Source organism: Callorhinchus milii, unplaced genomic scaffold, assembly GCF_018977255.1.
Source record: "Callorhinchus milii isolate IMCB2004 unplaced genomic scaffold, IMCB_Cmil_1.0 Scaffold26, whole genome shotgun sequence".
In the NCBI taxonomy this organism is placed as follows: Eukaryota; Metazoa; Chordata; class Chondrichthyes; order Chimaeriformes; family Callorhinchidae; genus Callorhinchus; species Callorhinchus milii.
This window is the reverse complement of record NW_024704767.1, coordinates 5944653-6088477: the sequence shown is the minus strand read 5'-3', so window position 1 is coordinate 6088477 and position 143825 is coordinate 5944653. Positions and strand designations below refer to the sequence as shown.

The following is a 143825-nucleotide window of genomic DNA, read 5'->3' as shown; positions in this document are numbered from 1 at the left end:
GAGTCAGAGTGACATGGTGACATAACTTCTGTTACCGGAAAGAAAGAGTCCCCACTCGGATTTCTTAATTAAGAAATACATTTGCTAATTAAGAAATCTCGCAAAATCGACCTCGCTTGAACTTTTATGACAGCAGGCGGCTTCGCTACCCCTCCTTGTTTGAGGAAACTCCAATGGCTGTAACCCGATTATCTTCTGCAGCAAACAGTCCCTATCAGTTTGTTCACAACCGTGTCTCCAGTGTCACTGTTAATAATATCATTGCACTTTCCAGCAGGAATTGCATGCAAGAACTGTGTAGCAGCTTCCCAATATATATATAGTTGCAAATATCTGAACAAAAATTGTTTGGGATTGGGGTTTTGTTCGCTGTATGGAACATGAAATCTTTTTCTTTGTCTGAAGTCTCTCTGGTTCAAAGCAAGCTTCAGAAAGAAGCTTAGCTGCTGGTTCTTGAATTTATTACACTTTATAGTAACGAAGCTTGACCGGTAGGTTTCTTGTTTTAATGAGTATGAACATATATTAACAGTATCATTGTAGATGAATACAGTTTAAAGCTATAAATGTTAATATAAAAAGTGCTGTTAACTGCATGTGTGCAATAAAATTAATACAAAAACCATGTACTGTACATTGTTTCCAGATCTTTAGTTTGATAGTGTGTTGATAATGCACTCTGTTATGCATGCTTACCATTTTAAATCTTTATTTTCATTGAAAATATCATTTTTTTTTATTTCTATAGCACAAAATTGCTCGTTGCTTTTTGATAAAGGGCTAGAAGGTTTTTTGTGTGAAGATTCTGGCGATGCAAAACATGCTGGGTCCATCATCCCCTTTGGGTCTCTTGATTAGTTTAAAGAGCAAAACATTCAATTCTGTTCAATGAGACAAAGATGTATGTTTAACTTAACTTTAAACAGAGGTTTTCTTTCTCTTGAAAGCAATGTCTCTGTGCATTCGCAAAACATTTCAAAAGCTCTGCTCAAATAACTTCCAGACACCCTAACTTCAAGACAAAAAAANTTAACACAGTAGAATGTGGTAAATAATCCAGGCACTGAATTCACTGTAATCCATGACGTAATTATACTGCCGTAAAAACTGTCGATGACTCCCTCAAACTACAGATATGCACAGTCACTAAACCTTACTGTAAATCCTGTGAAGCACTTTGAGATGTCCTCCCAATGTGAAAGGTGCTGTATCAAATACATGGAATATTACAATTGTCGTAAAAAAATATGGATCATAAAGGTGTATATATAAAAAAACTGGGAATGCATAGTTAAAACTTAAAAGCAGCATGTCAGTCTGTAAATATTACATGTCTTGTGAGCCTGACAGAAAAACTAGCATACATTCAAATATGTGCACTTGGCTGTAGGCAAGCCAGAAAGATTACAAAAATGTCATGCTGTGATATGTTGACCTCCTGCCTGACAGGTGGCCATTAGGCATCTTATTTACTGCACCTATTGAGTCTCAGTAGCTGTTCTAAGCGCTACCTATCTAGTGATTGGATAAATTAGTCGTGTGTCAAAGGATTATCATTCCCCAACTACTTGATCTGCAGAAGGTGGTACGGACATGAAAGTGATTTTTTTAACGTTTTTTTTTGAGGGACGTGAAATGATGAGGCTGAGTTCTGTCAGTCTTAGAGATGCTCCAGGTTATAATTTCAGTGGTTTATTGATACAGCACTTAGGACAGAGATGTGAGGTCTGAGTAAAGCACTGTGATTTCGCCCACAAGATATACAGTCAATTCACTTTACAGTATATTCTGTGAAGCACTTTGAGACATCTCAAAGACGTGATAAAGTACTATATCAAATGCAAGGCTTATATTATCTACAAAAGTTAATACTGCATAAAACCTAAGTTTCGGTTTCTTAAAAATCGAACTAGTGAAATAGTTAGATTAAAAATACTTCATAACAAAGGTAAATGTTTTATTTTTAGTTTTGTGGAGGAGCTGCAAATGAAGCTTGACAGAAATTGGTCCTTTATAACTTTACAGTAAGCAAATGATTTAATTCAGTATTATAAATGACTGCTTTGCACTTCCATTATAACATAAGGAAAGGCACATGGATCAAATAACCCAGTGCTATTATTAGAAGCTGGCTTAGCATACTTTGAAATTATTTGCGAGCCCAAGAAAGCTGTGGTGCGCTTGTTTTGTTTACCGCCATTATTCCGAATATTAACAGCCAAACGATTCTGTATCTCGTCCCAGGAAAAAAAATTCTGCTAAGTTCTAACCAGTAATGCCCAAGGTTTGAAATATAATTAACATCTTTCTGGTGCATCAAAAGAAACTGTTGAGGTTATAAAAAGGCCCTTGGGAAAATGCAGTGCAATTACTGTACTTTTTAGCTTAACTGTCTTTATAGCTAACGGAAAATTGGACTACTGCGCCGTTATTAAATCTGCAATCCTTTTGATTTCTTTTTTAAAAAAATACAATATTTTGTTATAGCCTTGGAACAAATGGCTAAATGGGGATCGGCCGAATAACTGTCACATACAAGAGAACAGCTTCCCCATTTCCCCACCGCCTATAACTTCAATTAGTGGTCGTGGAGAAGGTTGCTTGTTGATGTCACGGAGCCCAGGCTATGCCTGCTGAAAGCCAATGGAACTCTTTAGACCTTGTCAGATGAATTTTCTTAGGGGCACTGTAAAACCTTGCTGACCACACAGTTCAGAATACAATTAGGTTAACACTCCCCTTGGGGCATAGAAGCAACCTCAAACAACGCGAGATCTTCAACTGAACCTTCACTTGGAGGATTACAGTATTATTTATCATGTTTGTAAGGCCAATCATTGTGCAGTGACGGACTTGGGTCACTTTCTGAACAAGGCAGATCACAGTTTTGAGGAGAAAACCTTCCACGCTAATTTTTCCAACGGTGAATTTGAGAGCAGCTGAACACAATTGTGTTTGTGGGTTGGCCTCATAAACCAGTGATTTGGTTCATTTTAAACTCTTACCATTCCTGCGCTGTGAATTTTTTCAAAAGAAAACAGAAATGTAGTGAGGTTAGCTAGCTCCAAAATACAGAGGGCCAATATAGTTTAAAACAACAAAGGACTCAGAGAAAGGCAGTGTACAATGCACAAGTGTCAGTCATTCGGATACCACAGAGGCAGTATTTAATATATACAGTCATATATTCACATTACTGCAAGTGGCTATTGAAGCCAAGTGAATTACGACATTTAAAAGGGAAGTAGCTGAATACAGGAAGATTAAAGATCGAAAAGGGTATTGTGAAAGAGCGGGGCTGAGGGATTAGATACTTCCAGTGGGAAACTAGCACAGCACAGGTGTGGTGTGGACTGAGTGGCTAATCTGTGCTGAAATTGCTGTTTCTATATCTGTATCAGCACAGAATATTTGCAGAAATTCAAAATTTACATTAAATTATTTGAAGATTTTATACTGTAGTTTTTTTAGCATCAATTTTGTTTTGCTGAAAGCCATCAAGATTCTGACTCCTGGCATGTTTTGCTTATCCTTGATTTTCGCATCTTTAGTGTTTTAAACAACACATCTGTAAGCGTAAAGTGACAAACCACAGTACCTCCAGCGTAGTATATCAAATCTGTGATATACAATAATCGGCACTTCCAACAGGATTAAAGGTTACCTAGTACTTGCTTAGGACCATATCTCCTGCTGTGTAGAAAGAAGAGCGTTCACATAATGAGGTCCACTGGATCACATGAAGCCAGTGACATTTCGTCAATATTGTATTGGCATTCCAGTTATGTTGAGAAATGAATGGATTATTATTTGAGTGTTGACTGTAAGTAAATGGATTGTTTAAGATGTCTGCCATCAATCAGAAAACAGTTTTCAGCTGTCTGCTATAATTTGTGACAGGCTTACAAAGGCCCTTATTCTATTAATCTTGGTATCATTGATTATTAACTCCCAAAGTGTCAGTGAAACATTTATTGTGTTAATCATGTAGCAATTAGAGAACATAAAATAAACTTTAGTGCATTTCAAAGAACACAATTTTGTTGACTATGTAAATGTCACTTTTAATGATTTTGGATAGAAATGTTTTCTAAAATATGTCCAGTTTCAACACGAGCTGAATTTTTTTCTTATTTATATCAACGCAATTGATGAATTGAGAATGTATTTGAAATTCTTATAGATTACTCACGTTTAGTAGATAATGCTCAATAATTTCTCCTGTATTGTTCCTGTTTAAACAAGCAAACTTAATGAGTGTGTAACGGAATTAGATGCATTCTTACCGTAATTCATTTCTTTTACAACTTGCAGCAGGTTAGGATGCAATGCAATTCAGAGCTGCAAACATGATTTATATTTCCTGCTCCAATATCACAATCCCAGGAGCCTGCGAAGAGTTGCAACTGAGCACTAAATGCCTGTTAAATTTGTTTTAAATGTTATTAAAGAACTGTTAACATAACTTAGCAACCTTAATAATCTTAAGGCTGGCCCAAAAGACCACCTAAGATATTTTTCTCAGTTTGGAGACTGAATCGATTTGTGTTAAGACCACGGCAATCCAAATAGCTTTTGGATCTCATCATTCGTCCATCCTTCCTACTATCTCGTCCTCGCTTCAAAAAATCTAGCTGTTTCTGAATATATCGAACATCCTGGTCTCAACCACCCTTCCTGGAAACATATTCCACCTGTTAATTTCCCTCTGGGTAAAGAGAGAGAGAATTGCCCTTTGAAATTTTGAATCTGTGCTCTCTTGTTCTGCCGCTCTACCATATCTGAAAGTATTGTTTTGGGTTACTTTCTCAATCTTATTTAAAATCTTGTGACTTGGCCGTTGAAAACTGGGATTTGCAGAGAGCTGTGGCTGATTTGTACATCATCAAAGAGAGATGCAGTAAGCAGAGACCAGTTGCTTCTATACAGGGGAAGGGAGAAAGACTTAAGCATCACTTAATAGCTGTGTTCAATATGCCTTTGGTAGAATCTGAGTTTCAGGTCATCGGTCTGGCCCTTCTGCTGGGAAAGGAATAGCATTGAAAGAATTGCAAACGGAAACTATACAATGCATATTTTTTTTTAAAAAAGTCTCACCCCTCAGATATTTCATATCTGCAATATGTCAACATTGCAAAAGCAAATAGAAGCTTGTCTTAAAGGACGCAGCATCAGTAACAGGCTATTGTTACCCTTAGCTTGTGAGAATGAATGTGGAGCTGAAAAATGCGAGTGAGTTATTGTTGCTTTATCTCTACATTCAGTAGGCATGATAATAAAGCAGACTTACAACATCATTGTTCATGAGTTATGTCTTCCTACATCCTACTTGCTCTCTTGCCCTTCCTTGTGTGGAATACTCAATTCAGCTTAATACACTTCATTCATTACTCTAGGTTTTCTCTAACGTGCAAGTTCTCCTTCCTTTAACTCAATCATAAAGAAATTGTGTTTATATTAAAATTTCCCACCAACAAAGTAGAGAAAAAAAATGCATCCCTTCTATTCTTTGAATAGATTTTATTCTTACTTGGTTAATGGACTTGTGGAGAAAGCATTTATGTAGAACATGTAATAATAAAAAGATACAGCTGAAGTTACCCTTTGTATTATCTGCCAATGAGAAAAATTGCTTGTTGTTGTGCAGATAAGTTAAATAAAGACAAAGTGTCTGACATGCTGATGCTGATGAAATCTGTTAGGTGGTAAAGTTGAAAGAGACTATTCCTCTGGCATGAAATCTATCATTTGTGATCTTCTGCATAATTTTATAATGGATCACATGCTTTATATTTATATAGAAAACAACCTTATCTTGCTGCTCATGTGTGCTTTGGCAAGTAAACCACTTTTCGCAAAACTATTACAATGACATTAAAATGCTTTGTTGAAATTTCTCCTGTCAGTGTTGCCATAGCATGAATTTGTCTGAATCTGGTTTAATTTAAAATCTTAGAACATCTCATTTCTCATGAGATACAAAACAATTTCCACCGTCTTGATTTTTGGTTTCTTAATTGCTTGTTTTCCCCAAGTTGTGGAGTTGTCTGTCACTCAGGTCGCCTTGGCCAGCTTGTCTCTTTCAAACGTTCGTTTTAAGAAAAATACAAGAACTAGACAATCAAAGCGATCTTCTTACCCACACTGCAGTTATTCTGTGGCTGGTTGGCACAGCACTTCATTCCAAATGTACACTATGTTTCCCTCTCCCTGTGCTGAAATGCCTCACTTCAATCTGATGGCCCATCCACTGGTGGGGTAAAAACAGGCAAAACGAACACAGCTGAAACAAGTAAGTTAGAATCCTGACACTCGCATGTCTTTATGTCTGGGTGGCCGCTGAACTTTAAACTGCATGACATCAACTTGAGCTGTCTTTTTGAAACTTGTCGGTTTTGTATTTTTCATTCCTTTGTTTCATAAATATTCTAATTCTGCGTTGGTTTCCTGATATTCAGGATAATGCTCCCTCCGTTCATAATGTATACAAGCTCCATATTCAGAGGGTTAGGAAATTAAGGATTATAAGGTTGAATCAGACGCACTGATTTGTGAATACTAATAGCAGTATTATCTGCTGATTGGCTTTTCATCTGTTCGAAGGACTGTAACTACAATTCGTGCTTGGAGATCCTTGTTACTTGAACTGCGTTTGCTAAGAGTGCAATACATGGAATTGTCCCAGTTGCAACTTGCTGCAAACTGGTCAAATAGATTCATGCTGCCTTTGATCCACTAGTTCGATCAATGACTTGTACAAATGTCTAAAATTAAGTAAAAGAAGGTGGGGACGACTTAAACGCTTCAAATCCAAGAATGTGTTGTGCGTTGTTAAGTTTCTCTCATCTGATGCATTTGGATAAAGATATTTACATACATCAATAGATTAGGGATTCAGATAAAATTGCAAAGCATTCATTTGCATAGTGTTCACCAGCCAAACAGTCTCTAGAAAATACACATTTGCTCATTTTATGTTTTTAAGCAAAACCTCCCATTTGATTCTGTCATGACCTTGACAACATTGAGATGATGCGCTTCCTTGGACAGTTAAAAGTCGAGGCTGCATCGATTAAACCTTGATCTCATTTATTATCGCAGGAAATGATATCAAGGTCACAGGGCTGGAAATTTAATTATGATGGCAGTATATTAAGTGGCACATTTAAAGATGCAGAATCTGAGTAATTAATTTTTTGGATGGTGATCCCAAGGGGTGAGATGCTTTTTCACACTGGGTATTTTGGAAATCCATCATGGTCATCAAGCTTGGCAGTTGTCTTTTAGCTCTGAACTGCTTCATTATTCTTGCTTTATGATGGTATTTAAAAACATCCAAGGCGCTTCTTCTCATAATACATGCCTGCACCTCTTATTGTTTATTCTTGCTGTAAAAAGATGATTTGAGATAGTACCTGGGTTGCTTTGAAACTAAAATAGTAATTACCCTTCAGTGACATCTAGTGTCAAAAACAAAACAACCTGGTTGTTATGGCCATTGGCCTGGAAATGCTTTACATCCACTCGCATTCAGCACAACATAGACACAAAACTGCAGAATTGACAATGTTCATAATTATTTAAAATTAGCTGGGCGCAAAGCGCTCTGCAAAATTTGGCAATAAAGGAAATGATGAAGTGAAAACATAAACTCGCTCTTGAAAGCTATCAGCACTTAACACAAATACCTGATGTGAACCGCAAAGATTTCCAAACAAAGGAAAGCGAATTTCAATTCTCTTATGAAATTTTTTCACTTCTGTTGAGTACCAGATTAGTCAATAAAGCAACCGATGCCTCATCCGACTTGAAGAAATAATTTGTGAGATTATACATTATTAATAATAATAATCCTTATATTTGATATCATCATTTATCGCCTTATCAGTGTAAAAGCTCAAAGCATTTCACAGACTTTTATGTAAGCTGTATTTATGAGGGAATGCAGGAACTAACAGCAATGTCCCATAAACAGTCATAAAGTGAATGACCAATTGCTTTATCTGGGAGAATGTTGGTCAGCACAAGGGAGAAACTCCCTTCTCTTTTCAAATAGTGGCACAGGATTTTTAACATCCACCTGAACAGGCAGACATCGGGATCTTAGTTTGATATCTCATCCAAACGACAGCATGTTTTGTAAACTGCAGTGAATGGCTCACAGTTTTTGTTTAAAAAGTTCAGAGACTATACAATTATAGGCACTTAGAGCAAATATTAGAGTCAAACTTCACAAGCTTAAGTATAAGCTTTGCACAAGAACTCAAATTTGTACAATCGGGTTTTCCTTGATCTATAAGAGGGAAATCCTACAAATTGATTATTTCTGTGGTATAACTCCCCATGTTACAGTTTCTCAATAGAAATGTCATCAATAGCTTCCCTGAACAGATCTGGCTATTTGCTCTAGGAGTGAGCAAAATGCAAGTTGGAACTATGAAAAATGACTTCAATATATAAAAACTTTATGTAGATCCCTGTTCAGTTAAAACCTCGACTGTGTAGCTGCTTATTACTGTGACCACAAATTTGCTAAACATTTATGTGTTGCTCTTTTTTTCATTTTACCACGTTTGGCTCCACAGACTGTGTACAACCTATTTCAGCAAAGAAATCTGTTGCAAATTGGAATTCTTCCGCATGGATACTATCATGCAAACAATCAGGCAGAATTTATTTAACCTTCAGCGAACTGCTCAACCAGCTTGAAATTATTGATAGCCCATCAGCGATGATCAAGATGAAGAGTCTAAATGAACAGACACGTTTTACAATAAAGTCATTGAACTGGTAACAAGACTTGAAAGGCCGTGTCAACTCAGCTAGCATGGTCAAGGAGCTCAGCTGCAGGAGGGAAATAAAACTGTTAAGTCATGGTTGCCCTCCAATCAGTCACAGAAGTAATGATGTTTGGCTCCAGTTGGGTTATATGTCAGCAAATATACATCTGTCAGACAGCCTCCATGAGAACCGCAAGCCTACTTATTCTCTTCAGAAGAGGCAGGTCTGATGTATGATATTCACATGGTATTGAAAATAAATTTCACAACATGCACCGAGGGTAAAGTTAATCTCAATACTGAGACATTTGTTACAGATCCCTCAAGAGTGTGTACCTTTGTGTACCGTGGAGACATTGAAATGATGAAAATTGAATTGAGGGTGCTTCCAAGCTTAAAAAATATTTCCAAGTCAATTTGTGCTGAACTTCTGCACCTAGTGTTCCGATTTTAGATTTAAAAGTACCTTTTGTGATGAATTTTTGTCAATTTCTTTCACTTTATGTATTTTTATTTTGGCCGGTGCCAAGATAACTGTAATGGGATATATTTCTCATCAAATCGATTCTGGTGATTGCTGAAAGCGTGAAAAGACCTGAAGAATTTATGCTCATCTACAAGGGAGGGGGGCAAACGTTAGCGGTCAGAGTAGCAAGTGATTAACTGAAAAAGCATAAGGAAATATGAAATGAGGTATTTTAGGAACAGGAAATTGTTATGTGACCTGATACAACGTCTGCCTTTCTTTAAAATAGATTTGAATTACACAGTCCCACTTTCTGCTATCCTCCTTGGGAAAAATGAGTGGGATCCCCTTGGCATGTCCAAGTGACATGCTCGGCAATTGAATGTCGGAATCGAGTCAACACTCTGTGGCAGAATCGGTAGTCCAATTATTGAGCCAAGCACATCCTGTAGTTACTCCAGGGCACTGCTGATGCCAGAACACTCAGCCTGGCTCGACGACAGGACCTGGAGCAACAATTCTTCCCACTGAGTGCGTGTTAACCTGTGAGGCAGAGCCCGAATGAATAGGGAGGTCCTAACTGGACCAGCAGCAGGAAGCTTGGCAGCCATTACTTGCAAGCTATGTGGTTTTAGCTGGTTGAACTCCAGGAGCACCCGAATGCATACTCTGGGGTACCCAAGTCTTTGCTCTTACCAACCTGGGCCTGATATTCTCTGGAATCAGCAGACCGTTTCATTGAATTCTTGTAAATTATTTTCATGTTTATTACATTATAGCATTGCTATAGTATTGTTGATTATCCTTTCTGCAAAAAAGGAACTGACTTCCATCCTTACTCCTCATTCCTTCAGGTTTAATTTGTGTCACTGAACACATCAGCTCATTTGTACACATTGTATTTTTTTTTAAGTCACTACACTTAAGTCACAGTCACTACACTTGACAGTAATTACTTTTGAAATGTTTCAACATAAGTCACTATAAAAATGCACCTTTATTTTTAGGTTATCATTTGAAGTCTTATTTGAGATGATATATATTAAGGATAGGTTCACAGTAATTTGATGTCTTATTTGATAATATATTAAGGATAGAAACTCAGTTATAGGGAATACTGTATAAATTCAAAAGGCTTTTTTAACTTTCTGTCATAATTCCAAAACGTGAGCATTTTTTTCCAAAATGCCATCATGCTGCTGGAACACAGCAATGGACCACCTCACCCCCTTGTGGTACAAAGCAGTAATATCCTAGAGTTTCATTTGTGTTTGTATTATACTGAACAGCAAAGCATTGCTCCTGTATCAATAATACTCCACTATCATTATTATTCAACAATCACAACTTATTCTTGGAATTCAACGATTAAACATTGAATATTTTCGGCATTGCATATTGACAGTGTTTTGTAAGAGATTGGGTTGTTATGTCAACTCTGTGTCTGGTTTTAGTCACTTTAACGCACATCTGAAAATGCTGTTAGAAAAATGCCATCATTGTTAATCCTGCAAGCCAAAGCCTAATAAGTGGGGTGGTCATAGATGGTTAAACAGTGGGAAAGCTTGCCAGACAGAACTCCGCGTCTTAAAAAGGAATTTTCTTGTGTTTTATTTTATTGATTATTATCAGACCTCATTGTAAGGGAAGAGAGAGAGAAGAGTTCCATAGTCTTGAGGTCCTTTGAAAGAATGAAGTCTAGGACAAGAAAGCACAGTTAGCCTTCATTTCAACACAGTGAAGATGCAGGGAGTAGGATAGTGTACTTAGGGTTTGGGACAAACGAGTTTAGAGCAGGTAAAAACACAGTACAGTGGTACATTGAAATAGATAAATACAAAGAAAGATTGTAACGGAGAATTGTGGGGAAAATATTGACGGATGAAGAAAAAAATAGATGTATTCAATGAAATATTTTACTACATATAAAGCATGTGTCTATCGTGTTTCCTCTTTTAAAAAATAATATAATAATCCTGATGTTTGATATTGCTCCTTTCACACTGGGAGGATGACTCAAATGAGGCAGCCAATTTCCACATTGTATATCACAAACAGCTATAATAATAATAATCCTTGCATTTGATATAGCGCTTTTCACGTCGGGAGGACGTCCCAAAGCGCTTCACAGAATATACTTTAAAGTGAATTGACTGTATATTTGTGGGCGAACGCGGCAGCCAATTGCGCACAGCAGTGTCCCACAAACAGTCATGGATTGAAAATGACCAATTTATTATTGTTTTTGTTTTTTTGGAGGGACTATTATTAGGCGCGTGGAGTAAGGAAACTTGCCCAAGGTTTCGCCCTGCTATGAAGTAAATAACAATTTTATTTTTGACAAGGACACTGGGAGAAACTCCCTACTGTTTTTGCTAGTGCCGAACCACAGCACGTTGAACAATGCAACACTTCCCCCAGCACTATATTAGAGTGTCAGCCTTGACTGTGAGTTCAAAGTTCTGACACAGCGCTTGAACTCACAACTTTATGAACCCAGTGACTGAATGAGCCAGGCTGACACTTACACTTCCCAACAGTGAACTTCTCTTTGGTACAGTGCTGCTTTGGTCTATTTTTATAAACTCTGATCAGAGCCCATCAAACGCAGGGATACAGGAGAGCATTCCAAGACATTTGGAGGTACTTTCAGTTGTTGGTTCTGCACCAACCAACCCAGATCTTCAGTTCTCAGGGCTGAAGTGAAGGGGTTTCATGCATTTCCCATCTGATTTAAATGATGCTCAACTGAGACACATTTGTAAATGGCGAAGTCACATTTGGAGGGCTATGTGCCAGTACTTCAGACACACATGTTGAAGGCATAACAGCTGGAGCCCCAACACCTCTGCGCAAGAACAGAGACTAATGGCTTCATCGAGCTGCAATTAAACTGCCTGCATAACATTGGAGAGAGGATCAAAACCTGTCTGTATTGTTTTATCTAAACGATCACCCACAACTTCACTGTAGGAGGAGAGACATCCTCCAGATGGGAGGTTGCCGCTGCCCCGGTGGTTTTGGCAGTGATGATCAGATTCCTCAGCAGTCATTCAGGTGACGCTGTGATCCCTCACATTGGTTGTTAATTACATTATTAAAGGTATCAGTAATTCCCTCTGTACAGATGTTTACACACGGTTAACACAACTCGGAGATTAGACTCCCATACCAGACATCGCTGGCAAAGCACACAGCAATTTTTCCTGTAGCTGCTTCTCAGAGCTTCATTAATATTTACACAAACAGAACGGTTTGACAAATTCTTTAATTTCAGTAGTGGCGGAAGATGCTTTTGAACGTGGCTACAGTTGTATCTCACAGCTGTATGTTGGAAAAAGAATATTTAATCAACGTCAGGAACAGACTGCTTTATCTAGTCCCAGTAAAGCCTCAAATACTTAAATCCATTACTAACTCCCTATTGGAACGAAAAGGAGGTTTAATTAGGAATCAACATACATTATGTGTCTCGCAAAAAAAAAAGGCATGATTGACCATGATTGATAGAATTATTTCTGTTCGGCATGAAGGAAAAATTAGCCCAGACGCTGTAGGAATTCACTGAATTAAATTTCTTTTTCTCTGCAGCATGGATTCTCGGCTCAGATAAATTGATCCACAATTGAGTTGGCATTTAATGTTGCACTCAGGGAAAAGGAACAGAGGAAGAAATTTGCAAGCTTTGCAGTTTGAGTAGGAAATAAGATAAAATAAATGGTCACCTTTCTTAGTTAAAAAAANTTATGGATTCAATTAAATGCCCTGCGTTATATTCTTGGCATATTTCTGGACAGGAACTGGATATTCTTTCTCTGATTTGCATACACTAATTGCTAATTCCTATTCTGCACTATGTGGTCACCTTACTTGATAAAATTCATAAAGTGCTCCTTAAGCAGAGAGCAATTATTCACGGACAGCAGGAAACAGTCACGACAATGTCAAACTTGATTTTAGGAACGGAAGTGCCTTTAACTGCTAATTTATCATTTTCTCCAGTTTTCCAAAATGATAAGTGAAAAGAATAAGGTTGAATATTAACATGCCAGGCAACTGAATTGCAACATAGATAATTTCAGACCCAAAATTACTTGATGAAGTTTAAAAAAAAACTACCATGTGGAAAACGGTTGTGAATGTTTGACTTTTATTCTGTATGTTTAACTGTATCAAACGAATAAGCTGTTGTATGATTCGTTTAACATGGAAATAGCCAGTTTAAGAGGTTTAATTGTTGTGCTTTGACTCACAGTTGAGCGTTGGTTAAAATAATTCAAATGGCTCCTTGCAATGTTGGTGCAATAATTATGGAACTAAAGGTAAATTGTCACAATAATTATGGAATTGAAGGTAATATCCTGATATTCCAGGGTACCTCTGTGTGCCACACTTGGGGTTTAAGCAATATTTTGAGCTGTGTGCGATTGGCTGCTGCATTTTGCCTAAAAATATACAGTAAATTCAGTTTACAACATATTCTGTGAAGCGCTTTGAGACGTCTCGAAGACATGGTAAGGCACTATATCAAGTGCAAGGATTATTATGAAATTGATCAAGCAAATTTCTTGTATTTTACAGGCTGGAGTAATGCAAAAGCAAAGTCCACTTGGCTAGAAAGAGTTTGTCTTCAAATCTTTGTGACATCTTTCACTCGTCCTTGCCACAGTCCTTCACCTACATCTAGAAGTACCTCGCTGCGAATGAGCACACAGAATCATAGAATTAAACCACACAGAAGAAGGTCATTTGGCCCATCGTGTCCGTGCAAGCTCTTTAAAAGAGCTGTCCAAATTAATCCCACTCCCCCACTCTCTCCCCATAGCCCTGCAAGTTTGTCCTCCCCAAATACATACAGCTTATTCTAGCAGCCTTCTCTGAGTATATTGCAAGCAACCTTGTTCAGCTTTAGAAGATCAAAATCTCCTCAATTAATATCCTAATATTCCAGTGTGCCACACTTGTAGTTTAAGTAGTACCTTGAGCTGTGAAGTCCAAAAGGGAGCAAGGCTTTTCTCTTTCCCCTCAAACTCCTCGTGAACTCCAGGTGTCTGCAGTGGGGCAGAATCATGCGGAGATCACCTGGAACTGAGAATTCAGGTGGACAATGTTTCAAATCTGAACATCACTTAAGTGAGATTTTTCTGTTGTAGAATGACACTTAGAACTGAGGTCAGGTATCATTTCTTCACACAGGGAGTTGTGTGTTTACAAACTTGTGGGATGCTCTGCTCTTGAAAACTGTAGAGGCGGAATCAGCAGGAATGTTTAGAGGAGAAGTAGGTAGACACTTAGGTAGTAGCAGTATTAAGGGGCATGGCAAAAGGGTGGGCTTCCTGGGGAACAGCACAGTTCAGCATGAAATACTTGAGAGCATTGCCACCATCCTCCTGCCCACAGCTCACACACACATCCCCACGTCTGCAGCTCACACACATCCCTGTCAGACAATCAATAGGTGGTGGTGCCATCAGTTGGAAGTGAAGAGCTTGAGCAGCATCTGCTTACCTCTCTGCTTAACAATCAAGGCGGATAGCAGGCTCTGGGATATATGAGTGTATGTGTGTGTGTGTGTGTGTTCACAAACACGGACTTGATATCTTTGCTCACTTAAAACATCAAAAATTCCGAAAGCAAATGTCCATCAAATAGTTGATGAAGCAACTCTGAGGCTTGGCATGATAGCTGCCGAAAGCCGTAATTTGGACACCCTGTTTGTAAACACACTGTCGTATACATTGGTCTCCACTTGATTAGTGTGTAGGGTGGTAAAATCTTAGTCTGCATTCAATGACCGCAAGTAGTAACACAAGCACGGAACTGCCTATTGCTAACTTGTAACTTTCTAAATATGAAGCCCCAATCCACACTGTTGTTACGCACAAAGGAAAGTTGTAAAAGCTTAAACAACACAATACAATATCATAAGAGGAATGTCTCCTTTTTAGGAGATGTGTCTTAACCCTCTAGAGGGCAGCAGTTTCAACAGCAGCTAAAAGGGGGAGGAGAGTTTGGAGCGAAGCTGTCTGTTTGTTTGAGTTTGGCCAACAGGGAGAAAGTGGTCTGGTGACAGCAGGAGAGCTGGAGTACACAACCCAGGAGGGGTGGAAATTCTCAGGGACTGCTTTTGATGTTCTGCAATGGCCTTCTCAACAAACAACCGGTTCGTTTGGAGGAATAATAGCTAGAGAGTAATAGCCGGGGAGTTGCAATTACAATGGAAAAATCCTGAGGAGGAGCCTCGAGAGGAATTTTGGCTGCAGAGAGCAGCAACAGGAAACCAGGGCTGGGCACGGCATTGGGTTAGGGAACAAAGTACTTGACAACTTGAGCCTGCGGCAGGGAAAGCTGCAGGCTTTTCTGCACCACAGGCCCGGAGTCAAGGATTGCAGGAGGAATAGAGACTTCATCAAGAATCCCATTTCGCTTGCGTGCAAAGAGTCTGAAAGTAACTCGGGAGCAAGACGGCGGTGCAAGTAAAGCTTCCCAAACGACTTTTAAGAAGGGTTTAACTTCTAAATTTACCACTCGGAAGATCTCTGCTTTCTCTGCACGCCCCATGGCGACACTTAGCAGCCGAACAGATCAGGAGGATGGGGAAGTGGACAATGGCAACACAAGTGGTACAGGTTCGCCAGTGACTTGCGACGAAACTGTGTCAGTGGCACTGAACCAGAATGCTGACTCTCCAGTGCGACATGTGGACTCGCTTCAGACAAAGCGCACAGAGAGCCTTACGTGACAAGAACGGTGGTTCCATCCAAAGAAGGGGTTTACGAGGAATCGGCCCACAATACAATCCAAAACCAAGCAGCGCAAGGAGCCGAAGCATTATTGGAGCCAAATGAAACCCAAGACCCTGACAATGACAATACAGTGAACCAGAACACAAGGTAGGTGGCAGTGGCTGACTCTCGGATTTCTGAATTTCCTGACTCGCTGAAATTCAGGTAAGATCAACTCGCATGTTGATTTTGCATTTAGCGGAGATTCAGTTTGTCTTAATTGACCTTGCTTTATTACAATCGAGTGTCCCGATACATTGAGGTGGTATCTGAGCAGGAGGCCCCAGTGTCTATACAGTAAAACACGCATAAGTGTGATCTGTATAAATCGTACAATCGCCCAATTCGTACATCTGCCCAGATCCCGTTCAAGAGTTTATATTCCATGCAGGTTTGATATAACTCATACTTTGCGTAATTCATATTAAGTGTATGATCCTAACTGATACTATTTACGTGAGGTTTACTGCACAGCAGGAGGCTCCTGTGTCTACACTCCAGCTGGAGACCCTGTGTCCAACAGATGCAAAAGAAAAAAGTTGCAAGGCTATGGGGAAAGAGCGGGGGGAAATGGGAATAATTTTTCAAAGAGCCGGCACAGGCATGTTGGGCCGAATGGCCTTCTTCTGTGCTGTAGGATTCGATGACTCTAAGCCATCTACAGACCTGCCTGGCTCAAAAAACTGACTGCTGAGACCACCGCAGAAGGTTGACTCGATTCGAATATTTTGTTGCCAAGCATTTCACACAAATCCAAGGAGCCCTCACTGATACCCCCCTCACCCCCATCACCCCATACACACACACACACTTACCACCCCCTACAGCCACTTACCCCCCGTCCTTTCCCTCCCACCCCCTCAAGGAAAGTCGAGATCAAAACTATTGAGTTGACCACCAATTGAAAAGTTAAGCTTGGCAACGATCCGCACAGGAAAATACAGTGGTGAATAGAAGGAAGCTGATGCCTGCAAAGGGTTGATGCTGAGGGGAAGCAAACCCTTGTTACAGGATGGGAGTGACCCTGACAATGAAGAAAACACGAGCAGCAGTGCCAAGTTACGTGTCTCAGTGTTTTAGGGATCTATGTTCACAAGCTTCTTGAATTTGATATGTAGTTGGGGCAGCAAATACAATTTAAAGCTGAATAATATAATGTAATTGTGTACAAGTATAGAAAAAAAAAGTTGCTTGTATATGTGAATATGTTTGCCTCCAAATACGCAGTCACTTCACTTTACAGTAAATCCTGCTTAGCCTTTTTGAGATGTCCTACCCACGTTAAAGGCATTATGTATAACATTTAAGGATTTAAATACAATTCATACAATGGGGCCTTATTTAGTCTTGTTGAGTTAATGACTGGCGTAAAGGAGTGCTGTTTTTTAAAGGAGTGCTCTGTGTCCTTGCCTCTATGCCTTCCTGAATTAGATTCAAAGGGTCATTGCTGTTTAAGGGATGTTACTGGTGAAGAATCCTTTGCCTCCAGTTTCGGTGCTTCAGAGCAACCAACTCACTGTGCAAAGAGCATTGAGGTATATGTGATAAGGCACCGTATGTATCAAGCGCAAATCTTATTATTTCAATCTAAGATCCTCGGATTATGCTGAATGACTTTCCGTTTGCAGGAGGGATCCGGTCCGTCTGGGCCGTCAAGAATCGGTAGCGACGACGGAGGCCAGGCTGCGGATGGAAGGAGTGGAGCTGAAGGAAGAGTGGCAGGATGAAGACTTCCCAAGGTGGGTTGCCATCTTCCACTGCTCAGGAATGTTTCTCAAGAATCAGCAAATTACAAATGTCAGTTCATGCAAATTGATTCAAATGGTAATTTGGGGATTTGAAGCCAAAAGCTACAAACATGCGTTTCAATAGAAGTTTCAACTGTGGATATTCTGCTGGAAATCTGTGTGATTGAAACCAAATTCATTCACGTTTTGAAGTGTATTTAATAGCATGAATAAATATTTCTGCACACTTAATTTGAGTGTTGAAACAGATTCACCTTTATCAATAGTACCAGGAAATCTAATGGTTACATAAGGGATAATTCGTATAATTGACTATTTGTGATCTAGGTACCATTACATCTTTGTGAATATCTTATGCATGTTTATATGTGGGACTCTTCTGTTTCTGTAGGCCACTACCTGAGGATGTTGGGATAGATATTCCCATTGAAGGAGGGTTGTTAACAGCTAATGAAAGAGAAAACCGACCTGGTAAGGACACAAAGAATTCTTCTTGGGTGCCAAAGTGATTTGGGGGATTTTGTACAAGATGTAGTCATAAGTGGTGAAGTGATTTGAAAAGCAAGGTTTTTAAGTTACCCATCTTAGTTTCTATGGACTATTTTAAGTGGAAAGGTACTAATCTTAAAATAAGTGCTCTAATAGCACGTAATATTGGTCTATACTTTAATTGAACATTGTTAATATTGTGCATTCTGTCGATTTGCATTCACCTACAATTACACTGTCATCGCATTTTACAGTGAAATCCTGTGAAGCACCTTGAGACGCTTTGACATCATGATAAGGCACTATATCAAATGCAAGGATTATTATACCTGAGGGAGAAGGGAATAGAGGTTTATGGGAGGTGGGTAGAAAGAGAAGATTAGGAGAGGTGAAGGCTCATTTGGAGTATAAAAACCGGCACAGGCTCAATGGCATGTTTCAAAGCTATACAGTCTGTATAATTCTGTGTGTTGTTTACTTTTACTGCCATCACTCTGGAACACTCTTCTTCAATCCCTCTGCCTTGCCACCTCTCTCCCCCTTTTCAAGTCCTGCCTGAAAACCTTCCTCTTCGACAGTGGCTCGGAGTCAGGTTTCGCCACTGTTAAGTGCTCTGAGACGCTACTCTGCGTGGATGGAGCTATATAAATGAAAGTTGTTGTTGTTCTGCCACATTTCATGTTTCTGAAACTATCTGTGGTCTACCCTAGCTTGGTCATACTTAACATTGGATCAGCCGCACTGTGACAACTGTGTGTTTCCTTCCTTTCAGCTGCCTTCCTTTGAACAGCGCAAGTATCTTATTCTTCATCTTTTCAGCATGCTTCCGCTTTGCCTTTTACTTTCAAGCTTCTTTTCCATTTACTACTACAGGTAGTAAACCACTGTTATGTCTGATGATCTGAAAACCTTTATTGAAACATAAAAAAAGCCTACCTGAGTAAATATATGCTCAAATACCATTTTAATAGATATGTGTTTCGAAAATTCTGTAATAGAAACAAGCTGCTCCTTGACATTCAGGTGTTTTATGTTCCCCAGTGTATCGTTGGTATTTCATAAAATCTGCATTTTCATAGGACTTGAAAAGCAGATTGTTTATTAAACTGAACCACAACTATTATCTTTGTATATGAGGCGCATTTGGCTCTTGAGTAGCTATGCGTCAATGTACAATGGAGCACGTGGATAAACAAATGATGGGACCACACCCCGATCTCTTTCTAAGTGAACCCGTGTTAGTATTATAACAGGGTTCTATCATATTTAGATTCTCGGTTTATCTCAGTTAAAATCAGAATGGATATAATGAGGAATGTCAACATAAGATGTGCCATTAGCCTGGGTGAGGTGGAGAACAGCATACATATTACTCACTCTGTGTTTGCAGACTTTTTGGAGTTCGCTGGAAATCAGAAACGGAAGACGAAGCTTGCTGCTCCTGATATTAGCTTAACGCTGGATCGCAGTGACGGCTCAATCCTTTCTGAGGACTTTGAGGAAAGTGCTGACATTAATGTTGATGACTTGGACACCCCCTCTGATGGTGAATCGCTGGAGTTACCAGAGAACAGTAATGAGTTTGAGTGGGAGGGTAAGGCAGCCCTGATCAATTCAGCTATTCTTACCTTGTTATATTACCACTCGTGTAGCTGCAGAAAAGCAAAAGGCAATTTTTGATTTTAATACAAGGTTAAAATCTGCTCATTATTAGCTAGGGATACAAATAATAGAACTGCCTCTACAGCCCGAACTCAGAGTACTTGTATTTGATTAGAGTATTTGGGCAGCCAGTGAATCTCTGACAAAGCTCTTGGGTCTCATGAAGCGAAATAGCAATGGGATTATTGGCAGATTTTGGTTGACTGTTTTTCTGAAACTCAGGATGCCTTGCCTTGGTGACTGTTGGTGTGTGTCAACAGCCAAAGGTTTAGTAATATGTATAAATGTCCTAAGTAGCTCCAGCAGTGAACTGCGGAATAATCCCAGTACAATTACTGCAACCTAGGAATCCGTGAAGTGCGGAGGTTAGAGCAGAATGTGTTATGAAGAAGTGTGGAGAATTAAACGTCAACAAACATAAAGGGTCAAATGAGATTTCGCTGAGAAGCATGAGAGTTTATTTGCTTGGAGGTAATCTACACAGGTAAACTTATCAAACTTCTGGTGTACAAATTTCTTTCAGCTAGTAATAGGAAGACCTAGGAATGTCACTGAAAACACTTTGTCTTTATTTCTTTGAATGCTACTGTCTTCACTGTCGTGGAAGGATTGTTGAGTAGTGACTAACCACGTGTTGGGAGCGAGCCACTAACATAGGCCATTTTCTATGTTCTTCCTTGGTGGTAAGGATACATATTCAAGACATTTTGAGAAATCACGAAATCAGAAAATGTTCTCCTTCTAAATCTCTGTCGGTGTTTTAAATGTCTACTAAATGATCACATGTGAATGGACTTAAAATTCAAAACTTTTTTTCGAATGAATTGATCGACATTTTTGCTTCCAATTTGTGTTGCGATCTATTTCACTACTTTCAAATTTTTACTACAAATTAAAGATTTAAGGATTTCCACAATAAAAATAAAAGGTAGGTGCAATAATGTTTTTTATATTGTATTTATAGTATCTATAAATCTGATACACATACCGTAAAGTAAGAAAGACATTTTTTTAAAGGGGAACCCACGTTACTTTTTCATACTGAGTGCTACAGGGGTTGGTAGCAGTTGGCTGGACTTGAGAAAGATATGAGATACTTATTGCCTAGCAGGCTTGCATGTCCTGTGTAATTTGATCATTAGTAACAATTTCCAAACCTAAGTCCAAATCATGGAACACTGCACCTTCTGAAATATAAGTGAATTAGAAAAAATATGTATTCCAATTCCCATATAAATAAATGATAGGAAAGCTGATATTTCATTTTAAGGAATTGCCTTTTCAAATATAGACATGATTTTTCCCAGTGAGTGTTAAATGTGTTGTACTAAATGGGCACCTAATTTGGAAGTCAGAGGAATTAAAGAACTGTGCACTAACGTGTTTCGGATCTTTGCAGATGACCTTCCAAAACCGAGCAAAACTGAGATAACCAAAAAGGGTGCTGCACTAATCTCGGAGTACGGTTCAGATGAGAAGGAGGAACGAAGGCAATGGCGCTTGTTTCGAATTGGAGAACAAGACCACAGAGTTGACATGACAGCTGTGGAGCCTTACAAAAAAGTAATCAGTCACGGAGGTAATGAAACTAAACAAATGACTTGAACGCACCTGAACTTTCAATCTCAGTATCATCAATGATGTTTCACCCATTTTGAGTTTAAATGTTTGTTTACAAAGTACAGTCACCGCACTTTACAGTAAATTCTGTGACATGCTTTGAGACATGCTGTGAGACATGCTGTGACATCTTCCTGATGTGAAAGATTCTATATCATGTATACTGTGAAGTGTTCCGAGACGTGCAAGGCACAGTATAAATGCAAGTTATTGTTGTTTATCAAAAGCAAGGATTTATTATTAATATTAATGGCCCATTATATAAAATTTGTCTTGCCTGGACAGTGATAACTCAAAGTTTTATCACTTTTCAGTTACTCCTTGGATTTTGTCATTTTTAAACCTTCTTTTGATTAAGAAATGTTAATGTTTGTTGCATTTCCCCCCGCTTCATCCCCTCCCCCCCCCCCCCCCCCCCCACAAACTCCCTCGCCTGCATCTAATGGATTCGGTTTTCAAACGCGGAAAGGCTGAGACTAAGTTGTGTGGAATTTCAACTTTGTGACTGCGAGCTCTGTGATACAGGACCATTGTGTACTGAGCATGCATATGTCATGGCCTCAGAAAGCATACCAGCAAGGAGAGGAAGTTACAAGATGCAGACAGTAACTGTTGTCTCCATTAAGCTAGTGTTCCGATCTGCTCTAAACTGAATGTTTAGCATGACAAGAGACAAGTGTCAGTTTACACTGTGTTGGTTGCATCTGGTTGGACAGCCTCATATTACAGATTGACCCTGTAATGGCAAGTGCGCTATAAATTCCTAAAAGCACAAAATAGCCTTTAAAAATTCACCAGATCTGTTCAAGCCCAAATATGAGCAAATTCCACCTAGCTTCGGAGAAACTCCTTGCGGTTGATTCCAGCCATTATTACTGGCTACACTTTGAGAAGATGCTGAATAATTGTATGCTACAATTGTGCTACATAACACAATAATGAGCAGGTTCCTTTGACGTAGATATTAAGATCCAGCAGCTGGCAAGTTCTGGTAGAGGAAGAAACTGGTATGCAACAGTCACTGGAAAATCGATAGACAGGATAACTAGGCAGATGGGTCCAATTGAAACTATTGAACATTTTGCTGCAATTTAGACATATAGGCGGGAGTGGAAAAAAGCCTAGAAGTCCATCATGTTCATTCCTCCTCCCCGCTCCACTCCATTCATCTGACAATATTCACCTACAGATCTCTCCTGGTTTTAGCCACTTGATCCTAGATAGTAAAACCAAATTGATGTAACAACCCTCTTGTTGTAAATCCTTTTGAGACAACAATCTTACATATTACAAAACACCACTAGAGACCAACATCTTACAGTGCTATAATCTGGTCTGCACTAATGGTGAATAACAACAGATTGGGCAGAATGGAAAAACAGATTTGTGACTAAATCGTCGTGCAGTGCATGTCAGAAAATTGCGAACATCAGGGTGAAAGCTTCACTTATTTAGCATCTTCAGCATCTATGTAATGGTTGGCTTAAAATGAAAGCTCATTGCTTCTTTGTTGCACAATTTGTGATTTATATTGCAGGTTATTATGGCGATGGATTGAATGCTATTATTGTGTTTGCCGTCTGTTTTATGCCTGACAGCAGTCAGCCAAATTATCAGTATATTATGGAAAATCTTTTCAAGTAAGTGCACATCTGTTAATGCTGGATTTTGTTCTAGGTTTTATTATCTGGAAAAATTTTGAATTGGTCCAACTTTCAACTTTCTTTGTGTATTTGGAGTTGAGTGTGTTATTTATTACTGCACACACACACATATATATATATATAGAGAGAGAGAGAGAGAACTCCTGTTCGCCGTAGCTTCACATTAGATTTTTTTCCCCAGTGGCTGTGCTAAGTCAGGACCCTTTATTTGGTTCCAGCAAATTTATCATTTACCATTGCTACTCCTAATGTAAAATTTGCTCTTATGGTTTTTAAATGCATCATGTACAAAATACAGTTACTACATTATATATTTCGCCCACAAAATCTACAGTCAATTCACTTTACAGTATAATCTGTGAAGCGCTTTGAGACATCTCGAAGATGTGATAAAGCGCTGTATCAAATGCAAGGATTATCATTATAATTTGCAGCATATCCTATGAAGTGCTTGATGATAACTCTTCGAACATGAAAGGCGCTATATCGGATGTAAAGATTAAGGATTATTTTACAGGTATTTCTAAAAATGTTGAGAATTAAAAATTGCGCTGTTCCAAGTGTCAAATTTGAGACTTTTAAGTTACACCTCTACCGATGATTTGATGAACCAGGGATACCAATTAAGTACCAGTACAATCAATCTTTCTCTGGGCACTTTTAAATCAGGCAATCAATGAATAAATGGGATATTACAGATTATAATGTACCCATTTTTCAAATTGTGTACATTGGTACTATAGAGTTTTCAACTGTTAAAACCTTTTGCTTTTCACTGAAAACAAATGATTTAGCATTTGCTTTCACCCAATTTGTCTTATTGATGCCATTTTGTACGGATGCCACCTGATCACAGCAGCTTGAAGACGGTACCTTTTCCACTGTTGATTAATTTATCTTATTTTCTCGACAGATATATAATTGCTACCCTGGAACTATTAGTGGCAGAGAACTACATGATTGTATATTTGAACGGTGCTACTACACGCCGAAAAATGCCAAGCTTTGGCTGGCTTCGAAAGTGTTACCAGATGATTAACAGGAAGTAAGTGTGGGGTAGCATACAGAAGACATATGGTTTTGCCAGGAATGGGTGTTTTTTCACTGTGTGGAGTAACTCCTAAAATGGGATTCTTTTAATTTTGTATAATTTTAGGTTACGAAAAAATCTGAAGTCTCTGATGATAGTTCATCCTTCATGGTTTATCAGGACTCTCCTGGCTGTCACGCGACCTTTCATTAGGTATTTTCCAAAATAAGTCTTATCAGTCCTGTACAGAATTGCGGTCGGGTTATGAAACTGTCATCTGTAGAATGCTTAACTGAAGCTTAACCAAGTGGAGATCATTTGTTCTACATAATGCCTTTCCAAAGTACAGTAACTTTGCCCAATTGTGTACTGTTATGGGCTGTCTTGTGTGCCATTTATGAAAGGTGTATTAGTGTACTTGTAGAGGAATGATGAGTCAAGGAAAGATAAGTAAATTGGGCCAAAGACCTTCTTCATCCAAACCTCTTTGTGATCTTGTGAAACAGAAATTTTGGGAGTATTGCTTTAAAGAGCCCTTCAACAAGCTCAGCTGGTATTTGGTGATGTTTTAGCCAAGCACGAAATACTGATCAGGACAAAATGTCTCTAAATTTTATAAGCAATAATGCATTTCTATTCATGCAATTCTGAAGAGGTTGGCTGAGAAAATATAGTCTGTGCTCTGTTGAGTAAATCCTGTGAAGTTCTTTGAGATGTGCTCGGAATGTGAAAAATGCTATATGAAATACAAGGTTTATTATATAAAGATGCATTATTTTAGAGATCAGTATGTGACAGGGTTCTGTTTGTAAGTGTATTTTCAGAATGATGGGAGGATTTAATTTGAATGCAACATAGAACTATATGTAATGAAATTAGTACTACTCGTCCCAAACCATACCCCTAACAGAATAATTTCTAAAATTGAAAAAAACAATTAAAAGTTAACGTTCAATAACAAGAGGTTCCTGCCTGTCTGCACATTTGTGACAATGAACAGCCTAAATAACTCATCCTTGTCTTTACAGTTCGAAGTTCGTTCAGAAGGTAAAATATGTCTTCAGCTTGGCAGAGCTGGCTAATCTTATTCCCATGGAGTATGTATGTATACCAGACTGCATCAAAACGTAAGTTTCACCATTTCTAATTGTGTACGTCTCTGTGTGAGGAGTCTCCTTCTGTTGCCTAAGTTTCTGTCTATCTCTCTCTGCATCTCTCTGCAAACAACAATCTCTGCAGGAATGTAAATATCTCTATGAATGAGTGAGAGTCTCTTTGTCTCTGGGTCTATTTTGAGCAATATTTTTAATGGAGAAGCAATGCGTCACTAAAAAGCATGCAAAGCAATAGGAATCCAGTGAATATCAATGTTCTCAACAACTGGGTAAAACACGATTAACAGGATTGCATTAGGAAAGTGGACTGATAAAGACATTTCAGTCCATCAGGTGGTGTGAGGAGCTATTGCAAAAAAAACCTGTCTTGGTTCCAAATTAACCATTGTGCAACAGAAATGGCTGCCGATTTAGGACTTCAATAAAACCCAAACTGCTTTAGGGAAAATATTGTACTTTGACGTTTACCATTAGCACTGCATAACCAGGTTCAGGCGAGGAAATCAAAATCCATTAGAACATGCGTATGATTTACATTTGTGTGTGTTTGTGTGGAGTTATATGGGGTGCAGAGCTTTATAGGTGGGACACAAAGGTGGTTCAGTGCCTGCTGCACTGTGAGAGAAAATAACTGTGTGATTGGCAGAAAGGTAACCACAGAGCCAAAGACACATTTGAGCCTTTAACAGTTTTGAATTGTAATTCACAAGTCTGGTTGTGTACCCTGTTTGTTGAACATGTTGTGTGAATATAACAAACTTAAGCTTTTGTGATTTTAAATAGTTCTGGCAATGTAGCCCTACCACTTGTTTGAAGCTATGAGATGTGGCTGTTTTGAAGCTGTGTTGTACCTTCAGTTCAATAACTGGAGACCGGAAGGTTAGGATGGAATGGGATCGGAGATAGGAGGAAGATTGTAGAACGAGTTAGAAAGAGACTGTTCTGTGAACGTGTGCCAAACCTCTTTTATATATCTATAAATAATAATAATTATCCTTACATTTCATATAGCTCCTTACATTTCATATAGCGCCTTTCATGTCAGGAAGATGTCTCAAAGCGCTTCACAGTATATATTGTAAAGTGTAATGACTGTGGGTTTTGTAGATTAACGCGGCAGCCAGTATAAACACAACAACGTCCCGCAAACAGGCACAGAGTGAATGATCAATAAAAGTAACAGAGATGAAGTTGAACATCCTATGTTAACGATCATATAATGTCTGAACATAAAGACAGAGGGTGGGATTTCCAAAACTCAGTCTGACATAGGCTAGCCCATCAAGTCAGAGAGTGTAGACATTGTAGGATCCAGCTCAAAGAAAAAATAGATCTCCCCAGTGAGAATACGTAACTGGGAAGGACACAGAGGCCCCAAAGGAACCACAATGAGTTAAATCCAGGATAAAAGCAATTAGAGCCTGTGTGAAGTTGACATGCCTTGTGAAGAGTGAGTGACCCAGGTGGCAGCAGAGAATGAGAGAGATCTGTGGTGGTTGCAAATCAAACAGAAGTTGTAAAACAGGCAAGGAAAGATAGGTGCCTGGACTTTCACTGGTACAGCCTAATAGCAGCTAATAAGCAGTAACTTTGTTCATCTGACTTGTTGGTGTATGTCTGTAGATATAATGGTGTTAAAGGTACAATGACAAATTAACAGATTGCAGGAAGTAGCCTTGGGAAAATGAAGAAATTGATACATATATTACCTGTTTTACGCCTCCTTCAGCAATGTGAGCCCTTCAGCAGTTAGGAACCAACTGAGGGACTTGTCTCTGGAGCTGAGGGCAGGTAGCAAAGTAATCCCTGCTTAAATATCACCACAATTTACTGCCTTCCAGCCCTAATGTGCAATTTCCCTGTCTGTACAGCATAAATCCTGGGATTGAGTAAATGTTGACCTGATCAATACTGAGCTGCACAGTTCGTGTTGTAAGCTTTTATAGAATAATTTGAGAGTGACCTGTGTTATACCAATGTTCATAAAATGTACATTACATTTATATTTGTGTTTGATTTCCATAAAATGAATGATTAGTCCAGTTCTCGTTTCCTCTCCTGCTGCCTGGGATACAATGCGGGGTTTGTTTTCTTTGCTGGTTTTGTGTGTCTTTCCTTAACTCCTCCCTGAATCTTTCCTACTCCAAGGTATGAAGAAGAAAGGTGTAGAAAAAGGAATAAAAGGTATTTTCATTTTTTATCTAGGATGGCACTGCACACTCCATAGTCTGCACAATGGCAAACTAACTGCTTCATCTACTCACAGGATTAAACCCAAGGTTTATAAGTTCACTGTAATGTGCTGTGAAACAAATCAAAACAATTGAAAAACAAAGGATTCCTACAAAATAAATATGTAAACAGATGACAGTTTTCCTATATACCTCCTATACATTTTAATGATTCAATTTTTTTCAAGTCAGAAGAAGTGAAGCACGAGACAGAGTAAATGTAGGTTTATATGAAAAAGATTGCGTCCAAATTGCAATGCTGCAGTACTCACAAGAAGCCACAGGAAGCCACTAGAGTACCCAATTGGCTTGTTTTAGCCAAAAGTGAAATGAATTGTAAAACAGTACACTAAATAATAATTAAATGAATGCATCCTGAACTTTTTAAATGTCTTAACTCAGGATGTGACTTATTGCTCACAAAGATGTACAGCCCTGACTCTGATTAAGAAATAAAATAGTGTATTAAATGACTCCTTTGTATTATTTTCGGTTGGATGGGTAACCTTGGGGATAATTCTGTGAGTTCAGCTACATGTTGATCTTAACAGTGAGGATTTTTTTTTTATGAACAAATGAACTTTAAGATATGAAATTTCTTTGTTGAAATAAACTCAGGCTAAACCTGGCACTAAAATCAGCATGCTTCCTGGCTGACCTGTGCTAAATATATTTACTGTCTTTCGTTTTCCACTAGGCTTGTAACTAAAATACAGTGAATGCTAAATCTAATTTTAAGCGTGGCATTTACATGCAACTGACGTTCTCAAACCTGAATCAACTAACCATGGCCTGGAACTAGTGAGATTCTGTGCATTTTTAGAAGTAGCTATTTTAGTTTGATCACAATACTACAAACAAAATACTGAGGACAGTTTCTCACAGAATTTGTAGTTGTTCTTGCGAGTAATTTATGCATTGATCTGAAGGTTATCGGTGCAACTTTGGTTTTGCTGTTCATCCTTTCCTCCTAGCCCTTCAGGTTTGAATCTGACTTTAAGATGCAGTTTGAACTGATTTTAAAGTTTTATGGATTTTCTTAGGGTAAGATACAAAATAAGCAGTGGTCAGTATTGGTGTTACTGGTCAGTGAACAACCGTCAGAGAATGTTGACTGCTATGACATAACTAACCAATCCAGCAATACTTCCCTCCCTCTCTCCCTCAGGAAACACCAGATAGTGAAATTCTTCAGGATCTCTTTGTAGTTGTGGAAAATCTAATTTCACAGAAAATAATGTTCAGTCGCTTGTCTGAAAGTCAGAAGTCTGACAAGTCATGTGTTGCTGTCATAGTTCTGTGATGTTTGAACTCAAACGTTTTGATAACTGTGTACTTCTTCAGGGTTTCTATGGAGTTATTTCATTGTCACAGAAGTGCAGCGATAAATAATTCTCATTTTATTAAGACGATGGGTGAAGAGTTGTGCCAATTCTGTTCTCCACTTCAAGATGATTCTATTTGCTGTCCAGTTCCTTTTAAACACTCCAATCAGTTCGGTATTGATGGGCTTTTTTTTTGGGGGGGGGGAAAGGGTGCATTTCACATTCTCATAACCCTTCACTGTTAAATGACTCAGGAGGCTACAAGTTCAGGGTTGTGAAAGCAAATTTAGCACCAACCCAGGAATGTATTTCTTTACACAGAAGATAATCAACAATTAAAGCATGTTAACAGGAAGGGTGATTAAAACCATAAAACTGATATAATTTAAGAAACAGATGGATAATATAATAGAAATATAATAGGATTGGAGTTCTAGAATGATGAGCTACAATGGGTCAAAATGACACCTTGATTCAAATTTTTCTTGGGATCTTTTCCTCATATACATGTATATATTTTTAAAGCCTAAGTTTTCATCACGTAACTATTTCTTAACTTACCTCAGTTTCTTTCCTCCTTGGTTATGCACTGTACTATTGGGTCTTGGCCCTATGTTTCATCATTTAAAGAAATTCAAGTTGAAGCCTAATGAAGTTTTGCTCAAAATATAGAAAGGGTTAAATGCAAAATGACAGGCTGGAGATTTTCCTTTAAAAAGAAAAAGGCTACACAATGAGAAGCATTTGCCTACATCCTGCGAGTTATTCTTTTCAAAACTATTTTCTCCTAAAACAGGACTGACCAGAAGCTGAACGGACAATTGGCACAGCCTTAAAAATCATCAAATTGTCAAACTACTTGGCAAAAGCAAGACTGAAGATTGTGTAAACCAAATGCTTTGCACATGAGGTGCATTTGTTCTCAATGCTTTTTAAATATTACAAAGTGCATTTCAGGCTACAGTTTTTATTCGCTGATGTATTTTATGTGTAATGTTAAATCTTTTCATGTTGACTCACTAATTTGTTAAAGCATTGTGACAATTTTACCTTCAAAGAGACAGCACATTCTTGAACCACATGTCTTTCTTTATAAGACACACAATATGCAGCATTATATTCAGTTAGTGTGTGGTGCATGATTTCCAGTTAAACAAATATATTCAAATACAGTAAAGGGTAGAGATTAATATATTTTTCTGATGGCTGTTTTGGAGTCATATTTTATATAAGAAAGGTTTAACTGCTACCAGTTTATTGTGTACCAGGTCATGATATGCTGTTGCCAATGATGGTTATTCAAGCCATTTGTTTTGCAATCTGCAAGAGATCACTGCAGCATCTGTTAATGTTAAACGATTAGTTTCTATGTTTTGTGTAGTAAACTGAATGGTTAAATTTGCTCAGAATGAACAGTATACTGTTTAGGTTGGAGTTGAATGCTAGAATCTTATTTGTTATGTGAAATGTTAGTGGAAACCATGTATTGTGCATTTATAAATACATATAAAAACAGCAATGTTTTTCTTTTGCATTTTATTGTATTCCTATCCAGTAACGCAGTTGGTTATTTCTGCCCTCGTGTGAATCTGGTACGTGCAAAGAAAGAATTATTAGAAAACATTCTGCCTTTATCAAAGGGAATTTTGATCGTTGAATTTTGAAATTGCTTTAAGAATTTTAATTAGTGGGTGGTGTCGGAGATCATGAAAATCACATGAAATGCATTCTGAATACAAATTTGTTTCATCACACAAACTGTGCAAAGCTTTTTTTTTATTGCAATCATGTATTCTGTTTGATACAAGTATTCACCCATTTATCCTTCGTAAAATGGCAGCACTTTCAGTTTAACTGTATAATCAAATCCTTGGTCATCGAGAATATTAATGCCCTTCGAGATCAGCCTCAGATTGTTCCTCCAGAGTTGCAATTTCAGTCACCACGGAGGCATACCGTCAAGCGCTCTGGGACGCGACCCTACATGGTTAGAGCACTCGCTTTGCAAGTGAGAGACCTGAGTTCAATTCCAGGCAGAGGGCGAAACCTTGGGCAAGTTTCCTTACTCCACACGCCTAATAATAATCCCTCCAAAAAAACCAAAAACAATAATTAAATTGGCCATTTTCAATCTACGACTGTTTGTGGGACATTGCTGTGCGCAATTGGCTGCCGCGTTCGCCCACAAATATACAGTCAATTCACTTTACAGTCTGTTCTGTGAAGCGCTTTGGGACGTCCTCCCGACATGAAAAGCGCTATATCAAATGCAAGGATTATTATTATTATTATTATACATGAGGGGCACGACATCAGTGCAAGTTGTTGTGTCAAACAACAACAACAACAACAACAACTCGTATCCACATAGCGTCCTTCCAGGAAGTGTCTCCGAGCGCTTCCATCATTCGAATTCTTTTCAACGCGCGGAAGGACCAACGCCTAACGGAAAACCAGGAGGCCACTCATTCAGCCCATCGAGCCCGATTTACCGGGTCTCTGAATCCCAATGCCTTGGCCATTTTTATGCCACACACCTTGTGGGCCACCCCTCATAACTGTAGTCAACTCCAGCTGTACTGCAGCGCCCCTAGTGCCCGTCCTGTGCCAGACCAGAAACAATGTGGCGCTGGGGGCGACACAACAGGAGGAGGAGGGGGGGGTAGAAGAGCTGCGCGTGCGCGAACGGATGAAGGCCTGCGCGTGCGCGAACGGATGAAGCCCTGCGCGTGCGCGAACGCGAAGCGGGCCCGGAGGAGGGGGAGGGGGTTGCAGTGCGCCTGCGCGTCTCTCGGCGGGGCCGGGGGTGGGGGGGAGAGGCTGAGCGGCGGAGATGGCGTACCAGCTATACCGTAACACCACGCTGGGCAACAGCCTGCAGGAGAGCCTGGACGAGCTCATACAGGTACCGCTCCCGCCGCGCTGGCTGCAAAGGGTCGGGGGGGTGAGGGGTGAGGGGAAGGAGGCCTCGGGCTCGGCCTCGGCGGCTCTCTCTCTCGCTCTCTCTCTCTGTGCCCGATCCTCGAGTAGCTCAGACCGTGGCCTAGTGTCGCCGCCTCTCCCGCCCGCGGGCAGAGCGGCGGCGGCGGCTCCTCCTGTCTGGTTCCGACAAGCGGACGAGCGCCCACTGAATGAGAGGCTGCAAGAGAGGGGGGGGGGGGGGGCTCAAGGAGGCCTTTCGGGTCTTGGGTCAACTGGGTCTTTCCAATAAAAAATAAAACCTTTCTCTCCACCACCACCACCACCACCTGTGGAAGGCTCTTAATAATAATAATAATAATAATAATAATAATCCTTGCTTTTGATATAGCGCCTGATCACACCTTCGAGACGTCTCAAAGCGCTTCGCAGAATATACTGTGAAGTGAATTGGCCGTATATTTTGTGGGTGAAACGCGGCAGCCAATTGCGCACAGCGGCGTCCCCACAAGCAGTCGTGGATTGAGTGGCAACAACAAAATTACGTTTGTAAAGCGCCTTTCACATCGGGAGGACGTCCCAAGGCGCTGGACAGCAGAGTTTTGGACCTGATTATTATTTGCTTTTATTAAGTAATTAGGGTAAGCGATCTGTCAATCGACTTAACAACCAGGTTCCTACATAGTGCCGGGTAAACAGAGGTGTGTGGAGTGAGGAAACTTGCCCAACATTTCGCTCTGCTGGGAATCGAACCCAGGTCTCTCACTTGCCAAACGAGTGCTCCAACCACTGAGCTACAGGACTCCACAGTCTTAGTCTTAAATGTTCCCCCTTTTTGTTCTCTCTCTGAACTGGAGGATTATAGGTTCAAGCACCACCCACCCACACCTCCCTCCAGTCAGGACTTTTGAGCTCCCAGTTCAGGCTGATACCTTGATGCAGTGCTGGCTGGGCGCAGCGCTGCATTGTTGGAGGTCCTGTGCTTTGGCAGAGATGTTAAACGAGGGGACGTTAAAAGTCCCATGGTGCCATTTGAAAAGAGAAGGGAGATTCTCCCAGTATCCTAGCGAACAAACCCCCAAATAAAATCTGTTACTCACTTTATGACTGCTTATGGGACATTGCTGCTTTGACAAATTGGCTGCTATGTGTGCCGACAAATATACAGGCTATCAATTCAAACTCTGTGACATGATGAGGCACTATATTGCATACAAGGATTGTTATATTTATTATGCATATAAATGTTGCTTGCTACAGCAATTGAAATGGAATAAATCAATTGTTTGGTGTCTCACTTTGGTTTATAACTTTACAGAAATGTTTACTTGACAGATGTTAATCTAGAAATGATGGAACATTTTTGAATTGTTTGTTGTCATTTTAACACTTTCTTTTGTCACCTTGGCTTAATTGGGTTCAGATTACACCCACCCATTGAGTGTCACGGTCAGATTCAATACCATTATTGTGAATCAGAAATGTGGATGTAAGTTACATAAACATTAAAGCACACAAATGATCATAAAGTGTTACAAAATCAGGAATCTGAGCACTGCACCTTCATTAATCCCATCTACCACCTCCTCATCTTGAAGAGGTAAGATTCAATTCAACCCTGCCTTCTGTAAGAAGTTTAGCATAAGGATTATGATGGGTGGGAGGGGGGGGGACGGTAGAGAAAGATGACATAATAATTTTAAATAATCCAAATCAACTTCATTTGTTAGTTTTTTTTTACTTCTACTGACGTTTGTGGCAATTGTGTAAGGTTCCAATAATGTTAACTCTTTTTAGTGATCATTTGTGTGCTTTAATGCAGGGTTGTCCAATACGTTAGCCACTAGTGACGTGTGGCGAATTGGGAATCCAGATGTGGCGAGGTGGCATTTTTTTTATTCGTAATAGACACCATTATTGGGCATGTAATCTCAGTACATCTGAGATGTACAAAAGTAATCTCCTTTTTTGGTAAAAACGGTAAGACAAAAAGCAGTGCGTTCGACTGCTTTTTGATCGTTGTGTGTGCTATACTTCCTTGGTGATCTGCTGAAATGCTGTGTGACGTGGATGAAAATACCAGATTTCAGCACCATTGAAATATTCCTAATATTGTATGGAGTGCGGGGGAGGGACGGGGAGATATCAATCGTGGTCAGATTGAAGATTTGGGAAAACCACACCAGGCCTGCAGAAGAAAGCAAGCCCAGCCAATAACCAGCAGCTCCAACGGGGCAGCCAACAGCGTTCTGAATGGAGAGTGCCTGGGGGGCGCATGGTGGGGGTCTGGCACGTTGCACAAAAGAAAAATAGAGAAGACTGCAAGTTTTGCACCGAATGATGATAGACATGTGTGAAGTAAAGATACATGTAAACTTACATGTATGTATGTTTACCTGTATTGTCTGAATGTGTGTGTAAGACGTTTTTTAACTACAGTTCATGCATGTGGCTAAAATGGTGTTGTCCAATAGTCACACCTGTGGCTGGTCAGTGATTTCAATTTTACAATACTGTTTTAATGTATAAATGATATGCATAACACATCCACTCAAGATTTGTGATAATGGTATTGAATCTTACCTTGGTATTACAATGAAAGGAATCGTTGGAAGAATTTTCCAACGGATCATTTTGAGTTATTTGATGTGATTTCATGAATTCAAGCTTTCTGAAGCAATTTCCACCATAATCATTTTAAAATCATCACAAATACCTCTTCAGCTTACTTTTATCTTGTGTTGTAGTACTGGAGCTGATGTTTCAATTCTAGTAACTTGCCACTTCAGCAACAAAATGGCATATTGCTGTGATAATTCTATGTTAAACAACTTCTGTGAAACACTTTTTTCTATAGTCACAGCAGATCACTCCTCAGCTTGCACTCCAGGTCCTGTTGCAGTTTGACAAGGCTATTAATAGTGCATTGGCCCAAAGAGTCAGAAACAGAGTCAACTTCAGGGTAAGAAATTTATTTTATTTTACTCTGTGTTGGTGTGAAAGCATATTTATAGTCTATGCTTTACTCAGTTTTTCTCACTTGCATGTTTTGGTGGAGACTCTGCAATGTTTGGAAGTAGAGAGAGACATTTTCCTTGAAAAAATAAAGTTTACCGAACAAATAATTTGTTATCAAGTACAGATTTTTGGAATCAATTAGTTTTGCTATTGATAATTTTAAGTAGCAATCTTGATCATTTTTTTTCACAATAGTTTCTGTCTTTTACATTTTCTCTCCATTTATCTCATCTCTTTAAAGCATTTAGCTCCCTTTAAATGGAAGTTATTTATTATATTACTACAAAATCCAATTCAACTGTGCACAGCCTTACCATCTAACTTCTGCCAAATCTCTGTTCTTTCTGAGACAAGCAGCGCTCCAAACAGCGAGATGTACAAATCTCATTGAATGTTTTCCATGTAAAACTTAAGTTGGTGTAAACCACAATCAGGCTATCAATTCAAACTCTGTGAAAAAAAATGTTTTGCAATTCATTTGCCAACTTGTCATACATATATATGGGTGACTATTTTCTGCAAAGGCAATTCTAGAACTATTCACATTGGACCATTTGTGCTGTTGCAGTAATTTTTTAATGACCTGTTTTTATTTTTTAGGGTTCTTTGAATACATACAGATTCTGTGACAATGTCTGGACATTTGTCTTGAATGATGTGGAATTCAGAGAGGTCACTGAGCTTGTAAAAGTGGATAAAGTGAAGATTGTAGCGTGCGATGGCAAAAGTGAGTTGGGTTTCCATGAACCATCTGTTTGTAAAAGTATAGAAATGAGAGCTTACAATGCAAAAGGAATTGATGCTGACAGATAAACATTTATTGTGATATAGTTCCAAGTAATGTTAGTTTTTCTTGATGTAATTTTTGTCTTTGTATTTTGTAATATACATGGCTTCAAACTGAATATTGAATTTATGTCAATTTGTTCCAATAACAAATCCCAGTAGTTTATTTATTTTAATATTGCTTGTATATATATATATGTTGCTGTATTGTCTTTTGGATGAAACATTAAACCAAAGTCCTGTCTGCAGGTTCAGATGGATGTTAAAGAACCCATGATACTATTCAAAAAGAAAGGAGCTCTTCCACATGCTCTGGCCAACAATCCTCCAGATAAATTGCTCATTCATCACTTTCTGATTATTTTGTGGGATATTGCTACGTGTAAACTTGCTGCCACATTTACCAACAAATAGTCACTAAACTTATCATTAATTGCTGTGAAACATTTTGAAGCATTTCATTGTGATAAGATACTGTGTCGAATGCAAGAATTATTATTTACTGAAGAGATGCAACACGTAGAGTTTCTGCCATGTGCATTTAAAAAAATCTTGTCCCATTGTTTCAGATGCATAGTTTATAAAGCAGAAGATTCAAATGTATACACAACTAGAATGGCATTGATTTGTCTAGCTGATTCTTTTAATTTGGAATTTTTAAAATTGCATGTATGATGGGTATGAAATGTTAAAGCTGGATTTAAGAAATGTACTGTATTGCATTGAAATTGAATCTGTTTTTGTTTACAGACACTGGCTCAAATGCAACTGAGTGAATGTAAAAGTGAATTTTTTTAACAAGATCTATAACTGGATAGGTAACTCTGTGAAGACGAAACCAGACCAGCCTTATTTATGAACTATTCCAGTTATTAACGCAGTGCATCAAATTGCAGCTATTTCATTTATTACTTAACTGTGGAACAAATAATGTGAGCAAATTTGTACAGTTACACAGATGTACATTATAGGTGAGATTTACTTTTTTTATGATATGAAATCATAACTCGTAGCTTTTTTTTGGATTAATGTTTGAAATTGAAAGAAAAAACGAATAAAGTTTTACTTAAAACATTTTTGTTTACTGTTCGTGGTGGGAGGCAAAAGTAAAAGGTTGAAGCCTCACATTTATATGGTATCTGAAGTCTCATCCTTTTAAAATTTCTCAGGTGTTATGGCTTGCAGAGTATCAAGGCTATTTCCTTAACAGTCTTTCATGCAATGATGTGCATGGAGTTAAATTTTCCCAATTAATTCTACTAAAATTCTTGTTCAATTTGAAAGAAAATGTGAGTGTCTGAGACGTGTTTTGAAACAATTACAATATCAATTGTGAGAATTATTATTGATCTAGCTTTTACTCTTCTGTTACTGCACTTGAATCACATTTGAGTTAGTTTTAAGGTCACCTCTATTGGAGATTTTGTGTTTGTGTAATACTTATTTTCTGATGTTTAGAAAATAAACCCAGTGCCATGTAACCTAACTGCTTTCAAAATGAAGACAGCTAAAATACTTGCTTCTGCTTTACCAACAACGTGAGTGAATTTTATTGCATTCGCACAAAGGTTTTAAAAAATAGTACATAAAGGGTATTTTAAGTTAAAGAAAATAAACAGCATGTGAAAAGATTCACACTAAATAAGAGCGCTAAGGAAAGGTCAATTTTAATTTAGGTAAATATGAAGTTATACAGTATTATATATTTGAACAGGAAATAGCAAATGTAAATATGATAAAATAATAAAATGGGGTCCATTAGCAAAGACAGAAAAGGAAAATAAGTGACTTGGTCATTCATTTAACTTTTTCAGTCCAACAAGCAAAATGGTCAGGAAAGTAAAGATGCGCTCTTTGGGCAGCGAAATCACAAATCTCCACTGCAGCTATTTTGGTTACAAAGCCTGAAGGAAGAGGTATCGGACACAGATTTGCTTCAGCTCTGATTGCTACTTAGTAGTCCACTGCAGGTCCTTCCAACAGATTTACAAATCTGGCATGAGAGTCCTACTGTCTGACTTGTAAAGAGGTCAATCGATAAGATCTAATTTGTCGAGACATCTATTAACTGACTTTTCAGTCATAAATAGTGCAGATTTAAAGTTGGTGTTTCCTGTTGAAACATTCCGATAAGATGTTGAACACAGGGGTCTTATAGATTCTGAATTAAAAGTCACGGTTGACATTTTGCCTTCCCTATTACTCTTGATTGTGAAGGAAGCTCCTTGGACATGTATTATCAAATAAATGGTAGCTCTACCTGTCTTGCCTGACCAAAGCTGGTGTGCTATTCTTGAATCTGTGTTCAGATCTGTATTTGTGTATCAAATAGAACCGAGATCAACCTGCTACCTCTAAAACATCATACATGACTATCAATTACTGGTGACTTTTTGCAGCCTACTGTAAAATGTTATTTGAGGATATTCATTCACTAAATATACAATACTTTGCACAGAATCCTATAGATATATTACAAAATGCATTAAAAAGGGTTCAAGTTGTAAAGTAACCCACTTCCACGTGGTCTGAGGATAACCTATAAACTAGGTAGGAAAGGGCAGCCGCAATTTTTCCGAGGAATCGTTGTAAACAGCACCCTCTGCTATAAACCCGCTGAATAATCAAGTTTCTGACCCCGGGCCTCTGTTTATCTGACGTCACTGTGGGCGGGGAGGCTAGAGCAGTGCAGCGTGATAGACCTGCGAGAGACCAAGCAACAATGCTAACAACTGAAGTCAAAGGCGAGGAGCGGACCTGTTTAACACCCTCACACGGTGGTGCCGCAGACCTGGGAGGATCGATCCCCAATGTCACTGGGTGGAGCGGCACTAGCAGGAAATGGACTTTGCTCCCTTCAGAGACTCCAATGTTCTGATTGTTTGTGTGTGTGTGTCTATGTGAGTGTCTCTTTTGTGAGACACTGCTGTGCTCAATTGGCTGCCGCGTTTCTCCCACAAAACACAGTCACTACACTTTACAGTATATCTGGTGAAGCGCTTTGAGACTTCTTGAAGAAGTGATAAGGTGCTATATCAAATGTAAGGATTATTATTTCAGTTTTCAAGTGAGTCAGCGATTTACGCGTACTACCACCAATGTAGGTAGCATACTGCATTTGTTGCTCAAGGTGTGGTCTCTACATTGGGGACTGGGAGACCGATTTGCCGAACTCATCCATTCTGACCACAAGCACAGCCCTGAGCTTCTGGTTTCTTGCCACTTCAACTCTCCCTTCCACTGACCTCTCACTCCATGGTTGCTCCAATGAACCACAGCGCAAGCTTGGGGAACAGCACCTTATCTATCTGTTAGGGACCTTACAGCCCTCTGGCCTCAATATTGATTCCAACAATTTCTGACCAGAACAGTTCACCTTCCCCTCTTCTGTGACCATTACCACATCATCTGGGTCCCAGGCACACCTTTTCATTCTCCGGGCTGCCTGTTTGCAATTTCCCCCTCTGTTTTGCATTATTAACATGTCTTTAGCCCATCATCCCCTGTCCACTACCCCATTTTCTCCTTTGGCTTCCTTGCCTTGAATCCCCCTCTCTCTGTTAGCCTTTAAAAGCCTCTCCCTCTCAACATACCCCAGTTCTGACTGAGGGTGGTGGACCCAAAACGTTGACTCACTTTCCTTTCTCCATAGATGCTGCCTGACCTGCTGAGCGTTCCTAGCGACTTGTGTTTTTGTTTCAGAATTCCAGCATCTGCAGGATTTTGCGTATTATTATTATTATGTGTTTATGAGGTTCTAAGTGAGTCTGTCTCTCTCTCTCTCTCTGTTTGTGAGTGTGTCAATGTGTCTCTCTTTGTGAGTGTCTCTGTGTGAGTGTCCCATTGAAAGACATTGAAATTGTTTTTAAGACAAAACGAATGCAACTGGCTGCACAGATTTCAGTGTCCAGTCTATGGATAATGTAAAGTTATTAGTATGGGGGTTGCATCAGCCAGTGCACTTGGTCGTTCCTCCCAGTAGCTCGTCTTGTGTTGGGGATTCCTGGAAACTGTCACTAGAAGGCCTTGTTGAGCTTTCTGGTGATAGCTACAGAAGCACTTGCATATTTCATGGTGTCAAAATGTATTTGGCGTTGCAGCTCTCACGATACACATATCATGCTCAAAGATTTCACTTACTATTCATACGCTACGTTTCTCGGACCAACGGAGAGATTTTTGGAGCTTGTATTGCTGCAAATACCCCCTATTCATTTAAATAGTCCATTTAGCAAAACCTAATAAAACCTGATTTAAATGCGTTCAAATGCCTCCCAGGAGACGACTCCTTTAAAACGTATCTTTCCATCCACGCTGTCCTGAATAGCCAGTGGTAATTTTATTTAACAGCGTTTTAAAAAGGACAAATAAATAAACAGATTGTGAGGTTCACAGCAATATAACCTGTCGCGTTTGACATGTCCAATACCGATTGTGTTAATTGATGGGGTGGGATTCTGCCAACAGCCTTTCCTTAGTCGCCGGTGCTTGTTCACAGATACCATGGGAAAATGTCACAACTGTAATGAACAACGTGGCGGTGTCAGGGAAGCCATAAAATTGGTGAACACATCAATCGTGTCTGCAAAGGCAGCTCTGGTGTCTCTCTCTGTGTGTGTGTGTGTGTGTATTCTGGGTGGGAGTGGAGTGTAACACATGGTAGAAACACCAACGCCTTGTCCGACATAATTTGAAGGAGGTGGGACTGTATTTCTCACTCTCCTGATCGCTCACAGGAAGACAGACCTGCACCAGCACCAAGGTTAAACCTTGGTGCAACTCCTCCCACCCCTGCATCGTGAAGCTTGCACTATCTAATGCAACAAAACAAGGGGCTGAGAGCCATTACATCACGTAGGGGAAGCTGAGATTTACACCCTCCTCTGCTTTCCACCGAGGTAAAGCAACCCAGCCAGACAGGGTGAGCTTCTCCACGCAGAAAGAAACCTGGGAACCACAGGCACAAGGGAGCGTTTACGATTTTTCTTAAATATATTTATTATATATATATATATATATATAGCTTTCTCTCTCATGAGTGGCATCAATACGCACGCATCGTCTTCTCATCTTACGCTGTTTTCTCTCTGCCCTCCCCTTGTTATTTCTGATATAAACTGGGAGGTTTCATCCGCTGGAGCCCAGAAAGCTCTGTGCGTGTGCGTGTGTGTGTGTCTCGCCAGCCTGAGGACATTGCTCCAAACTTCTCTGAACGATTAGTCTTATTGCAGAGCTCTCCCGCAAAATAAGCCATGACTCTCCGGGATTGTGCCCTCTGGATTTTCGTATTTATCAGCTTGCTGCACGGTAAAAAAAAAAGAAATCAATCAATTCGCTACCAGTTTTGTGCATAGAGTTGGTTATTAGCGTTGTTTTTTTTTATATTGTCAAATTGCACACAGGTTGCTCGCTGCCGCTTCCAGGGATGGAGCAATCAGCGACCCAAATGGACAAGTGAGAGTTGGAAATACTTTCAGCTCAATATTGTATTTGAATCGCACCTTTGGACCGTGAGTGTTCCTGTCTACCGCTGTGTTCAGGGGTAACATCCAGTTGCAGAAAAAAAAACGCCTTTGCAAGTCAGCAGAGACGCGTGGAAATGCTCACGCGATTTGGGTGTTTAAGTATAGACTTGTCCGACATGGCCCGGTCTTAAACCGATGAGCAAAAACCCGCTTCGGCTTCAAACTTCACGTTTAGTTGAGGCAAAGCCGACGCGACTTGATGTGAATATTACAGCGGAAGGCAATTTCATTCGCCCTTAAAAGTGGGGAAGGTGCAACCAATAGTTATTGCATGTGCTGTAAACAGCATAACGGTTAAACGTATCTCTGTGCAAGTGCACGAGTGTCATTTTGCTGCGATTTTCTCTTTAATCCATACTTTACCGACACGGAACCGACTGAGGATACTGAAATCTGTTTTATTCAGAAGGTTACAAATACGCACCCGTGTGTCACTGTGGCTCCATCTCTTGCAGTGTCCAGGCAGGGCGAGTACCAGAGGAAGCTGTACAGAGAGTTGATGAGGAATTATAACAGCCTGGAGAGGCCAGTGGCCAACGACTCTCTGCCCCTCACAGTCCATCTCACTCTCGGCCTCATGCAGATCATGGATGTAGTGAGTACAGTAGCTCATCACTAAAGAATCGGGCGCACACCCCCCACCCTCCCACCCCACCCCCGACACTGCTGTCTCGCTCACAGAGCCGCAGCAATGATAGATAAAAGCAATTGGTAAAAAAAAACTGTTCCCAAAAGTCTCATGTCCGCATCGTTGTGGTGTAAGTGTGTGTGTGTGTGTGTGTTTTGGAAAAAGCACAGACAAGGGTCCAAGTGGCGAGAAAGTGTGAACCCACTGGAGATGGTGAAGGAGGAGAGACTGTGGCAGGGAGCGGGTCCTGGGGGACCAGACACTGACCACTGCAGACCCCGGGCACCAGAGAAACAAGCCCCCCCGCCCCCCCCCCCTCTCCATCCCCCCTCTTCATTTCTCTCTCTCGCTCTCTCTCTCTCTCTCTAAAAATATATACATATATTTACAACTGTGCGTCCCAGCAGAAGGAACGTCTCTTGAGGATTATTATTCAAAGAAAAAAAAACTGGCTGCGTTTTATTAATGAATGAGAACATCTGGCTGCTTGCGTTGTGAACAGCTGCCTGCGATTTTATATACATATATATATATACATTCACACTTGCACCATCCTCAGCAAGTGATTTCCTCACTCGATTCTTTTTCATACTTTTATTCATTGCAGGACGAGAAGAATCAAGTGCTGACCACCAACGTCTGGCTCCAAATGGTAAGATAATTCTAACAGTAACAGGTTGTGTATTTGTTTTTCCCCTCCCAGGCTGAGGGTGAGAATTTGCGCTCCAGTGTTTGCTCACGATATTCCTGCGAAAGGGAACTTGGATGCACGTTTCACAGCCACTCTGGGACCCAAACTGAAGCGCCTTTGTGGATCCGCTTATTAACGAGCACATGATTTACGCTCAAGTTGCTCCAAGAACGACACAACCCTCCTGTATGGGGTAATGAGAAAAGGTCGGCCAAAGGAGAGGAGCGACACACACACACACACACACACACACACACACACAAATACAGCCTTCAAACCGGATTTCAGTGGAGGAACAGTCAGCTGCACCCTTAGATCGAGGACTGGAAGTGTTCGCACTTCTTCCCTTCCTCCCAGAGGAGATGCTGTGGAGACCCACCAGTTAGGGAGAGTGTAAGGTATAACGGAGGGGATCGCTGAGGGAAGGAAGCGCTGAGCGGTGTGGACGATTCCTATCGCACTTTGTTAGGATTTTTTAAAAAAAAAATAAAAGCAAAGCCTCGTTTCATCTCTCTTTAAAATTCACAGCAGAGCATACGTGCATTTGAAACACAGCAGGTGGGATAGTGTGAGTGAGCTCAGGGAGCTAACACTCTCTGCCTGTCAGCCTCTGGTCTTTTTCTCTGAACACAGGAAAAGGCTGTGACTGGAGCTGATGTGCACAACAGCGAGTTACATTTTGTATAACCCCTTTCACGTTGGGAGGACGTCCCAAGGCACTGGACAGACACAGATTTGGACCTGATCTTGGGGTTGGGGTCAGGAGGAGTGGAGGGCAGGGGTTTGGAGGGTGAGTGAAGACTCGATCGAAGAAGAGGATCTTGGAAAAAATACCAGAGCAAAAGGCATCACCACCTTGATCCATAATGCACACACGCACACACACTCTCCCTCTTACTCAAGCATTCAGATAGTGCAGAGGGATCACAGGTTGTAGCGTGGATTACTGGCAGATGTACTGTAGTGGCCAAGCCAGAGAGCTAGCTAGCTGTGCAGCAGATCTCTATATGGATTTGTTTGGGATGAAGGTCAATAGAGCAAAGCAATGAATTGGAGTCGATCACTTGTCACTCTTCACTGTATTTTGGAAGAAAGCCTGGGTTCCAGGGAGTGGACCAGTGCCCTCCCAATTCTCTCGGGATTCTCTCTCAACAGTGAGCGAGCATGAGGCTGCACAGGGAAAGGCAACTCTGGTTCTCAAGTCAGCATTGGTTCGAGGTTCTTGCAAAGACCTGAAGCTGTGGTTGCTGAAGACAGTTTGGGCAGTAATGAGTTCACGTCACCCATCTGAAACTTATGTAGGAACATCAGAGAAAAGTGGCACAAACAGGTGCCAGGCCATTGTGAAGCTCGTTACATGGAACACATGCCCTCTTCCATCATACCATCTAATATGGGAGTACATGACAGGGGTAGGGACTGTGGTACAAAAAAAATTATGTAGTCACAAGAGCTATCATGCATGCAAATCAAAATGATTAATACAGTATTCTTGTTTTGCTTTTTCTCCCATTTTAGCAATGGAATGATTACTATTTACAATGGAATGTGTCTGAGTACCCTGGAGTAAAGAATGTCAGGTTCCCTGATGTGAACCTTTGGACTCCAGATATTCTTCTATATAACAGGTATTTCCATCTTACAAATGCAACCTACCTATGAGTTACTTAAAAAAACTTCACTACTACTAATAATAATAAATGCAAGAACCTGAGGAGCAAAGGGATTTGCGAGTTATATAGGTTATTGAAAGTGACATCATAAGTCACAATGAACAGAAAACTAATTGAATACTGGGTTTTATACACAGGAGCATAGAGTACGAAAGTAAAGCAATAATGTTAAGTTTGTATAAATCTTATGTTAGGCCACAACTGGAATATTGTATCCAGTTTTGAGGCATTTCACTTTAGGAAAGATGTGAAGGCCATAGGGGGCTGCAGAGGAGGTTTACAAGAATGATTTCCGGGGCTAAAGGGCTTCAGTAATTAGAAGAGATTGGAGAGGCTGGCCCCATTTTCATTGTAGTGGACAACTTAAATGTACAAAATGATGAGGGTTTTTGTTAGGGTAAATAGGGAGAAATTATTTCTCCATTAAGTCAATAACCTAGGGACATAATTATAAGATAGTCACAAAAAGAGTGAAAGAGGAACTTAGGAGGAACCTTTTCACCCAGAGAATGGGAGGGCAGTGGGATTTAAGTGATCTCCTTGCTCTGTGAGCTGGTGCGGAGTCGGCTGGGCTGAATGGACTCCTTCTGTGCTGCAGATTTCTATGTTTCTATAACAATCCTTGCATTTGATATAACACCTTTCATGTTAGGAGCCTGTCTCAGGGCTGTCTCAAAGCCTTCACAGAATTTACTGTAAAGTGTTAACTGTATATGTAATGAAACAAAAACTTTTGTGGAAGATCTGTAACCCACCCAAAAGTAGCACAGCAGTACATTTTGACAAATTACGATCTTTTGGCAGATGATCACAGATTGGCAGTAAAGGAAGATGAATAATGTATAGATTTATACAGAAATCTGTATTGCATATGGAGACTTAAAATAAGGATTGCAGTGTATTTGTCATTTGGATTCCTTGTGAGATTGGGTTGAATCATACTGGGCATGTTTATTTATAAATGTGTGTGGGGGTAAATGTCAGAGCCAATGATCAAGATGTGTTTCTGATATGTGCTGAGCTTGTGATGTTTATCACAGAAAATGAAAGCTGTGCAGACACTTGCAGTGTTTAGTATGCAACCTTGGTCTAACAGCACATTTCTTATATTGGAGGAAGGTTGAGTAATTATTTCAGCTGGACCATGTACTGCACATATCTGGAGCACAAAGCCTTGTGTATGATTCTTTGACTGTGTAAAATGATTTTCACAATTCTATCACATGGTAATTTTACTGATCAGAAGAGAATCACATACTTTCCCACCAAGGTTAGTAAATTTACAACAACTTACATTTATATAGTGCTCTTCACATGAGTAGCACCTCAGAGCCCTTAAGGAAACTGGAGAGATTTAGAAGTTACCAAAAATAGAACACTCAGTTTGGTTTGGAGACTCTTAAACATGGTGATGGGTTTCCGCCTGTGTCGGACACTAGGCTGACAAAAAAACATGTAGATGAATACCTTGCCAAAATCATCAAAAATGTGTGACAACAGTAAAACAAGGAAACAAGATCTTGGAGTACTCAGGATGTTATTATTTACATTGTGCATAAGTGATGCAGTGACTCTTGGATCATAAATTGCCCTAGTTAACTTGGACAGGTTGAGGCTGAGTATAATCCTTTTATTTCTGCCTTGGCTGAGATTAGCTAATTCAGCAAACGGGAGATGAACCTGGGGCAATGGTCTGGCTGTTGATTTTGTTAGTTTCATTTTGTGGTTTAGCCCTGTGGTATCAGTGAGTGACAGCGATGGTGATGGAAGATTTTTTTGTACCGTTTTTACTTCAGAACACTTATTGATGGCATTACCATGGTTACAACATTAAAGAAACTTGATTTATTTATTCTCTTGTTTATGTGGAATGCCTTTTATATTCTGTATATCTGAACATAAGCATATTTCAGATGCCTGGTTCAGGCATGTACATCACAAGACTTTCTATTGCATGAGTGTCGCACTGAAATCTGGAAGTGTTATGACATTGCTGTGCTGATTCTCTGGTCTCAAAAACAGATCTTCGCAAAAAGAATGCCGGGGGGGAGGGGGGTGGTTGGGAGGTGATTGAGTGAGAGAATCACAGCAAGTTATGTCGCAGCTGTTGATTTGCCTGGTTGGTAGTGGTATTATGAACCTGAAACTCAGCATTAATGTACAAATTCAATATCAGAGAGAAAGATACAATCACAGGGACATCAGGTACAATTGCTTCCTGAATTGGGTAAATTGCAAATAGTTACAGTAATTGTGCAGTGGGCTTTCTTATTCGCACGTGATGTGTGTGAAATATCCAAGGTGCATGAATCCTGAACTGTTACTTAAAATGAATATAAAGTGCATCAGCAGAAAATAGAATGCTACATTTTAGTTCACTGAAGAGAACACCAGAGGGGAAACTCTCTTGAGTTATGACCTATTTGGAATAACAATTCCATTCTGCATTCATTATTTGCTCTTCAGTCAGTTTGGAGATGATCCTTATATACAGGGCTTTTAATTTAAACAAAAGGAATCCATCCTGAATGCATTAGCAAACACCTATGATACTGAACAAAAGATGTGTGCGATTCGTTTCCATCATGCATGGGGTTTCCTGAGCGCTGGGTGTTCCTAATGAGTTATTTAATCATCTTGAAATAAGGCTGATGATGTAAAATATACAGGAATCATACGCCTTGCATTCTGAAACCTCGAGGACAGAAGCTTTGCTGTACATCTATAACTCCGATTTGTATGTCTTGGCATTGAGTGGGCAATGCATCTCCGAAGTTTACGTGATGCTTACCTGCTTTTCGGATTGTGAGCTACTTCGTGAACATAGGTTTGTCTAATGGTGTAAAAGCTGCTATATTGATTGTCTGGAATTTGTAATGTGCTGAATTGACAAAAGTAAAAATGCGCTTGATCACGCATGGAGCTGTATGCAACCTGAGAATTTGGGGCGAAGGGCGTCTTGGGATGTTGGGAAAGATATTTAATCATGCGGGACAGGGCACATTGGTGGAAGCGGTATTGGAGAATTTGGAGAGCAGTTTGGTTTTCCTGCAAGACCCCACCAGCCGGCAAGAAGAAAAAGAGGTGCTAACAACAGCTTGCATTTACATAGTGCTCCTCACGCAGAGTAGTATCCCAGAATGCTAAGATTAAATATGGCATAATTCCATTGAGATAACAAGATTCATTTGGATGAAGAAGAACTTTTGGCTTCAATCTTGTAGAATTCCCAGACTGATGTTCTTAGCATCGCTAGAGCAAGCTGTGCCTTAAATGTGTCCAGTGTCCTGGCCTCAACAACCCTTTCTGGGGGAGCATAACATGGACTTAGCTATACCGGTGTGTAGCTATACATAACGAGCTATACCTGTGTATAGAAGCAATGGGCGCACTAAGGGGAAGCACTTTCGAACATAGTTATTCTTATATGCACTGAAGACACACACTTTTAAAGCATTTTTATTGTGCAAATGTCGTTGAGTAGTATTTTGAGTGATTAAATGTGACCTTGAGAGAGGTTACATTTATGTGGACAACTGAAACACACTGTGTTAATGTCTGCTGATATTGATTCATTTTCCTTATTCTTGTTAATCAACAGCTTAAACAAAAATCGACCTCCCAAAAAACAAAAGAGCATTATTTAAATGTGATATTTTGTACTTTTATTTTCAAAACATCTCAATGATATAGACATTCTTAAGAATATCTGCCCTGATCTAACATTCTTCTCTCTATGGCAATAATAGGGTGTGGTATTTAACTGTGCATAGAAATCTACTTACAATTAAATTCTTCTTCTCTGAAGTGCTGATGACCGGTTTGATGCCACGTTTCATACCAATGTTTTAGTGAATTCAACAGGACACTGCCAGTGGATACCACCAGGTAGATGCTAAATTCTATCGATTGCAATTTAGTTAAAAACTTTGCTATGCTTCCTGACCAGTGGTGTATAGTATAGGCACTCTAGCCAATTAGGGCAACTAGTGCCTTCTCTTATTCATCAAACCTGCTGCTTTAGATCAGGGGTGAAGGTGCCTATTTCTGTTTTTCTTGAGCTTCAATTAATATACATTGATTTAGCCTACACTGTAGTCCTTGTGTAGTAGTTAGTTTGCCCTTTGAAGTGCTAATTCAGTGAACAATGCACCAGGCGCTCTTCTCTATTTTGTCCAAGTAACCATTCTTCCTGCATTCAAATCCTCCATGAATTTAATATTTGAGTTAAATCATGTGGGGTTATGATCTAGCCAGAGACTTTGTCTTCGCCCAAGATCCACATGAACACACTCGTCAATACGTTTCATCATAGGTATTGACAAGTGTGTTTGTGTGGATCTTGAGTAAGATGGTAGTTTGTATCTCTGGTGGTGAGAGATACTTCTATGTTGACCTTGGAGTACTGTTGGTATTGGTTTTGCTGCAGAGTTACTGGTTTAAGCAGCTTTCTGCAGAATTGATGCTTTGCATAAACAAAAGTCAAAAATTCAGTGTCAATTAGAGATGATTTATTCTGACGTTCAAAATTGTGGCTTGCATCTATCATGGTTGCCAGATATTCTGAGCGCACTAATAGGTTCATGGAGGATTTGAATTAGAAATTTGTCTCCCGATTAATTTAAATCTCTGTCTTTATGGAATTTTGAACTTTTTTTTGTTGCAAACATTTAGGGATTATGAAAAGTTCTTGCTACATAGATGTGCGTTGGTTTCCCTTTGACATCCAGAGGTGTGATCTTAAATTTGGCTCTTGGACCTATGATGGCTGGCTGCTAGACCTGCAGATGCTAGATGCTGACATCAGTGGCTACATTCCCAATGGGGAGTGGGATCTTGTGGGTAAGCACAGTTGTAACTTCATAAACAACTTCATGCTTGCATCAGAATTTCTATGAACTGAAATGCAAAGTCCTTTCGCATCTTTTTACTGCTTTCATTACACTCCGCCTTTACACAGAGTATCCATTCAGGTCTATTTCTGATGAGCTGTATAATGCTGCACTCACTGCATCAAATAATTTCATTCTCACACCTTGTAGAGTTAATTATTTAGCAAAAACTACAATGATTACTTATTAAAAACTACAATAAGCAGAGGAATAAGTCATCAGCCTTCTTTAGTAGGAGAACACATATCAAGGCTACCTGGTATTTTCAACAGTTCAAATAGCTTTAATAGAACACTAGTAAATTTCTATCATTTGAACCCAGAGAGCACAAGTTTCACTTTGGTTGAGCAATCAATAGAAGCCATGTTTCTCAGGTTTGGTTTGTTTATACCTTATAAGCCTCCTTTCAATACTGAATGCATGTCACAGAAGCGCTGTGTATAATGAGTTTGAATTTCAAACAGAATATTATATTCTTTAACATTAGCATTCACATTGAATCACTTCACAGATGAATATTCTGCTATCTGACTCAAGCCTCTCATAATGAATGATACAAATAAGTACAATGAATAAGCAAAATAATTATGATTACGCATTTTTTGTCTCTTGCTTTCCATTTTCTGTCTTCAAAGAAATGTTGGTCTTTGTTTTAATATTGTATTTAATGTGTTTATATTCAGGAATGCCTGGGGAAAGAACTGAATCATTCTATGAATGTTGTCAGGAGCCATATCCTGCCGTAACCTTCACTGTTGTTATGAGACGCAGGACACTCTACTATGGATTAAACTTGCTCATTCCCTGTGTCCTTATCTCAGGCCTGGCTTTGCTGGTCTTCTTGCTACCTGCTGACTCCGGGGAGAAAATTTCTTTGGGTAAATTAAGATGAATCCAAATCATTCTTGAATGCTTTTAGCATCAGTTTTCAGTGCAACCTTGATTGTCTGGCACTCATTTTTTGTCTTGTAAGCAATCAATCTGTATCAATAATGTGATCTGATGTGTAATGGCTATGTAACCAGTAAGAGACGGTCACCCTCAGGTAACCTTATGTATCAATAGCACAATCAGACCTAAGTACAGAGATCTGAAATAATTAGATTGTCACTTTTGGAATATCTTTCCATATAAAAGCCATTTAGAATGTTTGACTGTGTTAAAGGTAATACTCTATTGGGGGTTAGTTTATCTACACCCAGGTCGGCCAGAGCAATGCTCTGTATAAGCGCAGTATCTCTTTCAATCAATCATTTGCAACAGTTATTTTGGAGTGAGGTTTGAAGAAGTATCGAAACAGAGGAAAAAAAAATTATTTCTCTCCGATATAATAAGCACGTTTAGCATTAAAGTGTTTTTCTTTGCAGGGATCACAGTTTTATTATCACTTACTGTCTTTATGCTCCTTGTGGCAGAGATCATGCCTGCAACTTCAGACTCTGTCCCATTAATTGGTAAGTTATAGTTAAGTAGTCTATGCATTATCCCTACCTGCAGGGATAGGTTAAGGGTCCAGGTAGGAGTGAAATATGAAATAATATCACTTTAAAGAGCAGGAATAATTTTTAAAAAAATGTTCTAATTATAGCTCATAAAATGCATCCATGCTTCAAGATATTTATTTATTTATTACTCTCATGTATCCAAGGCTTGGTATCCACCTTGATTGATATGCATAAAAGTAAGCAGCTGCTTACTTGCACCTGCTGTGCAAGCTCTACTCTTCCAACTGATGGAACCATTGCTCAAACAGTAGGGATGTGTGTCCTAACTGTGGGCAGGAAGATGATGGCAATGTTCTCATGCATTTCATGCTGAGATGTGCTGCGTGCCAGAAAGCTCTCTGAGAATAAACTTGCTATCTACCCAGTGAGGGCTCAAACCTGAGCTTATCAGTGTTGTGTTCTCAACAAACAATGTGTAGAACACTCTTTTATTTCAGCTCACAAATTGCAAATCCAAAACAGTCCAACCAAAAACCCTCTACTCAGTTCTCCCTACTTGCTGCTTTTCTACCTCCTGATCCCCTTCCATTGGTCCGAGTCAATTGATCCTTATTGTCTTAAGAGTATCCAACGATCAAATATCAAATGACCAACTTTTAACTATCCCCCCTCCTCCCTTGGGAATAGCCCAATTTTGTTGTTCACGTATGCAGCATTCCAAAATTGGAATTTTTGCATTTTCGGCCATGATGATGTGTGAAGTGGAATGTAAATCGGGCTTCCTGCTCTACTACTGGGAAGAGTATTGTTTGGCTCCCAGCAGTAGCACAGCACAAACTTGCACTGTTTTAATACCTGATATAATCTCGCTGTTACATTCATCAAAACACAAAGTGCCCAAATAATTAAGGCTTCACTAATTTTCTCATAATAAAATAGCTGTGCAATATGTGTAATGTTCAGAAAGTCTCCCCAGTCAATTTGCATCTTAGTCAAGGATAAGCTGTTTCCAGTGAGAGCAGATGTACGTTGTCTGCTTTAGTTTCTCTCCTCATCTCTCTGTGCATGTCTGATTTCTTTACAAGTATAGCTACCCTCATGTACATTCCTGTTGCAAATCTGTTTTGACAGAACAGCCAGAAGAACTGTAACCTATTTTTTGACCCATTGTCATATACCATTTCATTCAAAATTTGTTTTACCTAAAAAACGTGTTTCTAAATCTTGGGAGTTTCATTTCTGTTGTTTGATTCGTCAATTATCCCATTTCCCCCCCTTTTTTTAGATTATGGCATTTTTTATTCAACATTATTTATTAATGTACATGTTGTTTCTTTACAGCTCAATACTTTGCCAGCACTATGATCATTGTCGGTCTGTCAGTGGTTGTCACTGTTTTTGTGTTGCAATATCATCACCATGATCCAGATGGTGGCAAAATGCCGAATTGGGTAAGTGCTAATAAATCAGTAAACCTTTTTATCTTTCTAATGTACAGTCCAGCCCATAATAATAGTCCTTGCATTTGATGTAGCGCCAATCACATCGGGAGAAGATCTCACTGCGCTTCATAGAAATTACTGTAAAGTGTAATAATGCCATGTTTGGGACAAGGACAATGACACGCACAGTAATGTCACACACTATGTTCATGGCACTTTTATTAGAATAAAAAATAAAAAGAAACCATTCAAGATTTTCATAAATATAAACTTCCCTGAGATTATGAAAATTATTGCTACTTAGCTGTTGGTATCAGGGTATTTTTAGTTATTTAATTAATCAGAAATATTACTATCATTCACCATCATGATCCAATCCTCTGGAATTTCTCTTGAGCTTCACAGGATTTGCTGTAACGTGTAATAACAGTGGGATTTGTAGGTGAACATGGTAGCCAATTTGCAAACTCTGGAAAATATCCACGAGAACTCACAATCATCTGAGTCAATTATTTTTAGAGTCATAAAGTTATGTAAAAGAATAAATACGGAATTATAAAGAACACCCGATTCCTGGAACCCTGGGTGTATCTGGAACACAACAGTTGTTGTTGAATAGCGTAGGTTCCTCTAGATAGATGATAAGAGTTTTGTTCCACCCAGTTGATGTGTGGGTACATATACAGTATACTGAAGAAATTCTAACAATTTTGTTATTCGTTTATAGACTAGGAACATTTTGTTGAACTGGTGCGCCTGGTTTCTGCGCATGAAAAGACCAGGTGAGGATAAAGTTCGCTCAGCTTGTAATCAAAAGCAGCGACGATGCAGTGTGTCCAGTGTGGAGATGAATACTGTGCCTGGCCAGCAATCTGTCAATGGAAATCTACTCTATATTGGCTACAGGGGTATGGGAGGAATTCACTGCACCCCAACCACCGATGACTCGGGGGTCATCTGTGGTAGAATCGATTGCCCTCCAACGGAGGATGATCACTTAATCCACAACTGTCACCCTTCTGACCCAGAACTGTCTAAAATCTTGGATGAAGTAAGGTACATTGCCACCAGGTTTAGAGACCAAGATGAGAATGACTCTATATGTAATGAGTGGAAATTTGCAGCCTCTGTAGTAGACAGATTATGTCTTGTAGCTTTTTCTGTTTTCACGATCATCCTTACTATAGGTATTTTGATGTCTGCCCCAAACTTTGTTGAGGCAGTGTCCAAGGATTTTGCTTAACACATTACAATGTGCCACGAATTACACTAATACATCGTTGCTGTTCTATAATAAAGTGATGTTTTAAATGAAGAGGAAGAAATTGTGTATTGAATTTGAGGTGCATAGTCCAATGCTTGCCCTGTGAATGTTATGTGGGTCACAAAATGTGATCCCAAGTGCCATATTTAATGAAATTCACTAAAGTCAACTCTAATGAATTGGACACATGTCAAGTCTAAAGTGGATTAAACTCAAGCCTTCAAGTTATTTTTATTCTTGTGATCTTCTGGTTCACTTTGATTTCAAACTGATGATATCAAATGACAAAACATATAAGGTTCAAAAAACGCTCTTAATCTAATTTCACTTATTGCAAAAATCCTGTTTAGTTGTAAGACTCTTAAGAACAATATCTACTGCTGAACAAGCAAATATATAATAATAATCCATGCATTTGATGGAGCATCTTATCACATCATTGAAGCGTCTATATTGTAAAGTGGATTGACTGTGTATTTTGTGGGCAAAACATGGCATCCAATTGTGCACAGCACTGTCCCACAAACGGTTGTGGATTGAGTAACCAATTTGTTTTGAGGGATTATTACCCCCAGAATGCGATCCACCAATCAACTAACAACCAGGTTCCTAATTACTGCTAGGTAAACAGAGGTGTATGAAGTGAGGAAAGTTGCCTACGGTTCACCCTACCCAGGAAACAAACCCGGGTCTTCTCACTTGCCACTGTGCTATGGGAATCCACAAATAAAACACATGCTTGTTACATATATTTGTCTCATGACATTGTTCAGCTTGGATGGTTCTTTGCTGGTTCTTTGTTATAAACTACTTTAATAACTCAACACTGATGAGCAAAATTTTCTGGTGTGATAGTGGCATTGGTTCAATGTTTTAAGAGTAATAGCAATGCATATCATTTGGTTAAAATTCAGATGTATATTTTGTATTTTGTGTCTTGATAAGAGTTTGAGACGGTTAGATATTTTTCTACATTTTTGTATTGCCATTTATGGCATTTTCAAAATAACATTGTCCTAATATATCTATCATGAAATCTGTTTTCCCAAATAAAGATATTAACCAGCACCAAAAATTTCCCTTTTATACTTTAAGACTATCTCCTTGAATACCATCCCTTCTAAGATCACACTTAGGGATTTGCTGTACTATGAATTAGTTAGGACTTTACGTCTCTATTGAATTTGGACAAATCCACAAAACAAAAATGAAACTTTACATAGGAGACATCACCAGTAGTATTAATATAAAGGGAATCCAGTAGTTACCCCAGTGGTACCCCAATGCACAGTCTGAAGTTCCCACGCTTTGGCTCTTGCCAACCTGTGGCTAATACTCTCTGGAATTAGCTAAGCAGGATGTGTCCCTCCAGGGAGAGCACTCGCAATCACATTTCCAATAAACATTTCTGGAATTTCGACGTGTAGGTGGCATGCATGGAACTGTTTGGTTTGGCTACTCTTAAAGCAGAGTGATAGGTTGCCCCACGTGTCAGTCCCCCCACCGGCCCCTTTGAAGGCCTTATCTTAAGTTTCAAAAGTACTTCAATCTAAATCTGGTCACTCTGTTACCCCATAGGAGGTGAACGCGTGGTATTGGTGCACTTTGGGCTAACAAAATCGTGGATTAGTTTCTGGTAAACCCCTGGGGATGTTGTTGAGCTGCGGGGAGGTAAGCCTAAGCCTAATACATTCCAGAATTAGGTCAACAGGACACGTCCCACCGGGGGGGGGAGAGAGAGTGTGCATTTCGTTCCAACAATTTATCCTGGGGAATTTCCACGTGTCGGTGGGATCCCGGGTGGGTGAGGGGGAATTGCTGCGTGTGGGTGGGATCCCGGGTAGGGGGCGGGGGTGGGGAATTGCTGCGTGTGGGTGGGATCCCGGGGGGGGGGGGAATTGCCGCATGTGGGTGGGATTCCGGGGGGGGAATTGCCGCGTGTGGGTGGGATTCCGGGGGGGGAATTGCCGCGTGTGGGTGGGATCCCGGGTGGGGTGGGGGAGGGGGAATTGCCGCGTGTGGGTGGGATCCCGGGTGAGGTGGGGGGGGGGGAATCGCCGCGTGTGGGTGGGATCCCGGGTGAGGTGGGGGGGGGGAATCGGCGCGTGTGGGTGGGATCCCGGGTGAGGTGGGTGGGGGGGGAATCGCCGCGTGTGGGTGGGATCCCAGGTGAGGTGGGGGGGGGGGGAATCGGCGCGTGTGGGTGGGATCCCGGGTGAGGTGGGGGGGGGGGAATCGCCGCGTGTGGGTGGGATCCCGGGTGAGGTGGGGGGGGGGGAATCGGCGCGTGTGGGTGGGATCCCGGGTGAGGTGGGTGGGGGGGGAATCGCCGCGTGTGGGTGGGATCCCGGGTGAGGTGGGGGGGGGGGGGAATTACCGCGTGTGGGTGGGATCCCAGGTGAGGTGGGGGGGGGGAATCGGCGCGTGTGGGTGGGATCCCGGGTGGGGTGGGGGGGGGGGAATCGGCGCGTGTGGGTGGGATCCCGGGTGGGGGAGGCGGTAATCGCTGCGTGTGGGTGGGATCCCGGGTGGGGTGGGGTGGGGTGGGGGGTAATCGCTGTGTGTGGGTGGGATCCCGGGTGGGGTGGGGTGGGGTGGGGGGTAATCGCCGCGTGTGGGTGGGATCCCGGGTGGGGTGGGGTGGGGGTAATCGCTGCGTGTGGGTGGGATTCCAGGTGAGGTGGGTGGGGGGGAATCGCCGCGTGTGGGTGGGATCCCAGGTGAGGTGGGGGGGGGGAATCGGCGCGTGTGGGTGGGATCCCGGTGGGGTGGGGGATCGCCGGTGTGGGTGGGATCCGGGGGGGGGGGGGGGGAATCGCCGCGTGTGGGTGGATCCCGGGTGGGGTGGGGGGGGGGTAATCGCGCGTGTGGGTGGGATCCCAGGTGAGGTGGGTGGGGGGAATCGCCGCGTGTGGTGGGATCCAGGTGAGGTGGGGGGGGGGGAATCGGCGCGTGTGGGTGGGATCCCGGGTGGGGTGGGGGAATCGCCGCGTGTGGGGGGATCCCGGGTGGGGGGGGGGGGGGAATCGCCGCGTGTGGGTGGAATCCCGGGTGGGGTGGGTGGGGGGTAATCGCCGCGTGTGGGTGGGATCCCGGGTCGGGGGGGGATTGCATGTCATTCTCAGCTTGGGTTTGGAGACTCTGGAGCAAAGGCGATGGGTCTCACCACCTGCCAGACACACCCTGAGGCTCAGGGCCCCCCCCCCCACCCACTGAGGCTCAGGGCCCCCCCACCCGCCATATATATATTAAAAAAACTGAGCCACGGCGCATGCGCGGCAGTCTCACCGGATGTGGCTGTACACACACAGCGGCGGCGGCGGCCGTTGTTTGATCAGCAAAAGAGAAGGCGCTCGAGCGGCGGCCGAGCTCCCGCCTGGAGACCGGGAGGGAGAGAGGGGGGGGCCCCGCGGGGGGTGGGGGTAAGTGACAGCGGCGGCTTCACACTTCACCTTCCTCACAAAGGGCTTGATGTGGGGAGTGGTCAGTGCAGTGACCGACCGACCGGCCGGGCCCCGACTCCGGCCCTGTGCGACACTCGCTCAGCTCAGGCCGCTCCTCTCGGCTCCAGAGTCTTGTTGTTCTGTGTTTGTTGTTGCTGTTGTTGTTTTTTTGAGGGGGGGGACAGACAGACAGAGAGAGAGAGAGAGAGAGAGGAGACCCGGAGATCCAAACGGCACGAGTTGACGTTTAAAAGCCCAAACTCCTCGCTTTTACTCCCCTTTTGTTTTTCCGCACAGATCACTTTAACCCTCGACCCAGAACAAAATGTCGTCGGGAGAGTGAGCCCTGAGGGAGGGAGGGAGGGAGGGAGGGAGTCAGGTTAAGCTTCTTTGTGTGTGTGTGTGAGGGGGGAGGGGTAGGGGGTAGAGTGTTGGTATGAGCCCAGGGGGGAGAGGGAGAAAGTCAGGTTAAGCCTTTGTGTGTGTGTGTGTGTGTGTGTTTGGGGGGTGGGGGGGGGGATAGACTATCAGTATGAGCCTGGGGTTGGGGGAAGTGTATTCAGTATGTCAGTGTGAGCCCGTGACTTATTGCACATATTTTGTTGTCGGAAATGTTCTTGCAGGACCTTGTGAAGAGTTGTGGTTGATGCACGAGTCTTCAGATCACTGTATTGAAGGTGATAGGTCAGGACAGTGAGGGAAGCCTCAGACCTGTTAAACCGGTTCTCTTACGTGTCTCTAACATTGGCTGGTATTCTGAGTTGATTGCTTTTTAATGCTCTTTTTTTTAAAAAAAAAAGTTGAAACAACTTTGTGGTTTTATAAAACCATCGAAAATGCTAGAAAGCAGGGAACTGCCACGAGCAGTTGTGTCATTCCGACCCATACCCTGACGTCTGCTGCGATTGCTTTGCCTTTGGTTGGGGTGGGTGGGTGGGGGGGCGGGAGAGAGATTCCCTCGTGGGCTCGTGCACACACAATGTCGTGTCATTGACGCAGCGACATCAAATGCTAAGCTCATGCTCAGAGTGAAAAACTAGTAACCCCGAGGTTTCCAAATGGAAGTATTTGCAACTAGACTATAGAGTGAAGATTTCAGTATCAGTACCTGCTACTTTTTAGAACTCCCGAACTGTAATGGAAAATCAACAGCGCCACCAAAACGGTAGTGCTTTTGTTATTGATTTTTTAAAATCCAATAACCTTGTTGCAGCAGCCTCTGTTTGTAGTTGGATGATTAAATATTACAAGTAATATTGCAAAAAAAAACCTTTTGTTTTGTGTTTTACAGAATTTTTGTACCGCATTCCCTGGATTCTTCGATCATTATGGGTGAGATAAAGATCTCTCCCGATTACAACTGGTTCAGAAGTACAGTACCATTGAAAAGGGCAAGTCATGTTTTCTATTTAATCTGGTTACGTAAATGATCTGATTTACTTAGTACCTTGTGCTCTGTGTGCTTTCTTTATTTTTCATGAATGGGTAAATCCTTGACAAATCTGCAGCAGTATCTGTCACATGCTTTTGAGCCCTTTCAGGCTAAGCCTTAGTTTTTTTTTCAATTCAACTACAGTTCATCATTATAGTCTTGCAACTATGCTAAGTGTGACTGTCTCATGATAGTAATGACAGAAATATTAATTGGGCAACTGAGGGTGGGGGACAAAGCTGGAGGTGCTTGCAATGGAAGCTTCAACCAGAAACATCTCACAATGTTTTGTTCTAACTATCGTTCCTGTGACTGTGCTGCATTTTGCATAGATTTTAGTACCAGTCTATTTTTGATGAGAGAAAACAATTTTTGTTTGGGGATTTTAAAGTTGTTTCAACTCAGAGAATTTCTCAAAATATTTTGAAAAAATTATGTGGAAGCCTGAACTGGGAGGGAAGTTAGAGAGGGAGTAGAGAGATGAGTCTAGATGGATTTTGAAAGAAGGGAGGGAGTGAGCAGCTGGGAAGATTGATACAGTCAACACCTCGGGTGAGGATGCACGAGTGGGAGCTGATTAGAATGGCCTCAGTTTCGTTGACTTGAAGTAGTCTTCACAACAACTTGCATTTATTTAGCACTCTTTTGGCAGACTAGTGTCTTGGAGTCCTGCACAGTGATGGTTGGGGGAAGGGAGCGGTAATCATAGGCGCAGTTGAAGATCATGATGTGGCTGGAATAACTGGTGCATATCTGTAAGATTTTAATCTCCTTAATGCTTTGTTTAACTTTGGAAATGATGTGATACTGGAAGGATCTAGAGCTGAAAACCTGGTCTATCCATTTCTGTTCTCATTAAACTGGTTTGGGATGTTAACATCTGCTTAATGAATTTTTACTTTTTAATAACATTCCAAAAAAAGATCCTAACTAACATTCGTTCTTGCTGGTTCATTGGAACACAAGGGGCTTTTTCCAGGGCACTTGAGAGTAGAGGCTAAAGACATTTGGATGAGTATTTGGTGTGAATTGGCATTCTCCTTGAGTTGGTCGCAGCATCGAAGATCAGGGCTAAAGTGAGAGCAATGCAATCAATCTTTTACAAGTAGGTACCAAACCAGGCCTTGGGGAGAAAATGATCAATCCCATGCTTGAGTAAGTGTTGTGTGGGATGGAATAAGAAATGAGGCAAGTGCATTACATTTAGACCAAATGATGGATGGGTGTGAAAGAGTTGAGGGGGGGACATTTTGTTTTCGGCACAAAACTACAATAAGGGGATATTTACCAAGCAAGTACTTGCACTATGTGCCCATAGGTGATTTAAACCTCCGTTTGTTACAAATGTTTGATTAAAGTTGCAGTTTTAAAGTGTTTGAACTTCACTTTGATGAATCCAGCTGTTGCCAAAATCTGAATTATTTTATGTAGTGCCAGAAGGCAGAAAGCATAACTATATGTTCAGTTTAATTTATTGTGGAATAATAACTTGCTTTTCTTTTCTTCTCTTCCAATGTTACAGATAATAGTCGATGACGATGACAGTAAAGTCTGGTCTCTTTACGACGCAGGGCCAAGAAATCTAAGATGTCCCATTATATTTCTTCCACCTGTCAGTGGGACTGCAGATGTATTTTTTCAGCAGATTTTGGCCCTAACTTCATGGGGTTATAGGGTTATCTCAGTAAGTACATTTTGGTTGCTTTTCAAAACCAGTCTCGGTTCACTCTCTCTCATTATAGAAACCCATTCCTTTTTGGAAAGGGCCTTTTTTGGGACATTTGCTGGTTCCTGTGGCAATATCTGGTTTACTGGTACTGATTACAATCTGGGTATTAGCCAGACCATAGTTCTGCTAGCGTGCCACATTCTTTAGAATGTTGAAGCTAGGATTTGTGAGCTTTGAAAAGAGACATCTAGTTGTATGGTAGACTTTATGTGTGTTTATTTGTAGTACATTTGCAGTTTAACATGTGGGTCTTTATAGTGCATTATGATCAAGTGGTAATGTGTTTTGCTCTAAGAAAGCAGAACTTGTTGTGTGGGAGGATGGCAGGGTCACACTGGAAAATATAATTGCCCCATGTATTCTTCAGTGTACAAAATAAGCTGTTAAGCAATCCTTTAACCACTGGAACCAGTAGATGTGCTAATACCATAGTGGATTCAGGATGAAAATTCCATAAATTCTTCAAAAAAACTACAAAGGATTATGGAGCTACAAATTAATAAAGTTGCTATCTAGTAGTATCTGCTGTGGTTTGTGAAAATATAGGGATATAAGGTAGTTACTTAAGCCAGTAAGATTAGCACAATAATTACTTAAGTTCACACATTATTCAGTAGGTTGAGGCCTGCATTAATATATGCCCAAGGAACTTGCTGTGGTGAAGTCTAATGTAGAAGATGAATAAATAAGTCCATAGAAGCACCAATTCGCTAGGCCTTGTAGACTTTCAAAAATGCAGCTTTCTAAAATTGTAGAGTTGAATTAACTAATTTGTGTGAAAATATTATAAATTCACCTCTTGTTGATTTGTTATCCCACAAATGTAATTGTGTTGTGAATGACACTCTGAATTCAGTCTTTAATCTTACAGTTGCAATATCCAGTGTACTGGGATTTCCTTGAATTTTGTGATGGATTCCGGAAACTTCTGGATCATCTACAGCTGGATAAGGTACCTGTGAGAATTGTGTTCATTCCTGTGAGCTACTTGAAGTTAACCTTTATGTTTTAGATAAATTCAGAATTGCACAAACAAGCTCACTGCAAAGAAATGTTTCAGTAATTCTGACCCATGACCTAATTTATAAAGAAACTATCTTCAATATTAACTAATATCATTGAACTTTCTGATTGCTTTAGGTCCACATTTTTGGTGCTTCCTTGGGAGGATTTTTGGCTCAGAAGTTTGCAGAATATACTTATAAATCTCCTAGGGTCCATTCTCTTGTCCTCTGTAACACGTTCAGTGATACATCAATCTTTAACCAATCCTGGACTGCAAACAGGTAAGACACTGGTTCATTTTTAATATTTTGCTAAAGTGCTTAAAGTAATCAAATGTAAAATATAAAAAAATGTCACTCAATCTGCGACTGTTCATAGAACACTGCTGTGCACAATTGGCTGCCGTGTTCCACCCACAAATAACAGTATATTCTGTGAAGTGCTTTGAGACGTCTGGAAGACGCGATTAGGCGCTGTATCAAATGCAAGGATTATTATTCTATGGATTAATGGAAATTGAACAAACTTGCCCAAATGCAATGATTTCTGTGCTTTTATGGTAGAGGGGAGAAGTTTGAGGGAAGAAGTTCAGAGTTGGTGAAAGTACAAGGATAGTCTATTTACAGGTGCATTTAGTTAATTTCTTTTGGTGGGGGAGGGTTAAAGGGATATCTATACTTCTCCCCAGGGGATAGTGGTGGGATGAAGCGCATGTGATGGTAGATTTTTTGCGGCTGAGAAAGGAATGACCAGATGGATCCTGTCTTGTTCCTTGCTTTGTTACATAAACTAATGATTACTGTTGTTTTGATGTCTTAAATTCTGCAATTCCTGACTGGATTAGCATCTGTGCACTAGCAATGTGGTGTTTTTCTGGCTAAAATAGTTTTTATGTAATTTTTTTAGATATTGTGCATCATTCTATCAAATGCAAGTTGGACTAACATTTGACAACAATTTTTTGGTTTAGTTTTTGGCTGATGCCAGGATTTATGCTGAAAAAGATTGTTCTTGGAAACTTTGCAACTGGCCCAGTGGATCCAAAAATGGCAGATGCAATTGATTTCATGGTTGATCGGGTAAGCAAAGCTTAAAATATGAAATACTGAGCAAAGCTGAAGATATATATACAAACATCTTTCTAGGGAGTGATCTAAGGCTGTGCTATAAATAACACCAAGCTAATCTGTTAGCTATAAAGCCACCAGTCTTTTGTGCTCTACAATATAATATGGACTAAAGAAAGGTATAATACAGTACTTAATTATACCGTTTTGCCCATAGTATCAAAGCATTGCAAAATAAAAAATTTCCGGTGGGTTTGGGACTAGGAAGTATTGCTTACTCAAGTTTTTGATAATATTTTGTGTGAAGAGTATCTTTTACAATTCTAAAGCTAGCCAGAACTTACCTAAATGGTGTAATTTGTACAAAAATAACATGGTCATTTTTGGAATAAAAGAATTATACTTGTATTGGTTATTCCTGACACTTTTCCCCCCAACTTCATTCTCTCAACTTTCTTCACTAACAGTTGGAGAGCTTAGGACAGGGAGAACTGGCCTCTCGTCTCACTCTTAATTGCCAGAATTCCTATGTGGAGCCTCACAAAATCAAAGATATTGCAGTAACTATAATGGATGTAAGTGTCTTTTGTTTTACGTTGCGGGTGGTAAATGCTATTAACTGGTTTCCACTTCATTGCATTGTTTTTTTACTCTTTGAAACATTTGAATTAATATTGCTTGCAGTCTAGAATTCAGTTGAGAATGTTTAGAACTCAGTTTTATGAGTAAATTGGGAATCTAAAGGAACTCTACCTGTGACATTGTGGTAGCCCGGTTGGGCTGGTTATGTAGTATTTGCCAAGCCATCGTCAAAATGAAGGCTCTGAGATCAAAAGGGTTCGCAGCTAAAAAGGGAACATTGGAAATTGATCTTCAGTGTGGTGAAGCTTTCTCACACCCTGATTAGAGGAAGAACTGTCAATGCATTATTTTCCAACTTCTATGAACGCACTGCAAGCGTCCCAAATTCTGATTGTATTTCAGGTGTTTGACCACAGTGCCCTTTCTCAAGAAGCCAAAGAGGAGATGTACAAATTGTATCCAAATGCGAGACGAGCCCACCTTAAAACTGGTGGAAACTTTCCATATTTGTGCAGGAGTGCTGAAGTCAATCTTTACGTACAGGTGAGAACCAATTGTTAGTGAGTTATTGCTATGTTATATGACAGATATTGCAGATAGTGCTTTTGCTACTTTTGTATTGCTTGGATAAACACAAGGTGTAACTTCCTCCTTTTGTATGTAAAATTGGTTTAAAGTATGGGTACAGCTGTAAATAAAGCAGATTCAGCTTTTATTGTAATATGCCCAAAATACATGGCGATGAGCTGGTGTTTTATGCTACTTCCTCATCACATCTTGAACACAATTTGTGAAAGATTTTTGAACGCAATAATTTATTGTTAAAATTGTTAACATGGTAGTTAACAATGTTTAAGTCAGCAGCCACCACAGATATATTGGCTAAAAATATTTGGCAGTAAATAGCTAAAATATAATTTTGTAGTTTAATTTAGTAAATTGTTTAAAAATATTTATGTATTGCTATCATTTAATCAGTTACTTTATCTAACTTGGATCAGTTTGTTTGTAACTTCTTATTCTACAAATTCAAAAAGCTTCTCATCATCTATTGATAACATTTCATGTTGTGCTTCTGTAACAGTACAATGAAATGTTTTTTGTTTGTAAATACACCTTACAACTCCTAAAACGTTTTCAAGCAGTTTAACAAAACTTAAATATTTTTAGATACATCTGCGGCAGTTTCATGGCACAAAGTACGCTGCGATTGATCCAACCATGGTGAGTGCAGAAGAACTAGAGGTGCACAAAGCCAGCTTTGAGGAAGAGCTGTAGCCTTCTTTCACCCTCCCTTCCATCGAAAAGGGGAACCTCTCTACATGAAACTTATGAACAGTTAATTGTGCAACTCCCATTTTTTTTAAAAAAAGAAGCCTTCAGAATGAAGCTAGTTTTGTGACCTGAAAATGAGGATTTCATTTCCATTTCTTGCGATTTCAGGTCTTAAATTGAACGCAAATTTAGTGTTCTGAAAGTATCACTGATATCAAGTAGTTTCTGAGCATGCTGCTTGGAGAGTATTTGTTTTTTTTATAATCCAAACTATGCAACCAAACCAATAGTACCAACAAGTCACAGTAGTACTGTGAAAACAAATCTTTGTTTATAACATTAGTTTCTTTGAATACAAGTTTCAAAATACTGTGTGCAGTTGTGCCTCACATAGACTTAATTCTGCTTAAGAATAAGTTTGCACTTTTTGTTTTTGATTCATTTGGTTTCTTTTTTGCTCATCCCTTTAACATGACCAGTACCTGTATTGAAATTGCAATTTGCACATGATCTGAATGCCTTTTGATCACTGAATTCATAATTTCACTGGAATATTTTGTAATATTTTATTTAGATCTGAAGGGGCAATGTTGGAATTTGATTTTTGTATTTTTAATTTGATTTCCGATTGCAAAAATATTTTAAGTGTTTTTTTAAAGGTTGCCATAATTTGAAGTTTACATTATAAATACTGTTGATTAAAATGTGTTGTTTCGTCAATTTGGTTATACTTTGCCCTTGAATTCAATGTACCTGTTTGTAATCAGAACCTTTGATGTAATTCATGTAAAACATGAAAATCTTTGGCTGTATATATCGCACTTTGTATTTTGCTGTAATACCAATTTTTAAAATTGTGGATGAAATGTAAATAAAATGTTAGTCATTTGCCTAAATTTATTGGCCTTATTAATTGAAGCCAAAGTTTTAAGCAATATTTATATTTGTTAGAAAAATTAACCCCAGACAAGGACTGTACTTCTATGCACTTTTTCCTTCTGAACTATTTCACCCACGAAACACAGTTAATTCACTTTTCAATATATTCTCTGAAGCGCTTTGGGATGTCTCAACGAAGTGATTAGGCACTATATCAAATGCAAGGATTATTTATTACTATTCTTTCAGAAAAAGTAGGTGTTCTGTGAATGAGTTGGATGTGAATAGAATCCAAAATTTAAAACAACATTTTCGTAGATTTTTTTTAGCCAAATTCTGCTACTGGTTAAATGGTTTTGTTCAGATTGACCCACTAGTGCTCTATAATTGATGTAATGTAACTTATGCAATTTAAATAAACATGATGGACCAGAAAAGGGGGCCGCTTCAATGGAATGTTTTCCTTCATTTATTTTTTAAAAATTACTTTGATCAATTTTAAGCAAGTTTGACATTTTTTTGTAATGAACAGAAATCTTTGAACAGATTTGACTTGACCATTGGTCTTGAATTCTGCCCTATCTCCATCTAACACGCCAGGATAAAATGATTAAGAACACAACTGTGAAAACTTTTTCAGCACATCCTTTTCAGCATATTAAATGCAAGGATTGTTATTATCCAAGTCTCCTCTTCCACAGCTTGTGTGCAGTTTGCACAATTGACTGGTGTGTTTTGCCCACAAAATGTATACAGTAAATTGACTTTACAGTATATTCTATGAAGTGCTTTGATGTCTTGCAGATGTGATAAGGTGCTGTATCAAATCCAATTATTATTAATCCCATCCAATTAATTTCCTGAGAGAAGGCTGTCAATATTCATAAATACTAACAATTCGCTGTCCTTACCGCACACACTTGCTGCCTCAATTTCGCATGTTGAGAATATGTTCTTCAGTACATAATGCACCACTCTGAGAAGTCTACAGTCTCCCTTAAGGCTCATTTTAATTTTTAAACCAGTGCTGCATCATTCTCTGCTTGCAGGTCAAAAGTCAGATAACCATCTTTCATCATTGCTGCCTTCCAACAATTTTTTTTAAGTCTTATACCATGTCTCGTTCTAATATTTTCTCCAGTGGAAACTGATGCAGTTTGATGAGTCTCATAGTTTAATGTATCAAGTCCTAGGATCATTCATGCTCATTAGCTTTCTGAGAACTGCCTGATGTAATTCATTTGCTGATAACCCAACAGCTTTAGTGAATGGTCATTGCATTCCAAACCTATTCCAATTTAGCTAATTGTTACTTTTCATTGTGTGAACCTGTTAAGTGCAGATGCTGGATTGGTTGCCTTTTGCTATTCTGCAGTCAGTATTTGCCTTTCTGCAGTCTAACACCATTGTTAAATTTCAGTTCTAAGAAAGCAGCTGGAGGTGGGGCAAAGGTAAGAGTTCATTCAATCTTTGGTTTGGTGATGCTGTTTGCTTCAAAGAAGAAATTGATGAACAGGACTCTGCTTTGGGAAATGGGCTGCCTAGCTACAAATAAATATAATCCGTTATCTTTTTAGGATTTCACAATGTCTACCTCCTTTGACTATAGCCACTTATTAATGCTGTACAGATTAGGTAGTCAGGATTCCTCATTGAGATTCATCGGCAGCAAAATCTGCCTACCAGGAATCAAACCCAGGTTTCTCGCTTGCGAAGCGAGTGCTCTAACCACTGAACTACAGGATTCCACAATAGTGTTTGCCTACAGGAAACAACTCGGAAGACGAATGTGAAGTTGCAAAACCCTGTTCTGCTTCCACCCGGAATAATGTGTTCGATTTTAGTCTCCATTTTGTACTTATTATAAGTCAAGGCATCTTAGTGCTGGAGGTGTTTCAGTGAAGGGTGAGAAAATTCATAGCTGGATGCCTGATTTGTAAGGAAAGGCTGCATTAGGTAGGAGTGATTTGTGAAGAAATCGATTGAAGATTTTAGAGATGGAACATTGCAAGATCTTTTTGCTTTGATGGCATGTCCCCAAAGTAAAAAATGGGCCTGTTCATCCCTCTGCCTTCTTCTGTTTATACCACTCAGGAGACATAGCCACTGGCTTCTGGCCATTGGATTTAATTTTACTCGTCGTATGTTGTGAGTCAGAATATCCATTTGTATCATCTATCCCCTGAAGTCTATTGCTACTTGGGACTGACCCGATTTTCAGAGTGAAAAGCTTTTTTCTAAAAAACGAAATATGATTTGCAGCCAAACCCTAAAACACTATCAAAGTCCTTTGAGCTTCTATCAGAACTGGGCAAAATGTTCAATAGACTTTCTGAAACGCTTCGCTGCATTTGCAGATTATGTGCTGCACACGTTTAACTTGAAATGTTGCATGAAGCGTATGTATGTAAGTATCTTTGTCATGTTTTCCTATACAGACTTGCTGAGATATTCCAGCTCTTAATTGAGTCCTAAAAGCTTGTGTATAGCCTGTATAGCTGCAGCCCAAACAGCCTGGACAATGAGTTGATTTAGTACTGGACTAAATGCAATGTAATGTGACCAACAACTGATGATGAGCAGAGGCAATTGTCTGTAACCTTTATGTGCTGCATTCTCTTTGCTCTCAAATAACAAAACAAATCCTCCAAAAGCTGAGAAAGGTTTATTTATAAATAGTTAGCGATAATTTAAAAATAAACTTCCTGCTGTTTTATTTTTGTAATCAATGAAGTGGTCGTGAAGAGCTTTTATTTCCTTGAAGAATTTACAATGAGGGGAAATTGGAGTGATCAATCCTATTTATTTAAATGGGAAAGATCCCGTAATTTCAGTACCAAACATAATAAAAATTATTTACATTTCAGTGTACAGTACAAGTGTAGTGCAGTAATTAGTTTATCCTCTCTCCGCAAGTTATCAGACTGATATCAGTTCAAAAGGAAATGTACGTCCAGTGTAAGCAGCTGGTAATGGACTTGTTTAACAATTCACAATGTATGTATAGTACAGGGCTCTGTGATACAAAATGGACCAATTTGACTCTACCTTATTTGTCTACAACCAAATCCATATTACCTTTACTTTAAGCACACCTTAAATACTTGTAGTTACTTATCAAGTAGACAAGGCAGCATGAGGACAATAGGCCTTTGTATTTAACCAAAGATAAAAACACATATTGAATATACTTATAATATTATGATATATAACGTGAATGATTTAAGACTACACCCGTGAATTGTTTGCAGAATAAGACTTTAGGTGACTTCTGATCCATTTGTTTTTACCTTTTTAAAACATCAAAGGCTCCAAACTAATGGCACCCACATATATATATTCACACACACACATACACAGGTATAAACATTCTTATCGTGTTTTTTGGCGGTTTAACGTCTGGGTTTGGTGGCCAGAGAAATAAAGAGCTTTTGTTTGATCTTAATGTTGAAAGTTGATTTTTTTTTGCTTGTCTGGGAAGAAAAGCATATTTCATCATCTGATGTCAGTCAGCTCTTAAAATGCTCTTAATACCCACAAAGTATTGACGCAGGCAATAAATTGTGATCAACTGGCTATTCAGCACAATAAAAGCACATGAATCATTTTGCTTTGTGCCTTCATAGCTGTGACTGAGTCATCTCCATCTCCTGTTAACCCACGTACTGAGTGGGAAGCCAACTCAGTTGTCAGTTTTCAAAAGTGATTACTTGCAATTAATTACATTGTTGTACATTTCTTGGGGGAATTGGTGTCTGCATTTGCTTTCCTTCGGAAGCTTTCTGTAAAGGAGAATCAAGTCAATCAACTATTTTTGTAAATAAATGCATGAAATTGCTTTTAAATAATACGGTTAAGCTTTGTTTAAGCAACATGACTTATTCCTGCCCGATATATTTCTTATTTGTTATATTTATTTTTACCCAGTCACTTGATTTGCTGCATTTCTGAGCTGCTTCAAAAGCTTGGGTGGTTGGAAACCATTAAGCGTTCAGCTCTTTAATGACATGCAAATCTAACAAGCGTTCCGCACCAGTTAAGAAGAGCTTTGTGCATGAACATAGTTACATTAGAGCTCTGCTCAGCGAAAGAGATTCTTAAGTAGGAAATATAAATTCTGTTTCCTGTTTATAAGCACTTTAAATGAGGCATATGATAAGATAAATAAATAACTGCTGTTCCTTACCAGCTAGATCCTTCCTTCCAATCCCCACTAAGCCTTCATAAAGTCCTTTAATTGGATTTTCTGCTGCCATAATAACACCATGAAGCCAGATCAGCAGCATTCTGTGACCATGTTCTTTATAGCTTTTATAACCTGTTTTTTTATACAAAAGTGTTCAAAGTAAACATTAAAGATTTAGAGTTGCATCAAAATAAATTCACCTGAATGGAACAAAACGACTTTTTCAAAATCACCGTTCTTCACCTTCCTTGCAAACATTGTAAAATCCACTCCCCCGCCCCCATCCCCAGTGAGTTTGGAAATGGCACAATTTGCATGTAGTACAAAGCTTTTCAAAGGAATAAACCGGCATCCACATTGCATTCTGAAAAGCTGAGGTTTCCCACCTGTCCACTGTTGTTCGATAGCTCTAATGTGTGCGTCAGTAAACTTCCAATAGCAACTCAGTTTTTTCCACTCGTTTGGTTTGAGGTATTTTGTGGCTAATCTCCACAACACTGAGCGAATGTGCTCAGTTTCTAATCTGTGGTCTTGTTTGAACGTCAGAAGTACTCCAACCCAGGGATCCGAATCACCGTTTGGGTTATCCTGAAATGAACACAAAACGGAGTAACCATATTTAACCTCGAATTTAAGTTATTATAAAACAAAGCTATTTTCATGCCTGGGCTCCGCAGTACAGTATCAGGATTGTGATGCTGACTTACGCACCTGGTTTACACTGCGGATGAGAGAAGGTGTATGTCATAATTAGAGCCTGGAATTCTGGAATACAGTAGGTTTGCTGCAAGTGTAATAGTTTACACCCAATTCTAACCTCGTAAAATCTATCTTTTCGTTATTGGTGAGGTTAGGCCCCACTCAACCCCATTAACCGAATTAGACTAAATTATGTTCCACTAGGGAATGAGGGTTGTCCCCACAGACAAACCCTTAGCCCCACCGCCGCCCCCCCCAAACTCTCTAGGCCCAAATTGTCAAAGAACAATTCAGAGACCTGATGTTTGTCTTCACAACCACCTGAGCTGGTCAGGTGACTGGATGGCCTCTCCGACAGGACAAGCCTGGCCTGAGCCAAGTGACCAAGCGAGCTCTGCATTCCAGTTACTCTGTGAGAGCAGATCAAACTCCTCAGATCAGAAGTACTCCAATACCAATCCCAGCCAACAGAGGGCTGAAAGCGTAGCTGTTGCCAGGAACTCAATCCTTCTCATAAAGCCCAATTATGGATGAGAATCATCATGGACATATAAACCCAAGCAAATCTCAACTGTTGCTCTGGATGGAGCTCGCTACTTCACAAGGGAGAAACAGTAACAAGTACCATTGTCAACTTTGGAGAATGACAGAACTCAAATAACTGTAGCAGTCTATGATCTATCTTAGACAGTCCCATTCCTCTAATTCAAAGGCAGTGGCTAAAGTGGTTAAGCTTAAACTTTGAATTGTGTTCTCAGTTTTGCAGTGTGTTATTGAGGTACAGATATTGTCCATGTGGATTGCAGTATTTCACGTTACACATGCTGTGCAACAAGAGGCTTTACCTTTTCCCATTTGTAAAATCTGTCAGCTTTGATAATCATATCCACTAAATTGACATTGTTCCCACGAGCAGCCACATCTAATGAGGTTTTCCCTTGCTGAAATTGAAGGGAGGGAAAAATCAAATGCATTTCACAACAAAAAGTCGGGTCTCTTCAAATCAATCAACTGAAAACTGAAATCACTCGCTGGATATTTTAAAGGAAAAGAAGGGAAATATGAACAAATTAACAATAGCTGTTTTAGCTCCATACACGCTACACTGCTTAGAAGCTGATTGGAACGTGACTAATCTTGAATAAACATGTGTCTTTGACAGCAGATTGCTTTATTTACCAGGTAATCATGAAGGATGGCAAGCAGTGCGCAGACAAATTCTGAAAAGTAACTAATGAACCACTTGCCTGGTTGTGTGTTTGATGGATATTCATCTTTACTGTTCCTCGATTCACATACCTACCAAATGTCAAGAAAGCCCTAGACTAGCTGTTCTAATTGGCTGGCAAAGGTCAGTGAGCATCTCAATAGAAAATGAATCTGTAATGAATTAATTCTATACAAACCAGTTACAATGAGTTGCTATTTTTCCTTTCAACTGGATTCAATCTGCAATCGTTCCCCATTATATTTAGTCAAACTTCACTTACCCCATTTGTCGATCAACTTGAAATGAGGCTCTAAAATCGAGCTCAATTCAATGTGTAGTAGAAGTTAAGTCACACATGCCACTGACTTGTTTTAACAGATAAAATGACTCCAGATAACATTCCACCAAATTGGGAACAGTTACTAGAAATCTGTAGAAAGCTAACACACATTGTCACTGTTTGCTTTTAGTTCTGGGATGTTTTTTTTAAAAAGAAAATTGTTTCCAAATCTTTTTGACTGCTAATGTGCATTTGTGTTCTGTCTGCTCAGCTCAGTTACTGCTACACTCTCAAACCCTCCGGGCATTTATTTTGGCCCATTCCTACAGAGAGGAGACAGTCATTTTGTGTTGTATAGATTTTCCAACCCAATTATAAGGTGATCCTAATTTTATAATCTTGCATTCTAAAATAGCCCAGAAGGTTGTACGTTCTACTACCTTTACCTGGTTCAAAATCAATCGTGTCCAGGACAGTAAATATTTCCACTGGGGACCTGGCAGGTAATAGTGATAGCCGAACAGCTTCCTGTGCTTATACTTTAAAAATTGACAGCCAGGCCAACACTACATTCATCCAAATGCTAGACTAGACATCTTGCAAGGTTGTTTTTCAGCTCATTAGGTTTTATTGAGCAAATCAATATTGTACATAAAACTAATATTTCTCACATCAAATGGATAAAGTTAAAAGCTGCAAATTCATTGAGGGAATTGTCGTACAAAGAATAACTGCAAACTTTGAAACAATTGAAAATGTTGGTGAGAAATATAAAGTGCAATCACCTTATCAACCAGTTTTAAGTTTACGCCTGCCATCAGGATTATTTCCGCAATGTCCTGCCTGCTGTTCTCTGCTGCTATATGAAGTGCTGTCTGCTGCCTCTGTAGGAAACATAATAGCAGTGGTTGAGTGCTCCATTCTCACACTGACATTCATGACAAAGGGAGAGGAGGTGGAGGCTTTTTTTTAATGCAGAGGGTTGTTCAGACTGAAGCAGATTTGATATTAGCTCTTAAGAAGTTATTAGATAAATATCTGAATAGAAGAAATATAAAAGGGCATGGGAAGAGGGCAGAGAATGGGATTAAGTGGATATCTGTTTCAGGGAGACTGCATAGGCATGACTGGCTGAACAGTCTCCTTTGCTGTAGATTTCCATCGGTATGATATGTGCTGGTGATTGAGCTTTGTCAATAGGAAGACTTTTCTTAGAAAAAACAAATTAATAATAATAATCCTTGCATTTGATATAGCACCTTATGTCATTGAGATGTCACAAAGCGCTTCACAGGATAGATTGTAAAGTAGATTGACTGGGTGAAACGCACAGCCAATTACGCAATGTCCCACAAACAGTAGTGGATTGAGTGACTAATTTGTTTTGAGGGAATATTTCAACAATAACAATAGCACTGTTTATAACTCCCTCTAAATTATGTGATCAATGCTCTTGATGATAATCCCACTGTGAAAGGCTTTTGCAATGTTTCGGTATTCCGGGTTCTTTACGAAATGTAAAGATTTTTAAAAAAAAATTAACTTAATCTTTAATACTCAGATATTATCGGGCAGGAAACAGCAAAAATCTGACACAAACAGACTTGTAGAAGGTAAAATCTTACATAATCAGCGAAATCCAAGTCGCACTCGGCATCAATCAGCAGCTTGACAATGAAGCTGTGATTATGCAGCACTGCCAGATGCATTGGAGTGGTATGATGCTGCAAAATAAAGACCAATATATAACCATTAGTTATCATTTAATACTAAATGATAGACAGTATTGAGGGTAAAGTCTGAGGCTTTTCCAAATGAGTTCTGTTTTTTACTTGTGCTGCTGCAACTTTTAGGAATGCTTTTAAAATTTTGAACTGTAGAGAATTATAGCACAGAAGGTGGCTGTTCAGTCACCAGATAATAGGATTGTTTTTTTTCCCCCTTGGCACGGCATACCACATACTGACAATCCTCTGCGTAAAAACATTCTGTTTGCAATTAAACGTTTTTTTTATGCTGGTGAAAAGCTATTGTAAGACAGCACACAGTGACAGTGTCCCATTCCTTTCTGGGCTTTTATTTTCGACCTGATACACTGACACTTTTGTTTTTTTTCCCCACTTTGAAATGACTGGCTAAAGGGCCCATTGGGGAGTCAGTCAGATAAATGACACCTAACATGGCCTACAATTTAAGAAAATATGTTTTAATGAAGATCAGTGTCTAATGCAGATCAGGTTTAGGAATGGAATGCATTTGGGAGCGTCGCAAATTTTAGCCTATTGTTTTGTAATATGAATATTTGTGTCAATTTAAGTAGAACATTAAATAATCAGCCATATGCTTTAATTAACATAGAAAAAAACAATTTGTGTACATTTAACACAGTTATGGTTATGAGATTCACATTAGAAAGAGATTAATAATAAAGATGACTGTAGAGTTACCAAGTTCTTCTTTCCTAACGAAGTAGTTGAGAAACAGAGACTGCTTTAATATTTTATAATATGCTGACCTAATCCTTGGGCTATTTGCATTAACACTGTGTTGCTGTCTTTCTGCTTTGTCTGAATTGCTCCCTTCACTATCAATTTTTTTGAAAACATGCTTCTGTATGAGAAGCTTGATGTCTTGGGAGGGAGGGAAATTCTGTATTTTTTTACAAAGGAAATTTTATATCTGAATTATTGCAACTTGTTGATCTGGTAGAGGATCTTCAATTGAAATCCTGACGTTATTTAGGTGTCTTGTTTCACTGTTTTGCCACAACTTGTACTACAGTGCCAACATCCTCAGTGGCCAACATGGCAGACTTTCAGCTGGTCTTTTTTGAGCTGTCTGTTTACCTTTGTGAGGAATTGAGCCTTCTTTAGAGAAATACACCCTGTACAACAACCATACCCTTCTTCCCTTCCATTATGTAACGTTAGACATTAAGCCTCACCTTGTAGCTGTAATTAAGATTGACAGTACGCAAAACACAGCACAGTATTTTCTGAAGACAGAAAAACAGTTTCCCACACTCACATGATTAACCGCATCAGTGTTTATTTCTGCCTCAATAAGCAGCTGGGCAACTTTTTCATGGCCATGTTGTGCAGCATAATGGAGAGCATTCATCGACTTCTGTTAATAAAATCAAATTATCTTTGATTACTTACAACAAAAGTGACAGATTCTGTGGTGTTCAACATTTAATAAGGCAAGATGTTTATATCCTGTGTTTAACCCTTTATGGTGGAGCTTTTAAATCTAAATGAGGAAGGGTGTAGGGACTACTGGGTTCAGGAATTGCATGGTGGAATCCTATGGATCACCCATATTCACCTACAGAGAGTTATAGAATTAACCTGTGAAGTGCTTGGAGACATTTTGACGTTATAAGCACAACATCCAAAGGAAAGATTATTATTACTACTAATCTATCACTCCCTCTCAGTAGCAGTTTGGTATTAGTAGTGATAATTGCATTTCTATTTGCAAATACTGTCAGCCATCCAACTGGTGAAATTTGCAAAATGTCTCTTTATGAAATCTGAAAATCTACAAAATGAGTGAGTGTGAGAAGGCAGAGATATATCTGAAAAGCAAAACAGCCTGATTTCACGTGAGAGAATAGTGATTTATTTTTTAAAAATTGAAATAACTATACAATGAATTGCATTTGAGTAGGTAAGCTATGAAAAGCACCTGAAGGTAAAACTGAATGAGGCCTATTATTCTCAGTGTTTAGACGACTGGGTCTATTTTAATTGGATTGCTAAAAATAATGATCTCTTCACTACGTCTATTATAATGGAATGCATAATATGTGGTTCCATCCATCAATGTTTAACCTTCTAACGCAAAGCCCCATCCCTGATATCAGAATCAATGCCAATGACCATGAATTGACTGTCGAATCTCGATCTTCCTGTCAGGCCGCCCTGAGCCTTGAAAAGCCCATTAGTGAATAAAGATTTACAGATTTTGGACCTTTTTATTTAAAACTTAAGAGAACTGCATTGTGATGAACACGAACATAGGAGATGGATGGAATGCTAACGTTTTAATAAATGAATCGCGACTCACATCTGTCTGCATGTTCACATCACTTCCACCTTCTAAAAGCAGTTTTACACAGTCATAATGACCCTCTTCAGCTGCTAAATGCAAGGCTATTTGACCTTCCTGTAAAGAGAAAAATATGTAAGGAATGTCTAATGAAAAAACAGTTGATAGCAGTGCACTGAAATTGCATTTGATTTTGTTGGATCACACTTAAAAGAAATTAACTTAATGCTGTGTAATAAAGCACATCCCTTCTGAATATTTCACATAAGTGCTTTTATGAAATTATACTACCATATTGTTTGTGATTCTGAAATATTTTCAAGCATAAAGCTATGGACAGCACGTTCCTAATTCATAATTCTTTCAAATTCTAACTCATTTAACCAAATTTATGCTCATTTGAATCGAGCTGAGACAGTTCATCTTATTGGCTAACCTCCAGTCATCCATCCTCCCTGCTATTGTACTTTTCTCTCACTGTAGCCCTAGGGCAGCTATATTAAAATAGATTGTTAATCATGAAGTACTGTGGTGGCAAATTTGTTTGCACATTTTAACTGGAGTTGAGAAAAAAACCTCACTCACCTGGTTCTTCTCATTCAGCTCCACTGCAGTTTCAATTATTTTCTGTAGTACTTCAGCATGTCCATTTCTGGCACTTAAATGAAGGGCTGTGTTCTTTTCCTACAAAAAAAAGGGATTGATTGACTAGAGGGCATCAATCGGCATAGCTAGCAAGGCAGCGAAGGGGAGATTTTTTAGATTTTTTTTACATACACACACACACACACACACACAGTTGTGAATTACTCTCCTGGGTGCAGTGGTTGGGGCAGGATCCATATTAGCTCTCCAGAGGAAACAAGATAGATATCTAGAAAGGAATGAACTGCAGGCGAATGCGGAAACATTTATTTCCGTCTCTCCAACCTGCAAAAGATTCCAACAGTGGCTACAGAATAAATAGACCGAAGTTTGCCCTTACCTTGTCTTTCAAGCCGTGGGTACAGCCGGAACCAATTAAGAATTCAACCACTTCAAGTTTGCCATGACTAGCGGCAAGGTGAAGTGGCGTTCGACCCATCTGTAAGAAACAAGTTATTGTCAGAAGATGGAAATGGCAAGTGTAAACCTAGCAAATGTCATGTTGACAATGAAAGCCTCGAAAAATTAAGCACTCAATCGAGTTGTTTTTCAAGCATTTTTAAGGGGTGTTATGTTGAACGCAAGACAGTTTCCAAAGTTTTATTTTGTCCAACGGAAGGATATCCTTGATGTTTGACGATTGCCTCAGGTCACCAGCCGGGATGAATTATTCAACTCCTTTCAAATAAGCACAATGCTGCTTGTGAAAACATGGTGCTACGGCTTGCTTCAATGCAGTTGAGAAATACGATTGCTGCCGGGGATTCACAATTGGGAGTCCGCACCCAGAAACAAAACACAAAACCTTTATACTTCATTCACTAGGTCCAATCTGAGACACAACATGGATCATAAGCAGGAGAGAGAATCTGATCAGAGAAATGAATCAATAAGCAGTTCCGTGGGGGGAGAGGGGAGAGAGAGAATAATAGTGGAAGGAGAACGAATGAATAACTCACAAAAATAGAACCTGTTCAATTAATTAGTCTGTAGAAAAAAAATTGTACAATAAATCAATAAGGTTGAGAAACTAACCAATAGCACTAGTTGGTGATCTCCTCAGAAGGTCTATTGGGAAAATGCTTTTACTTTCGCTGTACAAAACGCAGGAAATTTTCTGGAAGGAAACCGAGAGTCTTGGGCACATTTTGTGTACTTAAACATTCCCTGGGGACACAGACACTGCAAGAGGCAACAACCGATACCAAGTTTCTATCAGGATCACACAACTCAAGACACCTTCTGGGATGGTGAATACTTTCTAAATCTCTGACCAAACTAGAAATGGAAAAGCCATTTATTCAAGATTTGTCTTTGTCAAATACACAAAGACGACACTGAAATAGCATTTCTCACCAGTCACTCAGCATCCCCAATCAAGTAGGTTTAGGCTTGAAGATACAAATGCCAGAAAGAGCTCAGGTACTTATGCGAGCATGAAAATATATACCTATACATTGAAAGGGCACAAAAATGTTGCTCACACAACTACAGGCTGCTTTTCTTCAGTTTTTAGTTCTTTGTGTCCTACTGTTTGTGAATCATGTTGGCAAGAACAAGTTGGCAAAGGCAGTTTATTCAGAAAATAGGTCAGAGTGAGAGAGTGAAAGAGAGAGAGAGAGAGATTCAAATTGGACATGAGTAAGAGGCTGGTCCCAAAGCAGATACGTGATTGCTGTGAACATTTGGAGGTGCCGTAGGTTTGAGGCTGAAGGAGCAGATCAGTGAACACGGAACAAAATATTTTATTTAATTTTCAAGTAGATTAAATAAAAGTTGTAATTAGTTCAAGTGGAACAGCTATTTTTCCCCCAATCGCTACCCTTTGAATTTACCACAAATTATGCTCATATTAGTCGTTTTGCCTACAAAATAGCCACTACACTTTACCATAAATCCCCCAAAGTGCTTTGAGACATCCTCCCCATGTGAAAGGTGTTATAACAAATGCAAGGATTATTATTATTAGATTTAAAGTCACTTGAAGAAAAACAACACTTGGGAGCATGCCGTAAAGTTGACAAGATACCTTATCAGGTTGATCCAGCTGCACATCCTCTAGGTCCTCTGTAATATATTCCATTACTTTTATGTGACCTCTTTGGGCAGCGCAGTGCAGTAAATTTAAGCCATTCTTGATCCAGACAAGAAGAGAATCAAGTTAGCTAAAATGCACTACAATATAGTTATACAATACACTACATAAAACTCATATTAACTTACTGTAACAGTTCTCAATATGGTACAGTTGTTAACAAAGATAAAAATGGTTCCCCTCCCACATTTATGATCTATTAGCTCTTCCTGCTCCTACCTTTTTAAGCACTTATTAGAAATAAAATTTCATATGCATTTTACACCATGGATTCGGGAGCAGGTACTCACTTTATTTTTACACGTTAGCTTTGCTCCTATGTTCACCAGGATTTGGAGTATTCGTAGATGACCAAACCAAGATGCCAGAAGGACAGCGTTCATACCAAACTGCAGAAGAACATATTACAACATGTCAAACACAAGGAAATGTAACATGCAATGCTGACAACTTGGTTCAACTGAACAGCGTGTGTCACCAACTATCCACATTGAAGGTAAATGTTTATTCAGAAGTATATCATGTAGAGTTAGACAGAGAAAGTCATAATGACAAAGAGCTAGACAATTAGAGAGATTTGGAATGGCAAAGAAATGTAGATTGTCATAGTGTTACTACAGAGACTTCCTGATGGAACATTTCTTTGGTTAGTAGTAACGACAATTTTTATTTTCAGTGGTGACTAATTTTCTGCTGTGATCGGCAATGGGCCCTGTCTGAATTAATGCAGACAACCAACTTTCTACTGCAAACACACATTTCCAACTCACTGTATTAAGTTAGCTGACAGATATCAGCTAATTTTTAATTGGAGCCACACAACTACTCAGTAACTACAAGTATATTTATTCAATGCAAACCAATGTGATATCTGCTTTATTTTAATTTATATACCATTAGGTTTCATGTCTATTTTCCAAGTTATATTAAATGCACAAATTGACGGTAACACCCCAGAGTTCTCAAATTAACATGAGTTTTGAACAAATCCAATAATTACAATTATTTATATTATAAATAATAATATTTAACATTATAATTAATTATAATTAGTTACAAGGTGCTCCCCATATAGAAGAAAATGATGAAGTTCTGAAAGAGATTATATTTTGAGCGGAAATGTTCATATTTCAAGGATGAGCAAACCCACCTCCCACTGCACCCTGACCTCTCTGATGGTGTTACATAAATGCAAGGTATATAGATCTTCGAGATTCTCTATTTAACTTAAATGGGATGGTCCCTTTAGAAAGCCCAAGGAGCAGATATACAGCAAATTATATTTATATAGGAGGACATCTTAAAGCACTTCATACTGCTGTCTGGTACAGTGCAAGAAAATACCAGAGTATTGCTGTATACTGTATACTCACTGGAATACTTTTGGAAGTGCTTTTAAAATCCTGACTTTTTATAATAATAATAATCTTTGAATTTGATATGAAGCTTTTCACGCCTTCTCATCTTATGTTCTTAAATACATTCTATAATTTTCTGCTCTGGATTAGAGAACTCCTTTCCCTTTGATCTTAAATACACAACACAAGTTTGCGTACAATACTCTTACATCTCAATCCACTGAATGTCAGGAGCAGTCAAAAAGTAAACATTCCGTGTCTGATTTTATAAAAGACCTACATTGTCCTTATCATCCACTGAAACATCATATTCCAGAAGTAATCTGAGTGCTTGTTCATGTCCAGCGCCTGCTGCCCAATGCAGAGCTGTTCTGTCTATCTGGAGAAAATAACATTGAAGGAAGATTAGTTAGTTGCAAGAAATTACAAGGTGATCATCACAGAGATTTCTGTATCCCGAAGCAAAAATGACAATCCGAGGAGCAATGGCAAAAGTACAGAGATAGTCAGTGACTATGCAACACAATATGTGAAGCTGCGATCCGAAGCAAAACACTATCAGAATGAGAAGACAGATCAGCAGCTTAGAAGCGGATGAATATTTTGGCTCGCTACCGTGTTAAAGGCTAAGATGAAAAACAATAGCATGCAGCATTCCATCTTTAGAAGTTCAAATTTTGGAGCTATGAAATCTCTCAGGAGGGAACCAGAGTGGGAGCCAGAGTAAGAACATAATAGAGCTTGGAATTACTTTAACCCTCAGAGTACCACAAACAAGTCCGCTCTCCAGGTTTGTTACTGTGAACTCTGTCAGAACACCTGCTCAAATAAAGTTTAACATGAAGAGAGAAAGAGTGAATTTGTACTTTCCCTGCACCTCATCACATTGAAATATCTCCACATAGTTTACAATAGTTACAGAACACCACGGAAATGCATGGAATGTGAAAAGGCCATTCAACCCATTAAAAGAATCAGCTACACTGTTTGTGGCTTCAACCCAGCATATCTTTCTGGTCGAGGAGATTTATTGAACAGATGTTTCCTGAGCTTCACAAATAATCAAATGACTACAGAATATGCCCCATCATCAAAACTATTCAATACATTTCGCAAATAGTCATCCTATGTAACCTTTTCATTGAAGATTGGATGCAGAATTTGTCATGTACAAAAGGTGTTATACAAGTCAGTTTGCTAATTGATGTGAATAATGCATCAAGTAGTTTAATCTGTCCAGAATCTCCTCATTTGCACTGACAATTCAGTGTATATCCAGACCACTTCTTGATGTTCAGAACAGGAATATCCAGAAATCACAAAGAAGCACATCTCTTACCCATTTAGAATTTTTTTTTACATTTGGTCAACAAGCATTAGGAATGTGATGTCTTTATCACTCAGAATACAGTATGAACTTTAGATACACAACTCCATATGCATCAAAGTTCTGACTGGAGAGAAGTGAATGGCAGAGCTCCACATCGAACTGGTCTGGATTACCTGCTGTTTACACGGCTCACATAAGCAACTTGAAAGAGTGTGTGTAATAAGTACCACTTGTAATATTATATAGTTTGCTGTTAATGTGCTATGTGGATCCAGCTGCCAAATGTGAGGGAGTTCAACAGCATTCAAACCACTCTACTCAGCCAATTAAGCAGATGAACTTTAGATGAATGTAAAGTTGCGTGTATTGCACAAGAAACAGCTTATGTGTACGAATGGAAGCTGCAGTATGATTTCTCCAGCACTGTCAGCAAAGGGGAGAAAGAATTTGGTGCAAATGTTGATTACTTTCTGAATGTTTCTGGTCTCATAAAGTGGTTGCCAACGGTGAGAACATATTTAAATAATGTTTGAAGTTTTGAGCACCCAAAAGTACACTGATGTGTCGAGAGAAGAGAAACCAGCATGACTCTAAGCTTAGAGCTTAAAGCTGTGCAGAGACTCACAGTTGAATTGTTTTTGCGACATGGTTTAGGCCTTTGAAATGCCAGGAAGCTTCTTCTGTCGAGCTCTCTTGATCTGGCTGCAGAATCGCTGAACACCAAGTGTTCCTGACACTTATTTTCTTTTGTTTTCTCTCACATTTCTCAAAGAGCTTCACAGGTAATTGTTGGTAATTTAAGCATTACAAGATGTTACCCTATGTGGAAGGCACTATATAAAGCCTTGTTGTTGTCAAGTTTATTTACTATGTATTTGGACGCAGATACAGCAGCTAATCTTGTACACAGCAATACCCCGCACAATAATAATAATAATCCTTGCATTTGGCATAGCACCTTATCATGTCTTCGAGACTACTCAAAGCGCTTCACCGAATGCACTGTAAAGTGAATTGACTGTGAATTTTGTGGACGAGATACGGCAGCCAATTAAAGAATTTGTAGATGTAAAAAGCTAATCTTGCAAACAAACACATACACAGACATAGAATTAAACCCTTCCCTTCCCTTTTGCATGAGTCAGAAACCCAGCAGACCAAAAGCATTTTAAATCCCAGTAATTTAGCAATAATAATAATGATTTTTGCATTTGATATTTGAGGGATGCGCACAGCGGCGGCCCTCAAATATCAATGAAATGAAATTTTGAATACTTGTGAGATGTTTCCAGTGCCAATTGACTGCCACAATTATAGTCACTACATTTAACATCAATTATCTATGACACACTCTGAGACCTTTCAATGTTCACTGTATCAAATGCAAGAATCTTTATTATTATTGCTAAATTACTGGGATTTAAAATGTTTTTGGTCTGCTGGGTTTCTGACTCATGCAGAAGGGAAGGGTTTAATTCTATGTCTGTGTATGTGTTTGTTTGCAAGATTAGCTTCATACATCTACAAAAGGTGTACCACAATATCACTTGGGAAGCAGGGTAGGAACAAATATTTTACCTACATTATTCTTGGCGTTTTTATTCACTCCTTTCTTTAACAGCTCTTCCATTTTAGCCACATCATTTGCCTTGGCTGCATCATGGAACTCCTTCTCTGATCGAAGTACTTAAGAAAAAGTTATGTAAAAATTAATAAATGTTTACAAGTAACCTTAGTGTTGTGTCTGACCTGGTGGACAATAAAATCCCACGGCACTATTGGGAAAAGGTGAGGGGAGTTTCTTCCAGTGTCCCGACCAACAATCCTGCAGATAAAATTCGGCATGGCTGTTTGTAAGACATTGCTTTGTTGTTTGCTACCTGTATGCAACATGCTATGTAAAGGCAAGTTGTCGTTGTTGTTACAATCTAAGAACAGTTACACAGAATCCAGACTGGAATCACACACCGATTTTTCTTAAAAACAATTTTTTTTAATTGTTTAAAAAATTGTTTTAAAAAAAACTACAGTGTCTGGATTTTTTTTTAGAAAAGGTCAAACCCAACCGGTCAATAGATATTAGTCAACCTTGCCAGACAACATTCCACATTATCGGCAAATTGTTGCTTGTGCTGGATTCATGGTCACCTACAAATATGCAGTAAATCCTGTGAAGAGCTTTGAGACATCCTCATCCGTGCAAAGATTCTTATCATAAATGTAAAAAAAATTATTGATTATAAAAGTGTGTCTTCAGTGTGTCAAGACCGGCAAAAACATCCCAAACAGTTACACCTTCAAATGTACCTGAAGTTTGAGACCAACCCTGTGATGACACACCTTTGGTAACAGCTAAGGAATTTCAAATTCTTTACTTTTGTTGTGGAACACTAATCCAGTAGATGTCCAGGATTTCCTGACCCAATGTCTACTTTTAAGATGCGGTGGGGGTGGGGGGGGGGGGAGCAGTGTCAGAAAGAGAGGCAGGTAAATATTCTGTTTTTCAAAGTAAAGCATTCACCCACATTTTGTCTTTTAAAGTGTTCTCGAACATTTTGCTTATTACCAGATGTAAACTAACTGGTCTCTTATTCCCTGAAGAAATACGTACATTGAGTTTTCAATGCTCAATACATTGAGATTACAATTACTGTTCTCTGTTGTTTAGCTACAGTCCCTGGATTTGAAATGCTGTGCACTGTCCAGCGCCTTGGGACGTCCTCCTGATGTGAAAGGTGCTATTGCAAATGTAATCTTGTTGTTGTTGTTGGATTAGCTACAGCTCCTGTTTATGTGGAGTCCTGTAGCTCAGTGGTTAGAGCACTCGCTTTGCAAGCGAGAGACCTGAGTTCAATTCCAGGCAGAGGGCGAAACCTTGGGCAAGTTTCCTTACGCCACACAGAGCCTAATAATAATCCCTCCAAAAACAAAAACAATAATAAATTGGTCATTTTCAATCTACGACTGTTTACAGTATATTCTGTGAAGCGCTTTGGGACGTCGAGAATACGTGAAAAGCGCTATATCAAATGCAAGAATTATTATCATCTTATGTGGGTTCTCGGATTTTCTAACTAACACGGTCAGTCTTTAGCTTTTGAAACATGTCCCACAATGGATAAAAATGGATAGATTAGGGGAGTTGGGCTGAAAGGTGGTAAATTATATTTATTATTCTGTGAAAAAGCCTGAGGGGGGGGGGGGGGGTGCGAACGTTGCAATTGGCCCCTTGATAGAAGCTGCGTTTTGTGTCTAAACATTTGCACTTAAAATATTCATGAGGTCGGGCATTCAAAACGTACTGAAAGAACCATTTTCTCACTCTTTCGGGTTTTAGTGTCTTGCAAGAAAAAAAAACACCACCCACGCCCTTGAAATTGTCCCTTTTGTAATTTCACCCCCAAAAGCAGTTTGCAAATAACCGGGTGTGTGAGGCTGAGGCTTTATTCTGACACTGAGATGTTTCAGAGTGCACTGAGTGACCAGAAGCCACAGACACTTCCAGATGTGCGCGTCGCAGCCTCTCGTTCGGTGCGTAATTAGCGCAGAAACTGTTCCGATAAATGTCATCGGATAACGAACCACCCAACGCAATCCCTGAGCCTGAATTAAAGTGGAAGGGGGTTATAAGCTTTTTCCCAGCACAAACCCCCCCCATCCCCAGCGCAGCCGTGTGTATGTCCCCTGTGTTTATACCCTACACAAATGCTCCTCCATCCTCTAAACCCTTCCTCCCTCCCCACCAAACCCACCAGCACCAGCATCAACGCGCACTGACTCTCTGGCCATCGACACAGGCTGCAAAGGAGAGATGGGTACCTACATATGTCGTCTTCTGAGACGAGATCATCCTCCATGGTGGCGAGGGATGCGGGTCAGACCGATCGGTGCGCGATTCCAGTGTTTCTCTTCCCAGACTGTATCCACATATCCGGGATCAGCATCACCAGCTCCGCCTCTGACTGTCTGTCTGTCTGTCTTGTCTGTCTGGATGCAAACCCCCCCCTCCCCCCCATGTCTATTGTTTGGGATATCATTTGAAAATGTTAAAGGATTGATTTCAATATGCAGTAATATTAATAACGATAATAGTAATAATCCTTGCATTCGATACAGCGCCTTATCACACCCTCAAGTCTCCTCAAAGCGCTTCACGGGAATATACCGTGAAGTAGATTGACCGTGTATTGTGTGGGTGAAACGTGGCAGCCAATCGCGAGATTTATCATGCTATCGTCAAATATAGTCACTACACTTTATAGCAAACCATGAGAAGCGCTTTGAGGTGTCTTTCTGATATGAAAGAGTGCTTTATTGATTACCAGTACTTGTTTTATTAAGCCCCCCCACCTCATAATACATCAGAATCCAACTTCCAGCCAGATGTTGCAACGGTATATGCGAGTAGGTTTGCGATGTGGTCCCATGGTATTTCCATGTGTAGGTGGGATGCATGGAATTCTCGGTTTGGTTTGGATACTCTTAAGCACGGTGATGGGTCTGCATGTGTCAAACTCCTGGCTAACCAAAGGAAAATGTGATCCCACACCTTTGATTCCCAGTGTTGAGTAACCATCCAAAATGTACACGATTTCCACTCTGTTACCTCTGCTTACAGGAAGGGATGTTAACTATCAAGTTGTATGCATCGGTTTTTTTTTCCAGGTCAGGGGTATTATTTTTAGTGCTTTTGTGATGAAATTCCAAAACAATCTATATTTTAGAATATTGTACATCTAGGAAAGCTGGTAGTAGCTCTAAGAAGGGAGATTAGGAGGAACTTTACACAGAAGGTGGGTGATGAGATTCAGCAACTCACTGTCAGACGCTATAGTTGAAGCAAAAAACCATTGATATATGTAAGCTGCATATATGAGAGAGAAGGGTATAAAAGGGTCTACGAGACGGCATTAGGAGGGGTTGAGGCTCGTCTACAGGGACTGATTGCACTGATTCTGTTTAGAATCAATTTATGTAGTGTTTACATTATAATAATCAACTTAAGATTCCCCAACATGTTAAATCTGAGACATGAAGAATGACCATTCGTGTAATGTATCATAGGGAGACCATTGCTTGTGGTGACGTACCCCTAATCTGAGATAAAAGGAGTAAAACTACCTACAGGAAAAAAGAGGAAAGTAAACTTACTTCACTCAGGAATCCAGGGCCATTGAAAATAAGATTCCCATTGCATGCTTGGGAGTCTCAGAGCTCAAAAAAGCCAACCTTTCCCCCATTGAAGTGTTTTACCTGTTCATTGTTTCTGAAAAACCTACTCACTCACTCAGCAACCTATACTTCAATAATTACAAGCTCATGTTCTGACTTGTTTAGACTATTGAAAACTTTGCAAATTAAGGATTGCATGAACATTTCTTGAATATGAAAGATTAGATGTGGTCTCAATTAATGGTCTCAAATGGCAAACTAGAAAGCCTTTAACTGCAATCACAAGGACCCTGGTACCTGAAACCTCTTATCCCAGTAGTAAAGCTAATCATTCCAGATTCAATTGTTTGTACACTTGCCAACTTTGTGCTGAAATTATGGGTGAACCACACTACAGTTGGAGGCCAGGCTAATAGTTAGAATCTTGAATGAGCTCAATGGACGTCATCTGAATATCAATGCTGTCTAGACTTGGATGTTTCTCTGCTCAGTTGGATAACTGGGAAACACCCAATTGAGGCTGGGTGTTTACCTGTTAGTGATTGACGTTTTTAAAACAATAAAGGGATTTGATAGGGTAGATACAAATAAATTATTTCCTCTGGTGGGAGGATCCAGGATTGTGGAGTACTGTAGCTCAACGGTTAGAGCTCTCGCCTTGCAAATGAAACACCTGGGTTCAATTCCAGGCAGGGCGAAACCTTGGGCAAGTTTCCTTACTCCACACCTAATAATAATAATAATCCCTCCAAAACAAAAAAATTATAAATCGGTCATTTTCAATCCACGACTGTTTGTGGGACACTGCTGTGCGCAATTGGCTGCTGTGTTTCGCCTACAGATATACAATCAATTCACTTTACAGCATATTCTGTGAAGCGCCTTGAGACGACTAGAAGACGTGAAAAGTGCTATATCAAATGCAAGGATTATTATTATCCAGAACAAGGAGGTATAATTTTAAAATTAGAGCTAGGCCAGTTATGAGTGAAAATTAGGTAGTTTTTCACTCAAAGCATAGTGGAAATCTAGAACTCTCACCCCCAAAAAAGCTGTGCATACTGGATCCATTCATATCTTCAAGACTGAGGTGGATAGATATTTGTTAGGTCAGGGTATTAAGGGATTCGGGGAAAGGGCGGGTGATTGGACTTGATGTACAGATCAGCCATGATCTTATAGAATGGTGGAACAGGCTAGACGGGTGGAATAGCCTTGTCCTGTTTCTATGTTTCTAACGTGTCTGGGTATTCAGCAACAAAATGCCCCCAGGAAAGAAAAGCGGTGAGTAATGGGGAGTGGCAGCCTTAGAAAGGAAGGGGGTGGCACACCCAGGGCAGAGAGAGTGCAGGCCAAATGATGGTGGGGAGCCATGGGGATAGGTAGGCATGGCAAAGGAGAGGAGAAGAGCTACTGGGAACAATAACTGTCAAAGGAAGTATAGGGGGTCCTGTGGGTTTAAAGACTGAACAACCATAACAGGGTGAAATTGAGAACCAATTGGATTCATAACGAGGCCTTCTTTAAACCCTTCAAAAAATTCTCTTAAATCTCACTTTTTAGTTTTATTTTTGTAGGGTGTGCCTTTTGATTTTTTGACATCCTTTTAGATTGTGGGGGTGGAATGCTGTGTAAATTATGAGAGTGGGCACACCTGACAAAAAAAGGTCTAATTTTTTTTCCTCTACCAGTTCCATTAATCCCAGATACGGAGAAATGCAGATTGATTGAGAATGATGTAGAACACAACATTAAATGCATTGTAGAACGTGTGCAAATTGGCTGTTGTGTTCACCCTCAAAATACAGTCACGACTTTACAGTCAATCATGTGAAATGCATTAAAGCATCCTCCTGATGTGAAAAATGCTATATCAAAGAAAGGATTTATTATTATTGCCAAGGTACTGATGGTATGGCAACTGGAGGCTTCTGCATATTGGATTCATCACTTTTCTCCTCTGTTTGTCAACTTTCTGCTTCAGTGTTGTAATTCTCCACTTCTGACTTTTGGTGGTGCTATATCTATAGTTGGAAATATAATTCAGAGTATTCACCATAGTTGAGAAATGTAATTACAAAGACATTTTTCAGCGAAGAGAAAGAAAGAACTGAAATTGAAATTAAACAGTAAAGATTTGAGTTTAATTTTTGTGATCTCTATCACTCCAGATACTTGCAAGAAACTATTGCCTTCCCTGAGGAAGTCATTCTGATGTCTAGATCAGCCAGTTTATGCAGGCACTTAGATTAGTAACTGTTTAAGATTTTTTTTGACCCTTGCATTCAACGAAAAGCAAAACTACTGCAGGAAAAAAAATGTGGAACAGTATACAAACATTCATTTCCATTACATAAGACATTATGAATGTCATTAATCAAGAACTTTTCCATAACACATTTTTGGCACCAATAATAGTGTGAGCAGGCCATGAGGCTTTCCTCTGGGTTTTCATTTCAATTAAACATGAACATGCGGCAATATAATCTTAATGTTCATGCTATAGATTTTATAATATTTGATTCAATTCATGAATTGGCATTAAAGCTACACACAGTACAGCGTTCTTATTGCACTGAGGACAGTTGCTTTGTTGGAGGTACCATACTTCGGATGAGATCAAGATGAAGATGATTTCCAATTTGTCCCCTCAGGTAGATGCTTTTTTTAAAAAAAATCCTGCAGTTCTGTATCGAAGAAAAGAAGAAAGTTCTCTTGTTTTCTTGCCAATATTCTTCCTTCATTCAAGCAAGTACACCAAACCCAGTCTAAATTTGGTCATTCATCTCATCGCTTGTTATGGGACATTGCTGGTTCAGATCAGCTGCTATGTTTGCTTATTTAACATTCATTACATTTCCAAAAAGTAACTCATTGTATAAAGCACTTTGGAATGTTGCAACAAGAACAGACTATATGAAAATGCGATGGTTAGTGAACAATATAACAGTTTTCTTAATTTGTGTCTAACATTTTCTGGGTATGAAGAATTAGAGGTTTTTTGATACAAACAGTGAATTTTTAAACAATGTTGCCACCAATATATGTGAGAATGAAGAATCATGCTTTGCGATGGTTTTAAGAAGCAACACAATATTAATAATAATAATCCTTGCATTTGATATAGTAACTTATCACGTCATTGAGACGTCTTAAAGTGCTTCAGGAAACATATTGTAACATGAATTGACTGTGTATTTTGTAGGTGAAATGTGGCAACAAATTGCGCAAGTGTCCCAAAAACAGTCATGGATTAAGTGACCACATTTTTAGGGAGTGGGCTTATTACTCCAGGAAAACATTCTGCAAATCGACTAACAACCGGGTTCCTACTTACTGCTAGGTAAACAGAGGAGTGTGGAGTAACGAAATACGCCTGAAGTTTTAACCAGATGGGAATCGAACCCAGGTCCTCTCGCTTGCAAGGCAAGCTTGATAACCATTATGCTATGGGACTCCAATGATGAAGAACAAACTCAATGTTACTGCTTGGTTATTAAGTTGCATCTAATAGGATTATTCAGTTTTCCATGGTCTTGATTTTTTTTGCTAAAGGCTTGTGGTTATAATGCATCCCTTGGAATACTTTGGATTACTTCAGAAACCACTGTGTGTAACTATCCATGTATACAGCAACACTGTTCAGAATTAGTCAAAGGGTCCATTCAGTGTATTTCTTTCCCTAGGCCTGCACAGAACCAGATTGTGTTAAGAGAAAACAGTTACAGGTGAAGTCAAAGCCAATAATAACATTTAATTACAGTGCATTCCTTAGACAGGAAAACAGTGCCTAAAATACATTAGTGGCCTCTACATTAACGCTCCTACCTTGAAGAGATGTTTATCTCTTAGCCCCCACTTTCTTTAAGGAGCAACAGGTCATTTCTTCTCAACAACTCCTGTAAAATGTTTTGAGGGGGTAACTCCATTTATACAGTTGAAGTGTACAGTTATACTATTTGCTCATTAACAACATTATAATAATCCTTGCATTTCATGTTGAAAGGGAGAATGTTTCAAAACACTTCACAGGATTTACTGTAAAGTGTGGTGTACTTTGTAGGAGAATGGTCCAATCACCTGAGAGTTTTCAGAAAACCATGAAGGAGTGAGTGCAGTGTAACCACTTATGGCAATTTACCACCAGTCGTACAGTGTCAGTTGATGGATGGGATTATCCAGGAGCAGTGCTATTTCACCCGTAAAGTGTGAACACAGCAAATTATCTCAGTGCCTGTCGAGTCAGTTTGACTGCAATCTTTCTCAGTTCATTCTAAGAAACAAGGCATTGGTACACATCAACAACAACAACAACAAGATCATGCCAGTGGTAGATAGGAATCAATGAGTGCTGTACAGTTCTTCACCCTTGTTTTGGTTTGTTCAGTGAGGTCTCAAGTGGCACTTTATAATTTGATAATTTCTCCATCTCAATAATCAGACTCACACACATTTATACTAGAGGGCCTCACTGGAAGCTCATGGTTCAGTAGATTCACTTACCACAGTTTGCCCGCTTCCCCTTTCTACATTGTACCAAAAGTCTGGATAGTGATGAATCTCATCCCATTGTTCATAAAAGGGGAAATGGATGGATGAGATAACATGAGGCTAGTTAATCTTACATAGATTGTGGCAAATCTGCTAGAGACCGTAATAACTGAAAGTGTTCGTGAACATTTGAGTTAATCTGGCATAATCCACGGGGATTTATGAAGGGTAGCTATAGTTATCAATTTGGTGAAAAATGTTTTTAAAAATGGCGAAAACAGTTCTCGCAAGTGTATTCCGAGTGTATAGACCGAGGAAATTGAGCAGATGTTCTATATATAGACTGCCAAAAGCCACTTGATAATGTGTCACCCAACACTTACTGAGAAGATTAAAACTTACAGTATTTAAGGCAAACTGTCCACATGCATAAAAAGGATTTACTGGTGGACAGAAAGCAAATAGAATGTGATTATTTTGACTAAATGTAAGTAGTTCAGCCTCCATACTGATTAATTATTTAAACTTAGGGGCAGTGTAAATGCTATCAAAATTTGCAGATCAGGAAAAGTGGTGAACCATGGGGAGTTAAACAGGATGATAAAGGAGGTAATAAATGTGATAGGGCAGCAAACGTACATATAAATAAATGGGCGGTTTATAATATATAATAATCCTTGCATTTGATATAGTGCCTTATCACCTCTTCGAGATGTCTCACAGCGCTTCACAGAATATACTGTAAAGTGAATTGACTATATATTTTGTGGGTGAAGCATGGCAGCCAATTGCACTCAGCAGTGTCCCACAAATAGTTGTGGATTGAATGACCAATATATTTATTTATTTTTTTAAAGAATTATTAGCCCCGGAAAAGTGATCCGCCAATCGATTAACACCCGGATTCCTGCTTACTGCTAGGTAAACACAGGCGTGTGGAACGAATCAAACCCAGGTCTCTCTCTTGCAAGGCGAGTGCTGTAACCACTGAGCTACAGGACTCCTCTAGGTTTGTGTCATATACTAACTGAAAACAAAAAACAGTACTTAATAGTTAAATAAAACTTCACTGAACATTCAGACTCTTTCCAAATGAGTCACACTCAACCAGCTTCCTGAAACCAAGGGCGTATGTTCCTGTTCGAAATGTCATTTTCCATTAAATATTCAGAAAATGTCCACTTAAGCAGTGATTTCGATAAGTCTCGTGCTATTTGTAGACTAGCAATGTACTGCAAATGTTCAATGGCGGGCTGTTGAAAATAGCGCTGTTCTCTTATTCCTTTTTTTACGTAAAAAAAAGTATCGAAACCCACATAGCAAGATTCCAAAGATTAAAGAGCGTTGTAGAGAAAATGAGAAGTTAAGCAGATACTTTACTTTAGATTTTGCTAACAAGACTAATGTTTCTCACTGAACAAAATACAGGAAAAACAAACTTGTCTTCTGGCCTCCATCCTCTTTCTGTGCCGTGAACTTCCTTGTTTTTATTTTAACGCCACTATTTTTTGGTCTTTGCTCTTTCAAACTTTCCTTCCTCGCACCTCACAGTTTTCCTGCTCCCCACACCTTGACTTTAGGTGGATGAGAAAGATTCCATTGTACTAATTGAAAAGAAAAGGGAGTTTCTCCCAGCATTTGGGCCAACATTCAGATCAATTGGTTATCCTCCTTACGGCGCTTTGTGGGATCCCTGCTAGTGTAAGTCACTGCCATGTTTGTTGACCAAAAAGGTGATGCAATTGCCGGTAATTTTCCGTGAAATGCTTTGAAATGCAACAGGACACTGTTCAAAATACAATTACTACCTTGTGTGTGTTCTGTGGAAGGAATACACTCTAATCAAATGACATTCCCTTCTTCAGTGCCTAAGTTCTGTGGTTTTTGTTCATCTACATCATTACAGAATTCAATGAAAAACTCGGGAAAAATTAATAATTTACAATTGATAATGCTGAAAGTTTACCTGCGCATACTGAAAGTGTACTGTCTACATGAAAATATAAAATGCTGACTATTTGTACTTGCTAAAGATAACAGTTAATTTGCTTTCAGTTTATCAATTACTAGCTTTACCCATTGCAGCTTTGCTTGCAACCAAAGGATCCAATATGGAATGCAGATTGACACACAGACAGACACACAGACAGATATTTCATGTTTAATCTATACTCCTGTGGGAGGACTCCTGTGGGAGGACTCGGCACTTTAAAAATGTAATTTTGTTGTTATTGCCACAGCTTAACTTCATCTGTGTTCTTTGTTTTGTTCCTGCCACTTTGCTATGTGCTGCACAATGCCACAGGGCCACAGTCAGCTGGTGCTGCCACCAGGTGTATCTACAGTGTGTGCATACATATGTAGGTGCTCTGTAACGCACAATGTCACAGCGCCACTTTGACTCGGCGATAACTGCAGCAAAAAACACAAAACTGAAAATAACCCATGCACAGTAGGAGATACCCAAAAACAAATATGCCCATGTCACTCCTAGATGCAAGACCTTTCCAATGAGGTATAAATGATGTCTCTACGTCAATCGGTTATTGAGATCCTTCTTGAAGCGCAGACAGACATTGTTGTTTTATTGGCATAGATAGAAGAAGATAGAAGATGAAAGATAGAAAATAGATTAATATTGTATAATCAGCAAGAAATCATGAAATTTAATTTGAGAACTAATCCACTCTTTGTGAGTGGATTATCTTGCACATCATACACCACTGCAGAGTTTGGTTTAACATGCAAACATTCAGTGATTTGAACCGTTGAAACATTTTTGGGCCCAGCTTTGGCTGCAGGGTGTTAAAAGGGCGTGAACCTATTGCAGGAATTTCAGTTTGAAATACTCACACCCATACTTAAACATAAGCCTAAAACCTGAATACTGTAGTGGCCTAAAGATGTAAAGCAGTGGAGCCAGGTGCAAATTTGCAAAAACTGTTAAAATGCTTTCAGTCGCTCTTTATTTTGGGGAATGTGTGTACTGTAAAGTCTACTGAGACGATTCATGCTTGCAATTCATCTGCTACCGAGACCAAAATGCTATTTGCAGTACACTTCACTTATTTTAACTAGGCCACCAGAAGTCTGATGTGCTTGCAAACTGCTGCTTTACAGTCGTCCTGTGTTTCAGCACTTGCAAACAGCATAGAAAATCCTTTGACTGTGAATGAACTGTTTCAGGTTTGTTTCAGAAGATACCTGGTGATTTCAGAAATATTTGTCATAGTTCAGGGAAGTGGACATTTAATTTCAACAATGCAATCTGCCTTATTGATTCTTTTTGGGGGTGAATTGTCCTGTAAAAATTAAATTACGTTGGACAATTCAGCCTGTGAATTATTTGGGGATGTTTTGATGATGTAATAAGGCGCTATATCAAATGCAAGGATTATATTTCTGTACACCCAGGGACTCTCAAACTAATGGAAGCAGAAATAGAAAATGATGGCAAACAGAATACATATTGCTGTGGTGCTCTGCATAATTAGAGCTCTCATATGCTGTACAAAATGCCCACCCGTCCTATTCTCTTCTCCTTTTCCCCTCTATTTGTTTCTCCCTTATGTATCCATCAAGCTTCTGTTAAATATATAATATAAAACTCAGAAGACAAGAGAGGTTGGCCCATGGAGTGCAGTATTATGTTTAATTTTATTCCTTTTTATGCACAATTTGCAATGTTTGTAGTCACAGTATTGCCATTTTGAGGTATAAATTTGAAGTTGAGCATACCAGAATACCTATAGTACTTCCTATGTTATTTTAGCATCTAACAAGGAAATGCATATGTTGCACCTCTGTTTCTAAGAGAACAGGAAATGGTAAGCAGCAGCTGAAGAAAGAAAAAAAAAGCCACATCCTGAAAGCATAGTTCAATCTGTATAAGGGGAGCGACCATTCTATTAAATGACGTCTATTAAATGCAGCTGCTGTTTAACAAGTACGCTTGGTTTCAAACCCTTATTGCAGAGCAACGGATCCAGGCAACATTTCAAAATTGCACAGGTTTACTTTGTGGTATCTTTGGATTATTAAGGGAGTTCCTATTAGTGCACTGGAACACGAAGCACTGGTTATCGCATTTGTACATTCACTATTAAAGTGAATATTTGAGGAAGCTTTGCAGTCCAGTGTAGCCCATCCTCATATCCCCTCCAGTACTCCTGCAGTGGATGCAGCTCTATATATTGAAGATCTCGTAGTGTTCTGTACTTTAGGGTTCTACTGTTCGATGAGCAGGATTGAAAGGCATTTGCTGAGTTCAATGGCCTTTTTTTTAAATGTACCACGAGGACCAGATTGTGGATTTTATAAATATTAATGTATGGGTCTTCCTTTACCAAAATGTGTTTTATTAAAAATGTAGATTGTTCAAACGAAACTAGTCAATGGTAGATATTGATTCAATGCAGGACTTTACTACATGCACAGTGGTGGTAGGATTTATGTTGTAACCAGCTGGTGGATGTTGCATGTTTAGAACTTTTCTGCCAAAACATTGTGATCAGTATCTGTGAAGCAGCAGGCAAATGTCACAGTATTTCCCCATTATTCTAAGTTTCTGCCTCTCTGTAATCAACAACATTAATACTTGTAGATCACAGAATAGGATTTCTTAACTTTAGTGCTGGAGTGTAAGTGTATTATAAAGCTCATTCGCAGCCAACCACATCTAAAGTTTAATGCTGAAAATCAGTAATGCTGAAGTGATTATGATCAAGAGCCTAATTTATAATTCCTGATTACATTTTCCAGCAGCTGATGAGACGTGTGAGCATAAATGCATATGTGGAGCTCCATAAGCACTGAATGCTGGTTAGTTTATTTTTAAAAAAATTATAGGCTTTTAAGTCCCATTTTTGTAAAGAGACTGAATTGATTTGCAGTGTTTATTTATTCTGCAGAGGTGCAAATGGATTTCCTTGTTGAAACCCCTGCTCAAAGTAACATGGGCAGATTTGGCAATTGGGTTGGAAAAGTGCAGAATAAACAAATACATGTTTCATTGCAACTGTAGCAACACTTGACACTTGACAAAGTGACACTTCTCGTTCATGTTCCAGCTCTGTTAAATCTTGGATTCCTTCAATTAACAGTTACAAATACCTTTGTTTACTTATAATGAATTATGGATTTACAGGAAAGGATGATTGATATGCATCCTTTGCTGTCAACTGCTTATTCTGTCTTTTACCGACTTGTTAGTCAACCCAGTGTGCAAGAAGCAAAGACCTTGTATGTTCTGGATCAGCCCATATATTTGATTAATTCCTTATATGGGCACGACTGTTTAAGGCATAACTGCTAGATAGTTGACCCCCCATGTGATGATACTTATTTCACTCCAGTCCAGCCAAAATGTAATCGCTGGCATCTTTCACAACTACAAGGATTACACTGAACACATTTCCCTGTAAGACTGCTGGTGAGAACAATAAAACCTGTGTGCAAATAGAGGCTTCCAAACCACATGCTTAGTTAAACGGGTCTACATTTTAAACATGGCAAAGCCTCTAATAAATGCACTAAGTGAGTACTGGCTGCCACTGCACGTAAATGGTCTTTTTTTTAAAAAAAGAGGGGGGGGGAGAGGTTAAAGCTGGGTAAGCTTTAGTAAGAATTAAAGGCTACAGAATGAATAGAGCTGGAATATGAATACAAACTGTTGCTGAATAAATAGTGCAGGCTGTCAGGTTTTTGTGCACTGCTCAGTAATGCGGAGAAAGAGTAACTAGTAAGGCAGATCGTCATCGGAGTTTGGTATGATTCCTTCTTTACTCAGCTGCATGTATGGGAACTAATCAAAAATTGTACTCGTCACTGCCATAGCTAACTAAGAGGAAATTCTTTGGGATGTTGATGCTGTTCTCTTGAAGGTGGGTAAGAAAATCCTGACCTGGCCCTTTCCTTCCAGACGTTCATGTGTCAAGCACATCCTTTCCCTCCCCCAAAATGGATCTATTCTATGGCACTGCTTTCCTGTTTGTTCTCTTCCTGGTCCCCACTATGTCAGTTTGTGCGACAATCACAGGACTTTGTTGTCTCTCCACCAGTCAATCTCAGATGACATTTATTTATTTTTCTTATCGCCTTTGCAACTGAAAACTATTGAGTTTTCTGTTCGTGAAGCGATCTGAAAAGCTTGAGTGACTGGACACTTATTGTAGGTGAACAGAATGGTCTTTTATTGTGAAGTGCTTCACACTACTTCACAGAACAATGTCATTATTACAATTGCAGAGAGAATATAAAAAAGGTTAAATTATAAATAATGCAACAAGCAACTGCTAATAGGCAGGATATATTAAAACATTCCATTATCCACACACTAAGAAAAAAATCAATTTAGATTTTTGCATAAATATTAATACTGGCAATAACAATTGTTTTAGTTGGGAGTTCACAGAAGTACAAACATTAACACTGACAAAGTTATTCTATTACAGTAAACACTTGTATCAATTATAACACTGAGGATACATTTAAAAATGATTTAGGTCTTCTAGATTCACATTTTAAATGTGTACAGAATCTGTAACTAAGAGATTTACTTTGAATCATAATTTGCAGTATTCGATGCATCTGTTACAGGATGTCTACTTTCCAAGAAGGAAAAAAGTGATCCGACCAGTAACAGACCATCCCCATTGCATTCCACAGTTAACCATTAAAAAATATTCCCAGTGTTTAAAAAAGGGTTATTATTGGTAATCAATACTGTCAATAGAACTGTAACGATAGCACAATAGTATTATCGTCAAAAATTCTGTACCACGTCAGTGTTAAATTTAATAACCCTTGCAAGAGCCAAAGAAGAGGCAGGCATGTGTTGTCCATTTCTGGCACCTATTTAACACACATTAAAACCAGGAATAATGTACCTGGCTGACCAACAGATGTGGATTGTGGCAGTTAATAGAATTAAGCGGCAGATTTTGTAAGATGGGACTACTATACAATGTTCTGAATTTCTGTGTACATGGGACTGTTTTTCCTGTTACTCTTTTCACGTTTTTTATAGTCAATATTGTACCCTCTGCCTAGCTGGACTAATGTGAGTGTTTTGCAATCTGACTTTGGTTAATTCAATATCTCATTGACAAATGGCTACATCATTCCCGATTTTTAAGGAGGATTTCAAATCTTCTGTGGCCTCTCCCGGAACTTAGCTTAGTCATGTGCAATTCATAGGTTGTTAAACATCTGGAATATGAGTCTTCAGAAAAAACACCCTTCAACAGAGAACTAAGTAGTTGCAGTAGCCATCAGCTCAGCCACACCTAGAGAGCATAGGTGCAGAATGTCATGGGAGCATCAGAAATAGGAGATGTCAAAAGAGTAACATGGGAAGAAAGATCCAGCTGTGAGCTCTCATGGATTGGAAAATTCCCAAGGATTCAAGCTTAGAAAAAGAGGTTGTTACAGCACAAAATCACAAGAGGTGTGGGTGAAGAAGACCCTTTAGACCATTTGATCTCATTAGAATGTCCACTCTGTTATATGTTCCCATTTACAGCATCACTCTATTTTTATAAGGCCATTAGTTACAGTCTATGTAAAGAAATACTTCCTAATGTCTGTCCTGAAATTACTCTTCACAACCCTGAACTTCTGCCTTATCCTGCTGCCTTGGCTTATCTGTTTTGACCCCTGGAGTTATGCTGGAAAGTCTAAGGAATAATGGAGTAGTCCAATACCCAGTTTAGCTCTGCAGTCTCAAGATATATGGACAACTATTCAGCAACATACAGTAATTTTGTAACAAGCAGCATGAGAAATCGTGAAGAATCTCTGGAAGGAACATTCAACATTCATTTTGATTCTTTGGGTAAATAGATGCAATCAACTATTTTGGAAGATTTCCAAATCCTCATGAAAGGCTTATGCTGTTCCTTAGCAATATTTGTCATAATGAGATAATCTGCACATGTAGCGTAGTCAGCTATGGATCATGTTGGGTGCTTCTAATCTCAGCTGTATTACAGTGCCATCTGATAGCCTTTGTATGATTAGAGCTCTGATAGTTTTAGTTGGCAAGAAAACATGTGACCACAGCACCAGGCCATTTTTTGACAGAGGATGGATCCTCAGAAATAGCTGTACCCTCAGAAAACAAGCATTTCATTCCCATGTTGGGTATGTGCAGGGTGTGGGTAGGAAGGAGAGCTTTCCACTTCATCTGAGGAAGCACACAGATTGGCCATAACTCAGAAATTAAGTACATGGTGACCTGGAAAGGAGGCACTAATATAATGATGCACACAATCCACAAACGCTGCACATAATCGAGAGATAAAGGACACTTACCACTAACTTTGCAATCTGAATCAATTTATTCAATCACATTATTAATGTCTGTTACATGTGAATGTGCCAAACAGTGCAATGGGGTGAGAAGTAGCAGTGCACGTGGAAAGATCTTGAGACATGGAAAACGTAGGGAATGGCACAAACCTGCATCGGACAGGAATGGCACACCTTGTTGTTATAGCCTCATGGGTCAGCAGGAGATACATCACTGGGAACTGTATCTCATGTGGTATATCTACTGTGTGGGTCAGCCTGGCCCCCAAAGTCAATCTCCAAAATATTCCCCTCTTCCTGATCTATCTCAAAATTGACGACTGCTGCTCCCATCTGGTGCTTAATACTGTGGAGTCTGAGTGGAGGATAGAAACAGGATAAGGTTCCGTGGAAATCTTAGTGCAAATTAGCATTCTCAGTAAAGCCACTATTTGCCCTAAACATTTATACCAAAAAGAGATAGCTGCACTTGACTGACTTAAGCATGGACTCAACTATTAGTTCATTGCTTTATTTTGTATTTTAGTGTGACATCCTTCTGGGCCATTTTAGAAACTTAATACTGATTTAATGGCAAATTTAGATTCTTGCCTGCAGCTTACGCACAATACCAAAGACGTTAACTTTAGCACCGAGTGAAATATTCCATCCCTAGCATTTGCCTTCAATATAACCTGGGTGAATTTGCCTTCATTAAAAAAAACTCTGTAATGGATACAGTACTGTTTCAAATCCAGAATTATTGCCTGAAATTTAAAATTATACTATGGAAACATAGGACAGTAAAAAGGCAGAGGACTGTGGGGAAAAAATTGCATTTGGGTCTGGAAATAAGGAGCATAAAGCAAGGTGGGAGATTTTTAAAAAAATTTGAAGCAGTGCTTCTCAGCTGAAAAAGTAAAAAAAATTTAAAGAAGAGCAAAATTAATTCTCCATAGTGGTCAGTCTGGTGTATACCTGAGAATGACCAGCATTGGATGTGTGAATGTTTTGCATTCTCCTTACATATTATAGATTTAATTATTGACAGAATATACAGTACGTTTGCCAACCCTACTTTTTTTGTTAAAAAAGCAAACAATCTGGTGGTTCTCTGAAAAGATACACGTTCATCTGTGCAGCACTCTCTCTCTCTCTCTCTCTTTCTTGCTTTCAGGCCCATAAAATGAAACTTACAAACACTTTCTCTTAGTCTCTCCACAACAATTTTACACCACTTAAGAAACTTTGTAAAAAGATTCTAATATTGCAACTTTCCATTAACCACCCAGTCTGCATTGCATCAACATTCATGATAAGTTATAGAGTTAAGCTAGGGTACACTTTTTCGATACTTAGTCACTATTTTTCTACGTCTCTCTACCTGCTCAGACGGTGAATTCCCCGATTTGTTCCACAATTCCTTTAAATCTTTAAGTTCCTGCAAGACTTCATTAGCTTGCTTCCATTTCGCCACAGCTTCATTCAGCAAGTTTTCTGCATTGCCTGGTGGCTGATTGTCTTGTGTGCCATTGCCTTCTTTGTCGCTTTGAAGATGCCCTTTTTCACCCGAAGTCTCCGAAACTTGGTGGAGAAGTTCTTGAGTTACTTTTAGCTCCAAAGCTATGTCCTCTTCCATTTGCTCCACATTCTTTTTCTTCATGTTGGTATAAAAAGTGTCAAATTGTTTTCTTTTTACATTTTGTTTGCATTCTGATAAGATATCGCCCAAAGAAGCACATTTGACCATGGATAGATGTCCCCCATTTGCTGCTGCATTCACTGAAGCGACTGGCCTTGAAGTTTCAGAAAGCTCCTTATTTTCATTGGTATCTGAAATTGCTTTGGCCTGAAGGTCAAGTGATTGACCCTCATTCTCTGGGTTGTCAGAAATGGTTTTTGTGGTACAAGAGACTTCTTGTTTCTTACGCTCCTCTGGATCTTGTGCCTTATCCTCTTCAGAACCTTGTGTCTTACTCTCCTCTGGATCTTGTGTCTTATCCTCCTCAGAACCTTGTGTCTTACCCTCCTCGGACATTGGTTTCTTATCCTTCTTGGGATCTGGTTCCTTAACCTCCTCAGAGATTTGCTCCTTGCTTTGACTAAGTGAGGGTTCTGGATCGTTGTTGCTTTGTGTATTATTATTCTTGACTTTAGGCATAAGGATAGGACGGGTCTTGTTTGTATTGCTCTCAGCATTTTCCTTTGATCGTTGTACTCCATCTGTTGAATCTTTGGGAACACCAGACTGATGCCCTAGTTCTAGCCTCTGCATTCCATCCGAAACAGAACTGGCTACCTAAAATATGAAGGAGAGGAAAATGTTAAAACTGCTTCACCGTCAATGATGTAAGTTTCACTAAGTGTGGACATAATAGGAAACTTGAGGGGCTCCAAATTATATCATAACTGGGTTCCACAGTTGCATGTCTCATGCTGCAAATTCATTCAATTTCTCTTTGTGTGTGTCCACTTGAGCAGCACAACCAAAGACTAGTACTGAGCACCAGTGTTTCTGGTGTTAACTTAAATTTCGGTAAGAGAGAGAGTCAAACCTCGCAAAAAATGATTACTAGTGTGAGGTAGTAAAGGATTAATAGGATGAATAGTTGGGTTCATGGAGAAGGGTCACAAGTGTTCAGAGCCAGATACTCTGCTGAATTTGTTAAATTAAAATATCAATCTGTTTATCTCTCTTAAGGTGTAAAAATGTTGGTTAATTGCTTTCGGTTTATGGCTTTTTTGATAGATTTTGTGAGTTAATGGGTTTTATGGTCTTGTCGGAATCTTTTAGTCTGAACGATAGTTGAGTTAACAGTTGAGTTAACCAGTTTCATGTTTTCGAACTGTCAAAATATGAAGGATTTATTGAAGAAGGTAATTCTTAGTCAATTACAAGTTGAGTTTGTCAAAGTACAGAGAACTGATTGGCTATAAAAGTCACATCCTCACATTTGAGTTATAAAAGAGAGGGAGTGGAGTTGAGTTTTGAAGTTTGGAGTTTTAACTGATATTTGACTTTAATATCACAAATTATAAAATCTCTGAATCTTAGGAACTCAGAAGAGATGTGAATTTGGGGTAAGCTTACTCCATTTGTTTACTCTTGGTAGTCCAAGTGTTGAGGCTCAGTGGTTAGATATCTTATAGAGTATGGGATATTATGCCTTGTTAAAGTTATATTAATATAGTATTATCAAAGTATTATATAAGAATTGTTTTTGTTATTTTGCGTTGAATGCCCCGAATACGGTAATATATATATTGAAGCATAAGGGTTTGAATAAATGAGGAATATTTTATTGAAAGCCAAGTGTTGGGTCTATTTTGTGAGACTGCTCTGACCGGGCATGTATCTTTGACATAAAATGAGAAGAGAAGGATCACTCCTTTCAGCGTGCACCTGGAAGGAGCATGTAATTCTCACACGGAGGTAAGATACCGTGACACTAGAATGTTGGCAGAATTCACTGTCATAACTTTGACTGATGGCAATCAATGACAACATTTGTAACACAACTGGGAATTGAAAGAAACATCGTGCTTGACCCTGAAAGAAGATAGCTGGTGGAACTACAGCCAACAGGCACGCTTGCTCCCGCATATATTTCCTTTCAGTCCTTCTGCCTCGCCCCCTCCCTTGCCACCTTCAAGACCCATCTCGGGACCCTGCTCTTCGACCGTGCTTTTGATCTCCCTGCTTTCCCCCCTGCCCTCCACCCTCCCCCACTCCGACCCCCACCTCGGGTCTGTAATCTGTCTGTCCAGTGCCTTGGGATGTCCTCCCGAGGTGAATGGCACTATAAAAAATTAATTTTGTTGTTGTTTATGTCCCTGGCTCCAGGCCTTCAGGTGAAAATTCTGAAAGAGCTTCAAACCCTCTCCCTTCAGGCCAGGCCTGCTTGGACTGACAACAAGGGACACCCTCAGACTGGCTTCAGTTGCAAATCTCACCATTTTTCCAATCAGGAAAGGGGATTGCAGGGAAAAGGGAAAAGTGAAACATTTTACAGGGGACGTCCTTTTGGAAATCCTCAACAGTCCTGCCCAATGTGTCCTTGATCCCACAGTGCATGTGTGGAGGTGGTGGAAAAAGGATTCTACTTTTTAATGCTGAGAATGCAGTCCACCTGCTGACACAGAAAAGATTTAAGAAAAAAGGTTTCTCTTTGAGTCACAACTGCATTGTGGAAGTGACACCCATCTGAGCTACTGCTGATTTGACTGGGCTCCAGAACACACATACACAGAAACACAGCAAATGTTGACTCACCCTGTGGTTTTCCTTCCCTCCCTATCCTAGATCAGAAATTCATTAAATAGAGAGAAATGTGAAAGTAGATCACATTCTGCCATTCTAACACAGGACATTATTCTAGTGCAGTTCAGTAGCCCCCAACCACCATTCACTCTTCACAGGACTTAAAGAGTTCTTACTTTTGAAACGAGTTGTTTATAGCTTTAGGCTTAAATTATAATTGCATTATTCTGACCCGAATGAAGCTTCAGCATTTTGAATACCTAGAATTAGTGCTAATTTTGATTTTATACCTGTATTGCCAAAATATTGCAAAGCAAGTTTATTATTGTTACTGTTTGAATTACTAATTGTTCAGCTTGGTATTGTGCATTCGTAGTCAAACATGGCAACCAATTTGAATCCAGCAATGTCCCACCAACAGCGAGAAAGTGAATGGTCAATTTATCTGGAGGATTTTTGGTCAGGACATCAGGGGAGGAAAAACGCCTTTCTCTTTTTGAATAGTGCCAAGGAATCTTCAACATCCACCTGAACAGGCAAATGCAATGTCAGTTTAACATCTCATCCAAAAGATGTGACCTTCAACAATGCAGCACTCCCCCAACACTGCCCTGGAATGTTAGCCTAGTCTATGAGCTCAATATTGTGGGGCTTGAAGCCACAACCTTCTGACCCAAAGGCAGGTGTATTAGCAACTGAGCCACTTGACACATTTGGAATGGAATGGAGAGCTCAAAGAAAGGACCTTAAATGCATTTTTAAAAAATGTAATCAATCATCTAATTAATTAAACCACCATCTGGTAATTTAAGTTATTACTTAAAACAAATTTGTCATTGATGTTTCTTTTGAGAACCAAGAGACTTAAAGACAGGAAATTGTTCATTAGGTTTTACAAAATTCACATAAGTTTAAAATTATTGGTTTGGCAAATGTTTGCATGAGGGTCAGTCATTTAGATCTGTTGAGGTTTTTAAGAATGTCTGTTTTTGCCAAGAACTGAGGTTGGGTGCAAACTAGGGAAGGTTATTAAGATAGCGTGTCAATTTGTTTCCACCAACTCGAGTTCAAATCCAGCCCAAACAGCTGGAGCAAAATTCTCTTCTTTTCCAGCTGTAATGGTCTGAAATTAAATGATTTCAAAACATTCCTTAGTGGGCGTGGGCCTCCAGTACAAAACTGAAATTCAGCACAAAGTTGAAACTCAGCGAAGTCATAAAGACGGCTGGTGTGAGATACAGAACCATTAACAGTGGTGTAGGAAGTGAGTCTGAGTCATAAGACAAGGCAATCGTCTGTGATATGCCTGATCTGGGTATGCCAAAAGGACAGCACCTCCAACAATGCAGTGCTCCCCTTGTACTCCATTGGAGTCAGCCAAGTCTATGTGAGCTCAAAATCCCTATGTGGGGCTTGAAGCTGTAGCCTTCTGATTTAGAGGCAAGACCAACTGAGCCAGGCTGACACCCACTGAGCACATAGCAAAAAGTAAAAATAATAGGGATAATTGCAACATCATTCATATTGTACACAAACATTTTGAAATAAACACAGGATTATTGCTGAGCAGTCCCAATGCAACTCCAGTTAATGAAGCCTAAGGAAAGGTGATCCCACCATAAGGTTAAGTGTTTTATCGTTCAAAATTTTTTTAATTCTAGACTTACTTCTTTGAGGTGTTGCCTCGATGGTGGTCGTCTTGTATGATTTATTTTTGCTCTGTTGCGCGTCAAGTGATCCAGGGAAATGCTTTCATCCACCTTAACCTAAATACCAAACAAGCGGTGTGTGTGAGTCTTCAAATGTATCCAAAAAACAAACCAACATTTGTAAAATTAAGGATAGATAGGAGAAGACCAAAGGTGCAGTCAACGAGTAAGGATTTTTGAAGGCAAAGAGGGGAAGGATAGAGGGACAGAGGTTCAGAGAGAACACTGGCAATGTAGCTGAAAGCTTGGCCAACCATGGAGAGGCAAAGGACATGAAACAGAACAGAATGAGTGGGAAAGTGGGATCTCAGAGATAGTGTGGCAATACCTTATTTGAAGATAAGACTGAGGAAGACAAATCAAAGCCAGATTTTATGCTCAAGCCAAATGTTACAATTGGATTTTATGAAGTGAATAGTCTCCTGAAATGGTAACGTGGTTTTCTCTGTATTTGTTACCCACATAATGTGTCAAATAATAATAAACATCTGTGTGGAAATTAACTCTGATCTCTCTTTCAATGGTTAGATGAAGAGACATAAATAACGGTGGTGATGTGAGTATAATCAGCACTCAAATAGTTTAAAAAGCAATTACCTCATCAAATGCTTTATTGCTAGCTTGGCTAATAGCTTCATTGAGGACGCTAAACCAAGATTCCTTTTCCTCCACGCTAACAAACTGAAATTTTGGTTCTGGTACCTGGAAAGCAAGCATGATTATTATTATTAAAGTGGATTTATTCATCTGCTACAATTCAATTTCCGCCATAGTCCATGACACTACAATGATACCATCTGATATCAGTATAATGGATTCTGGATGACAAGCTGTATGTGTTATCAATGGCTTTGATGAGTTACTGCAATAAACATCCATAAACAGCAAACTAGAACAGTGGTACTGGAGACCATCTCTTTAATAACTTCAGCAGCATTGCAAACCTGGTATACCTGTTCATCAACTCCTAAAGTAAACTCCTGAGGTGGCTTCTAGTGCAGGCTCAGAATTGAATCAATCGCCCTTCGAACGTATGTGCTGCTCTCTCTGTTGTACAAATTAAGACCAAAGTGATGCCCCTGACGTCTACGTTATAAATAGCTATTGAGAATCTCTGAGAAGATGCTGAGTATATACTGTATTGTGTGTAGTAAACTGTGAGGTTAGGTTGTTTCCACAACCTCCCACCGAGATTAGGTTGTGTGTGTCCACAACTTCTCATTACAAGTTCCGACTTTCAGCAACGCTTGTCATGTGGTCCCCTGAAGAAGGGGAATACTGAATGTAGTCATTCACTCATGAGCGCTGCTTAAAGAGCCAGTTTAAAAACTTCCCACTCAACTCTGGAAAATAACAATAAGAATCCTTGCATTTGATATAGCACCTTATTACATTGTTAGAACATCTCAAAGTGTGCCACCGGATTTTCTATGGAGTGTAATGATTTGAGAATAGTTAAAAAGATTGGAATTGGATGGATATTCAAAGAGGAGTACGTTTATAGGTATAGGGAAAAAGCAGGAAGCTGGGATAAGAGGGGATAACCTCAGTGGAGGAAGCAATTCCACCATAGGCTCATTGAGCTGAAGGTGTTCCTTCTGTGCTGTGAATTCTATGATTCTGATGAGAGACGGAAGGCTGCACAAGAGGAGGAAATTCAAGGATCATAATAGAGGGACTGATCAAGAGGCCCTTTGATCCATTTAAAAGCATCAAAGATAGATGGGTGGTCAACCTTATCCTAAATAAAATGAATGATGCTAAATAAAATAAAATGATCGGGGGCTTGCTGGAAGGAGACTTTCGGGGATAAGCATCAAGAGTATTTGGAAGAAGCATACAATCTGAACGTTGACAACAAAAATAATACTATCAGTCTGTTAAACGCAATTATCCTAATTCACTCCAAGGGAAGCTCCAACAGAGGAATGTGATGAAAGAGCCAGATTTCTTCTAAATCTCTAATAATGTGCAGACATCTGCTCCCATCGTGCCAGTACATTTAACATTTTTACAATAAAAGTTAGGAGAAAAAAAGCAACTTGATTTTAGCAAAGACACTGGACAACTCCCAGCTGCGGCACTGCACTCTTTCCTACTTCCACTTTTCTGGGAGACTTCTGTTTTTTTCAGCAGTGAAGTTACTTTAACAATGATTGTGCTGGAATTTATTCTTAGAACATTCTGCACACAATGGAGTCACACTATTACTTCACATTCTCTGGAACTTGAGTTGAAGTCCTCAGTAATCATTTCCAAAACAAAGTAAGCTAAAGGACCTTGGGAATTTGTAAGAAAAAGAACTGGTGTTACCCCAAATAGATCTGAGAAATTTACAGTGCGGAAACAGGCTATTCGGCCCAATTAGTCTGTGCTGATCAGCCAGCCTTAACCACACCAGCTCAGCAAACCAAGACGCTCTATTCTCTCTCTATACACCTCTGGCTCTGACAACATCCACAAGCCACCAATATCATCACTGCGGTCTTAATGGCGCATTGAAAGAACTATGATTAGTTTTATACTAAACTTTACTGTGCTTTTCAACCTCTTCCAATGTAAATCTCCTGCACACGATCTGCAAACATAGCCTAGAAATTGGGGTAAGACTCCATCCTGGGTGGTTTGCTCAGTTAGTGATTATTAAATATTGAACTTTTAGCGCTCATTGAGTGAGGGAGTGAATTGAAGAGATACAATACAGTATTATGCTGGAAGCCCAGTTACTTGGAAACCTGAATAGGATTGGGAGATACTCAACAGAATATGTGATTGTCTTCCAATGTAGATAGACAAGTGGCCACCCACCATCTTAATCGTATTTGAAACACAATAGTAATCCTGGCATTTGATATGGTGCCATTTACGTCAGAAGGATCTCTCAAACTGTCTCTCAGGATTTATTGTAAAGTGTAGTGACTGTGTGTAAGCCAACGCGACAGCCTATTTGAGTACAGCAATATTTCTCGAAGAGCCATGAAGTGAATGATTTATTTTACCTGGGGGTTTATTGGCCAGTACAAGGGAAAAACTACCTGTTTTCAAATAGTGCCAAGAGATCTTTAACATACACCTTAATAGACAGATCGGACTGAGTTTAAGATGTTGGTTTCTGGGAGTTCAAATTTCTGATGTGGAGCTTAAAGCCACAACTTTCTGGCTTGAAGGTAAGACTGCGATCAACTGAGCCAGGCTGATGTATAGTACAGTACATATTTGGTTTACTCCATTTCATTTCAGTGTCTTCCCCTCAGATAAGGGCCTGATTAGTTTCGCTTTAAATAATGAATGATCCTTGCATTTGTTTATGCTGTCTATAACAGCAAAGTCTCAAAGTGTGTCACAAATAATTGCTGTCAAGTGTAGTTACTGTTTATTTTGAGGCCAACAAGTGGCAGGTTAATTTACACAGCAAGGTCCAACAAACTCCCTTGAAGTGAATGAACAAGCAATGTAGAGGATTGCTGGCCAGGACACCAGAAGGAATCTTCTCTTTTTGAAATATTGTGGTGTTTTAAATCAGAATACAATCAATTGTTCCATGCTGCTTGGATAGTTTATATGCTCTTCCTCAGTTTATATAACAAATGTTCCCTACCTGCCAATTTCTTCAGGAAGGAACTACTAATACATTGTTTAGATTCTTGTTTAGAAAGAAAATTGTTGCCTACAATCTTGTAAAAGAACTCTTCAGCTTCACTAAATAACTGACTTCAAGACAACAAATTTGATTTTGATGAAAACAGTTTCGGGGGAGCCATATTGTTTCAATTTGTTCACTGCAGTATCCCCCTCAAGTCAACAATAATCTGTATTAGTGCTGAAATGCATTAATTCATGAGATGCCCTTACAGTGATTGTAAAGGCATTACAGATCTTAGTTTAGATGTTTGTATGACTTGCCACCAAAGCAAAATAATACTGATATTGCATCAGTGTCGTTATACTTATCTGCTTTACGAGGCCATCTTCTCTCAAATAGGAGAATCTCTATTGTAGCCTATTGTATTCCTGTTATCTATAAAATGAAATAACCTTGGCAACTTTACTTTTCCATCACTGAGTAACTGTTCCACAACACAGCTGTTGCCACTTTGACCCTCGGAGTTTGCCGTGAGAGGCAAATCTACCTCCAGCAGCAGTTCCGAATAAAACATGGCTGCGTTTGCCAGTGCTGACTATCAGAAGACTCCATTCCAGAGTTCCCATTGCCTCTGGAGCAATCAACCTCCATCTCCAGAGTGAGGAGGGTCAGTTGGTGCCAGAACAAAGGGACAGGTGACGATGTAAGTGGAACAAAGAAGTGAGATGCGTTAGGTATGAGCAAAAGCATTTTAAGTTTATTTTGCTGTTCTCACCACTCTGACTTTGGTTTACTGTAGCTCATTAAAGAGCCTAAATGGCAACACCCAACTTCACATCTGTGGATAACAGTAGTGAGTCCATGAGGAGTTGTAAGCCCGCAGGTCTATTAAAAGTGTAGGTTTTGCTCCTATTCTTTTTGACATTTTAAGTACAATGGCTATGCATTGTCCTATTGTCCTGGAGCTAAGAGAAGCACCCACAATATATTAAATTAACCTACACTGTACTCAACCAACGGCAAGAGGATATTTTGTTTTTATTTTCTGATGAGCCTTAGGAAAATCCAGAAAGCTAATCACTGTGCAGGCACCACTCTCATAATTTCCATGTGGTCTGATATCCTTGACCAATCCATCATTTAACTTCTTTGATGCTTTTTTTAATAGTGAAAAAGGCTTTCACCAATAGCAAACTTGAACCATGAGCCTACAATTGTAGAAAAACCCTTGGTTGCCGGCAACTCAGCCAACCTTGGCTTGAACGTCAGTGACAGTGGTTCATGGATACTGGTTGTTGGAACAAATCAATGTACTAACTATTATCTTTATTGCTGCTTTCTTGTGGATAACGGAACACACAATGTACATCATGCTATTAATTGCTGGCATGAATACACCCATGATCTGCCAGCAGGAGTAACTTTGTAACAACTGGAACACTTCATCCTGCTGTTGGCCAAGAACTGGTCAAACTTGTTTACTGGAGTCTCTGGTGTCTGAATTTCATTAAGATTTTAACTGAAACAAGTTCTCATTTTGGGACCGAGCGAGCCTCTGAATTAAAATTGCTTATGAAGCAACTACTTCGCATTCATTTGAAAAAAAGGTGCTTTTGAGAAATTCGAGAAAAACAGAATAGTGCTTTTTACACGACAGTACTTGCTAGTTTTAAAGCCAACAACATCTATTGAAAGGGTTAATGCTTCCACAAGGTGTGTGTGCGCGTGTGTGATGGAACCATTAACCCTTTCGATAGTTGTTGTTGGCTTTAAAACTAGATCTTCTTACTCCTAATAAACAGTCTCAGGAAAAATGAATGACCCAAGATTCACAGAACATCTGTGATAAGAAACTATGGGATACAATCTATAAAACTACAAATGACTGACCTTGACCTGATAACTCAGAGCTAACAGTTGCAACTCAATTACAGTCAGTACCACTAGTGGCCCTTGAAACATGTTCCAAAGCCAATGTATTTGATTTGTATTAAATAATTAATCCTTGCTCTGTTGACAGGTAAAGCAGAAGTTCACCCCTTCTCTCTGGATTTCTCCTGTCCCAGAACGTGACCCAGTAATCTGAAACGCCCCGTTCCAAGCCATGTCTCCAGCCAATGCAGAGAAGCGTTTAATCTTAAATCTCCCTACACTGACCTGTACATGGCAGTGGGAGTAAATCTTGAGATTTATACCATCCTCAGGATTTTGAAATGCGCACCCACCACCCGTGTGATAACCGGTCCCCTACTTGTGGAATCTGAATGATTTGTCCACGTTCATGTCAAGTGTTCCATCTTTTTACAATGTTACCCTGGGTCAGCATGCATATGATCAGTGTAAGTGTACCGATTCATTTGTAAGTGTACCGATTCATTTGTAAGTGCATCATTTGTAAGTGCATCTGAGCCATTCCTGTAATGCTCGTCATTTCTTCCTAAGTTCCTTCCAAAAGAAAAACTGCATATAGCTATAGATTGGCAGATCAGCACCTAGTTTCTACAATTGCATTCAATCCGTCTAATCTACCACTGTGACTCAGTATTGCTCAAAAGCACAGATCCATTGTACTATGAAGTCATTCTTCAAAGAAGAACACATCTTTCATGGTTAACAGGTTTTTATGGAGTCCTGTAGCTCAGTGGTTAGAGCATTCGCTTTGCAAGCGAGAGACCTGGGTTCGATTCCCGGCAGGGTGAAACCTTGGGCAAGTTTCCTTACTCCACACTGCTGTTAATAATCCCTCAAGAAAAAATAAATAAATTGGTAATTTCAATTCACGACTGTTTGTGGGATGCTGCTGTGCGCAATTGGCTGCTGCATTTCGCTCACAAATATACAGTCAATTCACTTTACAGTCTATTCTGTGAAACACTTTGAGACGTCTAGAAGGCGTGAAAAGCGCTATATCAAATGCAAGGATTATTATTATTTATTTCATTCAGAGCATCCAATTTCTATGTATGTTCATGAATCACATCTCAAACATCCAGTAAAGTTTCTTCCCATACCCAGCAGGAAAATGCTGTTCTTGCCATTTTGAGACAAGATGGCAAGAATGCAGTGTGATCTATTACACATTTCCTAAACTTGTTACGGTTGTAATTCCGGCAGTAAATGTGTGGTTTGTGGCCTTTGGAAAGAGTAATGCTGGTCTTTTCTACCTTTACAAATGCCTCCCTTTCTGCAGTCTAAATTGGTATGACGTCTGATCTATTTTCCATCTGTGAGTGAACTTTGAATGGTCTGTTGTTTAAGAACTGGAGGCTGTGCTTAAGAAGTTAAAGAGCACTTCCTTATCTGAAGATCCCAGGCATAATATTTGTTGTTATTTTTTTCTATTTTCCAGTTGCTCGTTAAAATTATCGAGGTATATCTCGCTGAGTCTCCCAGCAAATCAATAATAAGTGATTCGCCATCTCCTCTCAGAAATGTCTTTCTGTCTGTATGGTGTATTATGAAAGATGTAACCTTACAAGGCATATGAATTTGTGGACAGTGATTCCGACAGGATTCCTTTCATTTATATAACGTTTTCATGAAGGCAAATTCACAGCCTGTGAAATGTGTCAAAGTTTGTAAAACAAATTGCTCTTATTACATGAATCCTGGGGCTCAATGACACCTTGTCTCTCATGTAGGCCAACATGTAGCAGGCCTCAGTCCTATGCCTGTTAAATAAACTCTTGCAGGTGCACATATTTTGACTTTCTGACTCTTTTAGTCATCAATTAATGCATTTTCCAAGCATCAATTTAAGTTTGCTGCACACTGTGAATGCTATGCTGATTTCAGTGTGATGAATATTGGGATTCATCTGAGTCAATTTTCCAGAATTAACTTGGATTTTCACTTCATAATGTAACCGGAATTCCACCCTTTTAAAATCAGCAAATTCTCAGAAAGCCATGGGTTCATCAGTCAAAGCTAGCATGACTGTAAATGCACGCCATAGCTGATTTAATAGCATTTTTCAAGGAAATATGGTATAGATCAAAATATAGATAGGTACAGGATACAGTGCATATGGATTTCTGGAAGACTTTTAATAAGGTCACACGATTAATGACAAAGAAGACTCTTTGATCTATTTTATCTCATCCTTCCAATCCAACCATCAACCCATTACAGCATCAAACGTTTTCTTAAATGAATCCACTCTCCTGGCCTTTTGCACCCTTCCTGTGTCACCTCTTGATTACGTTCATGTAAAGAAACTCTTTTCTGAGATTTGTCCAAAAACACCTTTCACAAATCTGTGCTATTGTGTACTGCTACCTTAGCGTATCTAAAAGTTTTGTTTTGGGTTTACCCTCTGAGGCATCTCGCTTCAAGGCTGAAGAACACTAGATGATATAATACTTTACAGCTCATTCCTCCAATACTGGAGATTAGCTGTGCTGGTTTCCTCTGTATTGTCCCTAGGGCTTTATGTTGCAGCAACCAGAATCTGTGCACAACGCTTCTCGTGCTACCTGATCAAAACCCTGCGCAACTTCAACAAGTCTTCTCACAATTTGAGATCAAGGGATTTGACAATGTATCCCAGCATCCTGTGTACCATGTTTATGGGAGTATTTTAAGAATGTTTGCGTTTTGCACTTCTGCATTTTGCACTCAGCGCCTTGAGATGTCATTCTGACGTGAGTGACGCTATGCAACTGTAATTTGTTGTTTATTATTATTATTCCTGGCTCACATTGTTCGGAGATAGTGCGCAAGAAGTCTATTTGCGTGCCTATTTCAAAAATTTAAGGCGTCTCATCGACGTGATAAGGCACTATATAAAAATAGCAAAGATTATTAAAATATTTTCACATGAGTAGTTGGGACGAAGAAGGTCGCTTGGCCCATTGATTTCATCCTTCCTGAATACCACCTTACCATTACAGAATCAGCTTCTTAAATCATTCCAGCTTCACACACTCTTCATGTTAACCCGTTCAATCATGAATTACCTTCTGTTTAAAGAAAAAANTTCTTGGGTTTCTGTCCCACAATTTCCTTTTTACAACTATGAGCCTGTGCCGTCTGGTTCCACTACATTGGCACATCTAGAAGTATGATTTCTGGTTTACTTTCTCAATCCCAATTAGAATCTTGTATCTTCTATAAGACTCCTTCTGAGATGTCTCTATTCAAACCTGAAGAGTTTATCTAATGTATTAGCTAATCATTGCTCTGAGATCATCCTTTCAACACCACCATTTTCATTTTCATTGCTCTCCTCTGCACTGAATCAAAGGCCTGGGCAGCCCCTTGATAGCACAGGATCACACTGAACACAGCATACTATATACAGCCTGACTAGAGCACTGTATATCTTGTGCATAACTACGGGGGATCTGAACTCAACTGATTTGGCAATACTGTATAGCCCATTATCCTGGTTGCCCTGTTTATTGCTGCCTCACACTGTTTTGACATGATGGTGAGTTAATGAGTTCAACTAGCTCTCCTTTGAAACTGAAGGCTGAAAAATCTGACCTTATCTGATCATTCCTCATTGAACACTTGGAATTAACCTTGTTGTTCTCCTCTGCTCTGACTTTAGACCTAAGACCCCTAAGTCTTTTACAACTTTCTCTTGGCAGATCCATCCTATCTGAGAAGTGCTTCCTAATTTTACTTCCTATGTGCAGTACTTTCTGTTTATCTGTACTGGACATGAATGCACAGAAAACACACAATGTGAAAGCCAGACAAGTGGTTTAACATTTAAATGCATTTGTAAAACTTCTGAATGATAAATGTGCTCCCTGGAACAGCAAGATAGAACTAATGACATTTGTCTAAAAAACTAAGAATCGTTTGTTTAAAACTGTTTTTTTCCTTCGAGGAGATTACTCCACACTTGTGTGTGGGAAGCAACATGAACGGAATGCACTCTAGACTGTATACCTTCCATATTACACTTTCTCTGATTTTGTTATTCTAAATGTTTTAAACAGATAAACTGCACAATAGGTTTGGTATGTCAAGTTTTTAAAAAATAAATTGTGATTGGAGGGAGGATTAGGGCTGAAGGCAGTGTTTTCACAACACGGCAGGAATTGAAAGTAATAGTGTGACTTGTCAGTGTGATTGTTTTAGAGGCTAAAGTCAACAAGAAAGTTCGAAGAAAAATATTATGATACCTTGTGCATTTCTGTCAAAAAAAGTTACACCTTCAAATGCACTTAATATAGTCACGATAATTTACAGAAATTTCTGAAGCGCTTTGAGGTTTGATGTGATACACTGCTGTATCAAATGCAAGAATTATTATTATGACCCTTTGAACAATTACATTTCTTGTTGCTGTTGTCCCTATTCCCCTGTCCGCATTAGTGACCAAGCCTTCTTTTGTTGTCTTTTTGTTTAAAACTTGACATACCAAACCTATTGTGCAGTTTATCCGTTTAAAGCGTTTAGAATAACAAAATTAGAGACAGTGTAATATGGAAGGTATACAGTCTAGAGTGCATTCCGTTCATGTTGCTTCCCACACACAAGTGTGGAATAATCTCCTCGAAGGAAAAAAAACAGGTTTAAACAAACGATTCTTAGTTTGAGACAAATGTCATTAGTTCTATCTTGCTGTTCCGGTGAGCACAGTATATAGTCTCCTCGAAGGAAATAAACAGGTATAAACAAACGATTCTCAGAACTAATGACATTTGTCTCAAACTAACTTGCTGTTCCAGTGAGCACAGTATTCATCCAGAGGCTTACAAATACATTTAAATGTTAAAGCCCTTGTCTGGCTTTCACATTAAATTTGCATTCTGTGCTTTCTGTGCAATCATGTACAGTATTCAGACATTAAAACTTGATAAAGAAATATCCAGTAGAAAATATTTTTTTAAAAGAAGTACAACCCTAGGTATACAGGATACAAATAGGATCCTACAAACAGGACTTGTTCTGGCCCAATAAATCAATCAGCTTCACTCCAATCTTTGAATTAGGGTTAATATTATTTATGCCTTGGGAATCAAGCACTCAAAGCACATTGTTTTTGTGTTAATATATTTAGGAACTATTAGTTGGATCTGCTTGGATCTGTTACAATCTTTTAATGTTGCTGTCGTGATTGTGCAAAAGTAATAAGTCTTTGATCTTTCAGGATTTAACAATAATAATAATCCTTGCATTTGATATAGCGCCTTATCACATTGTCTCAAAGCGCTTCACAGAATATACTGTAAAGTGAATTGATCGTATATTTTGTGGGCGAAATGCGGCAATAGCGCACAGCAGTGTCCCACAAACAGTCGTGGATTGAGTGACCAATTCATTATTATTATTTTATAAAAAAATTTTGAAGGAATTATTTCCCCCGGAAAAGCCATCTGCCAATCGACTAACAAACAGGTTGCTACTTACTGCTAGGTAAACAGGCGTGTGGAATACGGAAACTTGCCCAACATTTCGCCCTGCCAGGAATCGAACCCGGTCTCTCGCTTGCGAGGCGAGTGCTCCAGAATTACTTTCAAACTGAGAACGTGGCATTTCCCAAACTAAAATTTTGACTCCGAAAACAACGGCAGAGACTAAACCACAACCACGTAGGGTGGCAATATGCCACCCTACGTTGATTTTCTGCAAATTATTTCGCTCTGTTCGGTAATTTTTTGTCACGAAAATAACAATAACATTGGAGGCACAATGCGAAGCAATACCTCGTCTTCAAGATGACCACAAAAACCCTTTGCGTCCAAAAGTTGATGTCCCTTTTCTCAAAGGGTGTTTTAAGTTTTAAAGCCAAGGATCAGAACCCCCCCCCCCCCACACCCACCCCACCCTCTCTCCATCCCTGAGAAATGGACACAGTTGACATGAACTGATATACACATAAATCCAAGGGCCTTGTCCTCAAACTAACCTTAACACCAGAACGTCGCACCAAACCAAACTTTAAGTGATTCTTCTTTTTAAAACCAAACCCTCGCAGGTCTTGGCACTTCTCATAGTTGCTCAAGTCGATGATTTCCTCGTATGCTTTGTCCTCCTTTTTGTTTCAAAAAAAAACAAGAAAGAGGGAGAAATAACAAGAGAGAGAGAAGAGAGAGAGAAAAGAGAGAGAGAGAGAGAGAGAGAGAAAGAGAAAAGAGGGAAAAAAAAACACACATTAAAATCTGCCCTGATCTCAACTTTTAAATTTTGTGGGTTTATTTTTTGTACCCCCTTTCCCCCCCCTCCACCCCCTCTTTCCCCCACCACTCTCCACTCCCCCCCCCCCCCCCCCCCCCCACCCCCTTTGCTCCCTTACCTCATGCTCGTAAACTAAGATCTGTGCCTTTTGCAGCCTGATATAGCGGTCCTTCCACGATCCACCGAGGAGTCCTTTCCCACTAAACTTCCGAAGCCATCCAGCCTTACCCGACTGAGCACAGCGCTGCTTCTCGCCGCTTTGCAGACCCTGGTGGGGGAGTTGAGTGGGTGGGTGGGGGGTAAAGAAGGAGAGGGGAGAGAGAGAGGGAGGGAGGGAGGGAGGGAGCAGAAAAGAACAAGAGAGTTGGTCTCTTGGCAAACAAAACAGCTTCAGACTCCCAAGCGATGGGTCCATCATCCCCGCAAAAGGCAACCGGTTGAAAAACGCAGCAAACGCTCAAAAAGTGCAATGCAAACCCAGGGCGTATTTTTTTCTCTCTCTCTCTCTCTTTCTTTTTCCCCCCTCTCCCTCCTTCCCTCCCTCCCTCCCTCCCCTCCCCTCTCCTCTCCTCTCGTCGTTGTTGTTTATCCCTCTCCCTCTTGTTCCGCTGTCTGTAGGATACCTACATCTCCCATAGTCGGCAGTTAAGGATCCACCGGTTTAAAAGGCGCTTTGGGTGAAGCTCTTTGCGGAGTTTGAGAGGAAAGGTTACACAGTCCTTTCTATTATACTCGATCTCCAGTCAGAGACATCATGTGAGGGAGGGAGGGAGGGAGGAAGGAAGAAGTTGAACTCTCGCCCAGACACTCTCTCTCTCTCTCTCTCTGTGTGTGTGTGTTTTTCCTCCTTCTTTTGACTCACAATATTAACACACACGCAAAAAAAAAAGGCTGGGTTTCCGCTACTTTTGATACGTCTGAACACACACCCACTCACTCGCACTCTCTCTCACACACACACACACACACAAGAGAGAGAAAGAGAAGTCGATCCACTACACTGTCTGGTCAAGACTTTTCTTTCTTACTCTCCCTCTTTCTCTCTCTCTCTCTCTCTCCCCCCCTCCACCCACCCATTTGGGAAGGGGTGGGAGTGGGAGTGGGAGGAGGAGGAGGAGGAGGAGGAGAGGAGGAAAAAGGAAGTGGCAGCTGTTTTTTTAATAGAAAAGGAACCGAATTGGGAAGTTGACGTGTGTCGTGCTCTCTCTCTCCCCTCTCTCTCTCTCCTGGTCACTGTTTCAACGCAACCATCGAGAAGTTCACAAGGACAAATAAAAAGGGAAGTGAGAGAGAGAGCCACATTGGTGGGGGGAGTTTCAGTGCAATAACTCGCACCAACACTCCACCCCCCACCTCCCTCCCCACTGCTACTCCTTTGGGCTTGTGCTGAAAGCCAGAATTAAAGTAGATTGCAGGGTTTGTTAGAGGAAAACTTTCCCCCCTTCTCCACCCCCCCCCCCCCCCCTCCTCCTCCTCCTTCTTCTTCCTCCAAGGTTTGGGCATAGGGTATGTTACTGGTCCAGTGCTGGACGCACTGCAGTCACAGCGCTACCTGTTGGTCGCAGAGTTATACTTAGAGCCCAGGTCTGCGGGTGTCAGATGTAGAGGGGTAAAAGGGGAACTACTCAGTATTAATCCTTGCATTTCATATGGTGCCTTATCGCCACGTTGAGACATCAGATTATGTCACAGATTATAACACAGATTATACTGTACAGTGGATTGACTGTGTATTTTGTGGAGGAAACCGGGCGGCCAATTGCGCACAGCAATGGCCCACCAACAGTCGATGAAACATTCCGGTCAAAATCCTACTTAAAACGAAAGGTGCTTGATCCTTTTAGTAGCACACCTTCTTTGTGGTTTTATCATAGGTTTTTCTTTTAACCTGTTGGTTATTTCGGGACACTGGTTAAGTGTTAGGAGTGCAGCGAAGAGTAACTAGGGTGATCTCGCAGTGTTAGAGGAATGAGTGAGGATTAGACAAAATGGGGCTCTTCAAACTCGAGAAAAGACATCTCAGAAGGAATCTTATGGAGGTGTAGAACATTTTAAACTGGATTGAAAAAAGAAACCCAAGACAACACTTTCAGATGCACCCAAGCAATAGAATAATAATAATAATAATAAGCCTTATGTTTGATATAGGGCTTTTCACGTTGTCGAGACGTCTCAAAGGGCTTCACAGAATATACTGTAAAGTTAATTGTATATTTTATGGGTGCAAGGCAATAATAATCAATAAAAATATTATAAAAATAAAACAAGAGGACATATGTTTAGAGTTGGATTGGGCAATTTCAGGACAGACTCAAGCAAGTATTTATTTCCTCAGAAGGTAATTAAATTTCAACCACCCTACCAGGAAGGGTGGATGAAATTGTCCTTTTCAACTCTAAACCTTCTACTCTTTTGGTGTATACAAAAATATTGTTCTGGGTGTACTTTTTCCATAACATTTTTCAATACCATAAATTTTATATATCCTTTATAAGGTTCCCCCTCCAACTGAAACCAGAACTAATTCTAAGTGAGAGAGACACAGCGTGCTCCCTGATGCATCGCCCAGGCAAAGATTTAAGAAGGGAATTTCCTAATTTAACATGTGACTTTCGGGTGGGAAGTTGAGCAGCTCCTGGATTATTGTCAAACTCAGTCATATTATTTCTTCACTACCTCATTTCATCATCCAGTTGTGAACTGTCTGTAAGATCTTTTTCAGGCTCTATGGCTCTTGCTAGTTACTAGTGTTTGTACTTGTGTGATGTTTACTTCTAACTTTGTAACGTTGAATCTCTCTGTTGGTGAACTCATTTGGTTTAATTGGCTAAAGTCTGTGCCAAGAGCATAATATTTACATCCTTTACAATCGAGACAAAGGCATAATATTGTGTAATAGTGCATTAAGATGGGTTACAACAACAACAACTTGGATTTATATAGCGTCCTCCATGCCGGATGGCGACTCAGAGCGCTTTACAGTTTAGGATCCCAGGACCGAGCCGGGGGAGGGGTGGGAAAGTGATCAAAGGCGCAGTCGAAAAGAAAGGTCTTCAGCCGAGAAGGGTTACATCCCATCTCACATAAAAATGTTGCTAAATGTTTCTAAAGGCCACAGTAATAAATAAGATGGAGTCAAAGGGGATGAGGAGGGGAAAGATGACTGAAAACACGACCAAAGGCTTGAGCCTTGATTGAGGGGAGGGCAGAGCGAGTTGGAGGGATTTTCAGCAATATGTTGTTATTCATTGTTAATATTTGCACAATACTGAAGTTCTACCATGTGCACCTATTGACAGCCAATGATTTATGTGTTAGTCATAACAAAGTGTCTGGATGTACTTGATATGGACACCCCCCACCCATAGGTAAGTATTAAATTAAAAGATTCAGAACAGGAAGTATGGAGGCTGTAAAATGTAAAAGCCTCAATTCGTAATACTAATTAAAGAGGAAATGCACAGCCAAGGTTTTAAGCTTTAAGTTACTCCGGAAGAAGGATTGGTTTGCAAACCACAAGATGGCACTAATGTCAAACATTATATAATCATTTCGGTAAAGGCCACACCCATCTTTCAAGTTTCTTCTCCTTCTGTCAATAAAGTAAAATAGGATCAAAACTTATAAATTACACATCTGTAGACAGTTTTAACAGGGCTTAGACATATTACAAAACATTTCAGTCTCAAAGTTTTGAGAGAACCAAAAAGAACCCCTGTCAATCAAAATCCTCTGACCAATTCCCGGCCTCAGCTGAGGCCCAAAGACAGCCATTTGTCCATTTCCACTGTGACCATAGATTGAACTCTGAAAGTCACAGAACGTCCACATACATAAAGTGAGGAATTGTACAGTGTCCTGATCCGAGCTGAAGAAATCTCTTGTAGAAATCAGTTGTGAAATTTTCCACAGTACAATACAATGTCATTATCCCAAACGATTCTGCATGAAATGAACTGATATTGTCTCAATTGGATGTGGTCCAGTTGGCTTCATGACAATCTTGCCCTTTCCACTCACTCTACTCTATACTTTGACAACAAACGTTAAACCAGCTCTGGGAGATTTTTTTGGTGTCTGACACATGCGGAAACCCATCACCATGCTTAAGAGTATCCAAACCGAACTCAGACTTACACATGGAAATCCCAGAGACAGATTGTTGGAATGGAATGCACACTCTCTCCCTGGAGGGACACATCCTGCTTGCTTATTCTGGAAAATGTTAGGTGCAGGTTGGCAAGAGCCAAGGTTTGGAGACCCCAGAGTGTGCGTTGGGGTGAAGAGGACAAGGTGAGACTCCAATCCTAATAAAACAGTTACCGCTGTGGTTGTCAATAAATCATTTTAAAACAGGTTGCGTAAGTAAGTTATTTATGAATATCATTTATTATGACAACTAACCCTGGCCTCTCCCCCCTCTCCCTTTTCCTCCAATTGTTTTTTTCAGCCTCTTCATGCACAATTATAGAATGCTACATCATATAAACAAGCTATTTGATTCACTGTTTCTGATTGGTATTTATCTGCATGAGATATCCACTCTCCTGCTCACTTCCTATAGCCTTCAATGTTAGTCTTTGTCAGGCAACTCTCCAATTCCTTGTTTTTTAAAAAAAATTAAGCACTCTGCTTCCACAACTTCTACTTATCTTAGAATTGAAAGCCTTAAATAAAGATGTAACTTTTTACAATGGCCCAGTATTGGTGTACCATTGTACCTGCAATTCCACACATAGTTATCCACCAGGGGTGGGGGCGCGGGGAAGGGGGGAGGTAGGTAAGTAGGATGTCCTTGGAGCTGAACTGGCTCTTAGGTGACATGATTCGCAACAAAACATTTCGGAATCGAGCCAGCCTTCTGTGGCTGCCTCAGCAGTCCGGTTCCTGAGCTAGGCGGGCCCTCAGTACTCCATATCACTGCTAATGATATCAAGGCCAGTCTGGCACATTGGCAGGACATGGAAGGGCAGACCAGTCACAGGGAATCATCCCATTCAGCTCTGGTTAATCCTGCAAGTCAAAGCTCTAACGGGTAGGATGTTCCTAGCTGGACAAGCAGCGGGAAAGCTTGCCATACAGTAGCTTATTGATTTTAGCCAAGCCTGTCTAGAAAACTTGAGTAGCAAGAGAAATAATCATAGGACATTTGCACCCATCTCCTGACGGTCTGTTACTGATGGCAGTTACAAAGATTTTTTTTCTGCAAGTACTTTGTTGCTTGAATACAAGTCAAAGACCACTGTGAAAATAGAAAATCAAGAGCAACATATCATGGTCCATTGCTTCTGATCCTTATCATTACTTAGTTTTGTCCTCCCCGTGACCTTCTCCATTACAGAAGATGAGCTTTTGCAATGCTTTTCTGAAACCAGATGCTCAGAGCTGTGAAGGATTGATTCACCCTTTAGTTTTTCTTCCCCGCCTTGGGATTATCTGACTGCAATGCACAGTGTTATAGTCAAGTTCATGACTTCTATGTTTTCACATGTGAATTTCATGTAGTCATTTTTCACAACATAAAATCCTGGAATTTTATGGGGTCCTTTTTCCCCCCCCAGTCAAACACTGAACACAATTGAGGAAGGAGTTGGGGATGGGGGAGGGGGGCGGGGAGAGAAAGTTAATACGCTCCACCCCAGTTAAGTTCAATAAAAATTAGAATTTAATTTAAAATATCCTCTTAGCTCAGTGTACAAAGTGATGGGTGAGCATTCCCAAGACTGATTTACCTGTCCGTGCATGGACTTATTCCCAGAACTGGCCGTGAAGTGGATTGAGGTATTGTGCTGTATTGTGGAACCACCTTGTCCCTGTGTGCATCTCCAGAACAGTAAGGGAGCTTCGAGATGTGCCTGCAACTATCACGGATGGTGATATAATTTGACTAAGACAATAATAATCCTTACATTTGATATAGCCCATTCCACATCAGGACATCCCAAACCGATTCTTATGATATAGTGTAAAGTGGTGTAGTGTCTGTGTGTTCTGTCACATTACATAACAAAAAGTGTCTTCTCTTAATATTTTGGTACTGCTCTCTAGAGTTCAGTACAAATATGACACCTTATTGATGTTTTCTTTGCTCATTGAAAGCGTATTTCCACTATACAACACACATGGCTGCCAGCTGTAGGATGCGATTTAATGTTACTTGTGAACCCTGTCAAATGGTAAAGACCATATGTTATTCATGTATTGTTGGAGTCGCTTTGCAGTGCAGCTGCTATCTATTGCAGAACGATTTAGGAAATGGCCACAAAATCAGAGAGAGCTGGGAAAGCTCAGCAGGTCAGGCAGCATCTATGGAGAAAGGAAAGTGAGTCAACGTTTCGGGTCCACGACCCTTTGTCAGAACGTCAGATATATATAATATATATGGTTTAGTTTAATATATATAATATATATACTATATAGACATAGAGAGAGAGAGAGAGAGAGAGAGATAAGATTAGGATTCTTCCAAAGCTTCACCAAAACGTTTAGCCACCAGCAAATGTGGATGGAGCATTAAAATCCACATATTTATTTAGTTTTAACCTACATTGGATGATGTATGCTGTTACCCTGACAGTCCCCCTCCGTTTCCTTCCCCCATCTGTTTAGAGCTGATCTGACGAAATTGAGATTAAGTTGTTCGCAAGAATGGCCTTTGCAGAAATGGACCTCAGTATAATTTGGATGCTATTAAAATATCATCACTCTTTTGATAACTTCCCAGAACTTAGTGTATCGAGCCTTTGCCAAGTTTTTTTTTATTTCAAAAACGTTTTCAGTCGAAGTTTCCAAAAGCTGTTTCCCATTTGGTCCTTTTTTTTAAAAAAAATCAACCATCTGTTGGAAGCAGAGATAATTTCTGTTATGCTACATATTCTCCGAGGTTGATCTGCCCTTTCTGCCCACTCTGTGCGGAGAAGGAAATGATATGAACATATTTCTCTTGAGGAGGATTCTTGACAGTATAAAGGTTGGAGAGATGTGCAAGAATGTATCTGCATAGAAAATTGTACAGGGATCTTAACAGCATAGAGGGCGATGCTGCTGCCAACAAGAGTTTCAAATGCTGATCGTTATTACTGGATTTCCTTTTAAATGCTTTGTATTTTTTGCATTTTGATGAAACCACATTCGAATTAAATCCCATCGAATCACTTGTGTCAGCCGTGTGAAGGGCTGTGCCACATCCTCCAGATGTGGAAGAGCGTCATATAAATGTAAATTGTCGTTGATCAAAACCCAAATCAAACTGAACCACACGCATTCCTATGCAAACACGAAAGCAACGGGTAACCACACACACAGAACAGGTCCGAACTCACACAAACAGGAGGAACAGGACCTGTCTGTTACCAACATGGGCTTCACTGAAGCCACAGCCAAACTGGGTCCGACCCTATCAGTGTTAAGTCAGTCCCTGGTTCTCTCCTTTAGCGCCAATTGCGAATAGTTTCTCTGATTTCCATTTTATAACACGTACGCGTGAGGGTGATAGAGAATATCAGATTTTGTCCGAAACATCCTTATTTCGACACCCAAGGCTGACTGTGTTCAACATGGCATTAGATCTGAAACTGTCATTGACGACATTCCTGAGCAGCAGAGCCTCTGTTTACAACCATCGAAGTGTCAGTATCCCCCACACACACCATCTCACCTGTCCAGGAAAGTATCCCCAGTTTATTCTCTACGCTGCGCTTTACCATCACATATACACTGTAACTTCACTGCAGTCCAGACCTGGCAGTGGGGCTGTCTCTGCTGATGCTGGTGACTGAGTCCCTTTCACAGGTTCTATCGTTTCTGAACCACTTCACTAAAACAAAACGCGAAAAAAAATAAAGTTGCCACTGACATAAAAAAACGAGCGTGCAAATATACAGGGTTTACAGCTCCTTGTCATGTTGGGATCGCTCAGTCACCAGGAGTGAGAGTGAGAGTCAGAGAGAGAGAGAGAGAGTGAAAAAAAAGTCGGGACGTGGGGGTTATCCATCATCTGTGTTTGCCACTGGTTTTTTGTTTCGCGAGTCACAGAAACATCAGAATTGGGTTAGATATGCATTGCCGGTGAGGAATGAGAGGATAGTTTCCGCTCTGATAGATGAACTGTGTGTGTGGGGGGGGTGGGGAGAGAGGGGAGGGAGGGAGGGATGGGGGGGGGGGTGGGGTGGTGGTAGCAGAGCTCTCTCCTGATTGCTGCAGCCGGAAAAATCGAGAGGTGAAATTCGGGATGAAGTTGACTTCTGGTTTCCCATTCGCAAAGAATCCCGCACTTTGCCCATGAGCTTTGGCCCAAAGTGCATACACCACCCCCCCCCACACCGCTCCCACCCCACACCCCCACACCCCCACCCTCTCCCACACACACCGCCCCCCAGAGCTCCCCCCAGAGCAGAGTCCGGGCTGACTTCCAACTGTGATTGCAACAAACCTCTCTCCTTCCCTCTCTCCCTCCCACTGGGATCCAGTGCTATGTTCTGTGCTGTTTAACCCCAACCCCAACCCAGCACCACCCCGACCCTCCCCCACCCCCCCACACACCCCCCCACACACTCACTCCAAGCGGCTGCTGGGAGGAGGCTGCTGGTGTAAGCCATGGTGGTGGTGGTGGTGGGCGGTGTGGCGGCGGCTCCGCTGGTTTTGCTCATCTCACTCTGCGACTGTCTGTCTCCGCGGCCGCTCTACACTAACCATTGGGCCGTGAGGATCCCGTCCGGGGGCGGCGGGGAGGCAGACCGACTGGCCGCCAAGTACGGCTTCGTGAACCTGGGCCAGGTGAGAGGGTGGGGGGGGAGGGGTGACATGTTGTCTGTCGGGACTGTTCCCAACCCGTCGCGTGAAACGAAGCAGCTCACTGTCCCGAGACTGCTGGCACCGTGATTCTCCCGGGTGTGAGTGTGTGGTGTGAGTGTGTGGGTGTGAGTGTGTGGTGTGAGTGTGAGTGTGTGGGTGTGAGTGTGTGGTGTGAGTGTGAGTGTCAGTGTGTGGGTGTGTTGTGTGTGTGAGTGTTGTGAGTGTCAGTGTGTGTTGTGAGTGTGAGTGTCAGTGTGTGTGTTGTGAGTGTCAGTCTGTGTTGTGAGTGTGAGTGTCAGTGTGTGTGTTGTGAGTGTCAGTGTGTGTTGTGAGTGTGATTGTCAGTGTGTGTGTTGTGAGTGTCAGTGTGTGTTGTGAGTGTCAGTGTGTGACTGTGAGTGTTGAGTGTCAGTGTGTGTGTTGTGAGTGTCAGTGTGTGTTGTGAGTGTCAGTGTGTGAGTGTTTTGAGTGTCAGTGTGTGTGTTAGTGTGAGTGTGTGTTGTAAGTGTCAGTGTGTGAGTGTTGAGTGTCAGTGTGTGTGTTGTGAGTGTCAGTGTGTGAGTGTTGTGAGTGTCAGTGTGTGAGTGTTGTGAGTGTCAGTGTGTGAGTGTTGTGAGTGTCAGTGTGTGAGTGTTTTGAGTGTCAGTGTGTGTGTTGTGAGTGTGAGTGTGTGTTGTGAGTGTCAGTGTGTGAGTGTTGAGTGTCAGTGTGTGTGTTGTGAGTGTCAGTTTGTGAGTGTTGAATGTGTGTTGTGCAAAAAAAACCCTGCAAATGATGAATTGAGGTTCTTAAGAATGAAAGGGGAATCGATTCCCTTTCCCAATTGAAAGGGGTTGATCCCCCCCACCACCACCACCCCCACCCCCCACCCACACTCCCTCTGCTTTTTAAGCTTTCAGGGAAATTGAAAGTTTTCCCCCCCAATTGTATTTTCCTCTGATCCTGCCCGGTTCGTTATTTTGTTTTTGTTAAATGTCACAGTGACCAGAACTGGGTCTTTCCCGGCTCCAGCAGATCCCCTGGGGGTGGGATGTGAATCCAACAGATTTGGCAAAGTAACCCAGCATCCTGTTTTTGCCTGGTTTGTCCCTGTTTGAGCAATTCTGTAGTTCACGAGCACCTCTCGCCTCCCCTTGGCAAATCCCATCTCTTCTTTTGGGGTATGTTTTGACTCCTGTTGTTAATTCCCCCCATGGGCAGAGCTTTATCAATGTAATAATAATAATAATCCTTGCATTTGATATAGCGCTTTTCACGTCGGGAGGTCGTCCCAAAGCGCTTCACAGAACACACTGTAAAGTGAATTGACTGTATATTTGTAGAGCTGTACTTGCCAGCAATCAGACCCGCTCAAGCTGGACTGTTTTGGTTGTTTTCCCTCTGATCCACAATGCAGTGATTCACAGCGTCAAGGGATGTTTTTTTAACAAACGCACGAAGAATGCTAAGGCAATAATGCCCGTTACCTTATTGTGAGGCTGGTTGATCGCAGGACGGTAGAGATTATGTTACTGACCTTTTTTTTTCTCTCTTTCAGATCGGAAGTTTGAAAGATCATTACCATTTTCATCACAGCAAAACCTTTAAAAGGTCCACTGTTTACAGCAGGGGTATACATGCCTTTATTCACCTGGATTCAAAGGTAACACTCGTCAGCTTAAGATGATTGTGCTGTATGGTAATATAGTGGAAATGCACTGGATTTCTTATGTGCTACCGTTCTTAAGCGCTCTGGGACTTTCGCTTGCGTGAGGGGCACTATATAAATGCAAGTTGTTGTTGCTATTGTTGTTGACCACATTGCAGCCTTGCAATAAGGGCATACTGTAGGCTTAGGAGAAGCACCCAATCTATAATAATAATAATCCTTGCATTTGATATAGCACTTTTCTCGTCTTCGAGACGTCTCAAAGCGCTTCACAGACTAGACTGTAAAGTGAATTGACTGTATATTTGTGGGCAACATTCGGCAGCCCAATTGTGCACGTGAGTGTCCCACAAACAGTGGTACAAGAACAAAATAAAATGTGGAATGCTAACAGTAACAACAACTTGCATTTATATAGCGCCCTTCACGCGAGGCAGCATCTTGGAGTATTTAAACTGCCAATTGAACCATCAAGCCTGTTCCATCCCAGTCCACACGAAGCCTGTCTACCTTTCTGTTTGAAATGTGTGCAGGTAGAATGGGTTGAACAGCAAGTAATCAAGCGAAGGGTTAAACGACATGCAAAAAAGAACTTCAGTCTGCACTTCACTGATCCAGAATGGTCAAGCATGTGGTATATTGTGAGTACATTGGTTCACAGGATGTTTTGTACATGCCTCATTTCCTTCATCTGAAACAAGAGATCGGATGTTGATCAGTTTAAGATTGCACAGTCGGTATGGTTAACCAATCTTGTTGCCTGCAAAGCACAATGCAGTTATAAAGTTTTCTTGAACATGTCTCATCAGCCGTTTCTAAGAGAAAAAAACACTTCATCCATAAGAGCACCAAATTTATAAATCATGTCAGATTACAGCAGACTACACTAGCAGGTTTTTTTTAAAAGAAGGAAGCAAACTTTAATTCCTGTATGATAAAAGCCCAATGATTAAATATAATGGACATCAATATTTTACCATGTGGTAAAGATCAATCGGTTTTACTGAGCATTTGCCTGTTATACTTGGGCACACAATTTACTGCAATGTTTTATTTGTTTAATTGGATAAATCAGTCTGTTTTTTGTATACTCTTGAAGCACTGTGAAGAGAAAAACAAATGCAGATCGGAAATGAATGTTCTTGGTGCATGGCAAAAAGGATATACTGGGAGAAATGTTGTTGTTACTATTCTTGATGACGGGATAGAGAGAATGCATCCAGATCTGATGCAGAATTATGTAAGTAAATTTAACAATGGTGTGTATTCCTCATGTATTGCTTTGACATTAAATAGTATTAAAGTTGACAATTGATTAAGTATAAAATAATGATATTAATTCTCACATTTCACGTCGGGAGGATGCCTCAAAGCACTTAACTGTAAAGTGCAGTGACTGTGTAATATTTTGTAGGTGAATGCAACAGCCACTTTTCGCATTGCAAAGTCCCACAAATGGCTAACTCTGAACTTGGGCAATGTCTGTAGTTGCAGATGGATCCTATTGATTTTGGGTTTTCAAAAGTATCAGAATTGGTGCAGAATCGAAGCAGAACTCACCATCTAAAATGCCTTACAATCCTATCTTCCTACTGTGCAGTGTTCACTAACAACCTGTTCCTAGCCCTTGATTCTTTATTTTCCCTCATATTATAATAATAATAATAATAATCCTTGCATTTGATGTAGCGCTTTTCACGTCGGGAGGACGTCCCAAAGCGCTTCACAGAACACACTGTAAAGTGAATTGACTGTATATTTGTGGGCGGCAGCCAATTGCGCATAGCAATGTCCCACAAACAGTCGTGGATTGAAAATGACCAATTTATTATTGTTTTTGGTTTTTTGGAGGGATTATTATTAGGCGCGTGGAGTACGGAAACTTGCCCAAGGGTTCGCCCTGCCTGGAATTGAACTCAGGTCTCTCGCTGGCAAAGCGAGTGCTCTAACCACTGAGCTACAGGACTACTGTTGTTAATTGTTACCAATATGCTTTTGATGGGATTAATTGTTCAAACCCATCAAAAGCATTGGATCAAATCTGGACACTGTGTGTAAATCTGAAGGTGCAAATCTCTGCTCCAATGCCCAAGAAGGGCTGTCCTGACCGATGACCATTTTTAAAGCACACCTCATTATAAAGCGGGATCTGTATGTTATAACAGGCTCCAATGGTAAACATGTTTTCCATCTTCAAAACTGCATCATTTATAGTTAGGAACAATGGATTATTATCTCTTCAGGATCCTCTTGCAAGTTATGATGTCAATGGGAATGACGATGATCCTACTCCACGATATGATGTCAGCAATGAAAATAAGTGAGTTTTCATTAGATGATAATATTATTTAATGTATACCTTTTTTTCCCCCCCTATGCACTCAGAAAGATAGTGATAAAAATAATGATAATCAGCCTTACATTTGGTACAGGGAGGACACCTGAAAGCACTTCACAGAATACACTGTAAAATGTAACAACTGTGTATTTTGTGGGCAAAATTCCTCATTGTCTTAACATTTAAGTTTGTGCAAGTTTTGTGGGAAACCATCCAAAAATTCAGTTTTGTTTTGAAAGCTGATTTTCCCAAGTTTCCTTGGGTTTTCTCTTTTTGTTTGAACATCAGAAGCAAAAATTAACCGTGGCACTAATTGCATTTTAAACAGACACGGAACGCGCTGTGCTGGGGAAGTTGCAGCGATTGCTAATAATTCCCATTGTGCTGTGGGTATAGCATACAATGCAAATATAGGAGGTAAGATAAGTGTGTTTTAATAGTGTAATAATCCTCTTGATTGCATTTGTTACTTAATGCTTTCTGCATCAATGATGATTTCAAAAACCTCCAATAGATTGGTCATGTCATGTGTTAACAAGATAACAAGATTGATTTGGATAAAGAGGCCATCAGCCCATCTGATCTCATCTTTTCAGAATACCCACCATCCCATCCTCCCATCACACAATCAGTCTGCTTTTTAAATGAGTCCAGTGTTCTGGCCTTAACCACCGCTCCTGGCAACCTTCCCATGTACACTGTGTACACTCGGCTGCGGCCTGGTGCCTTGTCCCCTTCAATGCCTCCATCCCAGGACAAATAGAGACTGGTGTTAATCTCAGTTTTCTGTTGATGGAGAGATTCCCTGTTATGCTAAACCAGATTTTGAACAGATTTTTTTTTAAGAAAACTGAAGGATGAGGCTTAGCTAGATCACACCATGTTGTTGCAGTGTAGCCTGGTATCTATATTAGCAAAGCATCTTGGAAACTTCATTACACGGCAATACAATCACGGGGATAAATTTATTTATTTACTAATTTAAAACAAATAAGTTGATGATTATTTCCTGTTTTGAGGCATTCGAATGTTGGATGGATATGTGACTGATATTACAGAAGCACAGTCCTTAAGCATCAGGCCGAATCACATTGACATTTACAGCGCCAGCTGGGGACCGGATGATGATGGTAAAACAGTGGATGGTCCAGGAGCGTTAACAAGGCAGGCCTTAGAGCGAGGCATCCGAACGGTAGGTGAATGTAAACTAAAAGAGCATTTTCAATCTCTGTACTTGCTTGCGGCTATCACTATCACTAACATTTCATTCGTGAACACTCCTGTCAAAATAATAGTTTACGAGAGAGGTTGGGATGAGAAACCTTTTGACCCATTTGATTTTATTCTTCTTGATCAAATCACTCCACTACATTCTTCCTATAACAGCTTCAAGCTCTTTCTAAAATAACCCCAACTACCCTTTCTTGTCTAAATGAATACTTGATGTTTTCTGTTCTAAACTCATTTGTTCTGATTCTGTCATCCTACTGCTATTAACTACAGTACTGTAAAGTGTTCCAAGACTTTACCCCATGTGAAGGGCACTACATAAATGTAAGTTGTTGTTAAAGAATTCCCAATTTATGTTGCATTAGGCTAAATAATCAATTTTTATACTATTGTCTTAGCATACTCTCCTTTTCCCTTTAGAAATATGTGTTTGGCTATTTATAGTGCAGGGTTTAATGTGAAATTGATGGTCTTTGTTTAAACAGGGACGAAATGGATTGGGGTCCATTTTTATCTGGGCTTCTGGAAACGGCGGTAGGCGAGGAGACCACTGTTCTTGTGATGGTTACACCAACAGCATCTACACTATTTCCATCAGCAGTGCCACAGAGAAAGGCAATAAGCCTTGGTATCTTGAGGAATGTGCATCCACCCTTGCCACTACCTACAGCAGCGGAGAATATTATGATCGAAAAATTGTATGAGATTATTTGAGAATTCGACATCAGATTTTTAAAAAATATATATTTTTAACAATGATAAGAATGTGAGCTTTAGAGATGTGAATAATTTATAGAATTGTTATAATAGTTCAAATACATATTTGCCAGTGGAAATACTAATGGGCAAAAGTATCCCATGCTAAGTTCAACCTTACCTACTGAAAATATTAGTCCTTTTATTTGGAAATCATTTTATTAGAGCCCTGTGATTTTATTTAAATATCTCTATAAATCTATACTTAGTATATGGCATTATCAGTCATTAAGATTGAACTTGTGCATGAGCGAGACAATATTTCAGAAAATACCCCTATGTTGCATAAAATTAATCATGGGAACAAAAGTATAATGAATGACTACACATTATAAATGCTTTCTAGTCAGCATTCTATCATGCAATGTTTGTGCCTTGCATAATCTTCAGGCAAGAACCAAATGACACAAATAAACAATGGGTCAAGTAATGAAAATAAACTTTCAGTTAAGGAAGTAAAGTGGAGCAAGTTTTTGGCATGAAAAATGAACAAAACAAGCCTGTAAACATCTTTTTTATTGCAACAGGTCACAACAGACTTGCGGCAGGGCTGTACAGATGGTCACACAGGTACCTCGGTCTCCGCACCTATGATGGCGGGATGCATTGCTTTGGTTTTGGAAGCAAAGTAAGAGTTCTTTGTACATCTTTGTATCTATAACTTAATGTGACTTGGTGTCACAAGGCTCTACCTATGCAACCTAATGTTCTTTATGCCAGTTTATTTTATTGATAATGCAAACAATGCTTCCATGCTTTATCAGCAAGTGGAACAAAACTATAAAACACGTTCCTCCACAAAACACACAGTCACACCACTTTACAGTGTATCTTGTGAAGCCCTTTGGGACGTCCTCCTAACGTGAAAGACAATGTACCAAATGTAAGGATTATTATTATTATGTATGCTGTAAAGATCTGCAGTAGAGGACAGATATATTTAGACTGACTAATGTTTTCTGATTGGATTTTGAATTCACTAAAGGTGTATTCTAATATTTTCAGCCCACTGCTTACATGGAGAGACGTCCAGCATATTTTAGTAAAGACTGCTCGTCCTGTACATTTGAAAGCTCCAGACTGGAAGGTGAATGCTGCTGGGCACAAAGGTAAGTCTGACAAATCAGCAGAATTCAACATTGTAGCACTTTTAAAAATGCTGATTTTTTTNCATTGGCTTTTTAATTTTTTTATATGAATTTGTTAACAACACTTAACAGTTGAAAAACGTGTTGAGATCAGGTGTGTAATTGTACTTTCAGTGAAATTAGATCAGTAACAGTAGGGGTGGAGGGGGGTGGGATTTCGCTGCTGATGGCCATCTATCATGTACTATCAACACAGCAACACAGTCAGGGCTGGACAGTGTTGGCGATGGGTTATAGTCAAATGTAGGCAAAAATATTCTGACGCATATATATGTGATATAAAGCAATCAGACAAAGAATTATTTGTGACAATTTAGTGGCAAAGCTTTTTTTTAAGATAACTTGGAAACCTTAGCTTTATATGAAAGATGGACCAGATATACAAGGAAAAATTTATCTTGTCTCTTTTCTTTTTGTCATAAGATTCTTGTCTTCCTTTATTCGAATGCACTACTGGTTCCAGCAAATCTACACTCCACACCTTTACTAGCCACATTAGACTTTAAATATTGGTTTTAAGTTTTGAAAAAAATAAATTGATTAATGTTTTAATGTTGTTGCCTGTTACTTCCTGCTATTCTGCCATAACACCTAGGCAATCAAACCTGCCTACCTGATTGAGCTATGTATGATTTTTTTGCAAGTTTAAAAGAAAATGCAGCATTTATGTTTGCAAGTGAATTTGAGTTTTACAGCTAAAAGTATATTTTGCTCCTCAGTGAGCCATTTGTATGGCTTTGGTTTGGTGGATGCTGAAGCTATGGTAATAGAAGCAGAGAACTGGAGAACAGTGCCCACACACCATGTCTGCCGAAAGACATCTAATCGTCAAGTTAGGTAAAGATTATTCCAATCTCAGCAACCTCAACACACTCTTCTAACATCAAGAAACAAGTGGCAATGAAGCAAGCCTGTTATGGATGAGGAGAAAGGAGATTTTAACCCCACTTTTCATTGTTTTCTTTCCATTCTGCTCTCATTTTTTGTGGGTGATTCCTGTGGGCAAATTGGCTGCCACAATCGCCTACAAAATGCAGTGAAACCCTGTGAAGCGCATTGAGATGCCCTCCCAATGTAAAAAGTGCTATATCAAATGCAAGTATTCTTATAGTATTATTAGTTCCTTTAAAAAAAGGTAAACTCCGTAACTTATATTGATAGCATTTTAGATAGTGCCATCTTCTCTTCCCTATTCTGAGCATTCCCAGCCTCTGTAGCCCCTCCTTCTAATCCAGGTACCTCATCCTAGTAATAAATACATTTTCCCAAACTCTCTTTACACAGGTTTATCCGACCTAATCAGCTCCTTCGGGTTGTAATTAGCACGGATGGATGTTCAAATCACTCTGATCAGTGGGTGAAACATTTGGAGCATGTCGTCGTTCAAATCACACTTTCTCATCCGAAGCGTGGCAATCTGCAAATAAGTTTGATTTCGCCCTCTGGAACAAAGTCACAGCTCCTTTCTAGCAGGTAAGACATAGTGGAACTAGTTAAATGTTTTTTTAAAATTATATTACAACAATTATCGAGATTCAGTGCTGGAGTTTCTTCTTGTAACCCTTTTTTTTGGTATTGTTTAGAGCTTTGGAGATGTTATTTTAGGATTGGCAAAGTACATGTGGAATGGAAGAATATTGCTGTTATCAGGAAATATTTAGAATTGCAGTTTAATGCTAAGCAACTTGCATTTGTTTTGCTTTATTTAAACCTGGACAAGCAGCGTTTGAAGTTTCTGTTAGTGTTTGTAACTAGTATATTACATTCATCTTTTGTAGCACTTTTTCATTTAAATAATAATGGGTCTGTTTATATAAAGTATCCAGTTTTTCACACAAAGCCCAAAGAAAATATTGATGTCATGCTTTGCTGAATACTAAATGGATAAAATGACGTTTTAATGCTTTAGTTTAGGTTGGCAACATTGCTAACAATAATCACTTTCTAAAAAGAATTGACTTTTTTTTAGAAACTTCATTTTGTTGTAGATGGTGTGTCAGCTGTCAGGAAGGAAATGCCCAATTTATTTCCCTTTTTTTCTGGAGATTAATCTCAGACGTCCCTGACTCTGCCCGCCTAATTAACTTGAGGCATCGCCTTACATTCTGTTGCCAAGAAACAAATATGCTTAAATGCTATATCTGTGGCCTCAGTTTGACTACACTTCTTTTCCAGATATTTTGACAATTCAATGGACGGTTTCTTAAACTGGGAGTTTATGACCGTCCATTGTTGGGGAGAGAGAGTTGAAGGTGAATGGACTTTGGAAATTTATGATACAGCGATCCATCTGCGCCCTTCAGAATCAATAGGTAAAAATTGTCACTTTCATATAAATATGAATAGCTTCTATACACAAGAGAAATGTAGACTAATGTTTTTCTATAGAAGATTGCCAGGCATGTCCGTTGATTGTTTTGCAGTTTGTAATCTCATATCACAATAACTATTTTTCAGACTGAAATTTTGCACTTTCAGGAAAACTAAAAAAATTCAAGTTATTATTCCATGGGACAGCAGAGCATCCTTACTATCCAAATGCAGAAAATGAACATCAGAATGTTCCCCAGGTGGGAGAAGAGGAAAGGGGTTACGCCGGTAGGCTATCTGTCTAATGTTTCGGCAAGTGAATTTAGGGAATCTTTTCCCTTGGCTCCCACCACTGTTAAGCACTCTGAGACGCTGCCCTGCGTGGAGGGCGTTATATACGCGCAAGTTGTTGTTGTTGTTGGTGGTAACACAACAAGTTAAAGCCCTAAATGGCAGGCTGCACGGTTTTAGCTGGTTAAGCTCCAGCGGTACTTTAATGCACACTCTGGGGTCCCCAAGCCTTGGCTCTTGACAACTTGGAAATTGATTGGAACTTAGTCAGATGAATGACTAAAGCGATTATATGATTAATACAAATCATACTTTTGCGAATTTTACTGTAATACTTTCTGAGATTAAGTGAGAGTTCACACTCCACTCCAGACAAATGTAAACCATGAATATGCGGAACTCCCAGGACAGTAAATCGTATAATCGCCTAAGTCATACATCTGCCCAAGTCCCGTCCAATTTCTTATAATGTACAAAAGTTTCACATAACTCATACTTTGCCTAAATCAGATTAAATGTATGGTCCCAACTGATACAATTTATGTGAGGTTTACTGTAGCTTGGTTTGGATACTCTGAAGCTTTGGAGATTTGTTTCTGTATGTGCCAGACATCAGGCTGACCACAACAAATATTTATTTAAACTGGTACTTGACATAAATAGTTTGAAATTAAATTTCAGTTTTCCCTACAATTGATGTTGTCTGTTGTACTCTTGTGATTTGGCTACAGATGAGTGTAAATTATATTGACTTACTTGAATGATGCTGAGCTGAATTGTGCACTAAACACAAATTTTCTCTTCAATAACTCTTCGCTCCACAAAATCCAAATCTATGCAAAATTTGAATATTACTGAATCTCCGAAAAGTAGACCGGCTTTGTCTTCAACAGTTATTTTTTATTGATATTTGAGGATGTCTTAACTCTGTAACACAAAATCACAAGCTTGCTTGCTTTGCTTGATTTACTGTGCAAAACACTTGATTTAATGAGATGATTTCCTTCCACCCTCACATACAGACACAAAAAACTATAATAATAATAATGCATAATTATGCATTGGCTATAGTGCCTTATCTATCTTTATTTTTGTTCAGGGCCCTGTCATGCAGAATGTGATCAACTGGCATGTGATGGCCCTGAGGCAGATAACTGTTTAAATTGTGTTAATTTAAGCCTGGGGACTACAGGATCTAACAGGTAAATAAATTCAGCGCTATTGTTCGGTATTCAGAGGATGCTCCAACTGAAATAATAATAATGCTTGCGTTTGAAATAGTACCTTATTACATTGTTGAGACGTCTCAAAGCGCTTTACAGAATATACTGTAAAGTGAATTGACTGTATATTTTGTCTTTGGTGTCTGTTCTGATTGTTTTTAACGAGTAGCATTGTGTAATTCCTCCCACCTGTCATCTTTGTGTAGGAATTGTGTGCAAATCTGCCCAATAGGATTTTACGCAGACAGTCGAGCAGGAAGATGCCTTTCATGTGATAGGACATGTGAAACATGTGTTGGCAAGAATCAGAGTGATTGCCATTTATGTAAAAGGGGATATTTCTATTACGAGGAACTGGACATATGCCAGCTCTCTTGTCCGTCTGGCTTTTTTACCGATGAAAGTATGTTTTCTGCATTCTTTTGGTTTATTGATGTTTCCTTAAGCTTAAGGATAAACTCTATAAAGAATTCACATTTCTTATTCGTCAGTAGTTTCTAAACTGTCTGCTTCTTCAGAACTCTCTCTTTGTATCCTTCTGCTTTGCATCCTCCCTGTCTGCTTTCAAAAGCTTTCTGAAATCCTACCTATGCCTTCAGTCACCACCTCCCATCCCACCGCCCCCAGCAACAACCTCTATCTTCCTCAGGCACTTTGGTACACCATCTCTGTAAATGGCTTTGAGATGTTTAACCACACGAAAGGCAATATTTGATAGAAACTCGACCTGGGTCTAGATTTACTCTATTAACACAGCATTTTAGAGTGTTCACAAGATACAGTCTTTCATTCTGAGTTGGTTTTCAGTAAATTTCTTTTAGAACTACTGTACAGAAAAACAGTATTAAAATTGAAACTGAATTCAGCAATTTGCTAAATTCTGCACATTCTGAAATGCTGTATCAATAGAGTAAATCTAGTCCCAGGTATAATTGTACCCAATGCAAGCTGTTGTTTCTATGCTTTCAATCTAATGCACTTGCAAAGCATATTGGCATAGATTAAATGCTGCCATGTTTGCCTACAGAACATCAGTCAATATATTTCAAAGTAATTAATTTGTGATGCAGTATGAGACATTTTGAGATACATGGCAGTGTATGAAGTGTAAGTAATCTTGTCAAGTGCAAACTATCAGCGTGTAATACTTGACAAATCTTCTTTCAAAGTTGAACGAAGGTGTCAGAATTGTCCAGAAAACTGCGCGGAGTGTACTGAAAGTGCAGAGAACTGCACAGTCTGCAGAGAAGGGTTCAGGTACGGCAAAGTCATAAAATGATTTTTTTAAATATAAAAACAGATGCAACTGTTGGAAGGTCATTCAAAATTAAGTTTATTGAAAAAAAGGTGTGCGAGCATCTTTGTAAAAGATAATTTCAGAGAATTTGGATTCAAAATGGCTTAAAAAATTATGAAACGGCTTCATAGTTTTGGGCTAATTTGTACACTTGTGAATAGTCTTTATTTTCTTCAGTGTTCATGGGAGGGTTGAGTATCAGTTCAATAGATTTTAAGATTTTTTTTAATATTCTAATTTTTAGAATTGAGCGTTTATTTTCAAAAACAAATTAAGGCGTTATCATCTCTTGATGGCATAGTTGTTTGACACATTGATTAAGGCTGCATCCACTAATCTATGTCAACATAAAAGGTGTAGGGTAAGAAATCCATTCAAATACAGTATGTGGATATATTAAAATGAAATGGTTAAAATGCTGGTTAAAAAGCTGGATGTCCTTTCAGTTTACTGGGAAGTCTCTGTGCACCAGAATGTGACATTGGGACTTACTTAAACATGGAAGAAATGCAATGTGACTCTTGCGCTGACTGTCTCTTTTGCTTGGGTGAGTTATTGTGATTTTTTTAATGTTACATCATTCGAATCCCGTTTCGAAATTAATCCCTGCACTTGCTAAGCACATATTTGTATTGTCTAATGCACACTTCTGCAATGACAACTTTGACTTTGTGGATGTGTTGGAACAGTAACAACTTACTGTATAAAATATAAATGGAGAATATTGCACTAATGAACCTTTGTGCAACAGTGAAAGAGATACAACATAGCATTCATTATGGGAGACCTGTTGGCTTCATGTGTGTGGTATCACATTATTCTGCCTTCAAATCATCTTAGGACAAACATTTGCTAGTTTTATATCCACAAATATCAGGAGAAATTTGTGTTACTCTCACTTAAATTCTCAGGACCTGGACCTCTCGGATGTATCAATTGTCAGAGCGATTCTGTTCTGCAAGATCAAGAATGTGTTTCAACTTGCAATGAAGGCTTTTATCCCCAAAATGTGCATGGGTTGCATTTCAGAGTTTGCAAAAGGTGCAGTATGTGTTTTTTTCCTATATAATTTTCTATTCCGACACTGTATATTCACTGTGTAATTATTCTACGGATAAGAACATTCTTCACGTCTACGTTTGTCTGACTGGTTGGATTTATGTTTGCTCAGGTTGCAAAGCCATTGCAAAGAGTGGAACTGAGCCATATGAATCATGAAGATCGCAGGTTCAATCCCCGGTCTTTGCTTAGTCAATTGATCTCAGATGGAACAATGTTGTGGGCACTGTAATTGAACACAGCACCCCTGAACTAGAAAAGGGTTAAATCAGCCAAAGTTCTCACTTGTGATCGGTGTCTATTTCCTTCCCCCACCTTGGATCCTGCATCTCTACAAATGACAAGTGAAAATGGGATCAGGCACTGTCTGTGTTATCTCCAAAGTCAAATAGCTTGCTGACACTCATTAGGTTATTTTCAAACAGGTAATGGTTAATTCCATTGTTTTTCCATTTATGTCAGGTGCAATGAGATCACAGAAACAAGAGGGCACAATTTTAGACTTGCAAAGGGCAAGAAAGGACACAAGGAAATATTTCTTCACCCAAAGGGTAATTAACAACCAGGGCAGAAGGGTGAGGCCGACTCTATGTCACAGGAGTGAGGTAGCGTGAAGATTCTGAGATCCAAGGGACTGAAGGACCATGTTTTTCTGATCCTCTCTTATGAACTTGTGAAAATCTGCAGTTTGCAGGTTGGCTCTGTCGCGTTTGTTGAATAACAGCACATCACATGTAATTCTTTCTAACCTGTCAGAACCCCTCTTTAATTCCTTCAAACTGAACTGTGAGAAGCTGTAAGAGTGACTCTTGCCTGCTGGTTATTATCGATGACTGTTGCAGGTTTTGTTTTTAACAGTATTGATATTTAGTTTTCACACCAAAAGAAGTTGTGTTTGTAATGGAATAAAAGTACTTGTCTGGTTTTAATTGATTTTTTACCTTTTTTTCTGAACAGATGTGCAGAGTTTTGCCTTAGGTGTGGAGGTCCTGGAAAAACTTGTATAACATGCAGAGAAGGTCACGTTGTGATAAATGGCATATGTTTTTCAAACAGCACATGTTTCAATGGTAAGTAAAGATACATAATCACCACTCAACATTTCCCTTATTTGCTTTCCCCCTTCTATCTTCTCCCTGTGACACGTGCATTTCATATAATACTAAATAATAATAAATAATCTTTGCATTTGAAATGGCGTCATTGCGACATCTGAAAGTGTTTCAAAGGATATACTGTAAAGTGGATTGACTGTGTGTTTTGTGGACAAAACTGTATATTTTAGTCCTTGACCAAAAGACATCATAGAGAACGATGAAGAAATTATATACATTTGAAGAATAAAGGTTTGAAAGGAAGTGGGGAAAGAAGAGGTTGAATAATAGAGAATAAATTGCTGTAATTGGGAGCAAGCATAGCACAGAGGTGATGAGCCAAGACGGTTTCCTTTGAAAGTTCTACTATTCTAGTATTTAAGACTGTAACTAACTTTTTTTAACTTCAATTTCCAGCTGATCTTGTCTTCTGTAAGATGATAAAATTAAACAAGCTTTGTGAAAAGAAGCTGCTGAAAGATTTGTGTTGTCGGACTTGTCTCTTGAATGAATGAAGAAAATCAACAACATCTGGAAAATATGATCATTATTTGCCACTGTATATTTTCTATCATGGACTCAAACCACTATCATGGACTTAAACCTTCTTCAAACCATACGGAAACAGTATTACAGCCCAGAGTTGATAGTCACTCACACATATACAGAACACACACACAAGCCCAGAAGTAATAAACTCACACATATAGAGAACTCACACACACAAACCCAGAGTTAATAGAAAAAAAGATACATCTGTACTGGCTTTAGTTGAAAGATAAGCGAAGAGAGCCTGGTCTCATTTGGCTCTCTGATCCTAGCTCTCTGTTTCAGGCTGACGTTCCGGTGTTTAAATCACCTTTGTGATCATGAAAAAAAAATGCGGTCACTCAATGCACAGCTGTTTGTGGGATACTGTATGCGCAATTGGCTGCCGTGTTTTGCCCACAAAAGATACAGTCAATTCACTTTACAGTATATTCTGTGAAGCACTTTGAGACGTCGTGAAGACGTGATAAGGCACTGTATCAAATGCAAGGATCATTATTATAATTATTATTACAACAGGACCCAATGGTGACATGTTGCTCATTTTGTGTTTATCCTCTTACTTATACCACCTCCAATGTTTTGATTTAAAATTGTATTGTTTCAAATTTGGGAGATGACACTTTTAAAATACTCAAGAATTCTGTAGTCTTTCTGTGTGTGTTTTATTTTCATTTTTGTTTAATAAAAATGATAGTAGATTACCATTGCTGTGTTTTATTGTTTATTGACTGTTTAGGTAGATGTTAAAAAGATTTGAAAAGAGAAAGTTTTTATTCCTAGTCCAACTATCCTCCACATAAATTAAGCATGGTGTATGAAGGCTTCATCACAAAAGCAACTTGTTCTCTTTTTAATCCCGCTTTTTAAATCCATTTTGATTCTGGATCTATGCCTTCTGGGCCAGGCTATTGTCACAATCTTTTGTAGCATGATATTTTTACTGGATTCCAGTTTAGCTCTGTCTTAAGAATTTTAATTTTGGTTCAAATATAATTTAGCTCTTTTCATTTTACCATATTTTAAACCACGTGTAGGTTTGAGGTGAAAATCCGGTGTGTGAAACAAACTCTACTAAACATAGCTGTTCTGTCCTTAAGATAAACAAAGAACTGTCACACATCATAAAAAATAAAAATAGTAATAATGCTTGCATTTTGCTATTGTGTCTTATTGCATTGTCAGAATGTTCTCAGAGTGCTTTACAAAATTCAACACTGTGAATGTGCTTTGGAACGTCCTCCTGACATAAAGGACTCTGTATAAATGTAAATTGCATTTTATGGTATTTTACTGTGAACTCTAGTGACATTGTGTTTTGCAGACAAATGCCTGTAAGATAACAAGAGCTTTGGATGGAGAAAGGCACTTGACCCATTTGTTCTTGTCCGCAATGTTCACACTATTATCTTCCCATTACAGCATCAAATGTTTTCTTCAATAAGCCCAGGGTTCTGGCGCATCCTGGCCACCTATTCCAGCTGCTGATGACCATCAGTGGTGTTTTCCCTAAACTTGTCCTGCACAACCATTAAATATTGTTAACGTTTGTTGGAATTTGTTAATTATAAGCAATTGCACTGGAAGAACATCACCTCTGTGCTGTCATTGTTACATGTTTGGATCCTGTTTATTACAATCCTAGTGTTTTGCAACAAAAAAAGTTATTTACACAACATTGAGCAAAAAGCTTTAAAGTTTGACAATGGCGAGTAAAACCTGTATTTTCAGGAAGAAACAACAACTTGCACTTATACAGCGCCCACCACGCAGGGCAGTGTCTCAGAGCGCTTAACAGTCGTGGAGCCTGACTCCGAGCTGGGTGGATGGGGGGAGGTGGCCGCAAGCAAGGTCAAAGAGGAAGATTTTCAGACGGGTCTTTAAAACGGGGAGAGCAGGGGCAAGGTGGAGGGATTGAGGGAGTGTTCCAGAGTTTTGGGGCATAGTGGCTGAAAGCCATCCTCCAGTGGTGGCCGGAGGGTGACAGGTACAAACAGGAGGCCGGTGCCAGTCGAGCAAAGGTGCCAGGTGATGGATTGGGGAGTGAGTAGTTCGGAGAGGTAGGGAGGTGCCAGAGAGTGAAGAGATTTGAACACGAGTGAGGATCTTGAAGTCAACCCATTCGGTGAAACAATAATATTCCTTAATAATAATAATAATGGGTGCCTCCTGCTTTTGGAAAACAGTAATATGTCAACTGCTTAGGGAATCACAACCACAAATACTGTATAAGATGGTGACAAAGGGAATCTAAAAGAGAATTTAGGAGGAAGCACTTCCCATTAGAGAGTAGTGAGATTATGGAACACGGTGGTTGAATCGGACAGTGTAAATGCATTCAAGAGGAAGCTAGACCTTCACATGAGGGAGAGGGGAATAGAAGGGTGCGGGAGGGAGTAAAGAGCAGGTGAAGACTCGGATGGAGTATAAACACTGGCACAAACTGGTTGGGTTGAGTGACCTGTTTCGGTGCTGTACGTTCTTTGTAAATCTTTGTAATATCTGCGCACATGTGGCACTGAGTCTGTGGCAGCGGCATATTGATGGGGGTGGGGGAATCTAATAACTTTGACCACCTATATTCCAGCAAAAAAAAACACACAATGTGGGTTAGAAATGTCCTGGATCAGGATCAAGACGAAAAAGGGTGATCCCAGCTTAAATAAATAACACCCAGGAGAGTTACGTTACACCTACAAGTCCTAGAGTATCATGTTACACTAGCAGTTGACTATATTAAGAATTGCTACTTAATATCCTGAGTTATCAAGTCCTGGTCAAAGTCACTAATGACATTTTGAACATCTGTGATGAGGGCTCCCTCTGCCTCCTTGTCCTCCTCGACCTCTCTGCTGCCTTCGACACTGTCGACCACTCCATCCTCATACACCACCTCTCTGCTTTACGCAATCTGCACGGATCTGCCCTTGCCTGGTTCGATTCCTATCTCTCTCAATGTCTCCACGGTTTCTCCTCCAGCCCCCGCACTGTCATGTCTGGTGTCCCCAGGGCTCTGTCCTTGGCCCTCTCCTCTTTAATATCTACATGCTTCCCCTTGGTGACATCATCCGCAGAAATGGGGTCAACTTCCATATGTATGCGGATGACACCCAACTCTATCTTTCTGCCTCCACCCTCAACTCCAGGACCACTGCTGTCTTGACAGACTGCCTATCGGACATCAAGTCCTGAATGAGGGTAAATTTCCTAGTTGAAAGTGAACAAGACTGAGGCCCTCCTGATTGGCTCGCGCCAGTGCTTCAGCACTTCAGGCTCTGGCAGCATCAACCTCCATGGTTGCACACTTCAACTCACCAAACCAGTCAGGAACCTCGGTGTCTTGTTCGACCCTCAACTGTCTTTTCTCCCCCACATTCAAGCCATGACCCGCTCTGCCTTCCCTCACCTCCGTAACATCACCCAACTCCGCCACTACCTCACCCCTCAGGCCGCTGAAACTCTTGTTCATGCCTTCATCACCTCCAGGCCCGACTATGCAAACGCCCTGTTTGTACCTTCCTAATTCCTCCCTCCACAAACTGCAGATAATCCAGATCTCTGCAGCCCGCGTCCTCTCCCGCACCAAACTCCATGACCCCATCTCCCCCAGTCTCGCCCGACTCCACTGGCTCCCTATCCTTCATAAGGATCTAATTCAAGATCCCGGTTCTCACTTACAAAGCCCTCCATGGCCTCGCCCCACCCTACCTCTGCGACCTCCTAACCCCCTACCAACCCGCCCGTTCCCTCTGCTCAGCCGGCTCTGACCTGCTCCACGTCCCCCGACCCACCCGCCCTACCATTGGCGGGAGAGCCTTCAGCCACTCTGCCCCCAACCTCTGGAATTCTCTCCGCCTCGCCCCCTCCTTAGCCTCCTTCAAATCCCGCCTCAAGACCCTCCTCTTCGACCATGCCATCGGCCACCCCCTTCCCCTCCCCTCCCTTTACCCCCCCAACCCCAGCTCGGGTCTGAAATGCTGTG

At 39.8% G+C, this 143825-nt stretch overlaps 7 protein-coding genes across 14 annotated transcripts; 5 read left to right on the top strand and 2 right to left on the bottom strand.

Moving 5' to 3' along the window:
- The first annotated feature begins 15941 nt into the window (after positions 1 to 15941).
- On the top strand, positions 15942 to 30669 carry bnip2 (BCL2 interacting protein 2). 3 transcript variants are annotated; one of them, XM_007907501.2, is made up of 12 exons: positions 15942 to 16139; positions 17660 to 17770; positions 18171 to 18250; positions 18979 to 19059; positions 19659 to 19862; positions 21330 to 21509; positions 23088 to 23190; positions 24128 to 24259; positions 24371 to 24457; positions 25273 to 25371; positions 27508 to 27543; positions 29712 to 30669. In XM_007907501.2, the coding sequence occupies exons 2-12, from the start codon at positions 17721 to 17723 to the stop codon at positions 29749 to 29751; spliced, it is 1092 nt and encodes a 363-aa protein (XP_007905692.2). In that variant the 5' UTR covers positions 15942 to 16139; positions 17660 to 17720; the 3' UTR covers positions 29752 to 30669. The 3 variants fall into 3 exon arrangements, with proteins under 3 accessions (XP_007905692.2, XP_042199998.1, XP_042199997.1); XM_042344064.1 differs by lacking the exons at positions 15942 to 16139; positions 18979 to 19059 and having other exon boundaries at positions 17664 to 17770; XM_042344063.1 differs by lacking the exons at positions 15942 to 16139; positions 27508 to 27543 and having other exon boundaries at positions 17664 to 17770.
- A 1023-nt stretch (positions 30670 to 31692) lies between these two features.
- gtf2a2 (general transcription factor IIA, 2) lies at positions 31693 to 37175 on the top strand. 2 transcript variants are annotated; one of them, XM_007907460.2, is made up of 4 exons: positions 31693 to 31820; positions 34692 to 34796; positions 35453 to 35579; positions 36389 to 37175. In XM_007907460.2, exons 1-4 carry the CDS (start codon positions 31749 to 31751, stop codon positions 36412 to 36414), a joined length of 330 nt encoding a protein of 109 aa, XP_007905651.1. In that variant the 5' UTR covers positions 31693 to 31748; the 3' UTR covers positions 36415 to 37175.
- Positions 37176 to 40678: 3503 nt separating this feature from the next.
- chrna7a (cholinergic receptor, nicotinic, alpha 7a (neuronal)) lies at positions 40679 to 53602 on the top strand. 2 transcript variants are annotated; one of them, XM_007907488.2, is made up of 10 exons: positions 40679 to 40945; positions 41619 to 41758; positions 42399 to 42443; positions 44001 to 44110; positions 47964 to 48043; positions 48830 to 48997; positions 49869 to 49925; positions 50415 to 50501; positions 51834 to 51943; positions 52662 to 53602. In XM_007907488.2, exons 1-10 carry the CDS (start codon positions 40891 to 40893, stop codon positions 53175 to 53177), a joined length of 1368 nt encoding a protein of 455 aa, XP_007905679.1. In that variant the 5' UTR covers positions 40679 to 40890; the 3' UTR covers positions 53178 to 53602. The 2 variants fall into 2 exon arrangements, with proteins under 2 accessions (XP_007905679.1, XP_007905670.1); XM_007907479.2 differs by having other exon boundaries at positions 49731 to 49925.
- Positions 53603 to 56523: 2921 nt separating this feature from the next.
- Positions 56524 to 64624, top strand: spg21 (SPG21 abhydrolase domain containing, maspardin). Its single transcript, NM_001292396.1, is given in 9 exon segments — positions 56524 to 56620; positions 57933 to 58032; positions 59596 to 59757; positions 60674 to 60754; positions 60943 to 61088; positions 61778 to 61886; positions 62342 to 62449; positions 62859 to 62999; positions 63627 to 64624. Coding segments are annotated over 8 exon segments (918 nt in total). The 5' UTR covers positions 56524 to 56620; positions 57933 to 57969; the 3' UTR covers positions 63735 to 64624.
- Positions 64625 to 67319: 2695 nt separating this feature from the next.
- On the bottom strand, positions 67320 to 84374 carry ankdd1a (ankyrin repeat and death domain containing 1A). Its single transcript, XM_007907435.2, has 15 exons — positions 84290 to 84374; positions 82049 to 82152; positions 79417 to 79515; positions 78069 to 78167; positions 77713 to 77817; positions 76024 to 76122; positions 75624 to 75722; positions 75057 to 75155; positions 74013 to 74111; positions 72611 to 72709; positions 71771 to 71869; positions 70341 to 70436; positions 69183 to 69384; positions 68797 to 68928; positions 67320 to 68392 (listed from the first exon to the last, which is right to left on the bottom strand). The coding sequence occupies exons 1-15, from the start codon at positions 84321 to 84323 to the stop codon at positions 68331 to 68333; spliced, it is 1527 nt and encodes a 508-aa protein (XP_007905626.1). The 5' UTR covers positions 84324 to 84374; the 3' UTR covers positions 67320 to 68330.
- An 11930-nt stretch (positions 84375 to 96304) lies between these two features.
- Positions 96305 to 116906, bottom strand: LOC103187776 (pleckstrin homology domain-containing family O member 2). 2 transcript variants are annotated; one of them, XM_042344098.1, is made up of 7 exons: positions 116735 to 116906; positions 116226 to 116375; positions 115839 to 115964; positions 104986 to 105090; positions 104347 to 104445; positions 99803 to 100717; positions 96305 to 98794 (listed from the first exon to the last, which is right to left on the bottom strand). In XM_042344098.1, the coding sequence occupies exons 1-7, from the start codon at positions 116741 to 116743 to the stop codon at positions 98780 to 98782; spliced, it is 1419 nt and encodes a 472-aa protein (XP_042200032.1). In that variant the 5' UTR covers positions 116744 to 116906; the 3' UTR covers positions 96305 to 98779. The 2 variants fall into 2 exon arrangements, with proteins under 2 accessions (XP_042200032.1, XP_042200031.1); XM_042344097.1 differs by lacking the exon at positions 96305 to 98794 and having other exon boundaries at positions 99564 to 100717; positions 116735 to 116904.
- A 7771-nt stretch (positions 116907 to 124677) lies between these two features.
- Positions 124678 to 140206, top strand: pcsk6 (proprotein convertase subtilisin/kexin type 6). 3 transcript variants are annotated; one of them, XM_042344110.1, is made up of 21 exons: positions 124678 to 124882; positions 126438 to 126542; positions 127082 to 127189; positions 127648 to 127788; positions 128792 to 128868; positions 129215 to 129303; positions 129945 to 130078; positions 130602 to 130814; positions 131400 to 131500; positions 131878 to 131981; positions 132740 to 132857; positions 133305 to 133493; positions 134196 to 134332; positions 134499 to 134618; positions 135721 to 135823; positions 136051 to 136247; positions 137014 to 137101; positions 137588 to 137688; positions 138053 to 138182; positions 139158 to 139270; positions 139712 to 140206. In XM_042344110.1, exons 1-21 carry the CDS (start codon positions 124703 to 124705, stop codon positions 139807 to 139809), a joined length of 2646 nt encoding a protein of 881 aa, XP_042200044.1. In that variant the 5' UTR covers positions 124678 to 124702; the 3' UTR covers positions 139810 to 140206. The 3 variants fall into 3 exon arrangements, with proteins under 3 accessions (XP_042200044.1, XP_042200043.1, XP_042200046.1); XM_042344109.1 differs by having other exon boundaries at positions 129906 to 130078; XM_042344112.1 differs by lacking the exons at positions 139158 to 139270; positions 139712 to 140206 and adding an exon at positions 138663 to 138994 and having other exon boundaries at positions 129906 to 130078.
- Positions 140207 to 143825: the final 3619 nt, after the last annotated feature.

Coding starts and splice junctions, on each gene's coding strand:
- gtf2a2 (XM_007907460.2), top strand. CDS start 31,749: ATGGCGTACCAGCTATACCGTAACACCACGCTGGGCAACAGCCTGCAG. Junction 34,797..35,452: donor GAAACAGAGTCAACTTCAGG/GTAAGAAATTTA, acceptor TTTATTTTTTAG/GGTTCTTTGAATACATACAG. Junction 35,580..36,388: donor TGTAGCGTGCGATGGCAAAA/GTGAGTTGGGTT, acceptor TTTTGTTTACAG/ACACTGGCTCAAATGCAACT.
- LOC103187776 (XM_042344097.1), bottom strand. Junction 115,965..116,225: donor TCTTAGTTTACGAGCATGAG/GTAAGGGAGCAA, acceptor TGAAACAAAAAG/GAGGACAAAGCATACGAGGA. Junction 105,091..115,838: donor TGCGACGTTCTGGTGTTAAG/GTTAGTTTGAGG, acceptor CTTGCTTTCCAG/GTACCAGAACCAAAATTTCA.
- chrna7a (XM_007907479.2), top strand. CDS start 40,891: ATGACTCTCCGGGATTGTGCCCTCTGGATTTTCGTATTTATCAGCTTG. Junction 48,044..48,829: donor CTGCCAGTGGATACCACCAG/GTAGATGCTAAA, acceptor GCAAACATTTAG/GGATTATGAAAAGTTCTTGC. Junction 48,998..49,730: donor TGGGGAGTGGGATCTTGTGG/GTAAGCACAGTT, acceptor GTTTATATTCAG/GAATGCCTGGGGAAAGAACT.
- ankdd1a (XM_007907435.2), bottom strand. CDS start 84,323: ATGGAGGATGATCTCGTCTCAGAAGACGACATAT. Junction 76,123..77,712: donor AGCTGGATCAACCTGATAAG/GTATCTTGTCAA, acceptor TGTTTCTTACAG/ATGGGTCGAACGCCACTTCA. Junction 75,723..76,023: donor CCCACGGCTTGAAAGACAAG/GTAAGGGCAAAC, acceptor TTTTTTTTGTAG/GAAAAGAACACAGCCCTTCA.
- pcsk6 (XM_042344109.1), top strand. CDS start 124,703: ATGGTGGTGGTGGTGGTGGGCGGTGTGGCGGCGGCTCCGCTGGTTTTG. Junction 126,543..127,081: donor TTATTCACCTGGATTCAAAG/GTAACACTCGTC, acceptor AAATGTGTGCAG/GTAGAATGGGTTGAACAGCA. Junction 129,304..129,905: donor ATACAATGCAAATATAGGAG/GTAAGATAAGTG, acceptor TCCTGTTTTGAG/GCATTCGAATGTTGGATGGA.
- bnip2 (XM_007907501.2), top strand. CDS start 17,721: ATGGAAGGAGTGGAGCTGAAGGAAGAGTGGCAGGATGAAGACTTCCCA. Junction 18,251..18,978: donor TGAAAGAGAAAACCGACCTG/GTAAGGACACAA, acceptor GGTCTACCCTAG/CTTGGTCATACTTAACATTG. Junction 19,060..19,658: donor GCTGCCTTCCTTTGAACAGC/GCAAGTATCTTA, acceptor CTGTGTTTGCAG/ACTTTTTGGAGTTCGCTGGA.